This window comes from Triturus cristatus, chromosome 3_1, assembly GCF_964204655.1.
Source record: "Triturus cristatus chromosome 3_1, aTriCri1.1, whole genome shotgun sequence".
NCBI lineage: Eukaryota > Metazoa > Chordata > Amphibia > Caudata > Salamandridae > Triturus > Triturus cristatus.
Window position 1 is genome coordinate 621,680,087 of NC_140583.1, and position 144,179 is coordinate 621,824,265.

Genomic DNA, 144,179 nt, shown 5'->3' on the forward strand with positions numbered 1-144,179 from the left:
TCGGATATGTCAATGCAGTTAAAAGATTATGAACTAACTCCCCATGCATTATTTGTACTCCATGTGACGTTAAAAACCCTCTCTCCTTCCAGAGCAGGCCGAAATCGTGCGCTACTCCGAAGGCATACCGGCTATCTGTATAAATATTCACACACAATCCTGTACTGAGCTCACATGCTCGTGTTAATGCTATCAGTTCCGCTGCTTGAGCTGATTTCTGTGGTATGCGTGCTGCCTCCACTATTGTTTGCAATGTGGTAATTGCATACGCTGCTGAAGTCGTACCATCTGGTAGCTTCAGGCAGGACCCGTCCACACACAGTTCTCCATCTACATCTGGAAAGGGCGTATCCTGGAGATCAATACGACCCTTTGTTTGTTCCTCAGTCACAAGAATACAATCATGTGCTTTCCGTGCTTCAGACTGAGTCTCGAGGTATGGCAACAATGTGGCCGGATTTAACGTCACGCACCTCTTTAACGTAATATGAGGAGCCAAAAGCGTCAGCTCATATCCCGTTAAACGGGCACTGGTCAAATGCTGCGTCTTTGTCTGATTAAGCAGGGCATCAACAGCATGGGGGACTAATACCAACAGCTTATGAGATAACACAATTCCCTCGCTTTGGCGTATTGACACAGCTGTCGCCGCAACCGAGCGAAAACAACCAGGCAATGCTCGGGCAACAGGATCAAGTACAGCCGAAAAATATGCACAAGGGCGCTGCTTGTCGCCGTGCATCTGCACTAAAACTGATAATGCACATCCATCTTTCTCATGCACATACAGCGAAAAAGGTTTGGTATAATCAGGAGTCCCTAACACTGGTGCTGAACAGAGAGCCTGTCGCAATTTCTGAAAGGCAGTGTCACACTCATTCGTCCAAGGAAGCGGAATAGGTGTGTCTTTTGTCAAAAGGGCTAACAATGGCTTAGCTATGTATGAAAACCCTAGTATCCATTGCCTACAAAACGAAACGAGACCCAAAAATGCACGCACGTCCTTCTGCGTGGACGGCGTCGGCGTGTCCAGAATTACTTGGACACGATCTGGTGTGAGTGCACGCCCCTCCTTAGACAAAAGGTGACCCAGATAAGTCACCTTTGGTCTACAGAATTGCAACTTTTTCCGAGATACTTTGTGATTGTGGGATGCCAAAAAGGAAAGCAAAGACAACGTACTCGTTTCACACAACTCCGGAGTGTCAGCCGCCAGCAAGATGTCATCGACATATTGAATGAGGGCGACACCCTCGGGCAGAACAAAGGAGTCCAATTGTCTTTTCAAAGCTTGACTGTAAATGCTAGGGCTTTCCGTGTAACCCTGAGGGATTCTACAAAATCGGTAAGACCTATTATTTAGAGTGAAACCAAAGAGGTATCGACTATCGGGATGAATAGGAATTGAAAAGAAGGCATTTTTCAAATCAATAACTGAAAACGTGGTCGCCGTAGGCGGGACCAAAGTAAGCAACGTCGTGATATCAGAAACCACTGGGTACTGAGGTATCACGATCTTGTTCACTTCTCTCAAGTCAATTATAAACCGATAGACTTTGGCATCCGTATCCTTTTTCAAAATGGGTAAAATCGGGCTATTACAGACGTTATAGGGAACTTCTTCCACTACTCCCACCTTAATCAAATCCTGCACTATCTGTATAAGAGCCTCTTCCCCCTCCTGCGAAATACGATACTGTGGAAGGCGTGGTAACACCGCCCCCTCCTGGACACTAATGTGAACAGGCGGAATCACCATCTGTCCCACATCAGTATCCGAGGTGGCCCACAGAGCACAAGGGAGGGTAGCTAACACAGCATCTTCTGCAACCACACACATCCGTTCAGACAGGGGGTAATTGTCATTTAATATCACCCGCACTCCAGCAGGGGAACAGCGGATCGTAGCTCTGAAGTGCTTCAGCATATCAAGGCCCATAATATTGTCCGGCGTGTTCGGGGCAAGCAAAAACGGACAGGGTGCAGAAAAAGAATCAACCTGAAATGTGAGGGGCCGTGAAAGAGGGCTTCGGGAGAGTGTACCATCAAACCCTACCGATGTAACCATTAATCCAGATGGGGGAGCCCTCGGAACCAATTGTTTAGACAGCGCACTACGAGTCGCTCCTGTATCCACTAGGAACTGATCAGTAGAACCCAAAACCTCAGCTGATACGTAAGGACCCTTCTGATCAACCGGCACCTCAACTGATTCTAACCCCCATCCAACGCATTCCTATGCATGCTGAGAATCATGGTACCCAGAACGGTCAATCCCCGACACTTGATACTGGTGTTGTCGATCGAAAACATTAGGCCTATCTCGTTGCTGCCCGGCAGGGTCAAAACGAGCGTGATCGTTAGAATTCCCTCTAAAATTCGAGAAACCCCCTCTACCTCTCGGACCACCCTGATTGTGTCCCTGACGCGAAACATGCAACGCCGGGAAATCTCTGGCCCAGTGTCCCGATTGCTTACAATACGCACATTGATTCCGGTTCAAATCAGATCGGCCCGAGGGAGGACCATAAAATCCTCCCCTACCTCTATTTACACCCCGTCGGGGCGGACCATATACTTGTGCTAACATCACCTTCGTTTTTAAATCCTTCGATTTCTTCTCCTCCTGCCCCTTCGCTTCTTGCTCCTGGCGCTCATAGTACTGAGCTATAGTCAGGAGGGCTGTCGGGGTCGCAGTGGACCAAGAACTTTCACTCGCTTTTAGGCGGGCTGCGATCGCCGGTAATAAATTCGCCACATATTTATCAGCAAAAAGGTGTCGACCCGTGTCATCCGTAAGTGACTGACCACTAAAATCATGAAACGTCTCCTCAAAGCGCGTAAAGAAATCTGCAACTGATTCATCGACTTTCTGCTTGCACGAGGCTAGCATATTCCAGTCAATCTTTTTAGGGGGAATGATTGTCTTCAACTTAGCCAGAATAGCAGCAGGGAGATCTAAGATAATCTGAGGTGGTTTCTGCGCGGGCTTTCTCTCCCTATCCTCATCCTCAAGCTCAGACCACCGAGCCTTAAAAGCGGCAACATCGTCCACCTTCCGCACAGATCGCCACATATCTGGTGGTAAAATAAGCCCAAAGAACAAATCTATATCTGCTAAGGTCATAGTACAAGAATTCAAGGCCCCCTCGACTTCTTCGTAAAAGGGCGCTGGATTCTTGCCGGGATCAGGCAACGCATTCTTTAATGCCATGACGTCAGCCCTGTGCCAGGGAGTATAAACCCAATTATACACAAAATATCCCTTAGCATCGGCGGAAGTAGTATCCGAGCTAGTCCCCGCTCCTTTAGGAGGAACATACAAAGGCGTCGCCTCTCGCATTGGTTTAGCATGCACTAGGTCGCTCTTATCTGACTGAGAGGTGGATGAATGGCCATCTCCGGTACGCGAATCCGACCGCTTCTCCTCCTCAACTTGTTGGCGTGCTTTCTCTTTAAGGTCCCTCGCCGCATCCCGCAACGCAAACAGTCGCCGAACCGCATCAGGCGCCTTAGAGGGAGAGAAAACACCATTACGCAATGCTTTAGCATCTAATACCACATCGTCAGGTTCAAAGACACTGGAATATTTCCGGAAAGCAGCAATCACTTCCTCAGAAAAGTGGCCCAAAAAATACAACCTTTCTCTATCCTGCCACAACTCCCAAGAATCCAACAACTCAGCAAGGGATAACTTGCCCTTAAGTGCACGATAGGAAACTTGCCGAAGCTCACCCATTCGCTCAGCCGATAACATGGACCGCGTGTCTACCTTACCCGAACCCGATCCAGAATCTTGTGGCCTCGGGGCAGACGCGCCGACATAAGGAGGCGGAGAACGATCTAATAAATAAAAATCATCGTCATGATTATTAAGGACAGGATAGAGTGACTGACGAACAGCATATTGACCCGAGACTTGTAACCTACGCTCTTTCTCTTGCCTCTCCGTCTGTTCTCTTTCCTCCCGACGCTTTGCTTCCTGCGCTCTCACATGATCATTCTTTCGTTGCTCTTTATCAAACAGCGCCTTCTCACGTTTCTCTCGCTCACGCACTTCCTTCACCCATAATCGCACACATTCAAACATGTCTTGACGAGCACGCCGTTTACACATACACTGTTCCACATACTCAATCTTACGCATATCAAACGACCCATACAACAGCCACCGTAACTCAGGATCCTTTCTGGTATATTTCCTCCATACTGTGCTGTACATTATGGAAGAAAGACCATGCTTCACATACATATCCCTATTAGGAGTCCCCTCTGGGGGAGCTGGAGCAGATTCCTCGAGGTTTAACCGGTTTCCAAAGCAGCAGCACCACTTACGGAGTGCGCTAAAAGCAGGCATGCTCAAAAATAATGCAGAATATGCAGTATTATCAAAAAAAATGGCACTTAAACGTTGTGCCGTTCAAAGTTACACAGTTCCGGAGAAATCTCCACATTACCTGCCTATATGTGTTGCAACGCATATATTCTCACAATAATCAATACAAGATATGACCGGTCATCACAAATCAAACTCAAATAGCCAAACCAGGCTTCAAAAACTCGGAGCAAGTACCGTACAACGGTTCTTACCAATCAAGAGTCCAGATTCCAACTGCCAAGCTCCAAAATTCGCCCAAACGGCTGTCACGGCAGGACCGACAGAAGAGGTCTCAGTCGAGGACCGGCGCCACCCAGATGGTCAGGTCGGAAGGGAAGGAAGAAAAACCTCGGGATGCCAGGACTAAAGTGCCTCTGGCAGTGATCACATCCCCGGCCAAATTCCTCACCTTCGTCGCGACCAATCCTTCGAGCATCCAAGTCGCCGATGAGCCCCACGTGACGGGCGCCAATTGATGAATACAGGCCCCAGCTAGGCCCGCAGGACACAAGGGTTCGCTCTCCTGCAATGGAATCTATAAGGAAGTTGGCACGGAAACTGCAAAGTACAAAGACAAGGTTTATTAACCCTTAAGGGTGGTCCTACAATCCATACAATACCCTTCAGTATTGCATAGAGTAGCACAAAGAACTTGCGTACACAGTCCCCTTTTATACACAACAGAGGGGCTCATAAGTGGGAGGATACAACATGAGGCAAGGAATGTTACCTTTTATGGACATTTTTGATACAAGATCAATATGTGGGCGGAGCTGACATACTCCTTGAGCCCGCGAAAACATGGTCAAGCAAGGACTAACTGATAACAGATGTGGTCAAGCCTGGGCATGCGCCAGGCGGACAAAGGAACTATTTATAGACTGTTACTAGGCAGATTACAAGAGCAACTAACACGAAGATAGGACTCTTCTCGTGTTGAGCACGTGGAGACATAACAATACAAAATGGAGTCCAAACTTCAGTCAACATAACGAAAGAGACATGTGTAAGGCAGGAGAATTCATGTCTTTAGTAAATGCTTAATTACATCATGGTTTCAATTTACAACAAGGGGACAAGCAAGGGTGGGGGCGGGGCTGTAGATAGAGCGGGGTGCAGCGGGAAGAAACAACATGGAGGGCGCAGGGAGGAAAGCAAAAGGATGAGAGAGCAAGGTGGAACAGGCAGGGAGAAGCACATGGAGAGTGAGAGAGTGCAACACAAAGTGGTGGGGGGAACAGAAGCAAACTAAGGAGACAGCTGGAGACCACATGCACTCTTGTGGAGTGCTTAAACAAAAAGAAAAATGTAGTGCCTGAAAAATGAGCAGTGAATGCACAAGCTAATGAATAAGAAGCAAGGAAATGAGAGTGACCATAAAGCCAACTGCCAACCAAAGGTAATCAATTGGCAGGGTCTATGCCCACTATTAGCAAACAATATGTCACTAGATAGCACGTGTAATGTCTAGTAGGAGAGATCTAAAAACTATCACTTTTGACAAATGCCTCTCAATACAGAGATATAATAGAAACATTTCTAGCATTAGTTAACAAGAATTTTCAATTCTTTTATGGACACTGAGGCAAGGACTATGCATTCTAGTTCTAACTTCTTTTAAATATTATTCGAGAAACAATGGTTCACTGAGGACAGTGAGTCCTGTATAAGTTATTATTACAACTTCTATATTTTGTAGAATTACATTTAGAACCAAAAGAAAAAATTTAGTTAGAAAGGCAAGTATGGCGCAGGACAATATATAATGATTTTGATACAATTACATTTTTACATTGCAACATATCAACTTGTTTTTTCATTTTTTTGGTAAGTTATAACGATCCAGTGCTCACAGAAAAGGTGATATAAAAGTGCTCTAGTGGGTGAAAAACATTAAAATATGCATCTTTTTTTTAAAAAAGGGACAAAATACTAAACTTCTCTTGTAAATTTTATATAATAAAATAAGGAGTTAGGTAGGTCGACTGTGTTTCGATCTCATTCAGTCGAGATCATCATCAGGACATGTGAGAGAGCACTTTGGGCCTCATTACAATGTCAGTCAGAAAGCATTCTGACAGACTGCGTTTCGAAATGGTTTCCAACTGAATCGGATTCGGGGAGTCCGACCAACCGATTACGATGTTTCCAAACACCATTTGATCGGACTCCCATTGACTTCAATGGAAGCCTGTGTTCCGACCAACAACACAAGCTCCCATTGAAGAAAGGGGTGGGTGGTGAAAATAGTGCCCCCTGTGGCGGGCACCCCATGGTGCCTGCCACACTGTGCATGGTTTGAAAGAGGGGACCTCTGGGTGCCACCACGGGCCCCAACCAGGGGGCCCCAGGTGAAAAGAGTCCTGCTACGTGCCCCCAAAGTCGGATACCGACAGCCGATCCGTGTCCGATAAACCGATTCAGAAAGGCTTTCCGAATCTGACATCGTAATACGTCGGTTAGAAACGCGGTCCCTAGACCTGTACGAGTCAGCTCCGACTGAGTCAGTTCCTTCGAATGCCGTTCGGAGCAGAGCTGAAACCGAGTTGGGAAATCCCAAAACTTTCGAACATCGTAATCAGTCGGTCGGAAAGGCGGGTTCCGAATCGGATTCAGACAAACCAAAATCCATTCAGAACCTTTCCGACTGACATTGTAATCGCTCCTTAGTATCTTAGAAGATAGTAGTTTATCACACACACGTTGAAGATGGGGTGGGGGTCTCTCACAAGTAGATTGCACTCATGAGCAGAACTCATTATGTTCGACTTGGTATGCGATGATTCTGGTAAAGGGATTATGTGGCCTTTCCGACTGGCCGATGGGCTCCTTGAAACCGTCGGAACCCAGTCGTTTTCCCCGGCTGGTTTACACTCCGACTGCCGACATTATGATTCAGCAGTCGGAATGTAAACCTACCATGTAGGTCGGAAAGCCTCCGACAAGCGGTCGGAGACTTTCCAACCTAAATCGTAATTAGGCCCCTAATGAGCAATTAAATATTTATTAATACATTAATAATTAATTATTGATTAATTAGAGCCTAAATAACTTCCCACCTTATGCCCCTAAAAAAACAGCCCGCACCTAATATGCAATGTAAAAAATATATAATTAGTAAACAATTTACATAATTAATAATAAATGTAATAATTAATAACAAATTAATAATTAATTAATAATTAATTACCTTCCCACCCTACAAACCAAACAACCTGCAGTGGAAAAAAACTTCAAAAATATAATAATATGTACAATCTACATAATTAACAATGAATTCAATAATTAATAAATAAACAATTCATTATTAATTAATTATTACTTATCTTCCTACAAACCCAACACACCCCACCTAAAATATAACTTTGAAAATATAATGTTTATACAATCTAAATAATTAAATAATTATTAATAATTTAGGAATTAATTATTAATCAATTATTACTTAACTTCCCACTCTTTACCCCATACAAACCCAACAACCCACATCTAAAATATGATGTAAAAAATATAATGCCAAAATGTACATAGTTAATTATCAATTGAATAATTATTACTACATTAAAAATGTATTAGTAATTAATTATACTTAATTAACTTCTCAGCCCTACAAACCTCACAACTCTCTACAACACTATAAATAACTATTAAATTAAAAATTCTAAATAACTTAAAATTACAAACTATATTTAAAAATATTGTCAACAAACAATAAGTAACATATAAAATTAACATATGAACTAAAACACATAAAGGTCATTAAAAAGCGATATTATATGAACAATATTATTGATAGCAATATTAAAAACACAGATATTCTTGTCAACAATATTTCTGCATCACAATATTTACATTTTTATTGTATGTTTCATTATAAATATATTTTCTTTTTACAGGCGTTTAAAATAAGTTGCTCCAAGGTGAGTAGGAAAGTGATTGAAAAAGTGCTTGTGAAGAAGATCAAGTGAAGGACAAGGTCAACTTGACCGGCGAAGCTCGGGACGAGATCCAATGGTGGTTAACACACATGGAGGCATGGAACGGAAGAGCGATCTTCGGTTCCGTTCCAGATTTAGTTATCGAATCGGACGCCAGCAGACTCGGTTGGGGCGCGCGTTGCGGAGACCTTTCCACGGGGGGCTTGTGGTCTCCCGAAGAACAGAGATTACATATAAATTGTCTCGAGCTTCTGGCGGGCTCATTTGCCGTGAGATGCTGGATGAGAGATTCGGTGCAGTCGTGTGTACTCCTCAAAATGGACAACGTTTCGGCAGTCCGTTACATCAACCATCTAGGGGGCACCAAGTCGAAGGCTCTCTCGGACCTAGCAACAAGTTTCTGGTAATATTGCCTGGACAGTCACGTGTCGGTCACGGCAGAGTACCTGCTGGGCAGCGACAATGTGGAGGCAGATTTCCACTCACGCCACTTCCGGGATTCCAGCCTTTGGAAGCTGGACGACTCGGTCTTTGCGTCCCTCAACGACCTTTGGGGTCCGTTTACGGTGGAGCTGTTTGCGTCCCGACTAGACCATCAACTCCCGAGGTTTTTCAGTTGGAGGCCCGATCCCCGGGCAGCAGCCACGGATGCGTTTCTCCAAGATTGGAGCAAAGAACGGGGCTATGCGTTCCCTCCTTTCGCGATGATCACCCGGTCAACAGCTCAAGTCCGCAGGCAGCAAGCGGAATTAGTCCTAGTCACCCCGCTTTGGAGGTCTCAAGTGTGGTTTCCAGTTCTTTTGGAACTTTCATGGGATTTTCCAATCCTACTCCCCCGGTTTCCGGATCTTCTCAAAGATCCGTACGGCACTCCTCATCCTCTAATATCAACGAACTCGCTGTGGCTCATGGAGTGGAGGATTTCAGGGGTAGATGGCAAACCCCGGGTCTTTCGCGAGCGGCTGAGGAGCTCAGCTCCAAAGCCTGGGCGGACAGTACGGTTAAAAGATACAAGTCCGCGTGGGGCAGATGGTCCCGTTGGTGTTTGCGAAGGGGTCTCGATCCCTTGGTCGCGGATGTGGTCCACGTCGTGAATTTCTTGGCGCGACTTGCGTCGGACAGAATGGCCTATCGGTCTATTAACACTTTCAGGTCGGCCATTTCCTCTGGCCATGTCCCAGTGGGTGGCTCCCCTGTGGGGGAACACCCTTTGGTTTGCAGACTCTTAAGAGGTATTCGTCTCTCTTTACCGCCGGAGCCGCGGTATTCGGCTTTATGGGATGTTAATCAGGTCTTGAATCTTTTCCTTTCATGGCAACCTAATAGGTTTCTGTCCCGTAAGGAGTTGTCAGCTAAACTCGCAATGCTCCTGTGCCTGGTGTCTTGCCGGCGGGTCTCTGATGTGCGGGCACTAGATATCTCTGGTCGCATGTTCACTCCGGATGGGGTGACGTTTACCCTTTTACGCCTTACCAAGTGTCACACGAGAGTCATCTCTTATCCAGAATTTTCGGATTCTCCGAAGCTTTGCGTGGTTCGCTGTCTCAAGGCATATGAGGAAATGACAGACGAGTACCGTCCTCCGGGAGAACGTCAGCTTCTCATTGCGCTCCGGAAACCCTTTAGGGCGGTTTCCTCACCCACCATTGCCATATGGGTTCGTTGGGTGATGCAAGACACACTTTGGTGTGCATTCTGCAAGAGGAGCCATGGCATCTAAGGCGTTTGGTCTGGGTGTTCGCTTGGAGGATATCCTCAATGCGGCGGACTGGTCCTCAGATTCCACCTTCAAGCGTTTTTACTTCAAGCCAATTCTAAATATGGCTCATCTTGTTGTGGGCAAGCTTTAAACAAGCATAATCCTCACCTCCAGTCCTGACATAGAATGAAAAATTTCCTAGCTATCGTAACGGAAAGTTTCAATTCTATTAAGGACTCGGAGGCGAGGATTATCCCGTCCTTGGAAGAGATCCCTCCCCGTATGGAAGTAGGTATGTTTCTCTTCTCTTCATTCATATGTCGGAAGATGTTATGGTTTGATGTTCTCATGAACTGATGCAAATGATTGTCTATACTTGTATTCTTTCCTGAAATAATGACACCTAGGGTGGTAGTTTCCTCTGGTAATGCGTCCTTGTTTGTTGCAGGTTCGGATATCCACAAACAGGATTCCTGAAGACGATACTTTGGCTGTCTTCGCGCTCCGAAAGAGGAGGACAGGACACCAACAAAGGACTATATGGTTCCTGTGAGGCCCTGATTGGACGTTGTCTCTTTCTTGTGATTTGTTGTTAACACATTGTGAATGACTACCTTTTTTTCCCTATGGTTCATGGGAAACGTAGTCTTTGTTTGTTTCTTTCAACGCTGCTGTATGAATAAAGTGAAGAAAAAAGGCATAATCCTCGCCTCCGAGTCCTTAATAGAATTGAAACTTTCCGTTACGATAGCTAGGAAATTTTTCATTCTCTTCTGACTGGCCTTTCCAAATCTCACCTCTCCCCCCTCAAATCCGTCCCCCATTCAGCAGCTCGCTTTATTTCAGGGTCCAAACGTAGTGACCACATCACCCCTATCCTGTCTTCTCTTCGATGACTTCCCATCAAGGCAAGATCTATTTACAAAACTGCCTGCATCACCCACAAAGCCTTGCACACTTCCTCCCCTTGTTACCTGGCAAATAAACTGAATATGTCTGGAGGCTCGAGACCTTCTCAGAACGTGGAAAAGTTTCTGCTTGAGCCCCCCTCCTTCAAAAGGGAAAGATCAATGGCTCAATTGTTCTCAGGTAATGCGGTGAGAATCTGGAACTCGCTTCCTCCATTGCTCCGTGCCACCACCTCTATCCAGATCTTCAAAGCTGACCTCAAATCTCTTCTCTTCCAAAGACATTTTCAGAACTAATACCTTCATTCTCTGACCCTTCTAGAAAGTTGGATCATCATTGTAAATTTGCAATGTTTTCTTGTACATAGTGACCACACCGTCATCCGCTCCACTCAACACGCATGCACAGACGTCACCCATAGATTACACTGACACTTTCATTGTGGGTGAAGAACTGCTGCAGGTTTATTTCATACAACATAAGTATGACGATAAGTGGGTTATCTTATGGGCGATCCAGGGCAAGCAGCCCCTCGCTGCTCCGCCCGCCTGTCGAGCCAGCACGCACGGTGGGTCGCTGCCCTGCAGTGCGGCACATATTTTCAGATCATCCTTTGGATCACGTGATCTGTCGCATACTCCCGCCCCTTTTGACGGGGGCGGAGCGTGTTGTGGCACACCTCCGGTTGGTCAGGCCCCCCAACCGCCCGAAGGACTAACGGGGCGCCGTCGCGGTCTTCGCAGAACCTCCTTTGGCTCCCGGACCTTGGCTCGGGCACCCTTACTGTGCCGGACAGGGGCACCCTTACTGTACCGCCTGTCGCAGAGGTACCCTTACTGTACCCTTCTGCCTCCAGATCGCCCTGTAACTCCGCCTGCAACGCAAGAAAAAACATTAAAACATTCCAATAGCGCGCTACCTCCGCTGCGCAGGGTAAGCGGAAAGGGTGGGAATGCGCGTGGCCAGGAGGAGCGCGCCGGAAGCAGAGGAAGATCAGAGGGGGTGAGGCGCCTAAAAAGGGGGGGCTAGCCTCGCCCACCCTAGTGGCACGCCTCCCCCGGACAATTCCATTGGGGGCCTCCCCTCCCCGAGGTGCGGCCTCACGCAAGGCGGAGCAAGGGGGGAGGCTCCGACGGGCGGCCACTAGAAGGCTGCCCTGCTGATGTCCCCCTGCGCGGGACGCGGGCAGCGGCATAGTGACCACACCGTCATCCGCTCCACTCAACACGCATGCACAGACGTCACCCATAGATTACACTGACACTTTCATTGTGGGTGAAGAACTGCTACAGGTTTATTTCATACAACATAAGTATGACGATAAGTGGGTTATCTTACGGGCGATCCAGGGCAAGCAGCCCCTCGCTGCTCCGCCCGCCTGTCGAGCCAGCATGCACGGTGGGTCGCTGCCCTGCAGTGCGGCACATATTTTCAGATCATCCTTTGGATCACGTGATCTGTCGCATACTCCCGCCCCTTTTGACGGGGGCGGAGCGTGTTGTGGCACACCCCCGGTTGGTCAGGCCCCCCAACCGCCCGAAGGACTAACGGGGCGCCGTTGCGGTCTTCGCAGAACCTCCTTTGGCTCCCGGACCTTGGCTCGGGCACCCTTACTGTGCCGGACAGGGGCACCCTTACTGTACCGCCTGTCGCAGAGGTACCCTTACTGTACCCTTCTGCCTCCAGATCGCCCTGTAACTCCGCCACAGCTCTGGGGAGGCTTTCGTCGCTGCCAGAGCCCCCCTTCCTCCCTTCGCTGTTATAGGTGCCCTGCCCCTGCGAGCCAGCTTTTAGTGGGCTAAATTATTGGTCCTGTAAATGACGGCATTAATTTGCAACATTACTCAGAAGCCCAGGGCAGACTAACAAAGGATGTCTTTTGGCCCCACTGCCGTTCAGCTTAGACGTTACTGGTGTTCCTAACTTTCTTAGCGATGCCACTGCAGATCTTCCTAACGTAATTATGGGAAGATCTAGCACCTACATATGGAGCCAGAACTGAACCATAGCTGAATTCGTCAATCCATCGATTCCCTTCATATCCTTGCACGAAGAAGGTTTTAATTTCCACTTTGTCTACAAAGGTGATGTATAGATAGCGTCATGGTTCCTGAATTGCTGCTGCTGCTGCGAGGGGTGCATGATTTCTCAGCAGGACAAAACATTTTAACGTAACTGCTAAATGGACGGCTTTTATCATGACTCCGGATAGAGCCAATATGACTGACTGAGCTGCCGAAGAATACATCTCTCAGCTCGAGGACCAACTTTGTGAACGTTTCCCACCTCCCTGGCTCCAAGGAGAGGCTGAGCGAGAAGAGCAACACCTAAATCTGTTTCTCAGGCTGGAAAATATGGCATGGGTAACAAGGCATTGGTGAAATAGGCGCTTATGGACCTGCAATCCTATTAAGATTTTTCAATTGGCCAAATTAGGTGCCTTCCTGGCTTGGAATTGTGTTCCCAACAGCTACAGCACAATAAGCAGGGTGAAGGTAACATGTGGGTTAACCACTTTACCTACGTATATAAACACAAGCTGACATCACGGGTATCTCAATTTTCTTCCTTTCACATCGTATTATCCTATTGTTTACTACAAACTGCCCATATCTTAGCAACATCTCCTCGTTTTAGCCTTTCTACTTGCAAATTAAGTTACATTAAATTCGACGATAGAGTCTTATACTAGTCCCGCTGTTTATCCCAATCTTTCCTTACTCTCCACTGGGACAGCGTAACCAATTTCCTTGCTTTTTGAATAGAAGCTAGCTTTTGGACTTTATTGCTGCTGAAAGGAGTTAATAGGTTTGCCTACAGTCCTTGTTATCCCGGTGTTGCTGTGCTATAGGTAATTCGTTGCACCGACATCGTGGCTTGAAAATGAAACTTCTTATTTTATCAAATAATATGTTGTGAGCCCCAGTGATGATTTCGTTCATATCTTCATAGTTGGCAGTGTCTCTATCTTGCCAATACCTGGGTCACGTCCGCCTTAAATGACGACAATACATCTGGCTTTTCCTAGACCCTTGCCCATTAACCTGTCAAATGTCTGTGGAGAACAGCACATCTCTGGTCATGCTCATTTCAGAAGGAGTAAAGCCCTTTCCATTACTAGAAAGTTTAAGTGCAAAATTCAAGAGGTATGGTCGCTCTCTGCTCTCTCAATTATTACCATGTAGATGAGGGCATGGCATTAACTGGTGTCTGGTTGAAGTATGCACAGGTAATTGACACTCATTCTGGGGTGTCTGGTTGAAGTATGCACAGGTCATTGACACTCTCCCACGTGCAGTGCTGTGAACCGTTTGAAGTAGTTCATCAGATTCAGCCAGCCACCCCCTAGGTGGAGGCTTGCACTCCCAAACTTCTGCTAGTGTAAAACCCGGCCACACCTCCAGTTCAGTGAAATTTAGCAATTCACGACACTGACAACCCCAGGGGGCAAATACTGGGCTGTGTAAATGCGGCCCAATACCACCATGAACAATTAGCTTGGAGTGGATGGGTGTTAACCTAGGCTGGCTGAAGGCAAAACCTTTGACAATCACTCCTGGCAAGATGTGCCAACGCAGGTAGAATAAAGAGTAACCAGCCCGCCTTACTTCCTTTCCCAGTTCGACACAGGTCGAAGAAGAATGCCCCTTCCAGAAAGGTCATGGCCTTATCCCTGAAGCCTATCCATACAGCATTCTACCGGAAATCTACAGCATTGCTTTGTAAAGCTTTTTCTGGTTCCACAATTGTTTGTGGTCGATATGCTCTCCCTCAGTTTGAACAAAATCTTAGCTAATCGTACGCCTGCCTAATTCCCAGGGCGTCTGGCTTAATGCTTTACGCCCGGAATTGCCCCACCAAACGTAGCCTTGCACTGAAACTTAACTTGGTTGTCTCAACGTTCCTTTTAGAGCTAGGAACGCCCCCCGTGCTCCTTGTGCTTACTAAATGGACCCGCTCCTTAGTTTCCAGCACACAATGCACTTAAATGTCATCTGGCCCTGGTGCCTATCAAACAACAGTGACAGCCTCTGTCACCTTCATACAATGACCTCGCGCCCCACGTGATCGCCGCCTTTGGACCAACCCCAACGTCGCAGGAGCCCAAATAATTGCCCCCAAGACAGCGCCTCCGTGAGGTCCACCAATAATCCAGGCCCGAGACCCACCATCGAGCCTCCGCTCACACACAAACCGGGCGCGAACCATTAGCCCGAACCAACCTCCCCCCAACCGCGTCCCGCTCACAGCACGAAGCCGCTCGCAACGCACACCCCCCCCCCCCACGGCAACACAAACGGTCAATGTAGTACTGGAGGGGTAGGGGGGGGCGTTCCCACGCACGAGCCTGACGGCTCTCCTCGCCCCATCGCTGCGCTCGCTCCGAGGCGGGACTCCCAGTAAGTATGCCCTACTGTGCTCTCTCCAGGGGGGGAAACCACCCAGGGCTACAACTCTCACAGAAGGGTATTATCATGTCGACTATGGGCAGAGACTTGGGGCTTTGGACGGTCTGCGATGCTAGCACTCATAGTCCGTAACCCGAAGGCACCGGTGCCGGGGCTCAAACTCACTAAATCACACCGCAACGGCCCTCTGCTTGTAACGATTGTAACCGGAGGACATTCCTTAACTCATGGCTGGCAAGAGAGGGGCTACCAACATCGAAGATCATCACCATGCGCGCGATTCCTTGCAATTCAAACGATCGACTCCGTCAGAGCCCACGCGGCAGGCGCTGCCGGGCGATGACCCCATTACACCAACATCCCCCATTTCCGCCATATACGCACGGCTCTGCGTCCTACCAGCGCTGTAAATCGCGCCTTTCTTACAAACCTGCCCCGTTCTATCTTCCCGCGCAGGAGCCCACTTGCGCCCCCCCCACGGGGTGGGAGGGGTTGTGCAAGGCACAAAGCCCTTCTGGCGCCATCTCGGTAAACTCCCGGCTCACGCGGTTAATCATAGTCATGTTTGCGCATATACCGCCTCTGCTAGCAACGGCGTCAGGGCAGCGCGGTCGATAATTCAGGTAAGGGCTTAACAATTAATCATATAAGAAACTCTGGCACGACCTAAGGAACTTTCCGAATCGAGACACTAATACGATTCACAGGTCGTAGGCGGCGCATCGGCTGCTTGCTTAACATATGGTCAGGGTTCAGATGTGCCCTCGCAGACAAGGATCCCGCATGGGCAACCAGGGAAGCACTCACAGCCAAAACCCGACCCCTACTCCTCCTGGGGGGCTGGGGACAACTGCCACGGCGCCCGACTGTCCCCCGCACAGCCCTATACTGCCGGTGCAAGACTAAGTGGGAGGGGGGGTTAACAATCCCCTGCACTCACCGGAAAATGCTGACGCTAGGACCCGACAGCGGAAGAACCGACGCCAGACAATGGACCCATCAGACCACCAAGTAAACGGCGTCCAGGCAGAAGAACTGCGCGTGGCAGGAGGAGCGCGCCGGAAGCAGAGGAAGATCAGAGGGGGTGAGGCGCCTAAAAAGGGGGAGCTAGCCTCGCCCACCCTAGTGGCACGCCTCCCCCGGACAATCCCATTGGGGGCCTCCCCTCCCCGAGGTGCGGCCTCACGCAAGGGGGGAGGCTCCGACGGGCGGCCACTAGAAGGCTGCCCTGCTGATGTCCCCCTGCGCGGGACGCGGGCAGCGGCATTCCTTACCCTTGCTTGATGTGTTTGATATTGTGTTCTTGCCTTCTATGGTTTTATCCTACCTCTTCTAGTCCTGTTTATGTTTTGTAACGTTCTATTTTGTAACATTTCTGTCATGTAACGTAAGTGGCTCTGACACCTTCGGGTAAAGTCTGCGCTATATAAAAATGCATTACATAAATAAATAAATAAAATTGTCATGGCTCAGATCAAGGCAGACACTTGGTTCGGCTCTCCCTGTAAATGTGTTGGCTTACTACCCCTGGCAATCGATGCGCTGAACCTAATTTGAAAACGTATTGATCTTCGAAGAAATGTTTCTTCACATACAACGATGAGGAGAATCCCTTGGCCACTCGATTTTTTTCCCCATACCGTACAGTAATCGTTATAGTAACGAATCACTTCCTTATTTCATACTGACAGGAGGGGTGATCGCGGGGCAGCTGTATTACTTCAGAGCAGCTCGATTCTCAACTACTTCTGCCTTTTCATGCTGAGGGACTGCCGAGCCAAAGGCACTGCGAATGCGATCCGAGATTCAGCAGGGCTAAGAACTCTCTGTGAGGTGGGAGTACTGAAGGGCCATAGCCACTTTGGGCACTAAACAAGGAGACCGAAGAAGCAAGGCTCACACTTTATTCATTTGGGTTAGCAGGCATTATAAAACACTGGACGAATACACAGAGGAAAAGCAAGATGGCGGCGCCCTGGCGCGACTTCTTAGGATTTGCTCTATGACCCCGTACAATGGGTACCACAAGACGGGGGCTATGGCGAGTGCCGTGGGTTGCGACCGTGCTACCGTGCGCAACAGGAGGATGGTGGGAGGTTCTTCTTCGTGGCTTTATGTCCACGTCTGCGGGCTCTTCCCAGCACATTTGCGGACTAAGGAGGATCCTTCCTCGGCACATGAGTGGCATAGGAGCCCCGCGGCTGTGCCCTCCTTGGCGAGTGCTCTTCTTTGGTACTGACCTGTTCGCTATGGAGATTCTTAGAAGTCTACACGAGACCAGGTAACAGCAGGAAGAGGGGAGTGGGTTAATACCTGCTGTCTCACACTGCTTTGAGTCCTGCTATCAACTCTGGATCCGAGACGCGTTCTTTCCTGCTGTGGTCTAATCGGTGTAAATTTTGCTCCCGCTCCGCCTTATTAACAGTATAAGTATAGTTTGTTATTAGTCAATAAAAACCATAACACAATAAATGTGAGCATATATTAAAATACAAAATAAAACAGGCACAGAATACACATTAAAACGAATTGTAAGAAAAAAGAACAAATGCATTAATAAGGCTGTATTACTTCCCAATGGTAATTGTTATGTTTTAAGCCATTACCAGACTGGCTCATGTATTAATGTGAGTGGAGCCAGTGTTCTGTAAGGGAATGTGGAATATAGAACACTGGCGATTGTAATAGCTTTTGCTTCTTGCACATTATGTAAAATGGAACAACGCTATTCAGTGATCAAAAGAGAAGCATTAGCTGTATTTTGGGCAGCCAGACACTTTAGAACTTATTTATGGGGCATACCTTTTGTGATCAAATCGAACCATAAGCTGGTGATTAATGTTTTTTCAACAAAGCGGTCGGGCATATTGTCACCTAGAATTGCAAGATGATTGGCCAATCTGGAAGAATTACATTTTGTGATGCAATTTGTTCCGGGATCATAAAATGTTTAAGCTGATGCTATATCTAGGGAACAAAGTTGTGGTGGATGCACCCAATTTTTTTGGGGACGACTTTTAAGAATTTGGTTGGGTTGCAGATTTAGAATGTTTTAATGAAGAATTGATCACAATTGGTTGGTTGCGGTTAAGCAAGATGCAGAATTGGCAATGATGGCCACGTGTGTTAAGTAAGGCTGTTCTGATACAGACATGAAAGGGTATGCTCAAGTTAAAGATGAATTGAGTGGATGAATGGGGTGTCAGGAGAGGCGGCAAACTAATTCCTCCCATGGCATTGAGGAAAAGAGTTGTAAATGGTGGCCACCAGGGTCATCTGGGAAGGAACAAGACAAAGAGCAGGTTGAGAGAATTGTTCCGGTGGCCAAGGATAGAAAAGGATGTGGAGGAAGTAATTAAAGAATGTACTCTATGTGGAAAGAGTGACAGCATTGTGAAAACTAACACTCAACCGCTTCAACCTGATAGTTATCCTGCTGGTCCATGGTTGAAGGTTGCCTTAGATATAGTGGGTCCTTTTAACATTTTGGGACATCGCAACAGGTTTGTGGTAGTCATGGTAGAATATTATTCAAAGTGGTTTGAGATTCAATTCATAAGTGAAGCAACAAGTAAAAATGTAATACAATTAATGGAGACATTTTTCATTAGAGAAGGTTACTCGGAAAAAATGACATCAGACAATGATCCACAATTCTGTTCCCAGGATGTGGAAACTTATGTATGTGACAGGAACATTCGTCATTGCAAAATAGAAGTACACAATCCCAGGGCCAATGGCCTTGTTGAAAGGTTCAAAAGGATTGTGAAGGAAAGCATTTAATTGGCAGTGGCAAATCGGAGAAATGTTATCAATCATGTAAACAAAATGTTATGGGCATACAGAACTAGTATACACTGTACCACAGGTTTATCTCTGTTTGAACTACTGAGAAAAAGGAAAACAAAACTGCCTGTTGCTTTTGGTTACAAGGCAAGAAGTATTGAGGTTGATGTGAAGGCATTGCAGAAGAAGGTTAGTGAAAAGCAAATATTGTATAAAAAGTATTTTGATGAGAGGACCAGAGCTAAGGAGGTTGATGTGGTGTGTGGTCGAAAGGTCAGAATTAAATTGCCAGGATGCATAAGAAAAGGACGATCGGTATTTTCGGAACCCAAGGTGGTCAAGAGAGTAGAGAGGAGTTATGTGGAATTGCAGAATGGATCAAGATGGAATAAGAGCAGATTGGTAGAAGTAAGTGATATGTGTGAAGACAATGGTTGGGAAGGAAAGGATGCTGGAGTGATTGTGAGCAAAAATCTCGAGAGTGATATAAGAAAAAATGAAAGTTCGGCTGACATGGAGGAGCAAGATGGTGGCAGAAAGAAACGAAAAATTATATTTCCGAAGAAGTACAAAGAATTTGTGTGTTCAGGTTAAGCATCTGTATATTTTATCTTAATTTTGTAAGTATAATATTTTGTACAGTCGTTTTATAATTTCTATTTATGAGTTGGTAATATTTTCTCCTTTGAAAAAGTTATTATAACTGAGGACATATGTTATGTTTTTAAACCATTACAAGACTGGCTCTTGTAGTAATGTGAGTGGAGCCAGTGTTCTGTAAAGGAATGTGGAATGCAGAACACTGGCAATGTTATGTTTCGAGGGAGAAGTGGAGTTTCAGCTGAGCAGGGAGGTCAATCTAGTCAGGGGAGTCGTGGAATAAAGTTTACATTTTTTAACACACAAACCGGTTCCAATTTATGTGTGTACAAACTACAGTCTCGGGTGCATGCCAATCATAAAGTACCTGCTACCCTTTGTCTTATATATGCTCAAGTTCCCTACATTAAGGAGGTACCAACTGCTCCTATCTCTCCTCCTACCTCGCACCAGACTCTAACTCCAGAGAGAGCACAAAAGGTTGTTTTGTGGTTTAAGAGAGGGCAATGGAGGAAGGTGCGGTCATGCTTTGTGCAAATATCCCTGAGGCAAGATTTAACCCAACCTCTGACTTAAGAGAGCATAATCATTGTTGAGTAAAGTGATTAGTGCACGTAACCTAAAGTAGATCATATTCAAACATAACTGAACATCTCAAACTTTCAAGGTGCATTAGCAGGAATCTTTTTTGGATATATTTTGTGATAGGTGTGGCTTGGTTATGGGAGCTATTGAGGGAATGTTAACTCCGTGGGATAACGGAGAAGTTGGCCGTACTCCTCACACTCCGCTAGCAGTTAGTTATAATCACCAATGGCACTTGTTACATGTGTTACGATGCATGAGTGTGACATAGTGTGTTAGGCTCGTGTCTTTTTCATTTGATGCTGTCTCTTTAACGCTAGGTATGCGAGCGCAACGTGAGTATGTTGCACTTGTGTCTATTTTATTTAACACATTTTCTGCTGTTGTAACTGCTCTATTGCATGCTCGTGGGAATATTTTCGTTCAAAGTGGGGATGTGTCTGTGTGTGTGTGTGTGTGTGTATATGAATATATATATATATATATATATATATATATATATATATATATATATATATATATATATATATATATATATATTATTAATTGTTGTACCATCCTGTGAGCTTGTGCATTGATCAATTGGAAGCACAACAAGGCTCTGAGTTCAGCTATAGACTTTCAACACCTAACTAGGACACACGGTCTGGCTTGAGAAAAGCAGAACGCCGATGCTTCTAGGCAGGTGCAAATGCCTTGCGCTATAAAGGATTGGTTTAAGCAGTCTCTTCATGGATTGATCTAACTTGGGGCAGCAGCACAGGATGTGCAACCATGATCTGTGTTTGTAATCGCAGAGTATGCAGGCTTTGCCCCCACCCTGATGGGCCCAAGCTGGATTAAATTCTGTAACTGGTAGAAATAATAGTCTCATAAAGAATCGTTGTGCAGGCACTGTCATTTATCGTTTCCAGAAGATATGGTTGAGGTTTACCCTCCAAGTGGAACTTATTCAGTGGGAGAAGGATAGTAGAGTTCTTTATTGAAGTTAAATCCTGAACTCTTAATGTTGTTTTCACCTGCCTGTTTGTAGCCTTTTTTCAGGCTATGTAAGAAAGTTCCCCTTTCTTTAATGCCGATTGTTCTATTTGGAGGGACATAATGGCATTGTGCAGGTACTAGTGCCAGGGATTGCCCTGGGTCTCAAAGATGGGTTTCAGATGGGCTTTTAGTGAGTTCGCGGGTGCTCTTAACAGTAATAGCTTGAATTGTTAAAACATAATCACTCCTGTGAACTCCATGGTCATCTCCACATGCCTGTACTCCCCTATCCAGCCACTGAATAATATCGATTATTCTCCCCTGGCCATGCCCCATCATCACCTATTGAACTTCCTAATCACTATTGCCGCTCAGTACCATGCTTCTTGTTGTTCTCTGTACTCCCATTAACAACCTGTGTAGTGTGTCACCACTGTCTCTCATGAAATGTGCTTCCTCTTTCAACTGAACATCACTTCAACTATCACTCCTAAAACTGTGCTTTTACAGTTTGCCTTTCTGGATTGGCATGTCAGTCCACAAATTGAGACCCCAGGCATGCACTATCACCATTGTCCTTTGCACTGCAGAGCCAGTCACTATCCCACGACATAGCCCTTCTCACTACCCCATATTCACCGCCCGCTGACCTGTGCTCCACACCAGGCGCACTATGATGTGTGCAGATCACTATTCTTTCATAAACAGAAACACTGCTATCGCATTCACCCCTTCATTTAATCCCACACTGTTCCTGCTTGAAATGTCCTCAATACATCAGTGGAATTTAACCTCCACTTTAAAGCCACCAATGATGGCTTCCTCAGTGCGCCTCAAATCAGCTAGCTCAACATTGGTTTAGTCTAAAGCTCCTTGTAGTATGCACTACTACTCCCTGACTGCCTTCACACTCAGTTAACAACTCCATAGACTTAAACATGTGCCTCGTGTCTGTGCTTTGGTGAATGGAGGTGACTGGTTGACAGAATTAACTAACTTTCATACCCAGGTCATACTGGAGGCCTTTTATAACCCTATGTGTGTGTGGGGAGGCACGTGTCAATAGCTGTTTAGTCTCAAACTATTGGAGAGTTTACAAGACACCACTGTTAGTATTTGTTATTTTATTGTATATGATGTGATCATTCTAATTTCTGAACCTTTCTTCTTTGCCTTGTCTTTTAATAGAGGTGAGAATAAAGATCCGCTGATTGAAAAATTAGAAGTTGTTACGCTGCCGCCTCTGTTGCCAAGAGGGCTACCTGTAAAAAATTATGCAGTGAAATATTGCCTTCCATACTACGAATGGCCTGATGTAGGACCTTGTGATCAGTTTGATGTTGGCATAGTGACTTCATTTGGCCGCCTCCTGCCTGAGGATCTTATTCTAAAATTCCCATAGTAAGTCACTTCTGAAGTTGCTGCAACCTGATAATTCCTCGGTCAACAGTACAATCACATTATTCTGTTTTCTAGTGTTTTAAAGAATAATATAATACATGGAAGCCTGATGTCCCTGTACCATTACATGTCTCTAATTTTTTTATTACCTTCTAGTCATGAATTCTGGCCACTGTAATAACATCCACCATGAAAATCAAGTCATTAGGATCAATACCTAGAACAGGAATCTGCTATTGTAGCCACACATACTAAAACACAAAGCTTTAATACAGATTTACATTAAAATTAAGAGCATCTGAATGTTTACAAGAAATTACAAGCTGCTTGTTGAGCCACAGAATATCTTGTTTATTAGAAGTGGCAAGAACCAGGCTTTGATAGGAAGTTTTCGAGATGGATGATGGTGTTGGGGTAAGTCTCCTCAGAGTTCTGTTGCCTTATTAAGGAAATATGTCTTTAATTATGTTCCCCTATTTGGGCACATTGCTCCTTGGTAACTTGCAGTATTTTTTTATAATGGATGGTTGGGGGTACTTATCACATGCATTATGTTCCTTTTCTTGTGATTCAGAGAGCCCTGAGAAAATGGACTAGAAGGCAAGGCATGCTGCGGGCAATGTTGTGTCAATGTGTACTGGGAATATGAGGGTTTAAGTATTTGATTACACTATTTTGGACATTCTTATGAACATGAATGCACTTGGAAAAACATGATATGGTAGGCTACAAGGGTCAAAGATGTGCACTTCGATTGAGAGGTTATTTGTGTAGTACCACTGTGTTTTATAGAATGGAATAGGGAGCAGGTGCAAAATATGTGTTTTATTCAACTATGATTAGGGACCTTTAAACGAGCCATATATGTGTAACCTAGTTGTGGGCAGATGTTTGTGTCTTAAACAGATACAATTTTGTGCTTTGTTTCTATGACAGAGGGGGGTGTCTTTATTACTTTTACCAAAGCATCCTTAAGAAAAAAGTTCATTACCCATAGAGACTACACCGTTGTAGAAAAAGAACTGCCCGACCTTAGATCGGTGGTTCCGACCGCACTATTGCAAGCCTCCATTTGTCAATGGAAGCTTGTGCGGCAGGCAGAAAATGCCCGCAGCACAAGCTTCCATTGACAACAACCCCACCTCAGCAAGGACCAGACTACACGAAGGCATGAAGGAAGTAGCGAACTGGACGACAGACAGCCGGCTGAAACTGAACACAGATAAAACGGAGGTCCTCATCCTCTGCCCCACTCCCAATGCATGGGACGACTCCTGGTGGCCCCCCGCCCTAGGCAGCACTCCCCAACCCCCCGACCACGCATGCAACCACGGCTTCATCCTGGACTCATCCCTCTCCATGACCAGACAGGTTAACTCGGTGACCTCAGCATGCTTCAACACCCTCCGCAAGATCTTCCGCTGGATCCCCACCGACACCAGGAAGACCGTCACTCACGCCCTCGTCATCAGTCGCTTGGACTACGGGAACACCCTGTACGCTGGCATCACCACCAAGCTGCAGAGGAAACTGCAACGGATCCAGACCGCTGCCACACGACTCATCCTGGACATACCCCGCCACCACGACACCTGAGGAAACTTCATTGGCTCCCAGTCAACAAGAGGATCACCTTTAGACTCCTCACTCACGCACACAAAGCCCTGCACAACCTCGGACCTAAACTCATCAACAGCCGCGTCTCCTTCTACGCTCCTCCGCGCACTCTACGCTCAACCGGACAAGCCCTGGCAGCCGTACCCCGCATCCGCAGAGCCACCGCCGGAGGAAGATCCTTCTCTTTCCTGGCAGCGAAGACCTGGAACTCTCTACCCAGCCACCTTCGCAGCATACCCGATCACCTCTCCTTCAGAAGGCAGCTCAAGACCTGGCTCTTTGAGCTCTGCCCCCCCCCCCCCCCCCCCAGCACCTTGAGACCCTTTAAGGGTGAGTAGCGCGCTTTACAAATGCGAATGATTGATTGATTGATTGAATGAATGTTTTGAAACATCCTTGCACCGTGTGCCAGGCACCATGCGGTGCCTGCCACCCAGGCCCAAGAGCGGAGGCCGCGGAGGGATGGGGTCCCTGCTAGGGGCCCCAAAGACACTTTCCAATAGCAGTTCCATGTCGGAAAGGCCGACATGGAACTGCTGTTGGAAAGTGCCATCAGAATCCCGACTGTGGAGCTGAGGCTAGCTCTGAATCATTGTGGATTATGGATGGCTTCTGAGGCACAGGTGGGCTCCCTGAGCCAATCGGAAGCGACGAGGACGGTCCCTCCGCCTGTCGCATCATAATGCGGCAGGTGGACCGCTGTGTGAGATATCGGTGGGTCGGACCCACCAACATCATGATTAGGCCCAATATGTATTCATAGTTGTTACCATCACACGGGTGCAAGGCAAAAAGAAGTGCAGTGAACGTAAGTCAGAGGTCTCCTCAGGCCGCAATGCATCTCAATATTTGTCTGCTCTAGTCTAATGTGTTTGAGGTCTTTTATGATGTTATATGCTGCTTTAACTCTTAAAAAAAATAAACAAATTCTGGTGTGATCTGGATGTGACTGACACCCTTCTTAGTAGACCTCAGGGTTTGGATCATCAAGATAACGTTTCCCATATTTGCCCATTATTTACTTTATCTTACTATGCCTTTCCAGCGGAATCCTGAATGTGCACCCCAGCTGTCTTCCCCGCTGGCGAGGCTCTGCTCCCATTTATCATACAATACTGAATGGAGACACAGTCACAGGAGTTACCATCATGCAGATTAGACCAAAAAGGTATGCTTTTGCTTGGTTCCCTAATGTCATCATTGTGGTTGAGGGCAACCATGTTAGGATACTCAATAACTTTCAGGTTAATCTCATATGAAAACGGGCATGCCATTGTCTTCCATCGTGCCTTCTCTTCCCAGTATTCATTATCCATAGCAGAGTACAATAGCCAAGCTTATGGTTTTAAATGCTTGAGCTTGTTTTCTCGATCTTCTTTTTGTTTTTTTAAGATTTGATGTGGGTCCTATTCTTCTGCAAGAAAAGATTGTCATTCCACCACAGTCCACCGCAAAGGATTTGGAGATCTTGCTCTCGAAATTGGGCTCTGCAATGGTAAAGTAAACAGGAAATGTGCGCAATGACATTAGCTGCAAACTGTTAAATTTACCTACATCTTAATCGTTTCGCTGCATAATAAATGGATTGCAAAGAAACCCAGTGTTTAGAGAATTGATCATTTGAATGACTTGGGAAAGGGCATAAGTAAATTAGCATCGTAAAAACATAGTAACTCGGATATGATTTCATTTCTTTCAAACCCTTGCAGTTTAAAAAAAGAGTCGATTTCTGGATAGTCCTAGCCAATAAATGTGTGTTTCTTGTAGATTGGCTATGTTGATCAGATGAAGTTAAACATGCGGAGTCCTGTGATGGGGCGGAGCTCCACAGAACTTTAAGAATCGGGTGCTCAGGTTTTGAATGTTTTAATGATCGATCTTTGTTCTTTTCCTCTTGCAGCTGATCTCAGTGCTGAAGAGCCTACCTCAGACTTTAGAAAACAAACAAGAGCAGCCAAAGGAAGGAGCTACAGTTGGTAATTGCTTTACTTTTACGTTAAACAAGTTTTAATCAATGAAAAAAAGATTGTCCTCAGTTTTTTATTCCATAGCTCTAATTCTCGGTTTACCATGGGCTAAGAGCACTAAACTTGTTTTTTGTGGGAGAGGGGGTGGGGACTGAGAAGTCATGGTCGACAGCTGACCTGCAGTTCAGCTCCTGAACTTTGTACATCTTTGTTTTCCAGGGCCAGTGCTTGATGATCCAGACAAGACCAACTTAGCTGTGGGTCCTTCTGATGCTTTATTTGACCACCAAGGCTGTAATAATGTTTTGAACCTGCAAATGCAGTGCTAGAGTAACTAAGGGCATCATTTCCATTTTACTTCTTGCTTTTGGAACTGGCCTCATTTAAGGGTAGTTTGTTTGCAGTACAAGCCTTTTGGTTAAACGACTCCACTTAACCAAAAGTCAAGCTGGTTGATTGAAGGCTGTGTGCAATCAATATCAAAAGTTATATGTTTGTTTTCCTAATTGTGGGCTTTGGAAGAATGTTTCTGTTTCAGTACTACGGTTTGTGTCGCTCTATGGCATAAGTCTTCAAACTTTTTCTTTTAACCTCCCCAAAGCAAAATGTTTTGAAGGCTGGACTCTAATCCATAACATTTCTGACAGATTATTTTAAAGTTGAAAAAATAGTCCAATAGTTCCTGAATATTTTGTTCTTTTCACCACATGTTTGACCCTGCCACCCCACTCTTTGACCGTGCCCCAGGGAACTCAGGATTACAGCTCCCACAGTTCAACCCCTGCATGTAAATAAGAAAAGTCTGGAAACATGCTAAATACACAAGGTCGCGCTTCCAGGCCATCTTCATTTACATGTACCATGAAAGCCCTTTGTGTCCTCTGGGAATGCAGCCTCGGACCTTCGGGGGGTGCGCCTCACAGTTTGAAGACCTTTTTTCTACAGTCTCAATGTTTGAGATTGCCAATATTTTTTACTAAGCAAGATTAAAGGTCTTAAGTTGAATTCACGGGTCTGCGAAAAGGAGGCACACTCACAAAAATCAAAAGTAGAGAAATTGTTCGCATGATAGGAGTTTTTAATATTAACATTGATCAAATTAAGCTTTCTTTAGTGCATTAGTACTCAGACGGGTATGTTCGCTCTATGTTATTACAGACTTTAACCTCTGCCCTGCATGTTATGTTATGTTACTGGGCACTTGTAAAGCACACGGCTACTCCATGGAGTGTCCCGGTGCTGGGAAAGTGAACCAGTGACAGAGCAGTACATCCACGCACATGACAGCTGCTCTACTTTAAGAAGAGACAGGTTTTTAAATCTCGCCTAAAGCTGAGGAGATCCTGAGCCTGACGTAAGGATGGCGGCAGAATGTTCCATAGCTGAGAAGGTACCTCTTGAAAGGAACGACCACCCAGGCGGGAACGAGAGAACCTTGGGATAGTTGAAAGCTGCTGGGTGGAAGACCTCAAAGTTCTAGGTGGAGCATAGTGCTGGATTCTGTTCCTCAAGTATGTGGCCCCTATGTTGTGGAAGGCCTTATAAGCCAGTACCAGGGCTTTGAAATTTGTCCTCTTGTGCACCGGAAGCCAGTGCAAGGACTTCAAGTGAGGGTTCATATGTGTTCTGAGGCCTACCATGAGTATGGTTCTTGCCGCAGCGTTTTGTACCACCTGTAGTCAGCCAAGAAGATAGTCAGGGAGGCCTAAGTACAGAACATTAACATAATCGATCCAGGATATAATCAATGCTTGACCTACTGTTTTCCTTTGGGGGGCTGGGAGTAGTGGCAGGAAATTCCTCAATATTTTCAGTAGGCTAAAGCATGTGCCGGCCACTGCTTGGACCTGAGACTTCATGGGCATGTCCGCGCCCATTTTCACCCAGAGGTTTTCAATGGTGGTAGCTGAACTTGCAGGGGAAGACATATTCTGTGGCCACCATTTGCGCCATTCCTCACCAGGGTTGTGTCCAAAGAAAATAATTTCTGACTTTCAGAGGAGCACATCATTCTGTTTAAACCAGGCGAACACCTTTGACAGGCAGATATTTATCTCACTTCCATTCAGGGCCATGTCCTTTTCGCAGGTGAACAGTAACTGCGTGTCATCGGCGTAAGATATTACTTTAGCGCCGTATTGTTCTGTCAGGAGTGCCAGGGGGGCCATAAACACATTAAACAAAGTGGGGCTTAAGATAGATCCCTGCGGAACACCTATTTTCAACGGGGAGATAGGGGCCGAAAAAGAGGGAGACCAAACTGTTTGCTAGCGGCTTTCCAGATAGGAGGTAAACCACCGGAGGACCGTGCCACCAATGCCACAGCCCTGGAGTCTGTGCAAGAGAAGAGCGTGGGGCATGGTATCGAATGCTGCGGAGAGGTCCAGCAATATCAATACGGCCTTGCCTCCTCTGTCAAGTGTAGCTTTAATCGATTCCGAGACTTCCAGTAGGGCTGTTTCCGTACTGAAATAGGCTCTAAACCCTTACTGGCTAGGATGAAGTACGTGATTGGCCTCAACAAAATCAGAAATGACAGTGTTTACGTATTTCTCCAGAACCTTGGAGAAGAAAGGCAACAACGAAATTAGCCTGTAATTTCTGGCTACAGAAAGGTCTGCTGAAGATTTCTTTAAAAGCGGGAGGATTTTCCCGTGTTTCCAGCTGTCAGGCATTAAACCCTCCAACAGGGAGAGGTTAATGGACCCGGTTGACTGCTGGGTTGATCATCTCTGCAATAGATGCCAGTATTTTTGCGGGGCTGGGGTCTGAGGGGGAGCCTGATTTCAGCGCTTTAATTATCTTCAGGGAGTTGGCCAACGGGATGGAGAGGAATTGCAGGAGGGTCCCTCCGGCGTTGAATAAGACAGGGGGGGGACCAGCCTGTGTTGCCATCCATAGCAAGGGGGGATTCCCCAAGCGAAGCTTGAATGGTTGTAATTGTTTATAAAAATATTGTGCGATGAGATTCGCCCATTCATTTGTAGGGGTAAAAAGGCTATTAATGCCGCAGCGGGAGAAGAAATCTTTAACAATTTTGAACAGTTTCGTACTGCTATTCTCTGCTTGTCGATTTTCGAGGACAGGAAACTCTTTTTTTCCTAGCGAACTTTGGCGTTATGTGCTTTTAGTGCCAATTTATACGCCATTTTATCCGAGGGGTTGAAATTCTTCCTCCAAACTCTCTCAAGACGTTTGCAGGTACTTCTGCTTTTCCTGAGTGCCTCAGTAAACCATGGGGCCAAGGCTCTGCAGACGTTTGCCGCTCGGATCTCAGGGGGGGCGAGTTCAGTCGCACGTATCTGGAGCAAATTTTCTAGTGAGAGTACGTCGCTCTCTAAGTGACCACTAAAAGAGATAGGGTGTTTCTTGAGTGCTCAAGCTAAGGCCTCCGAAGTCAGCTGGTTGAAAGGCCTGAAACTCGTGGCACGCGGTTTACATTGGGATTGAGGGTGAACTGATTCTTTGCGTACTCTAAAAGTAGGTAGGAAGTGGTCTGACCAGATAATAGGGAAGGGTGGATCTATTTCAATCCTATCCGTCGAGAAAATCTGGCCTAGAATGTGGCCCCTTTCGTGTGTTGGGAATAGAACATAGGGGGTCAAATTGAGGATACTTAGGGATTCATACAATTTCAGGGGCTCTGGGTCAGTAGGTTGGTCCATGTGGATGTTAAAATCCCCAAGTACCAGGCATTGCTTGTATTTCGCAACAATAGGCAAAATTCTGGAGGGGGGGGGGGGCGTGATTGGCCGAAGTCTCCGACCCCACTACACATCCTACGTCCAGTCTTTGCATGTGAGGCAATTCATGTCAGCAGCAAGAGAGAAGTGGGAGCGGCAGCTCGCACGCTTACCTATTGCAATCAGACTTTCTCTGCTGTAACACAATCGATAATCCTTTGGGTACAGATTCCCTGATGTGGGAGCGGCAGCGTTTCCAACACCGGATGCCTCCAGGACGCTGACGGGCGCAGACAGGTTTGCCTTCGGCGCACCAACTGCGCACATCCGCTGGCGCTCGCGCAGCGTCCCTTTTTAAAGTCCCCAGGGTTAACAACTAGACAGTGCCGTCAAAGCAAAAGGGTACGGGTTCGCCAATTTCCGACCTGATTCCTCCCTCTCAAGGTTCGATTCCCTCCACACATCAAATGCAACAAATTTTAAAAATACAATTTTAAAAGCAAGGCAAAAGTTAAAATAATAGCAGCACATAAATTCTGTGCAAAATGAGCAAAAACAAATTGTCAGCAAGAGCAGCAGCGAAGAGGTGCAGCTGACTGCACTACGACTGGTTTGAGCGCGCTCGCGCAGTGTCCCGTTTTAAAGTCCCCAGGGTTAACCAGGTTATATGGCTTCCTGATATTTTGTGTCCAAGCACACACAACAGTTAGAGTACATAATTAGGTGTAGGCTTTTCATTATGGTTCTGAGACCCGGAGTCCAGCTGTGTGGTCTGGAGGGGCACACCAACCGCACCCTCTAGTCAACATGGAACTACTGTCCATTTTCTGGGTCACATTAAGTGGTGGAGGGAGGATACCATTTCTATTTGATAGTGCCGGGATAACTATGGTGCCTATAGGCCTCAAAGGTACAAAGATCCCCTTTAATGTTATGCCCAGACCGTTCACCAACACCCCTGTGTGTGATTCATGATTCTTTGGAGTACTCCTTATTGTTTGTGAATAGGTAGTTGCAGAGACCAGTTGTATCTGTTTTGGCTACCCCTAATAAAACATAGCGCAAAATTGAGATTGAGGTACAGTCTTCCCAGACAGTGGGAGTGTATTGCTTGCATTCCAGAGCTAGAGGATGTAGCCACAAACAATGAAGTATGAGAGAATGGAGCGAGGGCTTCCTTTGTTATTTAATTATGACATGTTAGCACGGGTCTGATGGGTATTAGTCCTGAACCCTGCCATGTGGGTTGAAACTGGGAAAGAGCAGGTGAATCAGTAGAGACTGGTGTTATGAAGAAGGAATCTTCCAGACAGGGCCAGCCCCCTTTATCTCTCCTCCGAGTGCTACTTCAGAAGGTTTAAAAAGCCAGACACAGGTTCTTCACATGTCAATATTTCTATGTTTTGGATGCTTCAGTTGGAGCTAGTCTCGTCACTTCCTTGACTTACTTACCTCTGAAAGCCATCGCAGTTGACAAAGAATGTGTCCGCTCTACAGAAGTAAAAATGAACTATGAAATGGAACAACTACAAACTGGTACCTGAGCAGTGACAGTGGGATTAACTTCCCCTGGAAAATGTGTATAAAAGTGGAAAAATGTGTATAAAAGTGAGACCAAAGAATCCCGCCTGGTTCCATTTCCATCTTCTTCACTGACCAAGGGAGAGAGTGTTCTACATAGTACTTGAAGGACCGCTCGGGTCCAAAGTTCCAAGAGGTGAGGGAACATCAGAAGTCTGCATATTCTGCTGGAGAGCTGTGGGTGTGCATGTGGCCTGGCTTGCTTAGAGAGGGAAAGGAGCACCAGAGACTGCTCCAGGGGAAGCCTAGCCGATATGCCCGGAGTGTGTTGAGCCCCAGGAGAAACAGACTGAACTGGAGACAGTAAACTGTTTCAAACCAGGTCTGAAGAGGGACCTTAAGTTTCCACAACAAGCTACGTGTGACAAATCATCCTATGTCCCATGAACCTGTCAACCATTGTAACTACAACATGCCTGTAATGTGCCAGAGACTGGAGAACTGGTGCAGACTATGAAATTGAGCCTTGCGCTAGAAGACCTGAGACTGCTTGGTGGGAGTATTTCAGTTGGCGAGGTACCTTGTTGTGTTTCCGGACCTGCACTGCTCCCACCTGGAGCCGCCATGCTCTTAACAGAAATGCCAAAAGTCAAAATGGGAGGGCCTCCAGCCCACACCAATGTGAGCTACGAACAGGACCACTTGCACCGCTTACCAGCTGGTGTGTGCTTGTTTGTTCCAGAAACCAATTCACTAGTTAACTTGTGACGTGTAAAATTGAACATTGACTGTCTCCCCAGCTGCTAAAACTCCAGCAGATTATTTTACCCAGTGGGACTGAATCGCCCTAAAGAACCCTAGTAATGAGACATATACGGAGTGGCCTAAAGGCCGCAGAACCAGGGCACCGCTTGCACCATAATACAGTGTGCCAGATTACACCTAAATATATCTTTGTGCTTAGAATCCAATAGAACCTGTCTACTTGCCCTCCCTACCCTGAAAATAAAGTACAGAAGGGTGCACTGGGTGCCCTTGTTTGCAGTGCCATTGTAGGCCTGGCGTGGGACATCAGTAGAAAAATGCCCAACTCCCCAGGGTTGTTGCCCAGCAGTCACTTCTTGCTCACTGGTCCCCGAATGGGTTCTGACATTTACTTTCACAAACCAGCTAACTCCATTTTAGCCCAGAATGTGCATTGGAATAAACGTTCTTGCTTTGAAGAAGCACATTTATAAAATAACAAGCATTGGTAAAGCCAATTGGCCTCGCCTATGTTTGAGCTACTGGCAAAGCGAGTGTCTTTTTGCCATGTTTTACATCCGCATGGCTGCTGTTCAGCATGGCTAAGAGTTAGTGGTGTTGCGTAGAGCAGAGTGGCTTTGAGGGGAGGGGAGTGGAGTGGCATAGGGTAAAATGCCGTAAGGTAGAGTGGAATACAGAAGAGTGACAGATTAGAGTAACATAGAGTGGGGTGGTGTAAAGTGGTGCAGAGCAACATAGAATAGAGTGGCATTGTGTGAAGTGGCATCTAGTGCCGTTGAGTGGCATAGAGTTGAGTGGCGTAGAGTGGATTATAGTAGAGTACTGTGGAGTAGTGTAGAGAAGTACATTTCTCAGTGTATGTAACTAAAGCGTCAATATAGATGGCAGATCAGATGAAAACAAAATAAATAAAAGCCATATGCCTGTGTTAAAAGTAGAAAAGTACATTGCACGTCCAGGAATAATACCAAAACGCTTATCAAATAAAAAAAAATATTGCGTCACAAAAGATCGAGGGAGAACAAAGATGAGGAAGCACACGTGCTTGGTCCGTGCTCAAGGGAGGAATTAACACAAGAAAGGAAGTGAAGCTGACGGGAGCTAAGCAACTGAAATATTGAAAATGAGTGATAATGAACACAACTAATAGTATACCGTCGGTGGGTTGTAAACCCAGTGAAACCATACATCTCGCAATATAGTGCATGCTTGTTTGGAAAGAGTGGTGGAATGAATGTCAATAGCTGCCTGAAGCTGAACGGGGACAAAATTGAGCTTATGATGCTCAGAAATAAGACGGTCCCCAGGGCTAAGATAAGCTGGCCTACATGTGTAGGCAGTCCACCTATCCCCAATTCGACTATCAAAAACCTCGGCTTCTGGCTCGATAATGAGCTAACTATGGAAAACCAAGTGAAAAAGCTAGCAGTAACCTGTTTTGGGCTACTTAGAATGCTCCTCAAAATCCTAGAACGCATTCCCTCGCAGCTCAGGAAGACAGTAATCCATGCGCTGATTACATCACGCTTGGACTATGGGAACACCCTCTTTCTGGGAGCACCAAAATGTGTCACAAAAAAACTACTGGTTGTACAGAATGCCACAGTTAGACTGCTGTGTAAAGCCCCCATACAGGAATCCATGGGGAAGCACTTAAAAGTACTACACTGGTTGCCAATCGAGGCGAGAATCAAATTCAAGGCACTCTGCCTGACACATCAGGCCATTCACGACAAGGGCCCGACAAAATCAGAGATCTGGTAAGCCAATATGCCCCAAACAGAAGCCTTTGCTTTGGCACCAAATGGTTACTAAAAACAATCGGAATCAAAAGAGCCAGATGGGGCGGCAGATCTTTTGCACACTTGCCACCCAAGCTATGGGACTCTATGCCAAGGGAGTGTAGAATTGTGGAAGCTGAATCAATTTTCCGAAAAAAGGTCAAGACTTGGCTCTTTAATCAATACCATTAACCTCCCTTGGTCTCAGTCTGGACTGCTCTGCTAGTGCTGGGAAGCCCTTGGGCAGTCATGCGCTCTATAAATCCACTAAACATAAACATAAACATGCTCTGTGTAGGTGAGACCTAAAGAGCAGCATAACACACCCTTTCCCAGCTTGCTTGTCTTTGGCATTTTCATATGATTTCTTTTATCCCAGCTTATTTAATTCAGGATAAAAATGTGGGCTCAAAGTAGTGAAGTTGGTGACAGGAAAAGATCTCAGTCATCTATGAAAACTGCAAACCCCAACCCCTCCACCTCCGACAGCATCAGCCTACTCACACCCACGAACACAAACCCCAAACAACTGCTCACCCATTGGGAGCCTCTCACACCTCCATCTTGAACTCCATGCACAGCCACATCTTCAACCTTGGGAGCCAGACAATTGGTGACAAGCTCAAAAAAATCCTGAACATCTCCACCACCTCCGCCTCCTTCTCTGAGAACTGGAAACATGCTCAAGTGAGGCCCCTGCTGAAGAAATCATCCATTGACCCAGCAGATCCGAAGAACTACCGGCCCATCTGCCTGCTCCCCTTTCCAGCAAAGGTTCTCGAGAAAGCAATCAACCAGCAACTTCCCGAACACCTGGAACACAAGAACCTTCTGGACTACTCATTCCGGATTCCGAGCCAACCACAGCACTGAGACAGCCCTGATCGTAGCCACCGACATCAGGGCCCTCCTGGACTGGGGCAAAATGGCAGCCCTCATCGTCCTGGCCCTGTCAGATGCCTTCGACACCATCTCCCAAAACACCTTGATCACAGACTCCACCACATCGGAATCCAGGGAGAGGCTCGCAAATGGATCACCTCACAGGAAGAACCCAAAGAATCTGTCTCCCACCATTTACCTCGGAACCAAAGAAGATTATCCTCGGCATCCTGCAAGGTTCAGCCCTCTGCCCTACCCTCTTCCACACTTACATGACTCCCCCCCCCCCCCCGCCCAAGCCAAAACCGTCAGATCACACAGACTCAACATCATCTCCTACGCCAATGACACGCAGCTCATCCTCTTAATGGTAGAAGACGCCTCCACAACCAGAGCCAACTTCCACATATGTATGATGAATGTTACAGACTGGATGAACAACTGTCTGAAGCTCAACACAGACGTCCTTATCTTCTGGAACAACACCTTGCCATGGAACGATGCATTTCAGCCTGCTGAACTTGGCCCATCCCCCACCCTGACAGACCATGCCTGCAACCTCTGCATCATCTTGGACAGCAAGCTATCTATGAAGAAACAGGTAAACGTAGACTTATCTGCCTACTTCCACACCCTAAGCATGCTCCACAAGATCTTTAGGTGGCTCCCATTCGGCACCAGGCCCTTGTCACCAGCATGCTGGACTACGGTAACACACACTACGTAGGAGTCACTGCACGCCTCCTGAAAAGACTACATACAATACAAACTCAGTGGCAAGACTCGTCCTCGACCTCCCCAGATGGTCCTCATCACACCCCACCCAAAGAAGCTACACTGGCTCCCGATCCAGAAGAGATGCCAGTTCAAGATGCTGACCCAAGCATACAAAGCCTGTGCAATGAAGGACAAGCATACATCAACAAACACATGACCTTCCACCAGCCGACACCTACAATCCACCTCCCACTTCCTCGCTGACACCCCACAGATCCTCCAAGGCAATAGCGGAGGACGCTCCTTCTCACACCTGGTGGTCATAGCTTGGAACGACCTTCCCCTGCACCTCAGGACTACCCCATCGCTTTGGCAATTCAGGAAAGGACTCGAGGCCTAGCTGTTCGAACGAACAGATCACCACAAAGCAGTTAGCAACTCCAGCCCCTTGAGACCCGCACAGGTGTTTTGCTGACAGGACTAAGTTTGTAGCAACTTTAGGTATATATATCCCATTCTTGAACCTCCGACAGTTAGGCAAATAGTCAGTGGGGCGGCAGATATCGGTAGAGTTGAAAAGGGCTTGTTTTTTTGGTGGTTGAATGGATTTATCTTTAATGCATCTCAAGGGTTTCATGACTTCACTTTTAACTTTTTGTGTAGTTACTCGAAGTGTAGAATTGAAGGGAGACTTACTTTTATTGTACCATCTCAGTCAATGCACGCGTTATGTTGCCTAAAGTTCTATCATGACTTCAATATACCCCTAATATTCTAATGTGGCAACCCTACCCTGTGTGTCCTTTCTGAGGGTTTTCATCCTGTGAAACACTTACGTTATTTTCATTCTTCTTTTTGTATTCTGTTTCATATTCAAATAATCTCTTTTCAAAATGACAAGTTTTGCATATAGTTCATAAAAAATTCCAGCTTTTTTTTCCTTCATTGTCTAATATTTACACATATTAAATTAATCCTTGGAACAATAAATGTTTTTTAAGGTCCCGCTTAGACCAATGTGTAGGAATAGAAGGAAATTTGAAGGCTTGAAGTTTTGCTCCTGTATTTTCTCAAGTTGCTTGTGGGATTCTTCTAGTCCAGGACCGTAGGGGCTACTTCAAATCAGTTATGGTAAAATTGACTTGCAAATAAAATTTGAGATTTCTTGTATCCGAGTTAACTACGAAGCCAAGGACTAAGTGCCAGGCTGAAGATCTTAAATATACCTTTAAATATATCCAGGATTAATTTATAGGGAATGATAATACACTGCATCTATCATTCAATACTGTCTCTGGATGCTAAATAGCAAATGTTGTCATCAGTAGACCCAAATGCTAATCCTACCCTACTGGGGCCTGCAGCATTCACTCAGATCTTTGTAAGAGATTTACAATAGTAGAGGGCTCCCCAACTGCTCAGAGAGCACGTGTTGATAGGTCCCATATTAATGTGCCAGAATCAAGTGCAGGCACATTAGGGGAAGCTTGTGGGTTTGTGTGTGCTGGTACATTTGAAAGAAGTGTCTCAAAAGCAAACTTCCCTGTCTCTTCTTTCATAGTTGGAGGTCTAAGAAGCACATTTAATTGTGTAAGGTAATGATGCTAAATGTCTGTATTTCCCTCTCAGCTCCTAAACTGACTGTTGCCGTGGGCTATATACAGTGGGAGGAGCAGACTTCGGTCCAGATCTTGCGAATGGAGCGTGCACTGCGACCTGTGGTAAGAGACGGCACAGCAGTAATTCCCATGCCTAAGCTGAATGAATCTGTCTTGAAATCAATCCTGGGTTTCTTGTTTTCAGGTGAAGTAACTCCTTCGCTCAAGATGATATTTTAGAATGGAGTATGAGTAAACTAAGTCTGTTATTTTGTGCCATGTTTTTTTGAATTTATTTTTTATTGATTCAATCCATGTCACAAACATATAGCATAACAGTTATAATCAGAACTAACAAACTTGTCAATACATACAGTTAACAATCGTAAAGTACGTTCGAAAGGGAAGGAGCAACTAAACAAATTATAATCATATTATCATTAAGCAACCTAAATCAATGATCTATTTCATATACTGTATCATAGACTCCCATATCTGAATACCACGTTTTTGCCGTTTAACTGATTTTACCGCATATAGACTATATTCCATATTAAAGACATGATAAAACTTTGCCCGCCACATCTCAAATGTGGGAGCCTCTCTCTGCAACCAGCATGAGGCAATACACAGACGAGCAACTGCAACAGCAATAAATAATAAATATTCAAATTTGTACATTGGTTGCTCACCTGAGCCGTTCCCCCATGTCCCCAAGAACATCATTACCGTTGATATTGATATAGAAATACCTGTGACTTCTTGCAGAAATAATGCTATTTGTTGCTTAAATTGCGACAGTGCAGTACATTAAAAAAAAACGTGCACGCTATCTGCACTGACATCTAAAACATTTACCATCGTTGTTCCCACCCCATTTCATCATGCGTTCAGCTGTATGATATAAATAAAAGATGGTCTTAAAATGCTGCGTTTGTAAATTCGATGATAACAATATTTTTCCTGCTATATCTATGGAAGTCTGCATCACCTCTCCCTCAATCCCTAAGCGTGTAGTCCGCTTCAGGTCATAAGCAGCTAAATCGTCCTTTTGAGATTCGATTAGCATATCATATAATACACCTATCTTGGCCTTCCTTCTAATAGCCTCTACCATTGGTAATATCGTAATTCCCTCATACAGGTGATGTCTGACAAGATAATCACGCAATTGCAAGTGCTTAAAAAAGTCATGATGTTGAAGTTGATAGCTTTCAACTAATTCCGCAAATGAGCATATCACCCCACCATTGTATAAATCACCCAAATATCGAGTCCCCTGCGTCTTCCAATACAGCATCTTAAAATCCCCAAAATATTTCCGGGAACCTGACAGCCGAGTCGAGTGGAGTGTAGTAATTAATTTGTGAAATATTCAGCCACTTACATACCCAAGCCTTGTAAACAGAAATCATAATCTTAAACCTAGTTTTATAGTAACTTGGCTCGGAACATTTTAATAGCATGTTTCCAGCTTCTTCCTCCAACATTAATTGATGTATTGAAGGAGCTTCTGCCACTATCGCGTCTTCCCCTGTCAATAATAAACGTATATTTTCCAATATACAGACATAATACTAGAAGCAAAAATTCGGAACAGACAAGGGGAGAGACACCCTCCCCTGTCTAACGGTAGCATCATGTATTTAAAAGCTCTCCTAGCTTTACGTTGGCCCCAAATGAATCTATCACATATAGCTTGGAGCCCTTGCAACTGTTTATTTGTTAACTCTAATGGCACTGCTCTAAAGTAATGGAACGTTTTAAAAATGACTGTTCTTCCTAAAGTACTCTGTCTCCCAACCAACGTCAGATGCAGACACTCCAGACGATCTAGCTGCTGCTTAACCGCTAAAGTAATAGCACCCCAATTAACCTCAATAAGTTCTTGTATGGACATTCCGATTTTTATACCAAGGTATCGAGCTTCATGAGTTACCCGACTCTTCCCCTTTGCCTTATGTGTGCATACTATCTGAGTTTTGGCCGCATTGAGTTTGTATCCCGACACCGCCCCAAATTTTTCAGCCAACTTTTCAATTTCCCTTATGGCCTGTGCTGGATCAGCCAAGGCAACAACGATATCGTTCGTATATGCTAGAACTCGTATCTGGTAAAGCCCGCATTCCATTGACATTATCCTGCTGCTTTGTTCTAGCATCTGCATGAATGGAGCAATGTACAACGCAAAGAGTAATGGGGAACAGGGACATCCCTGTCTTGATCCCCTGTTAATACAAACTTGCTGGGATTCCCTCCCCATGACACAAATTCTAGCTCTCTGAGATTTGTACATACTTTTAATCGACTTAATAAAATCTGGCCCAAACCCCATCCCACGCATAATACCCCACAGGAAAACCCTAGATACATGGTCAAACGTCTTCTCGGCGTCGAGGAATATTAAGCCCAGCTTTTTATGATACACGTTAGCAAAATCGATAAGAGTAATCACTATGGATATGATTAATGGTGCTTCTACCAGGAATAAATCCATGTTGGGACATTGAAACCAAGGGCGTAATAACCCGTATTAACCTATTAGCTAAAATCTTGGCATAAATGTTCCCATCTGCGTTTTGCAACGATATCGGTCTGTATGATCCTGGTGTATTGGGGGTTTATCCTTTTTTTAAAAAACAACAATATTGGCCTCATCCCAGGACGGAGGTGCATTCCCCAGCTGTGCTTCATGAAAAACGCCCAGCATGTCAATTTTCACAACAGGAAAAAGCAGCTGTTAGATTTCCAATGGCAGTTTATCCGGACCAGCAGCTTTACCCTGTGATAGCTGTCCTACCGCTGCCTCCATTTCCTCAATTGTTATTGATTCTTCCAATCTTGCTTGCTCTTCAACACTTAACCGATTTAATACTAATTTTTGACAAAAGTGTTCCATATCGAATTCCTCAAGATCGTGTTGTTTATATAACTCCTGATAAAACTAATGAAAAAAAACCCATAATACCCTCCTCTGTTTCAACCGTGTTGCCTACCGCATCAATCATGGCTAAAATTCTTTGAGAAGATTGTCTAGCTCTGAGTCTCCGTGCAAGATGCCGCCCAGTCGACTCTCCATATTCATATCTACTTTGTTTATAGGTATTATATTGAATGGCAATTTCCTTGCACCAAGTCGCGTTAATTTTTGCTTTGACAGACGCTAGCTTACTATTTATGGCTTTAACATCTAACCCCGCTCTAAGGATCTTTATCGGTTCCCGTTCCGCTTCCCGAAGCTCGTCCAGCAAGCTGATGAGTTATTGTTTGCCCTTGTCTAAGTTTAGCTAGCCCAAAGATAAGTGCCTCGCCCCATATTCCAGCTTTAAGAGTGTCCCATACAATGGGAACCGAGGCAGATCCCCTATTTACATCAAGAAAATCAATCCCTTGTCCAACTAATCAGATGATCTCTAAATGCCTTATCATTAAATAATTTCCTGTTAAAAGAGAATGTCCTTCCACCCTTCCTCTGCCTAATCATATATAAATCCAGCAAAAGAGGACCATGATCCGCAGTGATTCGAGGCCAGACCTGCATTTTTGCCCCAGCTAAGAGTGCCCTAGACATAAAAATATAGTCTAGTCTTACCAATTTTTGATGTGGATGCGAGTAAAACGTAAATCCCGGATCTGCCTGATATGTCCTCCATGTGCCCTCTAGCCCGTGGTCCCTCAATACTTGAACTAGGGACTTAAAAACATTAGGCTTACGGCCCATATACTTATATTTGGGACTTAAAATTTGCCCTTCTAAATGGATATTAAAGTCCCCACATAAAATTAGCGGAGTGGGCCAAGATCCCAGTTCAACATTTAGATCTTCCAATATACCAGGTTCATCAACATTTGACCCATAAACAGAACAAATAGTAGACTTAGTTGTTCCTATTAAACATTCAACAATCGCCCATCTCCCATAATTATCCGTCTTTACCCTCCCTGTCCCAGTGATCCCACCGTATACCAAAATAGCAACTCCCCTATTGGTGGAGGTCTGCCTAGTTGCCGCCAGAAGTGTGTATCCTAATTCTTCCAACATTCTGCTTTTGACCCACGGAAAGTGTGTTTCCTGGATACACAAAATGTCTGGTTTTATAATACGTAATTCTGTAGCTATCCTACGCATTTTCTTACAATTATTTAAACCACAGATGTTAAAAGAACATGTATAAATTCCATTAGCCGCCATATATCCTATATCTCGTAAAATAAACCAATGATAACTGACTCATTCTAAATCTTAATCCTAATCTTATTCTGATACTTCTTGGCCATCCTAAAAATTTGCGCATGGATTGATTTTTATAAAATACACCCCCCCACCATCCCTTTACACCACACCCTCGACCCCCCATCCCCCCCCCCCCCCCCCCAGTGCCCCCGACCTCAACCCTCCCCTCTTCTCAATTTGCAGGCAAACGGACCCATGGCCATGTTGCTGTAGAGTGAGTTCTCCCCCCTGTGTGCTCCCCCATCCTCCCCATGTCTGTCTAGCTGACACAAGACTAAATTAAATACATTGCTTGGGTTTCCCGTACATTACCACTTTTCTAAATCGAAAAACAATGCACATAACCCAAGCCAAATACTGACACTGCCATATAATACCAACTATAAAATTCTAAACCATTATAGACAGCAAATAAAGGCAGTATAAGACAAAAATACAAAATCAAACATTTATAATGAGACCAAATATTCCTTTGCTGTTAATTCTGTGGTAAAGAACCGTGTTGGACCTTTCACCATCACTTTAAGGGTGGCAGGATTTAGCAAAAACACTTGCGCTCCTTTACCCTGAAAGGGAGTTATTAACTGACGTAACTGCCACCTTTGCTCCACAGTTTGGTGGCAGAAGTCCGGTCGCACAAAAAATTAAGTTCCCTTCACAGCCCACTTTTTATCTGACCGAGCCAGGTCGTATATCGCCGGGCATACCAGAAAATTACTCAAACAAATCAAGATTGCTCTCGGTCTGATGTCCTTATCTCCGGTTTTTATAGGCCTCTGTTTGAATGGGAACATGTGCGCCCTCTGCACTTCATTGGACCAGTTCCAGTCTTTTAATTTTGGGACGGCTTCAGTGAATAATTCCACAACAAATTTGATACCCTCAGGAATTCCTAAAATCCGCAGATTGTTCCTCCGAATACTATTTTCCAGATCTACAAGTTTGGTTTGCGAATTATCCACCACTGTCTTTTGTCTCGCCATATCGTCTTCTAGTGTAGAAATTCTTGCCTCTGCCTCAGTCAACCATTCTGTGAACTCTGTACAGGACTTCGCTATCCGCCTAACAGCATTCTGTAATTTTCGACAGGCAACATGTGTTTTAGTGCTTTCCATGCGAGTCTCAGCCCTGTATTCTGTAATACATTGGTAAATTGATTCTAGTGAAATCTCCCCTCGCTGATTTGATGGTTGAGATTCTTCATCCCCTTCACCCCCCTTTGCCATTGCTAGGGGTGGTTCAATTGCAGCCTGACCAGCAGCTTTAACCTCCTTACAAACCCTTTGCTTTTGTACCATATTAGTTTCGAGATTGTCTTCATCCGGATTTGAAGTATTAAGCTCACTACCAGAGCTAATCCCAGATCTTTAAAAAAAAAAAAGTTTTTCAGCCCTGATTCCTCGTCCTCATCACCATCGTCAGATGAATGATCCGACAGAGAAAAAAAATTGCCTTCCCCTGAATCACTCTTCCTATAGGCACCTTTGAGGCCCAGATCGGCTGTTGCATCTGATGTAGTAGTCACCTCTTGCAGGCTTGTTTGTGCTGCTGCAGAATTAATAATATTTGCGGTCACTCCTATATCTGGAAGCACAGATGCTGTCTCTTGATCCATACCTTTTTGAATTGACTGGTCGTTATAGTGCTCCTTTCTCTGTGCTCCCTCAGAATGCTCACTCATAGACATTCCCTCGTGCCATGTTTTTGTTGTTGTTAAGAGCAAACATACCAGGCATCCCATGCAATTGAAAAAAGAGATAAATTGAGGCCAACATAACTAAACTGGAAAGGGAGGTTTCATTGCTTCCAGATGGGGAAAGGATGTCACAGCGGAAAAATGTAGGTTAAGTGAAGCGTATGATTCATTGGACAAATCTGTTTATACCTCGTATAGGAAGCATCTGCATGGAGAAAAGGTTAAAGTGGGTGAGATGCTAGCATGGCTGCTGAAGCAGGAAACTCACAACAGAATATATTAAACATAATTAACCTAATTTAACAAGGTTTGTTTCTGCCTGACTATGGTGAATTATAGAGATGGGAAAATATCCAAGGTTCGAAGCTAAATGTATCCAGTGGTGATAGGACCCACTCACATTTACCTGTTGGGAAAACCTTATACTTCTAAGAATGGTAAAATACAGCAAACATCTGTAGCCCTAAGTAAAGTAAGGTCCCCGAGATTGGATTGTTGTATTAGGCTGCACCTGAGTAGACTACAGCGAACAAACTGCATATTATTAGATTCCATAGTGGGATTGCCTTCCATATGGTTAGCAGTGAATGAAATTATTAATGTGAAATGTTATGAATTAGGGTAACTGCTAGTCTGTTGTGATTTACAATGTGTGGATTTAAATGTTTACTCGGTTTTCATTTAGCGTATATTGACTGTGGAAAAAAATAATTTTTCGAGGTACTCTCATTCAACAAGTAATAACACATACTAATGTATAAGGCTAAGATTTGTCACTTTTAACATTTAGCTGCCTTCAGGTTGAACAACAACTATCCCTCTATGTCCACCAACAATTGACAGGAGAATCCTTGGAAACATAAGTGTCCCGATTGTTCTGGAATTTTAATGCTTGTAACAGGCTGTTTATTATAACAAGTCAATGTTAAAGTTTAGTTAACTAGAACCTATGAAATGTTTAGAAGACCCTTTTTAACTGTAAGTGTCCCCATTCACCTGCAGTGGATGGTTGTTGCTCTTCAGTGCTCTGACAATAACCAGGAACATTTAGGGGTGAGTGACAAAGATTTCCTATTTACCCACTGTATTCTTGACCGAGTTATCCAGCCAGTCAAATACCATAGATAGGCCTTTGCCTCTCAAAAGTCAGACCTACTAAAAACATAACAATCGACTTTATATATATATATATATATATATATATATATATATATATACACACACACACTTTTCCCCGTAAAAGCCTTTAATGGTATGCATGTCATCCAATCTCAGTCCTTATTTAAGCATACGACCACAGCCTTACGCGTTTCGTGGCTTCACTTCATCAGAGACTGGGAGGTCGAAAGAGGCATTGCGGGTCACGCCTCCCTTTTAAACAATATCCTACGCTGTCATGCAGCTGCTCTAAATGAGTCTGTATGTAGTGTTTCTGGGAGATGTAGTCCGCCATTTATCCTCAAATGGATGCCCCTTGAATGAATGCTGGGTACAAAGCTCACCATGAGCCCCAAGAAACGATGTCATGCTCAATCCAGGAAGTGCATTCCACTATTGAGTCCCACATTGAGACTCCGTGGCCCCCTTTAGACCTGGGGTGGTGCTTGCTTAGCGGCAGGACGGCCGCTTAATAATCAAGGCTCAGTGGGGTGTCCAACAAAGTAAGCAGCACTCGAACTCAGCTCCGCTTTTCCCCGTAAAAGCCTTTAATGCTATGCATGTAATCCAATCTCAGTCCTTATTTAAGCATACGACCACAGCCTTACGCGTTTCGTGGCTTCACTTCATCAGAGACTGGGAGGACGAAAGAAGCATTGCGGGTCACGCCTCCCTTTTAAACAATATCCTACGCTGTCATGCAGCTGCTCTGAATGAGTCTGTATGTAGTGTTTCTGGGAGATGTAGTCCGCCATTTATCCTCCAATGGATGCCCCTTGAATGAATGCTGGGTACAAAGCTCACCATGAGCCCCAAGAAACGATGTCATGCTCAATCCAGGAAGTGCATTCCACTATTGAGTCCCACATTGAGACTCCGTGGCCCATACCATTAAAGGCTTTTATGGGGAAAAGCGGAGCACAGGGTCAAGACGGATTTGCATATGGCTATGTCTGAACTGGTGTGGCGTGGTGAGCAAAATAACGATGGATTAAACCTAGATCTGTGACTGGGGGTGAATGTTTGACAATGTTCAACATTCCGTCCATCATCTTTTTGTGTTGCATTTCCGTGTATGCCCCACTGGGTCTGCAGCGATTGACATTGACGGATGTAGGGACACTTTTACTAAACTTACCGGTTGGGACGTTGATTATGGGAGGTGACTTTAACCTGACTATGGATGGTCTACTGGATAGATCCCCGCCTAGACGTGACTCTGCACACGGCTCCCAGCTACGAGAGTTTATCGACGCATTAGGGATAGTGGATATCTGGAGATGGGCGCACCCCCACGACACACACTTTATGTTCCAGTCTGGTGTGCACGGCAGTCAATCACGAATCGCCTACTTCTTTACACATAAACAAAACATACACACATTTTCTGATTCTGCGTGTTTGGCACGGGGGATATCAGATCATTACCTGTGTCGACGGTTCTTGGTGTGCAGCGCCCGCCACAACCTGGTCCGATAATGATTCAGCCCTGGGCAATAAAGATTCCACATATTAGAGACACCTTGCGGAAAGACACTGACTATTACTTTGAGGAGAAAATAGGTTCGGTTCAGTCAGCAATTACGCTCTGGGGGGCATACGGTGCAGTGATCAAAGGGAGGGCACTTTCTGTGATGGCGGGCCACAGGGCTGAGCGCCGTCGGAGGGTGCTGGAGCTGGAAACCGAGGTCCTGCGCCTTGAAGTCACCGTTTCCCGGGATCCAGACCCCAACACTCAACACCTGCTTAATGTTAAAAGACAAGATTACAGACAGTTACTGCTAGAGGACGCCAATAGGCGCACTCTGGCCACCCAGCATCAGATATACGAACAGGGAGAACAAACTGGCAAGTTGCTGGCGTGGCTGGAGCGCAAAGAACAATCAGCGAGATGGGTACATGCAATAAGGGGGCCTGATAGTGACCTGATTACGGACCCGCAGGGCATCGCTGAGACCTTTGCAAATCATTATAAAAAAGTATATGGTGTTCCACAGAACTCACAAGCTTCAATGGCGGCCGAACTCCTTGCCACTGTTAGAATGACGTGTCTCTCTGAACAGGGAAGGGAGGTGTTGGACGCTGACCTATCGGTTGAGGAAATCCACAAGGCAATTCAGGAGATTAGTGCGGGTAAAGCAATGGGCCCGAATGGGCTCCCCATTGAACTATTCAAACCTATGGCTTTCAAATTAGCACCCCACTTGATCAATTTATATAACGAAAGCTATGAAAATTCCCTCCTCCCAGATGATATCCGAGCGGCCACTATTGTGGTCCTCAATAAACCAGAAAAGCCGGTTGAGGAGTGCGCCTTTGATTACAGTAGAGGCCAAAATTTTCGCCAAACTGTTGACGACTCGTCTGCTCCCCTATCTCACTGACTTGATCCACCCAGATCAATCGGGATTCATGCCAGGACGGAACACAGCGCGCAATATGCGTCGAGTACATGGGGCGCTGGGCCGTGTAGACACACTAGAGGAAGAGGCGATACTACTTGCTCTTGACGTCAAAATGGCATTTGATACAATAGCGTGGGAGCATTTGTTTGCAGTTCTTGCCCGCATTGGGTTTGGACCCAAGTATATTTGGTGGGTCAAACTGTTATACACACAACCTATGGCCTATGTTTCGGTAAACAACCATCGCTCCGCTCCTTTCACCCTGTGTCGGAGCACAAGACAGGGATGCCCGTTGTCGCCACTCCTCTTTGCCATGGTTCTTGAGCCTCTGGCGGTTTGGATCAGGGGGGACCCAGGAATTAGGGGTATTAGATGGATGACTGATCACGAAGACCGCATATCGCTGTATGCGGATGACATTCTGCTGTATCTGGCCTCACCGGCACGCTCACTTCGCCGTGTACTCCATATTTTTTGGGGCACACTCTGGGTATCAGATAAACTGGTCTAAATCCCAGATGTACTCCCTTTGGGGAGAGCCGCCGCAAAGTCCTCGGGGATATGATATTCCCGTGGCGTCCCTGGGCTTTCGTTACTTAGGAATTTTCATAACCACTAATGCCACACTATTTTTTGAACGAAACCTGATGGGGCCTTTACAGAGGTTTCGCTTGGACGTCGCGCATTGGAAGACGCTCCCCCTTACTCTGTTAGGACGTGCGTCTTTGTTCAAAATGCTCACTCTACCACGCTTTCTTTACGCCCTACAAAACACTCCCATTCCGGTGCCTAACAATTATGTTTTGCAGATTGAGGCAGCAGTGAGGGATTTATTGTGGGACAGTAAACCGCCCCGAATAGCCATGTCGCAGCTTACTATGGGATGGTATGATGGGGGTATTGGACTGCCGGATATGCGTCTCTATTATCAGGCTGCACAGCTCACGGCTATCAACTGTTGGGTGTTCGGACGGCACGATGGTCCCAGCTTTCGCACCGATCACTGGTTGATGGTGAAGGGGGGCTACAACAGAGCGCTCTATACAAACCACAGGAAATTGCGCCTGACTGGTCCCACGGCGCGTATGGTGGAGGTGTGGCATGGGGCGCAACGACGGATGGGGTGGCAGGGGCGATTTACAAAGGCTACTCCTCTATGGGAACCGGACATTCTGGGCAGACTTAGTGCCTATGCAGGGTTTGATAATTGGGATACGATAGGGATCTCCACGGTGGGCGATATGTGGATTAAGAGCAAGAAGGCGTCGTTCATTGAACTCCACTCTAAGTATCAGCTAGCACCATCGGAGGGTTTTCGGTATCTCCAGATCAGGGAAGCTGATGTGGGAGAATTAGCTGATGAAGACTGGACGGAGGCGTTGTCCTCACCCCGAGAAGTAGCAATCCCGATGCAACTCCGCCTGGTCCAACTTAAAATTCTTCACCGGGTATATTTTGATGCTACACTGCTTTACCGACTTGGAAGGAGACTTGATCCACTCTGCCTCCGACACTGCAATCGGACGGGTACATTCTTACATATTCTATGGGACTGCCCTCACATACAACAGTTCTGGACGGACGTCACCAGACAATTGACTAGGACTTGTGACAAACATATCCACATGACTCCCACACTATGTCTCCTAAATATCTGGGAGGCAACTGACCTCACACAAGCTGAACAATCCTGGGCCACGATGGGGTGGAGTACAGCGAAACTGAATATTGCTCAGAAGTGGGGCGTAGACACCACACCACAGCTGAGAGATTGGGCAAAAGATATGGACCATGCCATTATTGCAGAAAAAACAGTCTATAAGGGGAGGGGATGTCCTCGCAAATGGGATCATAAGTGGGGGCGCTGGAATAAATATAGGGGAGATATATGTGTTTCTCCGACGGTGGATTTGAGGAGGGAGAGACTCTTGGAGTTAGATGAGGGAGACGACGAGATTGTGGCACATAATGGGAGCAATCGGGAATAGGTATGGATGGATGAAGTTTCCCGACCCGGGGACATAAAGTGGCCCACCTACTGACTGTTGCGATGTTGTTGAAGGGTGTTCCTCTGGGCTCCTACTGGATCATCAGCTAAAATGTTAATGCTGTATTTATGAACATTTTTGCTTAAGATGTCAATGTAATGTCATAATTGCTGCTCATTGTTTCTAATAAAAATTGTTTAAAAAAAGAAAAAGAAATTATGTGCAATGAACAACCCTATTAAAAAAAAAAATGCACACATATTACATAACTGATGACCTGGTTAGCGACATGACTTTTGACATCATCCAGTGAGAGTAAATATTTTCTAAACGTTTATGATTGTTAAACATATATACTAACGTACTATAAAAGTTAAATGAGTACACTAGTGTACTAAGAATGAGTGATACTACTTCTAACATATTGTATGAGTGGCTGTGTGACTGTATCTGTGCGAGAATGGGTGTCTGAGTGTCTGTATGGGTGTAAAAGTGTGTGTATAAGCTGTGTGGGTGAGTGAGTGGCTGTATGGGTGAGTGACTACATGTATGAGTAGCTGTGTGGCTGAGTGAGTGGTTGTGGGTGAGTGACTACATGTATGAGTAGCTGTATGGCTGAGTGAGTGGTTGTGTGAGTGGCTGTGTGAGTGAGTGCATGAGTCTGGGTAAGTGAGCAGGTGTGTCAGTGGCTTTATGGGTGAGTCAGTGGCTGTTTAAGTGGGTGCTTGGTTAAGTGAGTTGGTGTAGGAGTGGCTGTATTGGAGAGTGTTTCTCTGTGTGAATGGCTGTATGGGTGAGGCGTGCTTGTATAGATATGTGTAAGTGGTTGTGTGAGTGAGTGTGTGAGTGCTTGCATGGGTGAGTGAGCTGCTGTTGTAAGAGGCTGTATGGGTAAGTGAATGGGTGTGTTAGTGGCTGTATTTTTTATTTCCTAAATGTAACCTGTAACCTTTGAGAGTATGTGAGTGCATGAGTCTGAGTGGGTGTGTGAGCGAGTGGGTGAGTGTCTCAAGGGTTTGTGAGGTGGGGTGTGCGTCTGTGAGTTGTTGTGTCAGTGCCTGTGTATGTCTGTGAGTGGTTAAGTGAGTGCTGCTATGGGTCTGTAGGTGGGTGTGTAATTGGCTTTATGGGTCTGTGAGCCCTTGTGTTTGAGTGGTGGAATGTATTTGAGGTGTTTACATACTTAGGATATTTAAAAGGGAGAACCATGCACTCTGTTCTTACAAAAATACGTCAATAAAGAAACCACACATTACAGTCATCAAGTTCAGATTGCATTCCAATACATTAACGATTCATTCACTTCTATTTAGAATTTGAGATCATTTTTCAACATAGAATATTAGAGGAAACATATTTGCTTTGCTTTCGTCAAGCCGAAGAAGATAGGATCGTTTCCATTTTACTCAAGTGGAGCTTCACCTGGTACACCTGTTATGTTTTTATGTGTAAGTTTTTCTCTTTGAGGTTTAATTGATCTAAAATGAGCATCAGGGCCACAATGGAACCTCATTTATCTCACGAAGTGTACATTTTTACCTAGAAGATGTCTACCCAACTGCGGTACTCTCTACTGGAAAATTAGTAAATGCTTTCACATTGTATAAATGCATAGTGTATATTGTACGCTACAGTTGCATAATGGACCACCTATTTACGTATTTCTCTGTGTCTCCCCATGCCATTTGTTTGAGTGCATTATTAACTGTGTTTTTCCCCCAAAAATTATATTTGTCACTAATTTGTCGCAAATGATTGCAAAACGTATGTTCCTGTTTCGTGTAAAAGTCGCAAAGATGCATAAAACACATATATACACTGTTAGACCTGGCATTTTTGGGCTGTTTCCCTTTTTTTTTTTGCTTTCTGACCTCCTGGTTTGCTGGACTTCGTTTTTGCTGGTTTAGTGTCTCTGCGCACATTTTCACTGCTATTCAGTGCTAAAGTATTCAGTTCCTACTGTAAATTGTGTTATGATTGGTTTTCCATGATTGGCATATTTGATTTACTGGTAAGTCCCTAGTACAGTGCACTGTGTGTGCCGTGGGCCTGTAAATCAAATGCTACTAGTGTGCCAGCAGCACTGGTTGTGCCACCCACACAAATAGCCTTTCAAAGGTATCTCAGACACAGCCACTGCAGTGTCTGCGCACAGTTTTTCCTGCCATGTTGACCCGGCAAAGTGCACCCACTTGCCAGGCCCCAACTCTCCCTCTGCCTCCATGTAAGGCACCCCTAAGGTAGGCACAAGGTAGCCCCATGGCCAGGGTATGTGAAAGGTAGGGCATGTAGTAGTGTAATTTACATGTCCTGATAGAGAATTACTGTGTATCTTGTTTTTCACTATTGACATGCTGTCTATTCCATAGATGAGCACTGGAAGTTGCCTTGTAATATCTTACAAGTGTAACTTTCCATTGGGACTAGATAGAGAAATGGAGTGTAGGCTCTCTGAACTCAGAATTTAATAACATATCTTTTAGTGAAGGCGGATTTTAAATTGGGTGGTTGAAAATGCCACTTTTAGAAAGTGGGCATTTTCCTACTTAACCATCTTGTGTGCCTCTGCCTATTTGTTTATTCACTGTCTGGTTTTGGAGTGATAGGAGCTGGGTATGTGCATTCACACTAGACTCTCACAAGGGGGTTAAGGTGTGTCCTGCCTTTCCTGGGTGACTCCTAGCCAGGCTGAATAGACCTTTTCTGCATTTAGAGTGGTGGGATGAGTTTTCACTAGCACCTGAATAGACTGTGTCTGCTCTGCACAATGCTGTCTTTACTTCCTGTGTTGAAGCAGTACCAGGGAAGACAGAACTTGTTTTTACTGAACTCGTAGACTTTCTTCCTTAAACATCAAAGGGAAAAGTAGTATAAATATTTGGGCCCTGATACCAGAACTTTAGAACTCTTTTGGACTAAGGAAACTGCCTAGAAGAAGCTGTTAGTAGGAACTACAACTTTGCTGTGTTCTTTGCTGTGTTGGCATGCAGTGACTGCTTCTGTCTTGTGCAGTGAAAGGACTGGACTTTCTGCTACTTATTTTGCAGAGTTTCTCCAAGGGCTTGAGGTAGAACTTGCCCCCTGTTCAAGAAGTCTCAGTAACAGCGAAGACTTCAAGATCATCTACTACCAGCACTTGCAACTGGTTTTTGTGCTGCAACAGAAACAAAAGCAGCCCAACGCCACCAACACCGGCAGCCCAACGCCACCAACACCGCTACTGCTGGCTCTGTGACCTGTTGGCACCACAGAGAGCACCACCCGCTTCACAAGGCAACCCTGGTCTCACCACAGACGCTGCTACTGAGCTGCTGCTTGCACCACGACCTGATGGCACTGCACTTTGCACCGGCTCGCTTCACATCGCCACCCTTGTATCTTCGACGACATCGCTCCACGCCAACATCGACGCCGCTGCTTCACCGCGGCCTGGGGGCACCGCTCGTAAGTTTCTTAATGCAACGCCTGTCTCACACTGCAGCCTTGGCCCACCGATGCCAGCGCCATCGACTCCAGATCGTCTACCGATAATGGCACTTCAGCAGTGACGCCGCCGCTGCTTGCACCGCGATGAGCACTTCCCCACTTCGCACCGTGCCCTGGTCTCACAGACACCGCTGGAGCCGTCACCGAGCCGCTGACTGCACCACGACCTGAGGGCACCGCACGCCGCACCACTCCGCTTTGCACCGCAGCCCTGATGCCTGCCGATGCCGGCGCTCTTGACTTCAGCCCCCAGAGATTGATCTGCAAAACCTGTTACTGAGGGCCCGACGACTCCTGCACTGACCTCCGGAATAGACGCAGACGACAACGCTTCTCCGGAGCTCATTGCAAGATCCCCGACACCCTGCTTTTCCAAGGTACTGTTTGCGGGTCTTCCTGACACCGTAGATTGCCCGCGATGCCTCGGCCGGCCTGAACTGTTGGATTTGTTTGTTCACGACGCCGTGATAGACCCTGATGGAGCTATCGACTTCAAGGAACTGTATTTCAATGTTATTTTTGCAATATTCATATTTTGATTACTGTATGTTGGATTTTTATCATTTTGGTCTTGTTTTACACAGATAAATAGTGACTGTTTTTGTAAAACTGATGTGGTGTCCTTTTGTAGTGCTTCCACTGTATTACTGTGTGTTTTATGCAAATGCTTTACACATTGCCTCTGAGATAAGCCTAACTGCTCATGCCAAGCTACCAAGGGGTGAACAGGAGTTATTTTAGAAGTGTAATTCCCTTACCCTGACTAGAAGGAAGGGTCCCTGCTTGGGCATGGTGCATACCTCTACCAACTAGAGACTCAATTTCTAACATTGGTTGTCAGCGGTGAGGCTATGACTTGCGTTTGCACTTGACCTATAGTGATTGGAGTACACTATCATAGACCACCTCATTCTGTTTTCCTTTTCGTCTATTTTTGATCTTTCCATTTGTTTTGAGCTCGAACTTTCTACTGCATCATGCTCGAGTCAAGAGCATCATTAGTTGCATCCCTAGAAATGGCTTTTGAGGAGGAAAGGTTGGAATCCTACAACATGAAGGAGTTGAAGACTATTTGCGAAATCCTGAAAGTCCAAATCTGAGGCCACAAAAGGAAAGAGGGGCTACAGAAGGTGTGGAGGGCCTGAGTAGCATTTGAAAAAATAAGGGTAACCCCTGAAACTATTCCTAAATCAGGGTGCTTATAACAATTGCTAACAGAACAATTTAGGAACAATGATTAAAATGGCATGGACCTACAAAGCAAACAAGAAGGTACTAATGGATACAAAAATAGAATTTTCTTTATTTTATAACATTATACGTAAAATATACAAGGATTACATGTCATATTCATGTTTCTTCATGTATCCAGGGTAACACAAAAGAAGGACATATATCTTAAATGGTTATTGAATGTTTACACCCATAGTTTCTGCTTCATCAGAAAACACACTTGGGTAATGGTTCTAAACATGAAAAACAAACAAATTCAAATATATGTCAATGTTAGGTTTAAAAAGAACAATACATTCATGTGGGCATGGCTCTGTCGGTGTTGAATCCTACGCGCGTTTCGGCTTGAAGCCTTCATCAGGACGCCATGTAAATGTTTTTCATTTAACCTTAAAGAAGTATCGGAATCAAAGGAAAGGGGAATCTATCGGTAAGATATAACGATGTCAATCCCACGGGTGTTGTCCAATTTGAATGGGTTCCAATACCTCAAGACTGGTCAGCGTAAGGTTCCACTCAGCTTACTGAATATATTAGGTAAATATTATAGTTAGGAGTCTGTATACTATTGATATAGGAAAAGACTTCAAATATAACTGATTGCTCCCAAATGAAGTAGTATTCGTCTATAGTAGATTAGGGATCTTGGTTTGTAGCGACACGCTGTCCGCTGTCACATTTGGGGGGGCCAGTAAAGGGGAACCGGAGTGACGTCTGGATATATGAGGGCCTGTGTAGCAGCCAGAAATGCCAGTGGGCAGTTTGGAGATCTCAGTGTAGAGGCTAAGGAGACTAATTCTAGGATGGATGTGCTTTTTGGAGGGCAGTGACCCTCCAGACAGTAGTGGCCTGTACCGAAAGGAGCTGGAGGACAGGCGGGGGAAGCAAGGAGAAATGCAGTGGACCTGGAAAGGCTCAAGCTGGCAATGTAATAGAAAAGGATCATGTTAGACCATGAGCTTGGAGTAAAGGAGCTGGATCAGAGTAGTAGTTCCAGCTCATATGGTGGCAGCAATTCCTCTGTGCACTCAGAATAGTACATATTCCCAAGAATGTAGGAAAAGAGTACAAGAAGGGAGATGATATCCCAGTAGCGGCTCGTGAAAGGTGTGCCACGGGGCGGTGGGGCAGGGGAGTGGCATGGTGGGGTGCAGTAAACTCCGGCTCATGCGACCGGAGTAATGTAAATAAATAAAACGGACTTCATTGTGCGTGCTGAAACGCATTTTCCGGTCAGCTGTGAGCCGGAGTTTACTTACCACTCCTTACCACCCCCAAGGTAATGGTTTGGTGGAGTGATTCAACCAAACCCTGAAGGGCGCAATCAAGGGTCTTACTGAACCCATGAGGAATCAGTGGGACGTCCTCTTACTGTGTCTTCTCTTTGTTTACAGGGAGGTACCGCAGAAGTCATCAAGGTTCAGTCCCTTTAAGTTACTGTATGGGCACCCTGTGAGAGGACCTCTCGGTCTGGTGAAAGAAGGCTCGGAGACAGCTCCCAGGAAGACTCCCTAGGATGTATTTAGCTACCTTCTGGCCTTTAGAAACCAGATTGCGCCCTTCAGGAAACTCACTCGTGCGAACCTAGAAGCCAGCCAGGAAGAGACGAAACGTTGGTATGACCAGAATTCCATTCTGGTCGAGTTTCAGCCTGGCCAGAAAGTGTGGGTCATGGCCCCAGTAGAGCATTGCGCTCTTCTGGACAAGTGGACTGGTCCTTTTGAGGTGGTGGAGCGCAAGAGTGACATCACTTACCTAGTGAACTTGCAGACTCCCAGAAACCCTTTGACGGTCCTACATGTGAACCGCCTCAAACCTCACTTTGAGATATCTGAAATAAGCATGGTCTTGGCGACAGATGATGGGGTGGAAGAATAAAGTGAACCTCTCCCGTACCTCCTGACTGCCAAGGAGCATGATGTGTCTGTGGAAGTTGTGAACCTCTCCCCTATACTGACCCCAGAACAGCAGAGTAACTGTCGCCAGCTGTTGGAGCAGTTTTCCACGCTGTTCTCCCTGATCCCAGGTGTCACCCACTTGTGTACCCATGATGTGGACAAGAAGAGGTTTCTGAGATGCTGGGGTTAGGGGTGATAGAGCCCTTCAACAGTTTTTGGCCCAGCCCAGTGGTCTTGGTCCCAAAGGCTGCTGCATCTGTGCCACTCCTGAACGCCAGTTTTGTGTGGACTACTGTGGACTCAGTGCTGTCACCAGGACAGATTTGCACCCCATCACCAGAGCTGATGAGCCTATGGATCGGTTGGAAGCTGCCAAGTTCCTCAGTATGTTTGATTTAACGTCTGGGTAGTGGAAGGTTTCTGTGACTGATTGAGCCAAGGAGAGGTCTGCATTCTCAACGCGAGGGGCAGAACCAGTTCCGGGTGATACCATTTAGGTTGAAGAATGCCCTTGCAACCTTTCAGAGATTGGTCAACCAGGTGTTGACCAGGCTGGCAGATTTCAGTGCTGCCTAACTGGATGACACCGCAGTGTTCACTTGTACCACCTCTGGGAAGTGTTGAAGGCTCTGCAGAAGGCTCCACGATTTGGGCACAAGGTAGACCTCTACAACCTAAGATTGACACCATTCTGGCTTGGAAGCACTCCCCCCGAACCAGCCAGAGGTGAGAGCCTTTTTAGCTCTCACTGGTTACTATAGAATATTTTTTAAGGGGTATGGCACCGTTGTTGCACCCCTTGACTGAGCTGACTTCCAGGAAGAAGCCAAGGAAAGTGATGTGGAAAGATGCCTGTCAGACCACTTGCCTGTAAATCAAATGCTACTAGTGGGCCTGCAGCACTGGGTTTGCCACCCACACAAGTAGCTTTTCAAAGGTATCTCAGACCTGCCACTTCAGTGTCTGTGTGCAGTTTTTACTGTCATGTCGTCCTGGGAAGTACACCCACTTGCCAGGCCCTAACCTTCCTTCTTACTACATGTAAGGCACCCCTAAGGTAGGCCAAGATAGCCCCTTAAGATATTTGTTTTGTCATTTATTTCCACCCAAAATGGCAATAGGAGGCAGTGACCAGCAGGAGGTGCTACAGCAACAAGAGGAGCAGGTGGAACATCAGAAAGACTATAGTGATGAAGAACCAGCCTCTAAAAGGCAAAGCATTACCTGGGATTTCTTTAAAATTTCATCTGGGAAATCCAAAACTGTTGTAAGGTTCATCAAATGCAATTTGTGCAATAAGCCCATTTCAAGGGGCACTGCCAAAAAGTATTCTTGTGGTACAACAATCCTGCTGTACCACCTTAAAATGTACCACAAGACGAACCTGAAGAGGGCACAAAATGAGAGAGCTGGAGAAGGACTATCCACCTCCAGTGCTGGACCATCTGCTCCCGGAGAGAGAGAGGTCCACCAGAAGTGGAGAGATAATGCCCAGATATTTCTCCTGAGTTAAGGCGCATTGAGACCTATTGCCTTGACTGCAACACAACCCTGACAGCTGATGAGCAGTCTGTCTACGTCCTTTTGGAGACATCAAGGCAGCACACCTGCTAATTTTTTTAAATAATTTACTATAGTGTTTCCACTGTTTTTGTCGTTCAAATTTATTTTCCCCCTTATTGCCATTTTGTTTGGGGGGAAAAAAATACAAAATGTTAGAAAATCGGGGGGCGTGGCTTGGACAGCCAACATGGCGGACACTGCTTCATCGAGCTCCGCGCGTCCACGCTAAATAATCCTACTAAATCCGCCGTAACCTCACTCAGTGCAGCACATCGAACGTTGGAGGGACTGAAGTAATTACCAGAACAGCATTTGCAGGCTGTTGAACAAGGTGCGTGGGACATCACCATTGGGCCTGGACTGTGCTGCGGGTGGCGGGACTGACACATACCACAAGTGAAATAACGGAATGGCCCAGACACTGGACAGCAGGGTGGGGCATGTGGCGGGCTGGTGGTCCGGTGAGTCTGGTCCCAGTAGAGGGGCCTATTTGGCTGGCCGTCGTTGGCTGCGGAGGCGGCTGAGCAAGGCTCGGTGTGGCTTGAGACGGGCGAGATTCTGTGAGGACCGGCCCATGGCGCCTCCCCCGTGGGTCCCCTGGTGTGATAGATCCGCGGTGCCCTACAGCCTGTGGCGACTCTACCTACAGAACCAGCAAAGTCCCTGGCAGCGGACTCCTCGGTACCGAGTCGGTCATCCCACGACGCAATGGGGATGCCAGGTAAGCCAGGTGGGGCAGGAGCAAAATAAGGTACCCTCGATCAGTACACCACTACCTCAGGTGGGGGGGGCCAAGAGTGGAGTTGTACCGAATAATGCAGAGACGCAGGTCTCATCCATTGAGGATACCATGACCACCCTCCAGAAGAAAGTCAACAAGCTGACTGTGATTTCCCAGGAGCTGGCATCTCGGGTGGAAGATGCGGAGGGCCGCGCCAGACGCAACAACCTTGGTTTTGTGGGCTTCCCGGATGGCTGTGAAGGCACCTCCATGAACCGTTTCCTCACCCAGTAGCTCAGAAATCTCCTAGCGGAGGATATGCTCTCCACGTGCTTCGTGGTAGAGAGAGCCCATCGGGTGTTGATGAAGAAACCGCCCCCTGGGGAAAGTTCACGGGCAGTTATCGCTAATTAGCTCTACTATGCCGACGGGGATGCCGTATTACAATTCACCAGATCACACAAAAACAAACTTATCTTTGATTTCCGGTAAATAATGATATTCCCGGACTACGCCCGTTTAGTGCAACAACAATGCCAATCCTTTATGGTGGCAAAGCGATGGCTGCTAGACCTCACCATTCAATATATGATCCCATATCCCACTAGGCTACGCGTTCTCTACAATTCCAAGTCCCATTTCTTTGACATACCAGAGGCTGTTTTCGCTTGGACAGATGAACAGACTCACCTGAAGCCTCATTCTTCGCCGCTGCTGGAGTCTGATTATTCCCGAGGCTCGCAGCGAAATAGATCCAGAACAGAGGTCTTCAAACTTTTTGATGCTGAGACCCCCTTGTCAAACTTTTTTAGGCATAAGGACCCCGTCTGACAATTTCTAGAACCTGGTACTCCTCATCACCGAAAACTATCGACAACCATAAACACCCTCAATTTCCACAGCAAATAATTTTTACGGTGGGGAAATAATATTAAACAGTATTTAGCAAAGCAAAGGTCAGTGAGCTTGGGGGTGTAGTGAGTTGTATGCTTAAAATATATTAACTGTGAGGGAATAGCCATGGTTATGGCCAGATTTGTATTCACGGTTGTTCTTCGTCCTTGCCTGCTGCTCAGGGTGTAACATGACTGATACACAAGCCTTCAATTTGTGGTTGGACCTATAACATCAGGTTAATAATTTTGTGGTTTCACTGTTATGAATAATGACTGCTGACTACTGTGCAGTAAAAAAGCAGGCACCACATAACTGTATCTGTGCATTTTGGGCAGTGTAAGTGACATATATGTATCAGCCCGTCTTCTTTTTATGGCCCTGGTTGGGAAATGTTCTTTTAGATAAAGCTAGTTTTAAATTAATTAGTACTGGAGTTTCAAGTGAAGGTCCTCAAAGACAACAGCTGCAAAGCCGTACTAATGGCAATACACAGCGGCGGTTGGTGACATTTAAAAGTGGACTGAAACCACACACTTGTAGAAATTGGTTGTCATCAGTATATTATACTGTTCCCTTCAGAGGCTCATCGTTCCAGCCATGGACATAAAGTGCTTCTACAATATTCAAACAGTACACCCCATGATTTGAGTGTCCATAGTCTGCCTTGTGATCTATAAAAGGTGCAGTATTTCTTCACATTGCATTCTCTATGTGCACGACTCAAGCATAGGTAATCATGATGCCCTCTACTAGCCCTAGGTGTCAGGACCCAGCAATAGTTCATGCTGTGGGGTTTTGAATCCAGTCTGACTTGACCGGCTCAAAGGAGGGAGCAGAAAATGAGTGAAACTTTTACCCCTGCCCCGGGCCTCATCTATTTCCCCCACTTGCTCTGAAATGCACCAGTATGTCCTCTATTTTTCAATTTTTTTGGGGGGGGGCTGTCCCCTCCAAACCATTTTGATGACCATTGGGTTTGCTCACATCTCGCTGCGGGAACCTCTGAACCAATTTTTACACCCCATCACTTTTTAAAGTCACCAGCGCCATTGTCTGCCACTCCATTCTATGCCACTGCAGTCTATACCAATGCACTCTGCACCACTGCACTATAAGACACTCTACTCTGCGAGACTGCAGTCTCCACCACTGAACTCTACGCTACTCTGTACCCCTACACTCTGTGGCACTGTACTATACTCTGCACCAGTCATCTCTATGCCTATGCTCTCTACTCCATTACACTCCATGCCACTCTAATCTACACTGCACTCTTGTCACTGCACTCTTATGCGACTCTACTCCACTCTACTGTACTCCTCTGAACTCTGTCCTGCACCAATCCACTTTACCCCACACCACTTCATTCTACTTGAAACACTACTCTACACCACTCTACTCAAGCCTGTGCCACTCCACGCCATTGCACTCTACGCCACTGCTATCTATGCTGCCCCACTACACTCTACTCTGCACTACTCTACACCACTCTAGTCTACTCCAGCGCACTCTACACCACTTAATTCAAAACCAATGCACTCTAAACCACTGCATTCTATGCCAATCTGCACTGTACTTTACACCACTTCACTCTAGGCCACTCTACTCCACTCTGACGCTTTATTCCATTAAACTCTACTCCACTCCATTCAACTCCGTCTACGCACCTCCATACCACTTTATCCACTCTATTCTTTCACACACTACTCCACTCTACGCCACCCCACTCCAAGCTGCTCTATGCCACTTGACTCTGCTCCACTCTGTGACATTCCACTCCACTACACTAATACACTCTTTGCCGCTCCACTCTGACAATCTACTGTGCTCTACAACATTCTACTCCACTCTAAATAACTCTCTACGCCACTCTAATCTGCTCTATACCACTCCATAACGCTCTATGCCACTTCTTTCTACGATACTCAACTCTGCTCAGACACTCTACTCCACACCACTCAACAATACTCTACTCTGCGACCTTCCACTCTACGACACTCTACTCCCTCCACTCTACTCCCTCCACGACACTCCACAACATTATGCCACTCCCACTCTGTGACACTCCACTTTACGCTCCTCAACTCTACATCACTCCACGACTCTCTACGCCACTTCATAACACCCCACTCCATGACACTCTACTTTACAACACTCCACTCCACGCCACTCTTCTTTACACCGCTAACCTTTAGCCATGCTGAACAGCTGCCAATCTGGTATACATGGCTAAAACATATTGGTAAAGCCAAAAGATCTTGCATAGGTAAGACCTATTAGAATTTCTAATTCTTTTTTGTTGTTGTTGTGTGCTAGGAAAATAAAATCCTACACCCACTCCTCTTACACGGATACTCAGCAGGATTGTCACATAAATTATCTCACTTTAAAATCGGCAAAAGAAAAGTAAACACCAAGCTCCCTCGGAAGAGAGAGCTTGACATTTGACCTCTGTCTTTGAATGCACAGCAAATGTGACTAAATAAGAAAAAGATTTAAAGGCCTGTTTACAGAAAAGGAGTTCGTGGAGGAATACAGTAAACAATGTTTGGGCAACGGGAAGGACAAACTCAAGCTGGACAGCCTAATGCTAATAAAGCCAGAAAATGAGAAAGCCAGGAAATGTGAGTTACAAACCACAAAGCCAATGGTGAGCAACAGGTGGAATGCATTCCTAAATCAGCTTTATGAATGTCCTCAAGGTGTCTTCAGTCCTCGAAGTCCTCCAAGATGTAGGCTTCGACCTAAAAAGGGGACAAGAAGTGGAAGATTGCATGAAATCAGTGGATGGAGAGGGGTCCGTGCTTAGTTTGTCATTTGAAAGTGTGCTGACTATTCAGCCATCTGTTATCCAATTTAAGGCCTTTCATCTTGAGGTCTTCTTGATGGGCCCTTTACTGACTAACTCTTGAGGGTCTTTTAGTGCAACAATGCCATTTTCTTATCTTGTGCGTCAGTCACTTTTGCTCTTGGGTGGATCTCTTTTTCTTTATTTTAGTTTTTGTTTCGTATGAATTTGGGCCGCAAGTGCATGACAGAATACTTTATAAGAAAATGTTGATTGTTGCAAAAATTGAATAAAATATAGAACATTACATAACCATGCTAAAAACTAAAAGTAAAAGCATTTACACATAAATTATACTCCAATCGGAAGGGATGTGGCCTAATGGATAGATCGGTCGATCTCAATGCTTGGGAACCGGGTTCGAGTCTCGGCAGGGAGGCTCAACATCCTGTGAATCACCTAATTCCCCGTGCCTACCAAAAGGAATGTAACACAACTAGTGCTCATGTAAAGTGCTCTAATACCTTCAGGTAGAGTTTGTGCTATATTAAAACAAATAACCTCCTATTCGCCAAGTACTGAAGGTTAATTGCTCAGAGTACCAATCAAACAATCCTTTGGCCAATATTCATCCTCCCAGAATAACCATACTGTTGTGTTTCTGCCCCTAGAAGTCCAGAGCTCAAGCGCAACAGGAATGTGGGTATACATATTTCCCAAATGAGTTCCTTGCTCTGACCTTTCACTCCTCCTGCCGTGCATCATATCCAATAACTTTCCTACTCAAGGGACAATGTCATGTTTGAGCTCATCCTAGCACCCAGACTCCCCTCCATTCCAGCCAGCCACGCTCCACTTGCTCCATCTATCTACAGGTCTATGTCTCACACCCTCATCTCCTCCATCTGCATACAAAATTCACTTCTGGTGCTATCATGATCCCAACTCTCCGTCTCATTGTCGTTCTCTTCCCCCCAGAACTCTCCTTTGTTTCCCATGTCCTGCCACCTGTAAACAGCCCTTCTTCCTCTATCAGATCTTCAACTTGACTATATTTCCCAGTCTCCATTCACTTCATGACCTATCCCACTCATCTTTACCACCTGTCCCTCTTTTCATCACAAACACCAGCTCCTCCTCTTCAAGACCCCAATCTCTGCCTGACTTTCCCTCCTATCTGAATTTGACAAAAATCACTCTTGACCTTCTCCGAAGCGAGTCTGATTATCATTCCCTTCTACTGGCCTTACTCCTGTCCCTCTCTTGCAGTACTGCTCCTACTCCTCTGCCTCTTCCTCTTTTTGCCCCCTCCTCTTTCACTCCATCAGCAAGAACTACTACACATCTTTGACTTGTCTAATATATATTCCACTGGGAGATGTCCCAGCACCTGCACTTGATGAGGCTATTTAATCAGGCTACAACACACATAGTCAGAACCAAACAAATTGGGGAGAGGATATAATGCTCATAATCTACAAGAACCCCAAATCGTGGCGATCAGCCTGTTTTCTACTGTCGTCGTGCCGTGCCAAACTGTGTGAGATTATTCAGAGAAATTGTTTAATATGGTTTTGGGAGTAGTTGTAACCTCTCACCATGTTATTAAGTGGATCCTTCACCCCCTCCCCCTCCATCACCGTTGAGATTCCCTGCTACATTACAGAAACATTCAGATGTACCTTTTGCCAGTTGGTACTTCCAGTCAATGTCTGAATCTGTTTTACCTATGTTCAGTACAGGCTAATACATATATTTTGTTGCATTATGCCAATAGCCATACCAGTGATGAATTGTACATTTTCTTAATGCATTTTCATCCAGTGAACCTCACATACTTTATATCGCAGTTTGTCTTTCAAACTTTAGACTTTTAAGAGAAATCCATTTTGCTCAAATGCATCAGCTTATAAAGGTTATAGATTTTAGGGAGCTATATTCTCGTATACAATCACAATTGACTTGTCATTACTTTCTGTTGTCGTAGTAAGCTATTTTACTGGTCAGCAGGCCAGTGAAGGTTGTCCCCAGAGCTTTAAGTGGGATGAAGGAAAGGGAGGGGCATCTCTAAAAGAGGTGCGGCTTATGTATTTAAGGGGGTGGCTATTAAGTTATGTTTGCACTGTTTGTACTTGTACACTTTCTGTATGTTCATGTGTGTTGGTAAGGCAATGTAAGTAAGATTGTAGTTTGTATCTGATAGAGACATCTAGCCGCAGATTCCTTAACTTAGAATATCCCCAGGCGCCAGACTGGATCCGAAAAAACTTTTTCCCCAGTAGTATCTCTGCATGCTGAAGGGGCCGCGTCGCCCGGCTCCGTCCTGACGTTGTCCACGGAAGTGACGTCAATGGAGCCATATAAGACCCCCCGGCGTGCTGACATCAGTTTTCTTCTTTTCCACGTCCCATCGCGGATCCGGAGTTTAGCGGTTCCTCTGACCTGTTTTGGTCCAATGCTTGTTCTGTTTTGAAGTCGACTATCCCTTGGAGTATAATTAGGACACATGCAATAATCCCATCATTTTATTCAGTCATACAATAATTGTATCATCTATAAAGCACCCCCACTTGTTTCTAAAGTGATATCTAATTTTCAACTCCCAGTTTGGTCACAAAGGACTACTTTATTAAAAACATGTTGTATACAATTGTAATGACGTTAAAAATTTCACAAACTATGTGTGACACAATTTTTTTTAAACTAAAAGCACAATATTACATAAAGTACAATACGATTAAAACATCATACAAAACATTTCATATGCAGAACAGCACTTCATATGCAGACAGAAAGAGAATATTGACAGCACAAGTTGTCATTCAAAGAGCATATCGTTTGGGACAAGTTTAAAAACTAGGCCTTGATGCACTTAATCTTACACCATTTACAAGACCAAGAGTTCCCATAGATTATGCTATTAATTGCGTTGACGCGTTTCGATCGTTTCTTGTTAATAGTCCATCTTTTTCAAGACCATAATAAATTCAAGTCTCTCTGTGTGTCTCAGTATACAGTCGCTGTAAGCATCCTGATCATTGCAAGTACCGGGCCCCTGCTGCTATTTAGCACGAGTTAGGGCCATATATCAGCCCTTCTTATGTCTGCACTGTTTCCTTTTTATTCAATTGGCCTCTATATTAAATCAGCGCTCACGGCTGCCTTCCGTGATTTTCTTTCTATTCCATATAATTTTAAAACGTTGTAGACCCTTGGCATTGTGCTTGACCTTTAATTAAAAACAGCAGAAAATCGTAGTGTGTCTCAGATCACAACTACTCCCGTACACGCAGCTTGAGGGGCTAAATCTTACAAGCGCCTCTCGCTTGTTGCTGAAATTCACTTCCGTATCGGCGGAGTAACCGGGCCTTACACGTGTTGTCTTCCGTTGTCTCGCGGAAGAGGGGGGGTACGGTTTTGTCCCCGTCAAGGAGGAATGTTTTTAACACTGTTGTGTCCTGCTATGCTTCACACCGGTGCCGTTGGTACCTATTGTGCGAATTCCCTTTATCTAGGGCATGCTCTTCGAGTTCCCCTTGTTTTTCATTTTTCCTTCATTTGCTATATATATATATCTATCTTTGTCTTGGTATATATATCATGATTTATACACACAGTGAGAGAGTATGCATACTAGGTATCCTTGCCCTAGTATCGGGGGTTTTAACCCCGGACTCTTTCTCTCTCTCATATGAAAAAGAGCAATCTGTGTGTTCCCGGCTTTGCAGGTTTCCTTCGTCGCGCCTCTCCTTGGGGCCGTTGGTAATCCCATTCCTTGGGCTTTTGTTTAGCTGGGGTGTGGTTCTTACGGTACACTCTGCTTCCTTCTGTGTATCCTATCATCCACATCACTGTATCTCCTGGTAGTCATGACTCTGTATATCTCTGCATGGTGACATCTGTCCCCTAACATTTCACTTTTTGACATCCTCTGTGGTGTATGTTCAGTGGGTATGCTCTGATGATGGCATACTATCTAGTCCCTTTTTCTGGGACTCTGTCTCTGGCGGATCCATGGGATCCGGTGCTCAGTTTAGTGTCTTTTTGCAGAAGTTTCTAAACTTTCTTCCATTCTGCACTGCCCTTTCTTGTTCTCATGTCTGGTCTAGGGAGGTACTGTAACATTCTTTGACGGACTGTGGTGCCTTTTCCTTGTTCATGCTCCCATACAGGGCTTCATAGGTCTGGTGTTAGCCGCACTGACACTGCTGTTCCCACCATGATTAGTCAATGTTATTGACGGATAAGTTCTCTTGGAACTTGGTGGGTTTCAGTCGCAGACCCTCCTCCAATGGGTTATGGCTTTGATATCTATTCTAAGTTAAGGAATCTGCTGCTAGATGTCTCTATCAGATGAACGAGTTACTTACCTTTGGTAACGATGTATCTGGTAGAGACATAGTCTAGCTGCAGATTCCTTAACACCCACCCATCCTCTCCGCTCTGCGAGGACCTTTACAGGTGGGGTTCTATCTCCTCGCCTCCTTACAGGTGGCCTTGGTCTTCCTGAGGGGTGTTCTCGTCACCTACCCCTGAGGCGGGGAGTGTCATTCTATTTCAGGCACATTGGCCCTCCACCCATTCTCGTTTTTTGGTGGCTAGGTTCTATACTTTTCAATGCTGCTCCTCCTGGGTTCCTCTAGAGTGGAGATTCTCATATTTTCCTACCCTCCCTCCACCCTCGTTGGTTTCTCCCCATTTCTTTGGGCTTGCCTTGTATATGCTGCAGTCGATGGGTTGAGCTTCTATTTGACTGTGCTACAGTTCATAGTTCACTGTGGGGGGTGTGGTGAACATTCTATATGATTGATCGCTTCTGGTCGCTTATCGTGAATCAGGTTGTTCCCGTCTTGTGGTCCTTTATGGTTCCATTCTGGGGTTACAGACTGTTTTTTCATACAGTTCCATCCGGTGATTGCCATTCATTTCCACTGCCGTTACCTCTTAGGGGGGGCACGGCTCTTCGCTTTGATGGGACTTTTGCTGGGGCGGGTGCTCTGTTCGCTCCCTTCAGTCTCTTCCAGTGTTGGGTACTCTTTCAACATGGTGTTGTTTCTCATTCTATGATTTCTGATCATTGTAGTTTCAAAGGTTTTTGATCTTTTTTGACACACTGTTCCTATACTCTCGCAGTTTTTGTCGTCGCTCCGCATTGTGGCGTGGAAAAGTTTCACTGTAGAAAACTGACGTCAGCATGCCGGGGGGGGAGGGGATCTTATATGGCTCCATTTACGTCACTTCCGTGGACGACGTTGGGACGGAGCCGAACAATGAGGCCCCCGGTGTGCACAGGTAAAAAGTTTTCCAGATACAGTCTGACCCCTGAGGATATTCTAAGTTAAGGAATCTGCGGCTAGGCTGTGTCTCTACCAAATACATCGTTACCCAAGGTAAGTAACTCGTTCTTTAGAGGCATGCTCTGCGGAGGGCACGAGCCATGTTTTGTGTACTTTTAATTGCTGACTGGTTCTGGTCTCGAGCTGAGCAAGTGGTTAGCTGTTTGTGAGTGCTGACACAGAGCAGGATGGGTTACTGGCTTTTTTTTTATTGAACTTACGAGAAAGAAAATCTTATTGTTTTTAAACTTCTTATCACATTGCATGGTTTGCTTCTACTTAACAGTGGCTTAAACACACAAATAAAATTTCTGTGAATTTCATAGTGTATCACCTGAACAGTATGTTGGTGCCTGCTTGAGCTTTCTGTGCTTCCTTATTATACCACAATAGCTGTCCCAGACCGAAAACCAGCCAGGGTGATTGGTTTTGTCTATGGTTGTTAGCTATTTAAGATAAATGAATAACAAAAATGATTTTCATATAAACCCAATTGGCACACACTGATTACTGAGTATGTATAGTTGCAGTCACAATACTAGATTCTTCAATTACTGTATTCCTTCAGATTATGGACTCCACACGTCAATTTGTTGTTTCAAATCTAGGACTCCACAAGTCATTAATTTTGCTTGTTTACAAAGCTAGTTCTTCACAGTAGCCAACACGTGTTTCGTCGATAACATCGACTTCATCAGGGCTTATTTTCTTTTTTTATAAAGTCAAAATAATAGCAGAGCGGTGCTACCATGAGAAACCACTGGTCCACCCTATTATGTTTATAGAGACACACAATGTTCAACCGTGGAGGCATCAATGTAAGGTTGTTCCAGTATTAAAACCAGTAAGTGTACAACCAGACTCCCGTGGCAGCTACGCAACTGTAATTATTTCTTTGCTAGTACTGAGATAGGTCCTTGTAGGCCCTATTCTTTCCAAAGCGGGAGCGAACTGAGAGTACTATGCGTGAAGAATACTCTCAGCGCGCTCCCTGCTGCGACTGCCCACTTTGAGAAATTTTGCCGGGTGTTGGTCTAGCATATAATTTTGCTCGCTCACAAACTTAACGTTAGCAAGCTGCGTGAGAGGAAAAAAACTGCTCCATGCCGCTACGCAGATTTTTCAGAACTCCGTTCTCTACGTGGAGTCTAGAAAACTCCGCAAGCAGAGTGGATTTTATGCCCAGGTCTAATTCTGAACACCTTTCTGGCCGACATCCACAACAGTTTCGGCGCTCCACCCCCGCACCCATCGACCGAACCTACACACCCCGCCGCTATCCTCCAGACATGGACCAAAGTGGCCACCGAAGACACGACACGCATGATGAACACCATCCACTCCGGATCTCCGACCGACCCATGCCCCCACCATGTCTTCAACAAGGCCGCCTCTACCATCGCACCTCACCTCCGAGACATCCTCAACGCCTCCTTCGACACAGCCACCTTCCCGGAGAGCTGGAAGCACGCCGAGCTCAGCGCACTACTGAAAAAACCAACAGCGGACCCGACCGACCTCAAGAACTTCCGCCCAATCTCGCTCCTTCCATTCCCTGCCAAAGTCATCGAGAAGGTAGTCAACAAGCAGCTGGCCGCCTTCCTCGAGACGAACGGATCCCTCGACCCATCGCAATCCGGATTCAGAGCCAACCACAGTACCGAGACCGCCCTCATCGCAGCCACCGAAGACATCCGAGCCCTGCTCGACAAAGGTGAAACAGCGGCACTCATCCTCCTTGACCTCTCCGCAGCATTTGACACTGTCTGCTACCGCACCCTAGTCCAACGCCTCAATGACACCGGCATCCAGGGGACTGCTCTGGAATGGATCATCTCATTCCTCTCCGGCAGAACACAGAGAGTACGCCTCCCTCCGTTCCGCTCTGAGGCCACCGAAGTCATCTGCGGCGTCCCGCAAGGATCGTCGCTCAGCCCCACTCTCTTCAACATCTACATGAAACCCCTCGCTGCCATCGCACGCCAACACAACCTCAACATCATTTCCTACGCCGATGACACCCAGCTGATTCTCTCCCTCACCAGAGACCCCGACACCGCCAAAGCCGACCTACACGAAGGGATGAAAGATGTCGCCGAATGGATGAACATCAGCCGCCTGAAGTTGAACACGGACAAGACAGAAGTCCTCATCCTGGGACCGTCGCCCTCCGCATGGGACGACTCCTGGTGGCCCCCGGCCCTGGGCACCGCACCCAAGCCAACGGACCACGCACGCAACCTGGGCGTCATCCTGGACTCCTCCCTATCGATGACCAGACAAGTCAACGCTGTCTCCTCATCTTGCTTCCACAACCTCCGCATGCTCCGCAAGATCTTCAGATGGATCCCGACCGAGACCAGGAAGACTGTCACCCAGGCCCTCGTCACCAGCAGACTAGACTACGGAAACACCCTCTACGCCGGCACAACAGCCAAGCTTCTGAAAAGACTTCAGCGTATCCAGAACGCCTCCGCCCGTCTCATCCTGGACGCCCCCCGACGCAGCCACATCTCGAGCCACCTGAGAGACCTGCACTGGCTCCCTGTCAACAAGAGGATCACGTTCAGACTCCTCACCCACGCACACAAATCCCTCCACGACCTGGGCCCAAGGTACCTCAACGACCGCCTGACTTTCTACACGCCCACCCGACAGCTACGATCCGCAAACCTCGCCCTCGCCGTCGTCCCTCGCATCCAGAGAGCCACCGCCGGAGGAAGATCCTTCTCCTACCTAGCGGCCAAGACATGGAACTCCCTGCCCGTCCACCTGCGGCTGACCCAGGACCACTTCGCCTTCAGGAAACAGCTCAAGACCTGGCTGTTCGAGCAGTAGCAGACCCCCTCCCCCAAGCGCCTTGAGACCCTTCCGGGTGAGTAGTGCGCGCTATAAATTCCATGATTGATTGATTGATTGACCTGCTGACTGGCTCTGTGAGAAACTTGCACTACCTTCATCCTCAATTCAGAGCTCTCAATCGTGGCCCGTTATAAATACCTGGAGGCGACTCAGTTGAAAGTATGCACTATACAAGAGTAATATGCTACATGAAAAAAGAAGACAGAAATACAACCTCTTGGAAATAGCTACACTTAAGGAATGCAACATTAAGTAAAACCTCAGAAACGTAATTGCTGCCACGGACTACTTTAGTGTTTTTTCTATTACATTTTCAGAAACTGATCACTGTTTTGCCTATAAAATAAAGGACAAGAATAAGTAACAATAAGGCCCAATAAGGACCCTTTTCAATGCCTGTTTTTAATTACTACCGGGTCTGAGACCCAGAAGGTTTCTTCTACTTAAAGCACTAGTCCATGAACGTGACCTTGCTCTTACTCAAATGTCAGAGCAGCGTTTTAACCCCTTTTTTAGGTCTCGGCTAGTGAAGGCTGCGCTTGCGCAGTCTCGCTCGCGAGATTTAATGATTTGGAGAAGAGGGGCTTGAACCCGCCCCTCTTCTCTCCTCTTCTCCATTGGCTGGCCTCTTGAATGCTGGCCAGCCATTGGAGAAGAGGCTTGTCTTGCAAAACAGGCCCCGTCCTTTTCGGATTCGGGGGCGTGTTTTTTCGTTGCATTTCGCTGGGCATGTTTTTCTCTCCTCCAGCCAATGGCAAGAGGAGAGAAAAAGAAACACGCCCACGAATCCGAAAACATGCCCCTGAATCCGAAAATGCCGCTGCCTTTCTCCGAGGCATTTCTGCTTCGCCTCGGAGAAAGGCAGTGGTGTGCTTGCTTTTCAGCATGGAGTCAGGAATCAAGGTGAGTGAACGGGGAAGGTTGGATTAAATATAGTATTAGGACTATTCCACTAGAACAGTGCCAGTAACAACGCCACTTTGTAGAAATGTAACTAGCGTGTTTTTCTTGTTCGTTTTGATAATTTGAAATGGCTATGACACGTACACATGTTACCGTAGCAAGTCGGTGAAACAAGCGTGAAACCAATATACCATAAAGAGTGTGGGCCAGGAAGAGGACCCGCATGCGGTATGATCAGGGGGGAAATATTATCTGACTGGAAATGTACCCGCTCTGGTATGTTTCTGCGGCTCAGTATGAGTAATGGTGGCATCACGCCCTTTTGTGTGTGCCTGCGGACAAGACGCAATGTTTACAATGTTCTCAGTGCAGGGCTTGGCGATCGCTTTCGGTTTCACGATCGCATGTTCTTATACAGCACTGGCTACTACCAAAAAAACTTGTTTCTCCCTTGTTTATGTCTAAGTTAAGCACGGGATGAATACGTGACTTGCTCAGAATCACAGGATGTTGAACGTGCGCCGGGACTCGAACCCGATTCTCCTATTCCAAAATCTCCAGCTCTGGCGCTAACGCTAATTGCACTGTAAGTGGGTTTGCGTTGGCTTTTAACAGTGGGTCTGAAAGGCTTGTTTTACTTTAGAGATAAACGCGGTGCCTGATTCAGAGACACCACGCTTTCTGTTTAGTTTACTTTTCTTTTACCCCCCTCGGACGGAAGTTCCAGAAGGGCCTATTGGATGTGCGGTGCGCGGGTCATGTTACAGGCTGCAGCGTGTGGAGACGCTAGCAAACATGGCCTAGAACTGGGGCCCAAGGACTGGCTTCAGATTTGGGGCGGGCCTGGCTCCTCGTGTGGTGATATTTGCACCCGATCTTGTGGTAGGTTTTTGCGGGCTCTTTGTTCCGACTCCCATAGGTGCCTAGTACCCCCCCAGCACACTCCAAGTTCAGCTGGATGTATTCCCGCACTGCTGACATGCTCTCCTTGGTAAACGGGCCAGGCTGCGCTTTAGCCTTTCCCCCGGGACCTCCGGTAGGCATATGTCCCACCTTCAGGAGTACACCCCTCCCGGGACAGCTGAGTGTGGTGTCCGTCTGTCCCTTCTCCTCTTTTGAGGAGTTCCTCTGCGTGCTGTGTGCTCAGTGCTGCGACCAGCACTGCACTCCCTCCCGCAACTGTCCCTCCGCTTCCCCACACTGTCCCATTGCCCTTCTAACACTCCATTCTAACCCTCAGCACTCCGTGTCTTTTACAGTTCTCGTTCGTTGTTTTCCCGTCTCTGTCACCCTCTGTCTAGTCTAGCCTTGTTTCTTATTCGCTCCCCCATCCCTGAAACGCACCACACACTCTTTATTGCCCGTCATGAATTACAAATGCAGAGCTCCGGTGAAATGAAGGTTTACAAGGCGAACCGTTCTCCTCCCCTTGCTGGCTGCGCCGCTCGAGTCTCACAAGCGTTGGACGAGCCTACAAAACACCACCACACACTTGCAAAACCCTTCAAATGCGGTTTTTTATATAACCCTTCTACTAAAAATTGCTTCGACCTTTCTATCGTAAAAGCATGCATCTAAAACATTGCGTTTATTTCTGTTAATGCATGTGCACCTATGCACAAAGTGATTAAAATTAGTCTAAAAGAGGAATTAACACGACAGTAGAATGCAGTATGGTTCGATATACTGTACACACTGCCGTGGGTTTTTAAATATTGCATAACCCATAGAGTAGCCAGCAGCCATATGGTTGGGTTAATTTGCTGGCTGCTGAATTCGCCGCTGCTTGGTTTGGACTCTGGGTACCTCAAGCATACGGCTTCACCGGGTGAACGCCGCTGCTATAAATAACTAACTGCGGTATTGCCTGCGTCCTTCCATCTTCAACACAGTATTCATAGTTTAATCCATGCACTCTACAACTGGATCTATGGTAGCGGTGACATTTGAAGTAGCAAAAAGTAAATGTGTCAAATTTTGAGGTTACTGTGTGGATCTGTGTGTGTGTGTGTGTGTGGCTCCGTGTCTGTGTGTGGGTGGCTCTGTGTGTGTGTGTGGGTGGCTCTGTGTGTGGGGGAGGGTCTGTGTGTGTGTGGGTGGCTCTGTGTGTGTGGGTGGCTTTTTTGTAGGTCTCTATCTCACTACATCACAACATCACTCTATGCTTATATATCACTACCTCACAACATCCCTCTACCTCACTCTTTCACTACCTCACTCTCTCTATCTCACTACCTCACTCTCTATCTACCTCACTCTCTATCTCACTACCTCACTCTCTATCTACCTCACTCTCTCTCACTACCTCACTCTCTATTTCAATACCTCACTCTCTCTCTCTATCTCACTACCTCACTCTCTCTCTGCTAATGCAATAGGTATCACATATGCAAAAAAAAAGTTAATGCCAATAGAAATGACAATGCCATTTATTTAGGGATACAAAAATGATTAAAAAATAATGAGCAATACCAATAGCTCTACCTATAATATTGCCGTTACCACAACACTTGAATTTCCTCTCTCCACTCGTGGGTGGATGCAAGTAACATAAGGAAATATGACTGAAGTTTCAGGTTGGTTTAATATACAACCTATCTTTTTAATAATGCATCATTAGTGAAATACTTATTGGGAGCTTTGATCAATAACTTTTCTGTTAATAATTCCATTCGATTCCTCTCCTCCACAATATGTAGTGTCTTTTAAATTGCCAACATTTACACTTATTTAGCAAATGTATCTCTGGTAAGAGCCAGGTATCAAAAACCTTCATTTTCTTTGACCCACTTGCCTTGAATGTAAGCCTTTAAGTAGAACAACCTACCTGCCTACCAGTTTGCAATGCTCTTCCATCATGTTTTGTTTTAGTCATTTAATTACATACACAATTGTGAGTGGTGTCGCCCTTCCATCCCTCCTAATTAAAAAAAAAAAGGAAGATAATTTAATCAATCTTTGTCTTCTAATACATCTAAACATAACTTCTGTTAACACTGTCTCCATAATGAACTCCTGTCTGAACTCTGGAACTAACTGTAATTTTCTTTGTAAATGTTTTTCAGATCCCATTGCAGACCCTTTGGAGGGGGCGCACTGTGAAACTATTAGACTTCGTGGAAGCCCCTGCTGACCCAGGATTTCAGGGTATTTCATATGAAATGCTTGTCCTTAATGTTGTCATAAATGCATTTGTACATTTAGCAAGGTTCACTCATGCTCAAAATGTAATACTTAGGCTCAAAGTCTAAATAAAAGGAACGCTCTGCAACAGACAAGTAGAATGACCTGGTTCTTAATTACTACTGCTGCAGTTAACCACAGATTGTGTTCCAAGGACGCCATTCTCCTCCTGTAGCTTCAGTCACTTATTTGACAAACTTGTGAGTGAATCTCAATGCAAGCATCATATCAACACAGGACATTTACAGCTCTATTACCTTCAAAGAGTGTTTTCATTATCTCATTTAAATGATATGCACTGGGATGTCTGTGGTAAGTTAAACTGTTCAAGGCACCTTTTTCATAAACTAAACCACACAACATGTTAAAAGAAATACAGAATAAATTACCTGGACCAGATTGCCTAAGAAACCTCTTGTATTAAAAATGTTGGTCCCTAAAAGCTTCACATTTACCTTAACTGTATAACACCTTCTGGGTAACAGGCGAAGTGACAGAAACTATGGGAAGCAGATATAATGCACATATACAAACTAGGGAAGTCAAAAGAACAGTTTTCACAATACAAGCTGCTAAATTCAGATTTTAAAATATACATAAAAGTTCTAGCCAATTGATTGGAAAACTGCTTGCCCTTTCAAGTAACCTAAAACATTTTGGGTTTATGCAAACATTCAATATTATAGGAAGGGTACTACACCTATTCAAAACGTCTGACAGGAGATTTATCGTGATGGTGATATTGGTGATTGATGCAGAAAAAAACACTCAATAGAGTGAAGTGGCTTTTTCAACAAGTGTTAGTGAAAATCAGATTTGGTCTGACTGATTTGGTCAATTTATGTAGCCTCTACAGCAATAATAAATGGTGACAAAAATGGATGATTTTGCCTCAGACGTTGTACAAAGCATGAATGCACATTACTACCACTCCTCTTTGTGCTGTCAATTGAACCATTAGCTTAACTGATCAAACAGTCACTCAAAATAAATGGCATATGCCAACGTTCTGCAAAGCTTGGGCGAAGTATCTGGTTTCATGGTGAATACAGTAAGTCTTAGATTATGGAGATATAAATAAATAAATCCAACAGGGGTAATGTGGAAACACCCTCACCATATAAATTGTCCAGGGAAAATATTACACATCCTGGGGTGCAAATTACCCAACATTACAATGCCTGTACAGTACAAACAATTCCTCTCTTGTAAGATAAAGTAAGTATGACCTGCAAAGATGGGACTCATAGTTTATTTTGTGCCTGGTTAAAGAACAGCTGCTATACAAATTATCATAGTTCCAAGTATGTTGCTCTTCATTCAGGACCTACCAGTAATGATACAAAAAACATGACACAACATGATCAAAAGCAGTATATAGTAACTTTATCTGGCAAAAGCGCAAATCAAGGCTGTCAACAATACCATGGATAACTGGGAGAAAAGGTGGTTTGGCCTTTCTGATACAGAAAAATAAAATATGTATGCCCCATTGGTAACCGCTTTTGAATGGTCGCTCTGTGAAAAGAATAATTATTGGCTCTTTTTGGAAATGGCAATGCTGAGTGTGACTCATAAACACCTGAGACCAGCAGTGGCAAAGGTGGATAATATAACAAGATAGAAGAAAAAGAGAGACACATACTTTCAAGTAGGACACTGGGCACTACCACCAGTGAATAAAGATGCAGGGATACGAGATCCAATGCCCTTTGAAAATTATTTAGAAACTACTTGCAACACTAAAATCCTTGTCAAACATCCGAGGGTGTCTATTTATGCATCAGTTGAAACAGATAGCTGGTAAAGAGATAAAACGAGGAAAGGCTATGGAGAGATTTACTGAAAACAACCTGCAGTGTTCAAAGAAGGGAAACTTGGTATATAATTATGTATAAGCTCAAACAAATGTACTCTAACATAGAAGGGAATGTTGAGGGGGTGAGACGTAGAATGAACAACAATCCATATACTGGAAAGAATTGTCAAGCCACATAAAAAGGTAGAAGTGTTCCCAATGACCCCTTGCAGTGATCTTGGGCAAAAGGCCATCAAACCGTTAAGATCTAACACTCATGTACTGGACAGTGATTTCACGGATATTACTAGGAGCCAAACAAGACATTGCAGTGAACTTGAAAAATATGGCAACAACCGCTAGCATAACATGGTCCAGAAGATGATGGTCTCCTATGGCAATGGGGATGTTAAAAGGCAAATGTAGAGATAATAGGAAAAGATTTAACACTATTTGGAAACTATTAATGGACTACTTCCAAAATGAGACATCTGGACAAGCATGACCCAGAACATTAAAAGAAGTGGGAATGAACTGGGATACAAGGTTATCGTCCCAAGGTGTGCTGCAAAGTGAAAAGGGGAATTAACAGAGCTCTTTGCTAACAAGAGATGCATACACAAATGGACCATTAAGTCCATCTGTAAGAACACAAAATTGCATGATTGTATTTTTGTGCCCTCCAGCAGGCAATACAAATGTGGAAAAGCAAGAACTAATCACTATGCTGTAAGAAGCCAACTTAGAACTTTCCCTGGTCCGCAAGATTTTACCAGTTCTGAAACCAGACCACAAAGTACATCTAACTAAATCAATGATTCTTGCACAGCTGGACTAACACATATTACAGAAGTCTACCTGGAATGCTCATTGCTAATAAATGTTCAAATTTAGGCAGCAGGGTTAATTAAGATTATTACTTCTATTAAATAGAACTTACATTTCATAAGGGCTCCTGTAATTGAGGTTAGTTAGATAAGGTAAAATATTAGTAACTTACAAATCCCCTTACAATAGAAAGAGCCAAGCCATGGGCGGTTTCCCAAAGTTGCATTGACTTTATTGGCTCTTGTCAAAAAGGTGTCATGGAATTTCGAAGGCAGACAGGCTGGACCAAGAAGTCTCGTCCACCTAGGAGACTGCTGCAGAAGCATTTTGTTAGCAGGCTTCAATACGCCGAACATAGCTGTTGAAGGGGGAGTATATCCTTCAAACTTGTTAGCAATAAAAGCAGGACCGTCACTACTCTTGGCCAGCTTATCATGACTGTCTGCTATAGTGGCCCTTATGTTTCAGCAATGGATCAATAAGTGGCGTAACGCTAAAACTACATTACAGCCTGCAAAAAAATAAATAAATAACCAAAATAAAGTCATCACAGATTTCCCTTATTGAAGAAAACTTTAAAACTGCTGTTGGATACGTATTCTCCACTGGATTCTTGCTAAGCAGAGGCCCATCCAAAACAGGAGTTTTTATTTATTTAGTTTTTTTAGTTTTTTGCCCCAAGCCACTTTTGAGAGCAGTTGCTGAAATATCAGCGACTATAGCCACCATCCGTTTTAAGCAATCTTCCAAGACAGAGGTCCTATGAATACCATGCAGGACCTTTCATTTTCACCTTAAGAACACTTTCTTTAGGAAACAAGTTGAATGAGACCAAGCTGGTTTTGTATTACAAATGTATTTAATATGATGCTCCAAGCTTCACATCCTTTTCACATTTAATTGATTTGTGAATCAGTGTGATCTTTTCAATGGAAAAAATTATTAATGGAGTCCTGAAGTGCTTGGGAAGGAGAAAGTGGGCTTTAATCTGCTACCTCCTGGCTTAGGTCTGAGGCTACCATGTCAGATGAGGCAATTAGGTTGTTTAAATGATTCTTGTTTGGCCAAATATAGGGGATCAAATTTGTCCATTTCAGTCATCTGAAGGGAGTGTGGGTTGCCCTGGGGGTTTCATAGTCTCCATTTCTTTTATATGTATGTTTCAATCCTTAGCGCTATTGGATTGCATTACCACAACTATGCAGATTATACAAATATTTATCCGTGTTTCAGTGGCCAAGAAGATGACTTGCTACATAGAGAGAAGGGCTGGAGGATGAAACTTAATGAAGCTGGAACTGAGGCTGTTCTCATGGGTTCCAGTCACAGCATATGTGTTACAATCAGTACTCCCAACCTCTTGAACTATTTGTTCTTCTTGCAGACAGCAAGGAATCTACAGGCATGCTCGTTTAAATGTTGACGCACTGAACATCATAAATCAATTCTAGCATCACTTATAAACTCCAAATTGGGCTATGCAAATGCCATTCTGGGAGGTCTACCTAAAACACAGAACGAACAATTCTAATTTGTTCATAATACGGTAGCTACATTAGTGCTAAGATTGATGAAGTTTGATGACATTAGGCCTAGTCTGTGTTCCATTCATTGTCTACCAGTAGCCAAGTGTATTGTATTCAAATTGGCATGTTTGATATTTGAAAACATATAAAAGGAAATGCCCCAGTCTACCTCTGGGAGAAACTGGCATGGCATCCGCCATTTTGTTCAGATGCTTCTTCAAACACAAAAACCCCATTAGAAGGGGCACTGTAGGTTTGCTGTCCTGCGCCTCCTTTCCCCCTCCGATATTTCCTTTCTGTGGAAATTAAATATAAGCCCACGCATTTAAGCTACGGGAAAGCAGTTAAATGTAAAATGTAAATGTTGTAGACTTGTAAAGCGCACAGCTACCCCAGCAACGGGGTGTCCCGGCGCTGTAGACCGCTGGGGAACCCGTCCTGGCTATCCCTGTGAGATGGTCCCTTTCTGGGTATCTCCAAGGTGAAACCAGGCATCCCCGGCGTCTGTGGGGGGCCGTTGTAGAGATGAGGCAAGCTTAATGCCCAGAGTTGCCGAGTGTGTTCCTGGTTAGAGTAGGTACCGAGGCGAGAATTATCGAGTCCATTTTGACCCTGGTCCACGACCCTGCCGCGTCGGGAATTGAACCCTGGTCCCTGGCGGATTCTCTGCTTACGGGTCTGCCGCCTCTAACTAGTGAGCCACACCTCTCCACTTTTTAAAATCGCCTTAGATAAATGTTTTTTAAAGTTGTCTTTAATAACGCCTGTAACCTTCAAACTTTTGTTTTTGAAGTGCAATTTACATTTGAGTACATTTTATTTTGCAAATAAGCGATCGCTAATTTTACTTCCCTTTTTCTGCATGTATTTACCTATAATTGAGGAGCCCTATAACTAGCCACACAGTGTTACATTTTTACAAATGTGTACTTTTTTTATTTGGAACTACGGTCAGCAAAGCAAAAGCTGAGCTTACAGCTCAACATATTTCCTTAGCCCAATTGCCCTAAAAGTAAAGGCTTTACATTATTGAACCTTAGATGCAACTTTAAACGTTGTATACATAAGGATGCATATCTGCTTTGGCAACAGACAGTCCTCTTTCCCCCAACCATACTGGGATACTGTAAAGAAGCTGACAAAATGTTTGTGCTGCAGAGGCCTCTACCGACTTGCCTAATGGATAGAATAAACATGAAAACTTGTCCTTGATCCCAAACAATATATGTTGAGTGTCAGACTATTGCACACACAAATCAATATGTCTATATAAGTATAGTATGGGGAAATTTTTTTGAGCTATGCAACAAAACTTGCTTTTGTTTGTTTTATATGCAGAGCATGAGGCTAGACCTGGCACCGTGAGATATCACAAGAAGTCACAGATATTGTTGATTCGCTGTAAGGTATAGAATGAACTTCACTTTTGTTAAGGATGTGAGATGTTATTTTCGTATGTTTTCAAGCCAGTTTTTGAAGATGTTGATTAAACCTGTGTGGGAAAACAGTTATTCCATTTCTCCACAGCAAAGATTTTATACCATTGACCTCTGTTGACACATCCCTTACTTTAATACCTCATTTTGCAGCATAAATATCGAAAATTGGCAGCAGATAATTAAATTTGTGATGGCATTTTGGGTGCTTATTTAAATACACAAGCATTCCTTTATCTCGCTTCCTGTCTTTCCATCCTTTCTAGAGAAATCCCTTACGTGGCATCCCTCGCACTCTAAACAAGCATTTGCAATGCAATAGGTCTCGCATTTACGAAACTCTCAAATGCAAGACCTGTTGGTGCTTCTATTACAATGCTCTCCAAGAGAGTTATGATATGCTTAGGAAACATTTGCACTGATTGAGCTGGCAGCCCATGGCTGTCCAGTGATAATGCACCATTTGTCCTTGCCATTATTGCTGTGCCTCCGTACAAGAAAACCAAAGGGTGTTATTTTACTTCTGCCATGTTTTGTCACTGTGACTCATATTAACAATTTTGTCTTCCTTGTAAAATGTCAGTTTGTTCGTGTGTTTTTTGTTCAGGGAGTTCCAGGTAGATGACACTACAGTACGTTAAAGTCAATTAGAAAGGTCAGATACCAAGTGATAACTGCAGGTTTGGTTGATATAGAGGTTTGATTTCACAAATCCCATCTCTATCCTTATTGGCCAGTCCATCACAAAATCTTGCACATTTTCCATAGCTTGATTCTTAGGTACCATCTGCCTGTAAATTCCCTGTGGTGAGCAGCTCCACTTTATGTTAATTTCATGTGCTCTTACATAAAGGAGATGCAGCCATTTATAGAAACCCAAGGAATTGGGTGATTCCAAGAGGTATGTACCTAATTGTACACATTTATGTCCACCATCCTCTGAAAGCAATTGAAAATTGGTAACCCATGTCATAATATTCTTGGGGTCAGGAGGCCATGTAGAGAATCCATAAAGACACATTTTAAGTCCCTCATTATAGGCGAGTAGGGACCCTTGTTTTCTGAGCTCACCACTCACTTAACATTTGCAATATCCGAGGGAGCAGGAGAATGTAGAATTCTCTGGTGCCTTAATGTATAACCGAGATCAGCAAGAGGGGTGTGTTCGGAAGGAAGGAAATGTAAACAAAACGCCAAAAGGCAGACATTGAGTAGAGTCAATCACATTGGTTATTTGCACCAATCCTTATTCCACTGTCCAGAATCGGATGCCATCTGATTATTAATGACTGTAGAGACAGATCATCAGATGCCGTTAGCGGCTAGGTGATGATGGGTCGAACCCAAGCTCAGTATTTACTTCACTGCCACCATTCACAAAACAGTTACAGAAACAAAGTAAAAGTATATTTTTCATCTAGTGCATGCAAACAGATTCCCATATATATGTGTAGCTTTTCGTGTCTGTGAACTATGATGAACTAAAGTTTGAGAAACGTGCGTCCTTGGCACTGGAACGCAATTAAAGTGTGTGTGTGGCTGTCTGTCTCTCTGTCCCAGTTACCAAAAAATGAATAGTTGGTGCTTCTTTGAGGTTCATGCAGCTGTGAATGCTCACATGCAAGCTCCTTTTTACATCATCTATTTGTTGTCTTTTGTAGTACAGACAGTCCAATTATGCCACTTCCCTTATGTGAGCTTTCTGTTAGATAATCAATCAGTTTTGAAAAGTCACAAATGTGACAAATAGACGTCTGTGTTTTACGCACAGCTCTTAAATACCCTTTGCTGCACCTGAACAAGTCCTCTAAAAACAAAATCCATTGGTATTATGTTCACATCACGCTGCACTATTCCAATACAGCTGCCTTTTAGTCTTTACACATATACATGGGTTAAACATTTGGTACAAATACACTGTGCGATACTGTATTCATAGTAAACCACCACTGTACATTGGGAGTACACGGAACTGTGTTTTATATTGTAAGCAAACTAATCTGCTGATAGCCCTTCCAGGCGCTTTGTCCCAGCAGTGTCTATGCTTAGAAATTGAGACCTCAAAGGATCTTTTCCCCTATATTGCACATAATCTATTGGCATTGTAGGAAAGTGACTTTTTCAACATGATCACCCCCACATTTTGCCTGTTATTTGATGTGATTTCGACTGGAAGTGCACTGGCTTCCTGCTAACCAGACCCGCAGTGCCAGACCTCTTTCCCAAAACTGTGCAGTTGCTTACCAAATTGGCCATACCTTTAGTACTCTCTGAAAGTCCCTAGTAAATGGTACCGCTGGTACCTAGGGCTTGAGGTACTAAAGGGGATCCCCAAGGGCTGCTGCACGAATCGTGCCACCCTGAGGGACCCCTCACCAAGCTCATGCAAGCTGCCACGGCAGGCTGGCTGTCTTGGTGTAGACAAAAGTGAAAACATGACATGGCACACCACCTGTGCGCCATGCCTGTTGACACTGCATGTGGTATATGTAAGTCACCCCTACGGCAAGCTAACCGCTCTAAGGCAGGGTGCACTATACTTCATGTGAGGGCATAACTGCATGAGCGGATATGCCCCCGTGCTGGTCAGCTCCATTACTATCAGTACAAGTGATCTGTGCTGGACACTGGTGAAAATGAGTTCCGCCAGCTACGGGATTGCTTCACTGAAAATAGGGATGTTTGGTATTAAACATCTCTTATTATTAAACCTGCACTGATGCCCATGTCGGCTTTAGAAATACATGCACCCAGAGGGCACCTTAGAGGTACCCCATAAAACCTACCAGCTGCTGGTGTGCTGACTGACTTGTTTTCGCTAGCCTGTCACCAGAGAGTAGTTTCTGACCCACAAGGGTGCGGGCCTTTGCTCTCAGGGAGCCAGAAACCGAGCCTGCTCGGGCAGAGGCTGTTTTCACCTCCTCCCACAGGATGACCTGCAGATTAGCATTCCAAGGCTGGGGAGTTTCAAAGGACCTACCACCTTTGGTATGCGAATCTGGTTTCTCTCACAGAATAAGAAGCCAACCCCCTTTGTCCAGAGCCATTTGGCACCTGGACCGGTGGGAAAATTAGCTAGTCAGGCAAATGTGTCCACCCTCAGGCTAATGCCACCCTAAGGTGGGCTACCTGAAGTGGAGGCGACTTTTCAAAGTGATGGCAAAATCTGGAATTCTGGGACAGGGTTATGACCACCACACCCAGGAAGTGGTAATATAGGGTCAGTAGAGTCCCCATTGGTAGGTAGAAATTGGCTACTATTCTACACTCCCTAACACCATTAAATTAATTATTTGGAGAAGCCCCTGGCACCAGAAACACAGATCCTGCTGATCAAAAGAAGAAGGGCCAAAGAGCAGCGAACGCGAGAATTGCAGAAGAAGCAACTGAATTGGCACCAGCTATGCCGGCCTGTTCTACTCTCGACAGTTGTGCTAAAGTTGTCTCGCTCTGAAAGCTGCTGATCCTGCAAAGCCTGGGAGGACTGCCAGCACTTCTCCAAAGACACAGGAACTCACGTGAAACAGCAGAGCTGTTCCCCTGATTCTTGCAGGTACCACAGACTGAGCTGCGAGGCTCCAGGACCACGAAATCCGACACTGGAAAGAACCACTGCACCCGAGCTGCCTAGCCTAAGCTAAAGTGGACCAATGGTGCCAATGTGGTCCCCAGACTCTCCAGACTCAAAGCTCACCTTGGGTCTCCCCACTGTAGACTTCTCGACGCTGCTGCAACATTGGTTTGCAGGCCCCACCTACCATGACTACTCCCAGTGATGAAAACCAGACGCCTAAGGATACCTCTGTACCTGCCGTCCCATACCCCATGAAGAAGAGGACCAAAGGTCTACCACCGTCCCTGAGCATCGTGAGGTCTGATTTCTCCCCCCCCCCCCCCTCTCCTGTTAGTTCGCCCGACTGTCCCACACTGCAGCATCTGTTCACAAAGATCGATTCCTGTTGGCTTGCATTGGGCACCTGGCACGGTTTTGCACCACTGCACCCGGCTGCCCTCATGCCGCTGGAGGTGATGTGCTGCAGCTGCCTTGGACCTTGCCCCATACTCATCTCAAGTACCGGAGGTTGGGCTCTTAAGTTGCTGCAAAAACCGTGTATGCCGTATTTGTTTTTCCTTCCATAGGATAACATTGCAGCCTCTGAAAAGTGCACTTTTTAAATGGAAAAGTCTCTCTCTTGAAAACTTACCTGATCATATTGATTCTGGTGCCTAAACATAAAAAGATACGTGTTCTTTTTAGAAATTGGTGTGGATCTCCTTATTGATTCGTGTGTATTATTTATTGACTACTGTGTGTATTTGTGGATGTCTAACAATAATCTCTGATATGCCTAAGGCTGCTCGACCACATTACCTCCTAAAAGAGCACCTTGGGATTGCTAAAGCAAGGCCCTGTCCACTCATAAGGGAATACCCTGATTCTTTGCATAGTATATCTCGGTTTGAAATACTACATAAAAAGCCGGCTTCCTACAACAACCCAATATAACACACACCTATTTATTACATGCCCAGTATTATTTAATTATAAAGCCATCATTACTTCCACTTCTGTTTTCCAGTCCGTACATACATGAGGCAACAAACTCCCCAGAGATCTATTTCCCTTACATAAGTGATTGTAAACAAAGACTCTTTAATTAGTATACTAGTCTTTTTCCATGTCGCTCCTCCCTCTCCCAGTTAAATCCACTGACTTCCTTTACCAGACCTCTTGCTTTGTCGTCTTCAACGATGCCACCATTATGGGCCTTTTACATTTTAGGGACGTAGAGGAAGAGCATAGGGAAGCGGGAGGCAGATAAGCAATGAATTTCCTTTACGTAAATGCCACTGTGACTGAAAAAAATTGCCTTAAACATACACTGCTTCTCAATGGCGAGCCAGTGAAAGAGATGACTAGGAAGAGGAAGGAGAAGCCTAGCAGTAGAGTACTGGACAAGCAGCCACCAATGCTGTAAATATTTAGGAAGTCGTTTGGAAATTGACTTTCCTTTCACGTAAGTTAAAGTTATTTTCTTACAAAATATAAAAAAGTTCACGTGATTATATGAACCATGCAGCCTGTTTAAGCTGGAACAATTAATTGAGAATATTTGATGAACCGTGCTCCTTCCTCTACCAAGAGCAGTCTTCCTACAATGCAAGATGTGCTCTCCACTCTGAGAGCAGCAGTTAACAAAGGAAGAACAAGCTCTCATGTGTAACAAGACTGGTGGTTAACAAAGGAAGCCGGCAATGAGACTTCTGGTTAAAAAAGGAAGCCTGCACTCTATGCTACCCTCATAGGGCTATCCACGCTCACTACTATAGCAAGAACAGCATTTCAACACAGAAGCACTGTGCTCCTATTGTAGCTGGAATGGTGGTTCAAGAAGGGAACATCATAGCTCCCCGATGTAAACAGAGCAGCGGTAGGGGAAGGCTGTGCTCTCTGAGCAAGGGTTAAAGAGACTACTTATACAAACACATTTCCCACTGCAACCACCAATGCTATGAAGGGGAAGAGATACTGGAAATTAACCACCTTCTCTGCTGCTGGCATAATTGAGCAGGTTTGGGAAATCCTGCAGGTGATATGGTTATCTATTCAGCTGAAACTTAAAAAAAAAAAGTAAAAGGGTTCCACTTGCACCATTGCTATGATGGGCATCACTTACTTGAGATCCTGAAGGGGTTCTTAGCCTAGGAAGGATATTTTGTTGAGGTCACGTTACTATAACTGTAGGAGTTTGGCTTTATTTCCATATCTCTGAGATTTCATCTGGTTGCTAAGCAACTGTATATTTAAGGAGGCAATTCTATACTCTTTTCTGTCTTTTCCATTTAACATCATTGAGGGTAGAAAGTGTGCTGAGGAGGGACAGCATATAAAGATTGACTTGTGAAATGAATTATTTTCTCTTATCCGCCTGGTTTATAGTCTATGGCAGCGGATTCTAACCTCTTGACATCCGGGGATCCCCACTGAATCACTACTGCCCTAAGTAATTTGTACAATTTGTACTTCACAACAATTCACAAAAACTAAAGAAGGAAGTATAGATCGAACAAATATACACATTTTGAAATAAATTATTTAATTCACAAACACAAAAATGCACAAATCTAAATTTTAATGGAAAGTTAAGCTCTTTTCAAAATATGCTTTTATTTCTATAAGATGAAACCGCATACTCAACTCATAATATATCATTTATCTTTTTTGCGTTTAATGCTTGTTCTCTTTTTGTCCACATTTACCAGTGCTTCATTTGAGGCGACCAATTGCACATAATAAATTTACTAACCTGCTCCCACAATTAGGATACCAAATTTATTTTTAGCCTCCACTTTCAAAATCCCTCACATTTACAGAATGTTTTCATATTTTTTATTTTACATTTTAATTTTTATGTACATATACTTCATTAATCTTCTATTTATTTGTGTAAGGAGTTTGGCCCCCATGAGTAGGTGTGAATCTGCAGAATTGTCAAAAAGATGCCTTACCTGGTGTGGCTGATGGTTATGATAATAATCAAGACCCCTTACCAAAAGGGAAAATGTGTGCACAGTGTTGAACTGCAGGAGGTGATGTCGGATATGTACAACGTCCAGAGGTTCCTACAAGAGCCACAGATAGAAATGATAATTTTTATACCCAGTATGAAGTCTTACTAGTTGACTATCTCACTCTGCATTGCATCATAAAGGGAATTCTTCAGAAAGAATGGAAAGATATGGACAAAACCTAGTTTCCAAGATTCCTATCAAAGACTGATACACTCGCTGCATTTGAGAAAGAATTTCTACAGTACCCCTCTTCCAGCCAGTGTGTCTTCTCCTCTTCTCTGGCCTCAGAGAAGGCTGGGTGCTTGATGCAATCAAAAGAAAGGTAGTAGGGGCAATTAAAAGGTTTTATGCGTCCTCAAACTTCGCTAACACGGCTGGATCTATGCAGTCCAGACTGTGTTAGAGGACTCCAATTGCTATCTGAAACTAACCAAAATTGTGAAGATTCAGCGTCTTTTCTGGGTAAAATGGAGTTGCTAGCTCACTCATCTTGGATATAACCATTGACTTGTTATGGTGTTCTGCAACATCAGGCAGTGATTCTCATGCAGCAAGACAACAGTTGTGGCTAACACCTTTGAAGATAGAAGGAAGCCAACAAACCATTATAAATAATTCGCCTTTTCAGGGACTATCCTACTCATTTATCTTTTTTCTAGAGGAAGTTCTCAAAGGGCGTTTATTTAAATGCCGGGCCTGTAGCTGAGGTTGGGTCTCTACGCGTGGAGAATACCCCGGGCCTGAACTTAAACAACAGAAGCAAAACCCAAAGTCATGACTGACACTACATTACTGGGGGTTGGATTTCAACTCCATTATATAAAAGTTGGCTTCCTCTGATACAAGATAAGAGGGTACTGGAAGTTGTAAATAATTGATATTGTACAGACATCTTGTCTCCTTGGAGAAAAAAAAACCCAGGTCAGGGGTACATGGTTACTTTGGAATCCAGGAAAAACATCAAGAACTTTGATAAGTGATAGAGACTCTCCTAACTAATCAAGCTAGCATTACAGTTCTGCAAGATGAAAGAGGTCTATTTGGTTTTGTTCCTGAGACCTAAGTGGGATGGGATCTGAAAAGTCAAAACATATGTATTCAGCATATAACAAATGTGTTCTATTATCTCTTCAGACTGTAATCCAGACAATATGTCAAGGAGACGTCCTAGTAAATCTGGATCTTTTAGCTTACTTTCACATTCTAATTCATCCAATATGTCTGCAGTTCTTAAGATTTTAAGTAAGGTAAAAACACTCACAATTCAGGGTCCTATCCTAAGTGTGTCTTCAGTTCCAATTATTTTTTACAAAGGGAGTAGAACCAATAGTGGCATCCTTGCAATTAGAAGGTATGCAGATCTATCCTTACCTTGATTACCAGCAAACATTCTTCTTTTTTCAAAGATGGAAACAATGTTCTGAGGGTTCGCTCTCAACTACAACAATTTGGATTACTATTCATTTGCAAGAAGTCTCACCTCTATCCATTTTAGGAGTGACAATTCATCAGCGCCCTTTTTAATACCAAACTGAGCTATGTTTTTTACCAGAGGAGAAAGATATTGGTAACTACCCCACCCCAGCTGCAGTGTTTGATTTGTGCTGGTGGTTCCCGGTGCTCAGCACCAGCACTTTGTCAGGGCCGAGGCTAACAATTATTTTCAGTGAGACAGCTTTACTTTTCCCATGTCGTCTGTGCTGCTCACCCTCTCGCTATCACCCATTTGTCAACGCATGCACTCCTGGCTGGCTAGTGACTGAATTTTAACTTTCAAGCTTTCACTTATAAAAATATAAAGCAAACGGGCTCTCCAAGAGCCGGCTTCATTCCTGCGGTTAACATGCCCTGCCCTTCCCCCTCCCTCAGAGCAAGTTAGAGACCCACTTGAGAAGCAGAAGAAGGCTGGACTCTTCATGTCTGTTACCTGTCATGTAAGCCTTCAGGAGCTGCCTATTGGTTACTGAAGGTCTAGGGAGTTGCTCAGCAGAATGCTTCTGGCGAAAATGACTCTCTAATCGAAAACATTTTCCCTCCAAGGGGTTATCCTATAGCCCAAATGAATTCCTTCTTTCACACAAGCTGCACTCCAGGCCGAGGCGAGTCATGGGGGGTTCTTCACTGCCCCCATTCCCTACAGTGCATTGGAAACTGAGGACAGAGTCACTTACTCGGTAGCTGTAAACTAGTGGAGAAGCCTTTATTTGCGACCAATATAACTGCAGGGTATTTTCTCGTCACGCTGGATTTTCACTGATGAGCCTGTCTGTGACTGTGTACATGCAAGGGACAGCAGCTTTGCTGCCTGTGTATTTACCTCAAATCAGCAACGACATGCCCTAAGGCCACACCTAGAAACGCCACCCCTCCCCCCTCAACCAGCCCTGATTGCAGTGCTCATTATAACCTTGTTTGGTGAGATAATACAGAATAGTGTTTTTAACTTCGTAGAAAATGTAACAGTTCAAATCCAGACACCTTGCCGCCCTTTTACTTTACACAAATCTTAATAGTTGGAATAGTACTAAATGCTGCATTTTATTTTACTAATAGCACTTAGGGCGCTGCAGCATTCTTCCCTCGCCCCCCAATACATGTAAGTTGATTTTGCTACAAAGACGTTTTAGAACTCAACTTTGACACATCACGGTTCTGTTCTATTCTGAAGAACAACGCAGCAGAATGCACTTTGGCCACATGGGTTGTAGGTTCATTTATGTTCTTAAGTGTAAGACACATTTGTGTGTTTTTTAATTCGATTTTAAAAAGACAAATACCAATATATATAGGCTTAATGTGATTTCCTTTGTTTTTCAGTTGCAAGGTTATGGTTTGATTGTTACAAAATGTATTGTTTCATTAAATTTTTTAAGTGTTAAAAAAGGCAGAATGCAAAACGTGTTCTAAGATCCAGCAGAGCGTATTTGGTTGTTTCAAGTGTCCTTTGCATTTGTAATATAGCATGTAGTGCATTTTGTAGAGTTGTGTTTATTAACCTTCCAATGTCGCGTTTGCTATACATGACAACAAAACAGGAAGGTATCAACATTCAAATTATTTTCGTCCATTGTCTCCTCTTCTTTGTCAAACATAGACCTCTTTATAGTCTGTTGTAAATAGTATTCTGTGCTTATTGGGGTTTGATAGCTACATCATAGTGTATTACCTTCATGTTAGGGAGCAAAGGGCACTGTTGTATGTTGGGAATATTATTTTAAGGTCTAAGGGGTGCGAATTGGGGTAAGAAATGTTAGGTTTATGCCCATTTACAATGCACTTGTGAGATTAAATCCCTTTCTAGAGACTTGTCCCTCGTCCATCTCTCCTTTTATTCTTCCCAAGCCTCATCTTACTACTATTATCTCCCTAATAACCCTTTCTAGACTCTTCCCTCTTCTATCCCTCCCCCAACCCATCCCAACATCGTTTTACTACTGTATTCTCCTAAATAACACTTTCTAGACGCTTCCCTCTTCTATCCCTCCATTATCCCATTCAATGAAACTAACAGACTCACATGTCATTGCTCAAATTAACATACATTTCCCTATATTAACCCACCACTAATCCTTTTTGGGTTCCGGAGTAGCGTGCTACTCACGGAAAAGTGCTTTGACGCCTCGTCTGGGGTGAAAAGCGCTATACAAATACAATTACAATATTGTGCATAAATCAGTTATAAGATGTGCATATGCAAGGGATGTCCATATTCTACCTCTAGCAGAGTCCAATATATTCCTCATGTGATGGATGCCTTCATAGGGCATCCTCTTAGCTCTACAATGTCATATATCCTACTGTCTTTTAGTAATAGACTGGTCCGGGGCAGTTTAGGGTCAAGCCTGGGGAGACACAAAATACAACAGAAGTAGATAGTCGCATCAGCATTAGTTTGGAGTCAGACCTTTAATGGTCATATTTTTTTTTTATCTTCAGTCATTCATGACATCCAGTCTCTTTTGTGGCTTGGCCTTGATTTATTAAGATATCCTTTCCAAGGAGCTTGAAAACCAACATGTATCTTCAACTATCATATTACCAGGGTAGGAACCCAGTTATGGTATTACATGTGGTTTTCAGCCATGCCAGTTTAGGATGTGGGTGAATCCAATAGAGTAGGTGGGGGGAGCCAGTGAAGAAAGTGCACGGAGCCAGTGAAGGAAGTGGGTGTGGCCTACTACAAAAATGGGAGCACTTGGAATTCATACTTTACAAATTAAGCACTGCCCAGCTGTAGTTCCTTATCTCTGTTTTTTCTTAAATCACTTCTTCTACATCTCCTGAATTACTAGTCTCTAAGGACCCAAGATTATGAGAGGCAGATTCCAATAGATCAGGAATTTTCCCCCACCCTTTGCTTGTGACTGAATCTAGATCCTCTTAATAAAGGTGTTTCTTTAACTCCTCAAATACCTATAATCGTCAGAACAGATGGCAGCAAAATGGAATGAGGGCAGTTTTTAAAGGACAGGTAGTTCAAGGTCAGTGGTCCCCTTCTGAAGTGAAAATCATTGAGCCAGAAAAAGGTCTGCCATATTTATGCTCTTGAGTTTTCTCGGATGCTTCAGGGGAAGTCAGTTCTAGTAGGAATGAATAATGAAGTAGATAAAACTTACATGAATCGTCAATGGACACCAAAAGTCCAGCTCTGGCCTAGGTGACAAAGAAAACATGTTCAAATGCATAGTGCTGAATATCTTCCAGGGGAGATAAACCAGTCTGCAGATCATCTAAACAGGATTTTTCTTTCTTCGTAGTCATTTCACCTGTCTTAGAAAACATATGCATTGTTTGTTTAATAACTGAAGAATCCTTTGTTGAATCTGTTTGTGTCCATAGAGACAAAGCTTCTTCCCCACTTTTGAACAGAGGTCTGGTCTCAGGAGGCCTGGGGGGAGGGGGGGGTTGGATACTCTTTCTCTCGTCAGGATGTCTTCCAGCATTCTATCTTTCTTGGCTTGGGAAAAGATGTCTTGTAACGAAAGTGGGTGGAATTAAAAGGGTGTGGAAGATAGATTGGAAAAAGACACTTTCATTAATATCGTAGCCTTTCTTCCCAATCAGTTGTGTAAGGGAAATCTGTCTCCGAAAGGCTTAGTGCCTCAAGTGTGCAAAGACTGGGATGCGGAAGACTTGGACTGGGAGAAATGAAGATTACCAGTAAGTAATCCTAACGTTCTCGTTCCCTAAATTCTTCGGATCGAAAATATATGTTCGAGGCATGTGTGCTGTAGATACACATGCTTTGCATACTCCTGCCATCTATTGTTGGGTCCGGATGTTTGCAAGTTGTTTTCTTCGAAGAAGTCTTTCCCAGTCACAAAGTAAGGTGACTCCTCCTTTCGCTGATAATGCGCATGGGTATCAACTTCATTGTTAGATTGTTTTCTTTCCGCCATCGGGTTCAGACGTGGTTCATGGCGCTGCGGTTCGAGACCGTTTTTCAGGATCCCCTTGGCATGCCACCCACTGTACGCTTGTCTGTATGTTCCTTTATTCCAGTGTGTTAAAAAAAAAGGCGAGAAAACGTCATCTTCGATCCGAAGATGTCGTGGGCAGCCTTTGGACCTGGCCGTTTCTTTCGACTTCTACTCCGTCGTACTCGTCAAGTCTACCGCTGATGGAACTGACGTAGTTTCAATTCTGTCCCCGGTGCCACTCCAAGTGTGCCTTTCACCGGAGCACAAGGAGGAAGACTGGGACGCTTGTCGATCATTTTGGTTGAAAAAGACTTTGTCTGTATCGTCGAGCTCAATGAAGGGACATTCAGAGACAGAACATCGAGAGCATCCTGGATATCTTCAGAAAAGGCACTGATCAAGAGGAGAGGGAAGCATCGGCAATGGAGGAGGAAGAAGCCCTCTCCATTCATGAATCGGACTCCAAGCTCGAGATAGACCTACAGTCTGAAGAACTTCCAGCGGGTCAGAGGGCCGTGATTAAAAAAGCCCCTTTGCCCACCAAACCTGTTCTTATTAAACCCAAGGCTTTGGGCCATGGTCCGCACTGAGAGACTGTTTCGAACGCCCTCCCTTCAGACCCAGCACCGAAACAACAGATCAAGCCTTTTGGCTTGGGTCGAAGACAAACCACCTTCGGAGCCAAAACCTTTGACTACGAAAGACAAAAAACATCGGTCCGGTTCGGCACCGAAACCTTTGGTGCCGAAAGATAAAGATCCCCTCCTGAAACCTCCGGAACTGATTTTGGAGATTATGAAAGAGAAATTGGATCCTATACAGAAACAACTCTACATTAATCCAGATAGTGCACACATTGTAGCCAAGTATGATACACCATCCAAGAAAAGAACTACTACCGATGATACAAGTCCTACAATTCCATTGAAGAAAAAGTAGGACGTGGCTACAAGCCCCATCGATCCTCTCCCTCAGTCCCCTTCTCCACTTCTACCATCACCAGGGTCAAATCCCCTTCAGATTACACAACAAGGTTCTCCACACACAGATCCTGACATTGATGAAGGAGATGATAATAGTCCTCCACCCACAGATCCATGGATGAATGTTAAAAACTAATAGATAATGATTCTGATCTATACCCTACCAGGCCTTCACCTCCTGATGATAATATAGCTTACCAGGAGTTGATTTCAAGAGCAGCATCTTGTCATGGAGTTGCTCTATATAAAAAATCTCTAGTGAAAGATTTCTTATTTGAGGCATTAGGTTCCACACGTAGAACCATACAAAGCTTACCTATGCTGAAGGGTATGTTGAAACATACAGATGACATTTTTAAGGATCTAGTACGCACCCGTATTTTAACACCTCGGGTCGATAAAGTAAAAACCTTCTCCATGTGACCCAATTTATATCAAAGGGCAATTTACCTTTAGATTCTTTTGTAGTGTCAAATGCTTGTAATAGATCTAATTCACAAACAACGGCAGATGCACCTCCTGCTGACAAGGAGTCTAGATTTATTGACGCATCAGGCAAGAGAATAGCGGTGCAATCTGCCAACCAGTGGCGCATAGCTAATACACAGGCTCTTTTAGCAAGATATGATAGAGCCCACTGGAATGAAGTAGAAGAGATTCAATAATACCTTCCAGAAGACCATAGAAAAAAAGGGTCAGGAGCTAGTGCAGGAAGGGAAATTAATATCAAATTCTTCTATTCAATGTGCACTAGATGCTGCTGACACTGCAGCAAGAGGGATTAATACCAGCATTCTCCTCCGTAGGCATGCATGGCTTAGGATTTCTGGTTTTAAGCCTGAGGTTCAACAGTCTATCTCAATTATCCCTTTTGATAGGGATTACCTTTTTGGGCCTAAAGTAGATGTGTCACATGAAAAAAGACACAGAAGTGGCAAAATCTATGGGAGCCTTGCAGTCACCATCCAGCAGAGGTTCCTTTTGTCCGTTATTTAAATAGGGGAGGATCCAAAAGTAATACCTCAGATCCCAATAATTCCTTCTATTAAACAAACACGCAACCCACTTCATCCAGGGGTTCTATAGGGGGGCTACGGAGGGAACAACTTCAAAGGCAGAGGAAGAGGTGCACCATCACGTACCACTCCATCTCCCAATAAGCAGTAACTTGCCTACCATTTCCCCGATCATCTTACACCTGTCGGTCTAAGAATACAGAACTTTCTTCCCATTGGGCAAGCAATAACCATGGACAAACGGGTATTAGACATTATCCAACATGGTTATTGCCTGGAACTCACCACTGATCCTCCCAATATTCCACCTCGCAATCATCATCAGCTGTTGTTACAACACTTACATATACTCAAACAGGAGGTACAAGCTCTATTAGCAAAAGGGGCTATAGAACATGTTCCAATACAATATCAAGATTTAGGAGCATATTCACTGTATTTCCTAATTCCTAAAAAGGACAGGTCTCTACGACCAATATTAGATCTAAGACCCCTAAATCTGTACATACTATCAGAGCACTTTCACATGGTCACCCTCCAACAAGTGCTCTCACTAATACAGCGAGGCGACTTCATGTCTACACCTAACGGACGCATACTTTCATATCCCTATCCAGCGCATCACAAATACCTCAGATTTGTGATAGCAGGAAAGCATTTCCAATTCAAGGTACTTCTATTCAGAGTGACTACTGCACCCAGAGTATTCACAAAATATCTGAAGGAGATAATTAGTTATAGATTCCTTACCTTAGAATTACCCCCAGGCATCAGACTGGATCTGGAGAATTTTTTTGGTCAAAAGTACCCCTGAGCATCGAAAGGTGGCATCGGTCGGCTCCGCGTTCGTCGTTGGCGTCGTGGTTGCTGGGATGACGTCGCGACAGCTATTTAGATGCTGCCCTCGCGCGCTGACGTCAGTTCTTTCTTTTTCCGCACCAGCCAGCGCAGATTTGGAGAGAGCGGTACCTCCAGCCACTTTTTGACTGACTTTTTGCTGCCTTTCGTCTACGTAATTTTTCAGTCTTCGACTCCTGGTGCATGTCAGGGATGCCCTGTTTCAAGGCTTGCGGTTCCTGCCGACGGTTGATGTCAGAGACGGATCCACAGCGCATGTGCCTGTTCTGTTTGGAACCCGACCACGACTCCAAGTCTTGTTCCGACTGCCGGACCATGAATCCTAAGTCTTTGCGGGAGTGGTCCCGAAAGCTTCTCGAAGGCCCGGCAGTCTGCTCCGCGACGCTCAAGGTCACGGTCGCGTAGGAGGTCGAGGGACCGGTCGCGAAGCCACCACCACCAATCGTCTTCCAAGTCTTCACACTCCTCCGGTAAGGCAAAGCACAAGAAGAAGTCGAAGAAGCATTGTCGCTCTTCGACTTCTTCCCGTCTGTTGGCTGACGCGACGAGGGATGCTTGCGGTGCCCCTCCTGCGGCTCCGCATGCGAAGCCCACTGGGTCCACTCCGGGTTTCCCTCCTTTCCTGGGACCCGGTGTGACCGCTGCCCAGCTTCAAAGCTTTTGCGAAGCGATGCATGCCATCTTTTGGCAGCCCGACTCCGCCGGCACGACTGGGGGCCCTGGGCCTTCGACGCCGGCGGCTTCGGGCCGGCACTGCAGTATCCCCTTGGATCCGGATCGGCGCCAAACGACCTGACAACACCTCCCCCGGTGCCGACTCCACCAGCACCACATACGCAGCTGGCGCTGGTTGTGTCACTCGCCGGCGTGGACCCCGGCCTTCACCCCATTGTAGACACGGAGCCAGACTAGCATCGTCCGACGCCTGAACCGACGGTGATGAGTACTTTTGTGCCCCTGTTCTCCCCTGATCCTTAGAGGCCGGATTGGCAACCAGAGGAGGGTGAGGTGGACTGGAAGGGGTCTGGAGACCCTTTGACGGACCAGTTGGGTTACGAACCGGTCTGGAGAGATGAACAGTGGGAAGCCAGTGGTCTGGATACCTCACCAGACCTTGGCATGTTGTCTCCTCCTACCGTGGCTACGGAGGAGTGAGCGTCTTATGCAGTGGTGTTGCATAGGACAGCCGAGGCTCTCAACCTCGAGGTTCCTACGGTGGCCGTCAGGACTAACCTCCTGACAGAGGTGCTTTAACCAGCATCAAGCTCTTCGGAGCCCCTGCCTCCGTTTAATGAGCCCTAACCGACATCCCTTTGGGCACCAGGTCCAGGCCCAACACAGGGACTCCTGTGGATAGGATGATTGCCCAACGCCACTGCCTAGCCCGGGCGACCCTGTTTCCTCTCCCAACAGCGCACCCCTGAGAGCTTGGTGGTCCAAGCCTCCACGCCAAAAGGCGCATTTCCTAACGAACCACCTGATAAGGAATCCAAAAAACTGAACCACCTTGGGAAGAAGATGTTTTCTTCCTCCAGCTTGGGACTTCGGTCAGTAAACACCGCTTGTCTGTTGGGCCGTTACACCCACTCCGTGTGGGATACGGTGGCGCAGGTGCTGCCCAAGTGCCCAGAGGAGGCCCGGGCCGTACTCTCCCGTGCAGTTGCTGAGGGGAAAGACGCAGCAAAGTTTACCATTCGCTCTGGACTGGACACCGCCGAATCACTAGGCAGGACGATTTGCACATCGGTAGCCCTTTGACGCTACGCCTGGCTGAGATCGACTGGTTTTTCAGGGGATGTCCAAGCTACCCTTATGGACATGCCCTTTGATTGCCGTTGCCTGTTCGGCGACAAGGCAGACAACACGCTAGAGCGCTTTAAGGACTCTCGAGCTACGGCCAAGTCCTTGGGCCTCTCCACCACCTGCCCTGCGCAGTCTGCCTTTCGCCCCTTCCGTGGCTACTGAAGGGGTGCCCCACCACGTCCCGCCCACGGCCACAGGCTGGCGCAAGCTGTTCAACCTCTGGGCAGCCGAGAATGTGGGACCACCGTTGTTAGTCTGGGGGCCAGCGCGCGGGCCAGCCCACCACAGCCCTCTCTGCAGCAGCCTCCAAACCCTCCTAGTCTGACCTTTCAGGGCCATCGATTGCCAGTGGTCGGCAGGATTCGCCATCACCTCCACCACTGGTGCACCATCGTGTCAGACAGGTGGGTTTTGCAAATAGTCCGAAGGCGCTACTCCCTCCCCTTCGAGACTACCCCCCCTGCCATGCCACCTCAGTACCATCGCATGTCGAAGAATCATCTGGCCCAACAGGAAGTTACGGCTTTCTTGGCCAAGGGACTCATTGAGCGTGTTCCTGCCCCAGAAGTAGGTTGCGGTTGCTACTCCTACTTTCTGGTGCCCAGGAAGGACAAAGGCCTGCGTCCTATCTTGGATCTCAGGAACATCAACTGCTTCCTCGGGAAGGAGAAGTTCAAAATGTTGACACTGGCTCAGGTCCTGTCTGCCCTCGACCCTAGAGACTGGATGGTAGTGTTGGACTTGCAGGACGCTTACTTTCACATCCCCATCCTACCGGCCCACCGGCATTACCAGCGGTTCACTGTAGGCCACGAGCACTTTGTTTACCGTGCTCCCCTTTGGCCTTACCAGCGCCCCTCGGATGTTCACGAAAGTGATGGCGAAGGTCGCAGCTCATCTGTGCAGATCAGGGGTTCCAGTCTTCCCCTATATCGACGACTGGCTGTTGAAGGCCGGCTTGTCCCAGGCAGTCGTCTCCCACCTCCAGACTACAGCAGATCTCCTGCACTCGCTGGGGTTCTTTATAAACGTGCCGAAGTCACACCTGGTTCCATCTCGGAAGCTCCTTTTCATCGGTGCGGATCCAGACACAAGCAGTTTCGGGCTTTTCCTCCCTGAGCAGTAAGCCCGACAAATTTGGGCTATGATTCTGATTTTCAGCCTCTATCCTGGGTTTTGGGCAGAATGACCCAGAGGCTACTGGGCCTCATGGCCTCCTGCATCCTGCCTGTAGATCATGCCAGGTGGCATATGCAGGCTCTGCAGTGGGACCGGAAGTTCCAGTGGGCACAGCATCAGGGGAATCTATCCAATTGCGTTCAGATCTCGGAGGGCACTGCACGACAATTGCAGTGGTGGCTAACGAACCAGGATTGTGTCTACGGCAGATCCCTCTCCATTCCCCAACCAGAGTTCACAGTGGTGACGGATGCATCCCTTTCTGGGGTGGGGCGGCCACTTGGGAGAGGCGTAGATCAGAGGCCTCCAGTCTCCGGCGGAGTCCGGAATCCACATCAACATTCTGGTGCCTCGGGCGATCCGTCTTGCACTAAAAGCATTGTTTCCCTCTGTCCGGGTAAGAGTAGTGCAGGTCTTCACGGACAACACCACCGCCATGTGGTACTGCAACAAACAGGGCGGGTGGGGTCGTGGACCCTATGTCAAGAGGCTCTCCGTCTCTGGACATGGCTAGAACATCAGGGCATATCCCTGGTGGTTCAACACCTGGCAGGGTCACTTAATGCCAGGGCAGACGAACCCAGCCGCAGGTGCATGATGGATCACGAATGGCGTCTCCACTGTGCAAGGTCTATTTCAGCAGTGGGGAGAGCCACTGAAGAGAACGTGCAATATCAACCATTCTGCGTGTTGGAATTTCCAAGGCGGCACTCGCTAGGTGATGCTTTTCGTCGCATGTGGAGTTGTGGTCTTCTATACGCCTTTCTGCCTATACCATTTCTGCCCAGAGTGCTGACAAAGATCAAGCGCCACTGGGCCCAAGTCATTCGTGTGGCTCAGGATTGGGCATGAAGAGTCTGGTATCCCGAGCTGCTACACATGGCCATCGAACCTCCGATCAGACTGCCACTTCGGGAGGATCTTCTGACGCAGCAGAAGGGGCCGGTCCTACACCCGAACCTGTCCAGCCTCCACCTTCTTGCGTGAAGATTGAGCGGCGGCTGTTGACGGCGTTTGACCTCCCTCCGGAAGTCTGTGATGTTATCTTGGCAGCCAGGCGTCCCTCCACTAAGACGGTATACGCCTGTAGATGGAACCAATTTGTGGCATGGTGCACAGCAAAGGCTGTGGATCCCCTTTCTGCCCCTCTTTCTGTGGTTCTCTTGTGCCTTCTTTCTTTGGCCCAGCAGGGCTCTGCTCTGGGCACTCTTAAGAGCTACCTCTCTGCCATTTCAGCCTTTCTTAGGCTTCCTAATCAGCCTTCTCTTTTCAAGTCCCCTGTTGTAATTCGCTTTCTCAAGGGCATTGCTCCTCTTTTTTCTCCTGTTCCCTTTGTAATGCCCCAGTGGGAGTTGAACCTAGTTTTGACCTATATTATGTGCGCTCCCTTTGAGCCGCTTCATAACTGTGCTCTCAGACATCTTACTCTAAAGACTGCCTTTCTGGTTGCCATCACCTCTGCTCGCAGGGTGAGTGAGCTACAAGCTCTTTATTCAAAACCTCCTTTTCTGGCTGTTCATCCAGACAAGGTCGGCCTCAGAACCAGACCTTCCTTTCTTCCCAAGGTGGTTACTTCTTTCCACATTGGTCAAACCATCACTTTGCCCACCTTCTTTCCGCCTCCGCATCTTTCTAAGGAGGAAGAGAGGCTTCACCGTCTGGATCCAAAACATGCGCTTTTTCTTTTATTTGGATCACACCAAGCAAATCCGGGTGGATGACCAGCTCTTTGTTGGCTACGTTGGCTCCAAAAAAGGTCAGGCCGTGCACAAACGGCCCATCTCCAGGTGGGTCATTTTTTGCATCAAAGCTTGCTTCTTTTTGGCAAAGTGGGACTGCGCGCCCCTTCTACCAGGGTGACGGCAGCTACCACTGCTTTGGGACGGGGAGTCCCCCTCATTGACATCTGTCAGGCAGCTACGTGGGCATCTCTGCACACGTTCACAAGACACTACTGCCTGTACAGGTAAGTCCGGAGAGACAGCTTCTTTGGCTGTTCTGTTCACCAGGACTTTCTGGTGTGAACTTGGTTTGCAGACCCACCTCCGGGGTTGGTATTGCTGGGGTATCTATTCTAAGGTAAGGAATTTATAACTAATTGTCTCTTTCAGGTGAACAAGTTACTTACCTTCGGTAACGGTATATCTGTAAGAGACCTAGATTAGTTATAGATTCCTTACCGCCCTATCCATCCCTCCCGTTCTGCGAACTGACTTCTAGGGTTAAGGATTTACTTTCAGGGCCCTAGTTTTTGTGCACCAGTGGTCACTGTCTTGCATGGCTCTGCGCTTCTGGCGTGAAAAGTCGTGTACAGAACTGACGTCCGTGTGCGAGGGCGGCTTCTAAGTAGCTGCCGTGAGGTCATCCCGGCGACCACGACAAACACGTACCTGACCGACGCCACCTTTTGACACGCAGGGGTACTGCTGGCGAAATAATTTTCCGGATCCAGTCTGACGCCTGGGGGTAATTATAAGGTAAGGAATCTATAATTAATATGTCTCTTACAGATATATCGTTACCGAAGGTAAGTAACTTGGTCGTTTGGCAGTAGTAGCAGCTCATCTGCGAAGACAGAAAATCCTTGTCTTCCCATTCCTCGACCATTGTCTCATCCAAGCCAAAACACAGAAAAGGTGGTTACAACATACTCTGTCTACAATAAACCTTCTTCATCAATTGGGGTTCACAGTAAATGCGCAAAAACCCCAACTTCAACCCTCACAACTGCAGACATATTTATGAGCAAAGCTCAACACTCATACAGCTTTAATTTCTCCCAATGTAGCCAGAATTCAAAATTTTCAGAGGATCTTACTGCAGTTTCAGTTAAACCAGCACCCGTCAGTGAAAACTTTCATGCAGTTGTTAGGAATGATGGCATCATGCTTTCACATAGTGCCTCATGCGAGGTTACACATGTGCCCCCTTCAGGAATGCCTATTTCAACAGTAGAATCAGGCACACGGTCAATTAACAGAGCTAGTGCTGGTAGACAGCAGCACTCATCGTTCTCTGCAGTGGTAGAACTTACAATTTTAACTTTAACAGTTTGGGGTGCGCATCTCTAACACCTGACAATTCAGGGCTTATGGGACACCAAACAAAAAGTCACCACATAAATAACTTGGAGCTACTAGCAGTCCAACTAGCATTTCAACTTCATGTAGTAGGGAAAGTTGTCTTAGTTCGGACAGACAATATGACAGCGATGTACTATGTACAAAAGCAAGGGGGACACATACTGTTCAAAGCATATGAGCTGCAGATTGTACACTTAGCATAGATCGCCATCTGGTGTTGGGCCCGGATGTTTGCAGTTTGTTTTTGTTCTTTGGACAGTCTTTGGAAGTCACGAGTTCGGTGACTCCTCCTTCGGTCCGTACTGCGCATGGGCTTCGGCTCCATTCTCAGATTGTTTTTTTCCGCCATCGGGCTCGGATGTGATACTTCGTGCTCCGGCTTCGAACTTCTACGGTTCCAGCCTCGACGGAAAATCCTCGTTTCTTCGAGTTTCTTCATCATCATCTTCATCCCTCGAAGCGGCACTTTTCTCCATCCCGTACATCGGCACCGGCCTTCGGGCCCTCCTCGACTCCGGTCCCAGCCGATGGAAAGGACTCCGTTCAAAAAGTGCCCAAAATGTGGGTCTAAATTTCCCCACACCGACCTCCATCAGGTGTGTAACCTTTGCCTCTCTCCAGAACACGAGGCTAGAGACTGCCCCGCCTGTAAGTCTTTTCGATCAAAAAAGATCATCCGGGATCGAAGAGCTCGACGCACCATGGCGCACTCATCGTCCGCAGCTCCACCGGACATCTTCGGAGACGACGCCGAAGCTTCGGGGCAACTACACACCGAGCAGGAGGACGACGTAGTCAGCGCTTCCGAGGCCGACGACTCCGACGTGGAGGACATCACACCGGCGCAGCGGGTCGTGAGTAAGGTACCCCCTCCCACCCCCGCGCCCAAAACCAAAGAGACTCCGGTTACACCCTCGCCTGCAGGCCTGGGCAAAACCAAGCACACAGCTTCTATCACCCCACCTTCGGGCCCGGTGTCGAAGCCTCAAAAGTCTCACGGCAGCTCGGGCTCGAGCCAGCTGACGCCTGGTGCCGAAAAACACCATCCGGCACCGAAGAAAGTGATACCCAGCTCGACTCCGAAGCCACCGGTGCCGAAGCCTGGACTCTCGGTGCCGACCAAACACAAACACAAATCTGTCGGCACCGACGCTCCGGCGCCGAAAACTCCTTCGACGCCGAAAAAACCGGAGGCTCCCAAAAAGCATGGCGCACAGAAACCATCGAAGCCCTCGGCCCCGAAACCATCGGCGCCAGCGGACGATTCGGCGCCACTGGACCTCTTTACACCAGACCCTTTGCAAAAGACTCTATCTAAAGATCCAAAGACTGGGCTACTGACTTTAATTGTCAAAAAAAGACGTCTTGATACACCGGCTCCTCCTCCACCACCCAAGCGGAAGGACTCTGCTACTTCTCCTCTCAGAGTACCCTCCCCATTACCTCCTCCTCCGCCTCCACCACCTCCTCCGCCCCCTCCCCCTCCCAGATCTCCGCCACCCTTACCTTATCACTCCCCGACCCCGTCCCCAGATCCGTATTTCGGGGATCCACATTATGACCCAGCAGACGCCCCAATGGACCCCACTCCACCGGGCACCCCAGACCCATGGGAAGACTACCATAACCCTGACATACCTGCTATGCCTCAGGACGACCTATACCCATCCAGGCCGTCTCCTCCAGAGGACTCCTTAGGTTTTCACCACTTACTGCAGAGAGCAGCACACTACCATGGGGTGCAAATGCATAGTGAACCAGTGGAAGACGACTTCCTACTGGACACATTTGACATTCAGGACAAGTCCACGTCTATCTTGCCCATGCTTAAAGGTGTCACCAAGCATGCTGCAGAGGTGTTCAAAGACCCTGTCAGGGCCAGGGTATTGAACCCTAGAATAGAAAAAAAGTACAAGGCGGCACCCACAGACCCTGCATACATCAAGGGCCCTGCTCCCTTAGATTCCCTAGTTGTGTCCACAGCTAGATAGCGGGCTAACTCCCAGTCCTCAGGGGAAGCCCCACCGCCAGATAAAGAATCCAAACTTCTAGACGCGTCTGGCAAACGCACCGCCTCCCAAGCTGCAAACATGTGGCGCATTGCAAATGCACAAGCGCTTCTTGCGCGCTATGACAGAGCACACTACGACGAGCTTGAGGCTCTTATGCAGCACCTCCCCGAAAAACACAAACCCAAGGCTCATGACCTAATACAGGAGGGTAAACTAATTACTAACACCTCTATTAAGTGTGCCCTCGATGCAGCTGACACGGCTTCAAGAGCCATAAACACTAGTGTCCTGCTTCGTCGTCATGCCTGGCTCAGGATCTCAGGGTTCAAGCCTGAAGTCTAGGCGTCCATACTAAATCACCCCTTTGACCAACAAACTCTCTTTGGGCCAAAGGTGGACGAAGCATTAGAAAATATGAAAAAGGACACAGACACAGCAAAGTCTATGGGGGCACTACAATCACAAGCCCCCAAGCGCTCCTTTCGACGCTCATCCTTTCGTAGCACAGGCAGAGGCTACTCCACCGATAGCGCCTCTACCTCCTACAAGTCCCCTCCTCAAAATACCTTTTCAAAGGGCAACCAAAGGGGTGGTTACAGAGGCAACAACAATAAGGGCAGGGGCAAAACTAACACCACCCGTTCTGCCACCCCGCCCGCACAATGACTTCCCTTCGCTCCCCCCAGACCATTCCACTCCAGTCGGGGGCAGACTACAAAACTTTATACACGCATGGGAGTCCATAACATCGGACAAATGGGTGACCCAAATTATTCGGTCAGGGTACTGCCTCGAGCTAACATCTACCCCACCCAATATCCCACCAAGACACCGTCCAATGTCTCAAGAACATTCCACACTACTCAAACAGGAGGTGCTCTCCCTCCTTCAAAAACACGCTATAGAGCAGGTCCCCGTCAATCAGCAAAATCTAGGGGTCTACTCTCTGTATTTCCTGATACCAAAGAAAGACGGGACCCTGAGGCCCATTCTGGACCTCCGGCCTCTCAATGCATACATACATTCAGACCATTTCCACATGGTCACCCTGCAACAAGTCCTCCCGCTCCTCTGTCAGGGAGACTTTCTCACTACCTTGGATCTAAAAGACGCATACTTTCACATTCCAATACACCCTTCTCACAGGAAGTACCTCAGGTTCGTGGTAGACGGTCAGCATTACCAATTCACGGTTCTCCCCTTCGGGGTCACCACCGCACCACGGGTGTTTACCAAATGCCTAGCGGTAGTAGCAGCACACCTCAGACGTCAACAGATTCACGTCTTCCCCTACTTAGACGACTGGCTGATAAAAGCCGCGTCCTACCACCAATGTGTGCAACATACAAACAGCACCATCCAACTGCTCCACCAGCTAGGCTTCACGGTGAACTACCAAAAGTCCCACCTCATACCATCTCACACAAAGCAATATCTCGGGGCCACTATAGACCCCTCCAAGGGTATTGCCTATCCAAACTCAGCCAGAATCGCAAGCATACAAGCCTTGCGCAAAACATTCCTTCCTCAACACTCTCTTCCAGCAAGAGTGTTTATGAAGCTCATAGGAATGATGGCGTCTTGCATTTTCATAGTGCCCCATGCAAGACTTCACATGCGTCCACTTCAAGAGTGCCTAGCACAACAGTGGAACCAGGCCCAGGGTCAGCTGACGGATCTGGTGTTGGTGGACGGCCGCACCCATCACTCTCTGCAGTGGTGGAACACCACAAACCTTTCCAAAGGGCGGCCGTTCCTGGACCCGGTTCCTCAGGTGATTCTAACAGCGGAAGCATCGCTCTCCGGCTGGGGAGCGCACCTCTTACACCTCACCATGCAAGGTCTATGGACGCCACAGCAAAAATCGCTCCACATCAACCATCTGGAGCTCTTGGCGATCTTTCTAGCCCTAAAATCTTTTCAAAAACAGATTTCGGGCAAAGCAGTCCTCATTCGCACAGACATGACTGCAATGTATTATATCCAAAAACAGGGGGGGACACACTCTCCCCAGCTCTCCCGCGTAGCCCAGAGCATATGGAGATGGGCAATTCCCCAAAACATCTTTCTCCTGGCACAGCACGTTCCAGGCGTACAAAACACCATGGCAGATCTGCTCAGCAGACAAACGCAACAACTACACGAATGGGAACTGCATCCACAAGTTCTTCACCCATTCTTCCACCAGTGGGGGCATCCTCAGATAGACCTCTTCGCCACCCACGAAAACAAAAAATGCCCAAGCTTCGCCGCCAGATACCCACACCCATTGTCCAAAGGCAATGCGATATGGATGAACTGGTCAGGCAAATTTGCATACGCCTTTCCACCTCTCCCACTAATTCCGTTAGTGGTAAGGAAACTACAACAGCACTCCCTCACACTCATTCTGGTAGCCCCAACATGGGCCAGGCAGCCGTGGTACACCACTCTACTACAGCTATCGGTGGTGCCACATCAAAAACTGCACCTGTCCCCATGCCTCCTAACCCAGAACCATGGAGAAATCAGGCACCCGGACCCAGCTCAGCTCAACCTGGCGATCTGGCTCCTGAAATCTTAGAATTTGGATACCTTAACCTTCCCCGTGATTGCATGAACATCATCATGGAAGCCAGACGTCCTACCACTAGAGCATGCTATGCCGCAAAGTGGAAAAGATTTGTAATTTACTGCCGTAACAATACAATCAACCCCTTAGATGCATCCATACAGCACATCATATGCTATCTGCTCCATCTTCACAGGTGTAACCTAGCATATTCATCCATACGTCTACACCTAGCAGCGATTGCTGCTTATCTACAAAACAGACAGCATTTATCATTGTTCAGAGTACCTGCTATTAAAGCCTTTATGGAAGGCCTTAAACGAGTAATTCCTCCCAGGGCACCACCTTCCCCTGTGTGGAATCTAAATGTAGTTCTCACACGGCTAATGGGTCCACCCTTCGAACCAATGCATAAATGTGAGCTACAGTTCCTCACCTGGAAAACAGCTTTCCTCGTAGCTATCACTTCCCTTAGAACGGTTGGTGAAATACAAGCGTTCACTATACAGGAACCCTTCCTACAAATACATCACAGCAAGGTCATACTTCGTACAAATCCGAAGTTTCTGCCCAAGCTCATTTCCCCCTTCCATCTCAATCAATCGGTGGAATTACCTGTCTTTTTCTCGCAACCTCAATCTGTTGCAGAAAGGGCCTTACACACACTTGATGTTAAAAGGGCTTTGCTGTACTACATACAAAGAACGCAACCTTTCAGAAAGACTAAACAATTGTTCGTCTCCTTCTCTCCACCACATAAAGGCAACCCCATCTCTAAATCAGGGATAGCTAGGTGGATTGTAAAGTGCATACAAATTTGCTATCAAAAGGCAAAAAGAACATTATCTGTTCCACCTAAAGCCCACTCTACTAGAAAGTTAGGGGCTTCTATGGCCTTTCTAGGGAACATACCCTTAGATGACATCTGCAAGGCAGCCACATGGTCAACACCGCACACCTTCACAAAACATTACTGTGTAGATGTGCATTCCAAGCAGCAAGCTAGTGTGGGCCAGGCTGTACTAAAGACACTTTTTCAAACCACTGCAACGGATACCGGTGGTCGCCGCTAAGGTTGGGTACTGGTATATAATCTATGCTAAGTGTACAATCTGCAGCTCATATGCCTCGAACGGAATATGCTACTTACCAGTATGCATCTGTTCTTGGCATGTAGAGCTGCAGAGTTGTACACGCCCACCCGCCTCCCCGGCTACCTGTATCCGTTCCAGTCCATCTTATTTAGATACAACACACATGGGTTTCTCACTGTTATTACTACGCTCCATCATTTCCCTGTTGGCGAAAAACAATCTGAGGATGGAGCCGAAGCCCATGCGCAGTACGGACCGAAGGAGGAGTCACCGAACTCGTGACTTCCAAAGACTGTCCAAAGAACAAAAACAAACTGCAAACATCCGGGCCCAACACCAGATGGCGATCTATGCTAAGTGTACAACTCTGCAGCTCTACATGCCAAGAACAGATGCATACTGGTAAGTAGCATATTCCTTACAGTTATCACGCCCCTCTGACCATTTGGCGTTGAGCTATATATCACAGAATTCATTTAGCAGAACACCTTTCAGGAAAACACAACCAGATTGCAGATCTCATCAGCAGAATGCTCCTCCCCTATTTCTAGAAATGGAAATTCCCACACGTAGATCTCTTTGCCACTGCAGAGAACTCATAATGCCCAAACTTCGCCTACAGATTCCCACACCATCTGTCCATAGGCAATGCCCTATGGATGAACTGGTCAGGGATATTTGATTACGCTTTTCCACCTCTCCCTCTTCTTCCACTGCTGTTTCGGAAACTCACCAGACTTCGCTCACACTGACTCTAGTAGCTCTCACATGGGCTTGTCAACCATGGTTTACCACATTACTGGAACTGTCAGTGGTACCACATCAAAAATTGCATCTCACAACCTTCTCACACAGAACTATGGAGAAATCAGACATCCAAACCCCAAGAAGCTCAACTTAGTGATCTGGCTCCTCAAGTCATAGAGTTTGGATATTTAAATTTACCACCAAATTGTATGACAATACTGAAATAGGCAAGGAGACCTACCACTAGAGAATGCTATGCAGCAAAGTGGAAACGGTTTGTCACATACTGTCAAAATAACAAAATTGATCCGCTTGATGCATCCATCCCAAATATAATTTATCTATTGCATCTACAACAAGTAGGATTAGCCTACACACCAATAGGGTTACTTATTGCAGCAGTGGCGGCATATTTGCGAAACAGACAACATTTATCTCCATTCAAGGTCCCAGTAATTAAAGCCTTTATGCAAGGACTTAAGAGAATAATACCACCAAGAGAGCCGCCTGCACCTGCATGGTACCTTAACATTGTTCTTACAATGCTTATGGGTCCACCCTTTGAACCTTTACATTATTGTCAGTTATAATTTCTTTCCTGGAAAGTTGCCTTCCTAATCGCCATCACTTCACTCAGGCGCATTGTGAGTTACAGGTATTAACCTTTGAAGAAGCCTTCTTTCAATTACAGAAAGATAGAGTGGTTCTTCGTACAAATCCTAAATTCCTCCCAAAAGTAATTTCTGCTTTTCATATTAATCCGTCAGTTTAGTTACACGTGTTCTATCCTCAATATGATTCAGTAGCAGAAAGTGCTCTACACACGCTTGATGTTAGAAGAGCACTACTATACTACATTAACCGGACAAAGTTGTCGTAAAACAAAACTATTTTTTGTTGCATTTGCTCCACCTCATAAAGGAAATCCTATTTCGAAATCTTACATTTCTAGGTGGATAGTCAAATGTATTCAAACTTGTTGTGTTAATGCTAAATGAACTTTAACTATTCCTCCTAGAGCATACTCTACTCACAAAATAGGAGCATCTGTGGCATTCTTAGGTAACAGTCCCATAGCTGACATATGTAAAGCAGCTACACGGTCCAAACCACACACATTTCCAAGCATTATTGTGTGAATGTCTTAGCAAGTCAACAAGCTAATGTTGGGCAAGCAGTGCTAAAGACACTAATTCAGATAACTGCAACATCCACTGGTTAGCCACTGCTTTGGGGAGTACCGCTGTATAGTATATGCCAGTGGTTCCCAAACTTTGTCGACCCACGGCTCCCTTGACCTATTGACAATTGGCAGTGGCTCCCCATTATGTTACTTTTTTTCAGCAGGTGGGGATGTAAGCTCGGCCTATGGAGTACTTCAATTTTTCTCCATGAAAATGACTGAGATGAAGCCAATGAAGGTAATAAAATCATACGGCTTCCCTGTTGCCAGCAGGCCCCACAGTGCCAGCAGTGTGCGCATTCACATATGTTGGTGCTTTTAGGAGATCACCACTGCGAGGGTGATTAGAAAACTCAGGGAGAGGTGTCAGAATCAAAGTATACCTTTTTTATTAGATGCTAATGGAGACCGCTTTGATTTCAGATACAAAGGAGAGATTCACCATTGAACATTATATACAAATTGCAGACTTCTATCACTGGCTGAGGGGCGTTGGTGGTTAGGGACTCAGGCCAGAAGACAGATCTGTAGGTCAGAGATACCAACCCCAGGAGCAGGACTTGTGGTTTCTCACTACTCAGGCATAACCACTCTCTCTGCCCCAACGACTAACCTGGGATGGACAGTGTGAAACTTTCAGTGAGTGGCCAGGATTCTCATGAACCTTGAGATGTGCCTGGGAGTCAGCAGCATACATATGATACCATAAACCAGTGGAGTGTGAGGAGTCATACAGGAGTCAAGCACCACTGGTGATAGCATGGAGTCTGGAGAAGCACCACAGACAGTTGGCAGTGGATAGAGAGTGAAGTGTCACCACCACAGTTATGGGTAAATAGTCGCAATGGTTTAAGAAGAGTTATGGGTGTGTGAGGATAGTATTAAGGAGTATGGGGGAGAAGAGCAGAACTCTGGGGGACTCCACACTGCAGGCTAGTGAATGATGATATGAATGAAGGACAGATAGATGCCAACTAAGCAATCATTACAAAATACTGCCAGTGTGTTCTAAGTTAGCCTTGGCAGTGCCAGGCGGTGACCTAGCATGGGGGGTGAGATGCAGTCAAAGAGGTCAACCAATGCAGGATAACCATGGTAAGAATACTGTCCTGGTCATTCTACAGATGCAGATCACACAAAATACATATGATGCCGAATAGAGCTCTTGTTGAGCCTGAAGCCAGCCTGAGGATCATTCACCTAATTGACGGATTGCACAAATGATTGCAACTCTGATGTCACCACCTCCTATAACAGTTTTGTCGTATAACGACCATTTGAAATTGGCCTAAAATGTCAATATATCTTTGAGGTTAAAGAAGGTGGGTGCACTTTGTATAGATTCACATCACAATAAAGTTGCACACAGCAATTCACAGAAGCTTCTACAAGGGTGCAGAAGTGCTAGGCGCTTCATGGTCCCTCTTGGATGTGACAGTGACACCCCCCTCCCCCCCCACCCCCCGCCACCCATGTCCCTTTAAAGTCCCCAATACTTGTTTTAGGCCAGACAAGAGGTAGAAAGAAGTAAAGTAACAAGCATGCAAAGAAAAGCTGATCCCCTGTAACTCCTGATTTTATCCGAAACCTCATAACATCATGACATGGGCTGAGAGCGATGTAACAAAAAGAGGAGTCTCTTGATTTCAGATCCCAGCCGGACGCCTGAATCCTTTCTCGCTCTACTTTGGTGTCCCTCCACAGCCCTGGTAATGAGGATGGTAAAAAGTAAGGAACCTGCGGAATCTGTGTGTCATATAACATCTTTTGCAAAGTAGTGACATCATTAGAAAGAAAATAGGGAGAGCTGAGAATGGACACAAAATAACTTGCAATGCAAAGTGAAACCTTCAAACATACATTTGAATAAAGAGCAAACACTCACAGAAAATCGATAATAGCAGTCTTTCTGTTATTTGAAACGATTTGGGCACAGGTAAATGTCAGACTATATTAATTGTCACAATGTTGGCCCCACTTTGCCCAAGTCTTTTGCACAAGGTTATCTGTGTAGATCATTTAAAGTATGTTTGGCTGGAGGGCTGGGGACACATTCACTGTTAGGTCATTGTCCCGCGGTACAATTAAGTTTAATTTATTTTCACTTCAAAGGCTGCCAGGAAGACAGGGCCTGTTGGATCAGTGTGAGAAATGTCACAGCAGGTATGGAGGGTGGTCCCTACCTACAGGGTTAGTTACAGCGGTGAACTTAAAAGAAAACTTAATAAAACAAGGCAGGAGGAATCCGAGGATGTGACCATCAGGAGATGATAGTGCGGTCACCAGCACCCCCGTGTGGTTGTTGGGAGAATAGGCTGCTATGGTAAAACATGACCTAAATATAATGGAATTATATAATTTTTGCACATCTGTTTGAAGCGTCCCAGGCTAGTTCAGATGGCGCACCGGGGTGCCGCAGCGCACACATTGGGAACTGCTGGTCTTTGCAAAGCATGTATATATACAGCACACATGCCTCAAACAGATTGTTACTTACCCTGTAAGCATCTGTTCTTGGTATGTAGAGCTGTAGATTCACATGCGCCCTCCCTCCTCCCTGGACATTTATGGTTGTTGCAGTTAGTAATACATTTATTCATATTTCCAATGCATGCACATCTTTCTTTACACTAATTTACTCTATTCTCATCCTTTTGTGGTAAAACAATTTAACAATGGAGTCGATGCCCATGCACATTATCACCGAAAGGAGGAGTAATCTCAACTTGTGACTGGGAAAGACTGATTTGAAGAAAAACAATTTGCAAACATCCGAACCCAATACTAGAAAGCTGGATGATGCAAGTCATGTGAATCTACAGCTCTACATGCCAAGAACCAATGCTTACAGGGTAAGTAACATAATTCTTCTGCAGTCCCTTACCAAGCCTTCGACACATGTAAACCGAGTGCTTTCCAATAAAGGACTTTACATTATTGAAATTAGAACAAAGATAACCCTGACTGGGTAAGTGTGATTCAAAATGAAAAAGTTCTGATATTGTCTATGATGAAATTTGTTCAGGAAAATTAACATTGTATGTTCATTACTGTTCTTTCTTTCAATTTTTCCTCTTTTTTGTGGCACAATAAGAATTTTTGGACACAAAGCTTTGTCTCAGTTTAGTAAACAATAAGGGTAGAAAAAGTCCATAAAAAAGAGTAGAACCGTACAAACCATGAATTATTTTGAGTGACTCTCAGTTGGAACAGACATAAAAAGGAATAATAAAAGAAACATCATAGCATCACTGCCTGCAGTGCGCATGACTCGATAAAAATAAACGTTTGCCCAATTATTTCTTGAAAATGATCCTGTTATGCGAATTGCAATGAAATTGTTGTTTTTGAACTTGCAAATTGCTTTCAATTGATCATGGCAAACCCTCTCATTTTCCTTCCTAGGATGGCTGGGTTGGGGTCAAAACGATCAAATTAAAGAAGAGACTCTCTGCTACCGATTTCTACAACGGATACATGTACCCCTGGTTCAAAGAGGAACGGCCTGCGAAAGAGGAGGGGTGTCTGTTTCAGACACTCAGACCCCCAGCCAAGCAGAGTGCCCGGACAGAAAAGAGCTAGGCTCCAGCGGGACCTGCAGCTGGAAGCCCACCCTTCAGTGTGTAAAACTCTGCATACTAAGAACCAGTGCTGGATATTCCAGGACTGCACAGTCACACGGGCCGCATTCCTTGCTTCCCTCTGATGCCTTTGTTCTGTACAAAATGCTGAAGGCCTAGTTCTACTGTATCGGGAACACACTCCAGCACGAGGCGGCCATACAAAATGGCTGAAGCTTGCTACACTAAAAGATGTTCTCTATCAGTATTCAATATAAAAGACTTTTCAAATGATAAAACGTCTAACAACAAGTGTCGTCACTTCCATGCACTGAATAATAAGGGGGTTTCGCGCAGGGACTCTGTAACAACCAGTGCATTAGCCCCTTCAAAAGCATAGATTTTATTGGACGCTTCATTTTATTAATCTCAACTTTATCCAAAGGTGAGGATTTTATTTTGATTGAAAACATGTTTAATAAAATTATTTTTTTATGAAAGTTAAAGGTAGATTATCGAATCGCGATTCATACTTTATTTTCTACAAGTAAAATAGATTTGCAGTGCAGCAAACCATGTTCTTAACAAGCATTTGCAATGCAATAGGTCTCGCATTTACGCGAGTTTAAGCTATTGGCATTGTAAATAACAATCCCTTTTATTTATATATTTTAAAACCAAAACATAAATATAAGGCATTGTCATTTACAATGCCAATAGTTCAAACTCAAATAAATGCGAGACCTATTGCATGACACACAACCTACTCCTCAGGGACCGACTCCAAAATGTGTTCCATCGGATATCTCACTGCCAAAATACATCAGCAAGTTTCACGCTCCCTGCTGACATCAGCTGTGATGGTATAGTTTCCCAAATCTAAAGAAAAGTACGGACCCAGAAGAGTCTGTGAAATTACGGAAAATGAAAGGAAGCAAGCACTGTGTTTTACCGTCCCGCTATGTACCGATTACACACAATCTACTCCTCAGGGACCGACTCCAAAATGTGTTCCATCATTTTATTCAATGCTTGTAGCACTAATTAAATTAGAAACAACGTTCACTTCAAAAACCACTTTGCCAGTGTACCTGGACTCCATTGTGCTGTACTTGCGTCCGTAGAAGCTGCGCGCATGCCGGTAGCCAGTGCGTGTGAAGTGTAAATAGACCCTGAAGCATGTTATATCCAATTTATAAAATTCCCAAACGCACTCACACTAAAAAAAAGTACTATTGTTTTTTTTAAAAATAATGTGGTTTTGGTCAATACGTTTTCAATTTTGGTTAAAATAACTTCGAGTTCACCTTCATTTTGTAACTGTGCTGATAGATTATAATCTATTGACATTTGTTTAGGGGAAAAACTCAGACCGAAAGTCTGGTTTAGTGTGAACTGTTGGCATGTGTTTGCAAGGTGGGAAAGGAAACCAGGACAAGCTAATTAAGTGCTTTGAGCCTTGCAGTAAAGATTGTAATCTCTTGGCTCGCAGCATCTGTGAGATGCAACTGAACAACCAGCAGGATGATAAGCTCCTAAAAAAATATAGGTTACTGCTAAAGTAAGGGGTAAAAAGACAAAATCCCCATCGCATTCGCATATTTTTAAATGCATGCTAAATGTAATTACCTTTTTAAAGTTGAGAAAAAAGAATACTTCATGTTTTCCCAAATCCAACGAAAAGCACGGACCCAAGAGAGTCTGTGACGCTCACTGCTGACATCAGCTGTGATGGTGTAGTTTCCCAAATACAACAAAAAGTAGGAACCCAGGAAAGTCCATGAAATAACAGAAAATAAAAGGAAGCAAGCACTGTGCTTTACCGTCACGCTGTTTTGTTCTGTGCCGCCTGCAGAATAAAGTTAAGTATTTGTGCCGCCTGCAAAATGAAGTAAGCATTTGGCCACCATAATAATGACTTAGTCTCCCTGTGCCTGAATGTGTTCTTGTGTAACGTAATCCGTGCTCATTTAAAGCACTCCAATACCTACCGCACGAGTTTGAGCTGTATAAATCTGCATTAAAAAAAAAAAAACACTCAAACAAAACAAAACTGCACATGCATCAAAAACCAGCCGTGTTACATGAAAGCTGCTGGCTGGTGTTTCCCCAAATTCAACAAAAATTACGGACCAGGAGAGTCCGTGAAATAATAGAAAATAAAAGGAAGCAAGCACTATGCTTTACCGTCCCGCTATGTACCGATTACAGTTAGAGGTGTGGTCCTAGGAGAGTCCGTGAAATGAAGGAAAATAAAAGGAAGCAAGCACTGTGCTTTACCGTCCCGCTGTTTTGTTCTTTGCCGCCTGCAAAATAAACGTAAGCATTTGTGCTGCCTGCAAAAAGAAGTTAAGCATTTGGCCACCATAATAATGACTTAATCTCCCCGTGCCTGAATGTGTCTTTGTGTAACGTAATCTGTGCTCATTTAAAGAGCTCCAGTACCTACGGCACGAGTTTGCGCTGTATAAACCTGCATTAAAAACAAGCAGGAAATGGGATAAGGGAGGGGGTGGCAAATGGTGTGCACTTTCGCGGCCGCTTTGATGTTCTCAGTGGCCGCGCGGCTCACTGAGAACATCAAAGCGGCCGCAAAATGATCACGCAGGCTGCCAAATGGTGCGCGCGCCCGGCGCCCATGCACTGTAGTTGGCGGGCGCACATGCACTGTAGTTGGCGGCCTGAAAGCACTGGTTTGCACTTCCAAATCCCCCTTTTACAAAAGCTCTCGCGAGAGCAGCGCTAAAGCGCTGGGTCAGGCGAGACCTAAAAAGCATGGTACTTGCAATGTAAAACATCTACAGACAATCTTCAAATCTCTCCACGGTAAAAGCCCGGCTTTCCTTTTTAGGTCTTGGCTGGCGTTGGAGCACGCATGCGCTCCTCGCCTCGAGACTTATAGTAATCAGCTAAGTTTGGAGAAGGGGACTCGAGGCGCGCCCCTCGTTTTCATTGGGTAGCGTCAGCGTTTATGTTAAACGCTGGCTTCCCATTGAAAAGGAGGGTTTTAGGTTGCCTCCCTTTGGCTGTTTGCAACGGCCTACTTGGACGGGCTCTCCTGCTTTCCGTGCGCCGTAAACGTTTTCTTATCTTTATGGGGCCATGTGTTTCAAACACATGGCCCCATAAAGACAAGAGATCCTCTTTCGCTTTCGGGACCGCGCCATGCTTTTTTTCACTGTTACAATGCATCTCCCCCACCGCACCCTATCACAGACCTCCCACACGGTGCCATGCCAGGCCTACATTATCCAGGTAACTTTGTATTCGGATACTCGTAACTTACATCTGGAATATGTCTGCAATTGCCATGAATTAATAGTGCTTAAGTATCAAACTGTAGCCTATTTTTTCCTGTAACTGGGGTAGAGGAGGGGGCCTGTTGCACGGCCTCTCCTGCAAGCTTTTTACGCGCCTTTTTCTCACATAGTCGCCCCATGGAGTGGTCAGCGGGGAGGCAAGGGTGTTCTTCACGCTGGGTGGGAGGCATGCCTGATTTGTTTTCCTCCCGAAAGGCTTCTTTCTCCTTCTATTTTCATTCCTGGCAGCTGTAATGCTAAAGTGTGGTTTTGTGCCAGCCTTGTATAACAATCCTCCCGTTATCCATTACAGTAGAGCGCCCTCTGGGGGGCGGGAGGCCTGCCTCACTCGTGTGTTGAGCAACAGGTAATCATAAAGGTAACAAGTTTGTTTCTCGTGCTTCCCCCACGAGCGGGCATGGTCTTTCCCCCAGTCAGACATATGGAATATTAAATGAAAGCACCCCCTGAATGGGTTATTAGCCAAATTTCAAACAAAACCGTAAACGATGATGCCACTAAATTTCATATACGTATGCACGTATATGTACGCACGTATGTTAGTAGTCAGGGTCCTGTTTACTGGGGCGATGAAATGACGAGATAACGAGGTAGGTTTCTAAAACAAAGGTGTTACCCCCTAATAAATATAATTTCTGCTTATTAGTTGGGTCTACGAAAATGTTGGTAATTTTAACAAAATAACGTGGTTTCTTTACACACTCCCCCAGCCCCATCTCCCCTATCTCTCATCACCCCCACCCCTCAGTCTCAATCTTTTCCCTTCAGCCACTGTAGACTACTTCTAGTTCTGATATGCTGAGACTGCGCCTGTGATCGACTTACCTTTCTACTAGTGTTGATCCCAAGATATCTTAAATTAGAACGGAAGCAAACCAAGACTGTCGTAGTGTTATGCGGGTAATCTGTGCAGTGCTTTATGCCAGATAAAGGGCACCCCCAAGCGCTAGAGGTTCGGTAGCGATGGAAAGAGCAAGATGCATGAAGGTTACTAACATATGAGGCTGTTAAATGTAAGACCAAGGCTGGAAACATGGTCTCTTCCCAACATGTGTCGACCCCAGTTAGATCGGTTCTCTGTAATGCAACATGTGAGGAAACTGCTTCATGGCGCTCTTGTGTGCTCTTCTGAGTCATTCATCGTGTCTTATCAGCATGTTTATAGCACTTTCTGCCACTTGTATGCCTGCCTAGTGCTTTCTCTGCGTGCTCCTCTGCAGGCAGCTTCAATGTGCTTTTCTCTGGTAGAGGAGTTGTTTGGTGTACCTTATGCTCCCTGAAGGCTTCAAGGCGCTTGTCACTTTTGTTGGAATGGTGCAGAGTGCCATATATGTGAGAATGGCTGTGAGACAACCTTGCAGGGAGAGATGCAACAGAAGAGGGGAGGGGCAGCAGGGTGAAATGTACAGGGTGGGGGGGAGGGGAATGTCCGGGATAGTGCAGAGAGGAGTTCTAGCTAGCACGAGGAAAGCTGCGTTATGCGAGAAAGGAAGAAGGCAAAGGCACTTGTTTTCAGAAATGGATGGGGCTGCTGTTAAGTCCTGAACATTACTCTGTCGTTTTCCCTTCCTCTGTTCCTCTTTTGAAAGCCTCTTGTTGATATCTTGTATAGCGCTTAGAAGCCGCGGGCGTTGCTATGCTTTAAAGAAGTGGTACCTCTGGGCGCTATAAATACTCCCAGCAAACGAATAGAAATAAAGTGCTGTGAGCTGTCTTGAGCTAACGTGCGGCACTGTGCAAGAGGCAGGGAATAAATGAATGCTGGCTAACCTGGGTGGGATGGGGTGAACTGGGGTTAAAACTAATCCTCTCATGCCAGGGCAGTCGCTCCTCGCCTTCATTCATTACTGTGACTTCCCCCTTCGCCTTCTTTTGGCTCCAGCATTCCCTTGCTGGCTAATAACTATCTCTCTCTGTGCTTTCTTCCAATGCAGCACCTTTCTCACCTCTCCTCCCTTCCATCTCTCCTTCCACTGCACAGCCGTCTGCACCCCTCCACATTCTGCTGCCCCCCCCCCCATATTCTGCTGCCACCTTCTCAATCCATTCGCCAGTCACCCTTTTTGCTTCTTTCTGCATCCCGTGGGTTTGCTGGCTCAGCGAACTAATGCGTGTACCTACTTGCAAAGATCTATGTTAGACCCCGTGATCACAGGCTCAAATCCGTGCGGGGCCGCTCGGCTCATCAGCCTCCCAATGTCGATAAATCCTTTGTAATTCATCAGACACTGCACTTAACCGTCCCCACTGCCCAACACATGTCCCTGTACATTGAAAATGCAATAGGTCTCTCCTTTGATTAAATTAAAGCCATTTGCTTTGCTAATTGTATTGTATAGCAAAGCAAATGGCTTTAACTTAATGAAAGGAGAGACCTATTGCATTTTTAATGCTTGTGAACAAAATGCAGTGCTATATCCCTAACCACCAGCTCAGATCAGCACATTTAGAAAGAGACTGAGCTGAGACAGATTTTCTCTGTTGGCTTCCCACACTTGGAACACATTCCACCTTGAAGTAAGATCTTCTGTGTTACAGATGACCTGTGCACACGTGATAATGTCAACAGTTTGGATTATTGCATGTAACAAATACAACTATAATAGTAGTCAAATGGCGTGTTCTTTCTTTGTGGTTTTAATCGGTGATCAGATGCCCAGCCAACACGTGTTTCGTCAAGGTATGAATCCACGACTTCTTCAGGGCTACAAGATGTACAATAGCAATGTATTAGCACAGTATACCGTAAAGTTAGACTTAACTGTTGACGGAATGGCGATACATTGTGACAGTGGTGTGAAAGGCACTTGGTGCAACAAAACCATCACCTAGATATGACGTCGGGACTCAGTTACAAAGAATAGAACTAGAACCCACGTAAAAGCTTGCTGTTGGTGTGTCCAACCTTAAGTAAGATCTGTGTCCTATGAGGGATTCATAAAAAACGGGGCTGTTTCGACAAGTTTATGAATAACTCTGACAGCATCAGCCTCCGTCTACCCCAGCAATAGGCGACTTTATTGGTATACCTGCACTTAGCAAATGCTCTTTAACATAATCTAACAATAATAATTATAAATTAAGACGCCCCCACAGTTTCAGAGAAAATAATGACAATCTGGTGTCAGTCCCTCACATGCAACAAGCACTGGCAAAGACAAAAGGTTTGGTCTGTTTTCAAAAATATGAATTAAGCATTAAAATTAAAAATGCTTCAGTCTAAAGGTGGAATAAATATGTAAGAAATGAGACATTAAAAAAACTTGAAATGAAAGCAGGGATTTGTCTACTTGCCCTGCATTTAAGTGGACCACTTTTTAGGTAGATGTGCATATGTGAGCAAGCAGAATGCTGCCACTCACAGCAAAAGAAAGCAAACGGCTGAGGTGGGTCAACCCACAGACCAAATCATGAATGCTATGGTGGGCGGAAGAAAAATATGAATGCCACTTGAACCGACCAGTGACCAGGACCCTGTTTATATGTATAGGTATTATGAGAGATTTTGGAAAATACGAGGTTGACGAGACAGCTAAAACTGTCTCCAGGCCAGACCTGCTGTGCCAGACCTAAAAATGAAGTGGACAATTAACTGGCTGCATAAATCCAATCTCAGTCATTGTCACTTACTGTTTAGGTCTCGGCCTGACGTGAGCAGCGCATGCGCTGCTCTCGTCCTACGAGAGCTTCTTGGAATCGATACGATTCCAGAAGTCGTCTCGCGGCTCCACCTCCAATTTTCATTGGTGCGTGTCGTTTTGCGCCATGGCTGATGCAAAACACAGTGTAATGATTGCACCGGAGGCAATCATTACACTATGGTTTGCCACCCTGTCTCCGCCCACCAGGATTTGATTGTTTACTTGCGGAGGGACACGGCCTCCTTCAATTACTCTGTAAGCACTATTTACATGTTAGCATGTCAGAAAAAACACAAGCGAGTCAAACTTCTTTCTGTGTCAGCTTTTGGCTCGTGGAAAAGCGAGCACGCCTAGAAGTGCCTATGTGTCAACTTCTCTGATGTGGATATGGAAAAATTGCCTTGGGTTTATTAATTCGGGGAAGAGGTTTGACCTGCGACATAAGCCCGAGCAGAAAATGAGCTTGCGAAATGAATTGACGTCTGTGAGTTGGCTTGCCCGTCCCGTGGTGGGCGAGCCCTTTACTGGCAAACCGGGGACATCCTGCGGAGGCTGAGCTACCGCCACGGCGACTTGACAGAAGAGGTAAGTGATTGAGGAGGGCTCTACGAGGAGCGTGCAGCCCTGGAAGCTCTAAGCAGGGTCTGTGAAACGTTCACAGAAAGGTTTGCGAGGAGAGACCCCGCACCTCAGAAGCTGTCTGCAAACAGCAAGGGCAGATCTGAGCTGTTCGGAGAAAGGACAGCAGTACGAAAAGAGAGACGATTCAGGCTGGTCCTTCGGGGTGCCCGCTGACGTCACGGCAGGGCAGCTGTGGAAACCAGCCGCGGTTGCTGTCTACTTTGGCCGGCGCGAGGAGGGCTTTTGCGAGGAGTGATGTGACCCCTATACAGGAGAGCTGCAAGACACAGACCCTATTGCATTTTGCGGGGCGCACTCTGAGAAGCCCCTTTATGAGTTGCAGAAGGTCCCGTTGGGATCGCCGGGAGCAGTGTGCAGGCGATCTTTATAGCTTGTCAGCTGTGTACAGAGCCACCTGGACTCTCTTAAACAATGTTGCGCTAAAACACGCATCCACACACCCCTCGGGCGGGCTCGTCCCGAGGGGATAAATAAACGTGGGCGAGACCGCACGTGGTCTTTAGCAGCCCAGATAACCTAACTGGAGTGTCCGTGTCCTTTAATTGATTACCTACAGTTAACTGCGACCGAGGCCTGCCGCGCTACACTGGCGACGAGGCCGGTCGTGCCTTGCGTGTTCATCAGACGGCCCGGCTAGCGCAGGGAGCATGCGGAGCCCACCCGCGATGCTGACGCTCCCGCTGCTCACCTGCTACAGCTGACGATCGCGGAGCCCACCCGCGTATTGCCGGAGGCGGACCGCCTCCTGAGAGGCCTGCCGATCGCGGAGCCCACCCGCATGCTGCTTGCTATACTGAAGGCTTCCAGCGCCGTGCGCTGTGAAGAGGGGTGAGTGGCTGCCCCGGCGCTTCATCGGAGCTCTGCCCGATTGCTGCCCCCGCTCTGGGGCCCACCTGAGTGCTTCGCCTCGTGCTGGCCCTGGACTGCATCGGCCGATCTCGAGGAAGGGGCCTCGGCAGGGCTGTCCTTCTCCTGCCTGCCTGAACTGTTGAATCATACTGCGTGGTGCAGCATCTGAGGCCCTGAGAGAGGGGATAATCAGGCCCAGGGTAGGGAGAGGAGGTCTGGATCAACAAGCATTGGCAAACCCACTGGTCCAACGGAAATTCCACCAAACAGGCATTGGCATAGCCTCAGCACCAAGTGAGGGAGTGACCACACAGGGTAAACAAGCATTGGCAAACCCACAGGTCCCATCAGTGAAATCACACGATGTCTACAGTGCCTGCGACAGGTGCAGGTGCACCCCAAGCTGGCGGATCCAATCCTGGTGCTGGCAACAACCCACCACCGCCACCGGTGGTCACCCACACCGCGGTGGCACCCCTACCACCATTCAGCGAAACCTCAGACCCGGCTACCGGCGCCCCGAGATGGAAAGCGTGGGTAGGGCGACTAAACCATTATTTTAGAGGGACTCGAGAAACCGATGGGGCAGTAAAGCGGTCACTACTCATTTATTATGGAGGGGCTGAAATCTACGACTTGTTCGACACGCTTCCCAACACAGGGAATGAGGATGATTATGACGCAGCGGTTGCTGCGCTGCATAGACACTTTGATCCACAGCTGAACCCTGATTTCGAAAAGTTTAAGTTCCGGAGGGCGTGGCAAACTGACACTGAATCCGTCGATATGTTATACAAGCGTCTGCGCCTGCTGGACAGCACGTGCCCATTCACGGACCAAAGAGTGGAGATAAGGGATCAGATCATCTTAGGCTGTCGCTCCAAGCTCCTACGGAAGCTGATTCACCGGCAGCCAGGGATCTCGCTGGATGAAATCCTAGTATTAGCACGGTCTCATGAGTTGTCCGATGCCTGGGCGGAAGAAATGGAAGCGGCCCTCCACGCGCCCGTAGCCACAGGACTGGGGTTCAAGAGCGCACCCATCAAGGAAGAAAAGGTGGAAGCGATTCAAAGGTGGCCTGCTGCACCTCGCCCAGCGCCCAAACCTGCAACCGGGGGTTCGTGTGGAGACTGCGGGATGACCACCCGGCAACGGCAGTCTGCGGGGCAAAAGGGAAAGCGTGCTCCCGCTGCAGAAGAATGAATCACTATGCCAGAGTGTGCCGGGGTGGGTGTTTCAGACAACCGTCATCGAAACCCAGGTTCGGGCCACAGCAAGTGCGCCAGGTCTCGCAGGAGGACCCGCTACCAAGCATGGAACATCAGCCACAGTCGCGGGCCCCGATATATGAGGACGAAGACGACGAGGTGTTCGTAGTATCGTATGTCAGTAGGACAGGCTCCCGGCGGAGGCCGCCGCCCATGTGTTCAGTCTCGGTGGGAGACACGGAGATACAAGCCCTCATCGACACGGGGGCGTCGGTCAATGTGATGGACTCCGATCAATACGACCGTCTGTCACCGAGACCCCCCTTGACGCCATCCAAGGCGCGAATATACACGTACGGAGGAACGGACCTTCTTCCCCTCCATAGCGTCATCAGCGCTACCATCGCCAGCGGGGGATACTCGACGCAGACGCAATTCCATGTCACGGAAGGCAAGAAAGGGACTTTGCTCAGTTGTCACACAGCAGAAGACCTTGGTCTAGTGTTCTTTGCGAACCAAGTGCATGACTCCCACGCCGAGGAAATACTCAAGGAGTTCCCAACACTCTTCACCGGCCTAGGAAAACTCAAGGGCAAGAGATTCAAACTGCACATAGACACGTCCATACGGCCGGTAGCCCTCAGACATCGGAGGGTGCCGTTCAACTTATGCCCGCAAGTGGAAGAGGAGCTGCGGAAGCTCGAAGAGCTGTATGTCATTGAAAAAGTTTCCGGCCCCACCCCCTGGGTGTCCCCGCTGGTCGTAGCGCCCAAGCCCAAACAACCAGGGGCCATCAGACTCTGCGTTGACATGCGGCTGCCCAACACAGCGGTGAAGAGGGAGCGGCACATCACCCCCTCGATGGACGACATCGTGGCGGACCTCAACGGGGCCAAATGGTTCTCGAAGCTGGACCTAAACGCCGGCTACCACCAGCTGGAGCTGGACCCCAGTAGTCGGTACATCACCACTTTTTCGACCCACGTCGGCCTCCGGCGGTACAAAAGGCTGAGCTTCGGTGTCTCCTCAGCGGCAGAGGTATTCCAAAATGCGATCCGTGAGACCCTGTCCAGACTGCAAGGAGTGATCAACCTTAGCGATGACATTTTAGTCTTCTCCAACACTCTGGAGGAGCATCACGCACACCTGAGGGCCACACATTCAGGAGACTGACAGAGTGCGGGCTGACGCTACACAAAGCTAAGTGCTCTTTCTACCAGGACAGTGTAGACTTCTTTGGATACACGTTCACTCGCGAAGGGCTACTGGTAGACCCGAAAAAGGCTGAAGCCATCCGAGCTGCACCCACCCCGCGCAGTCCCACTGAAGTAAGAAGTTTTCTTGGGATGGCCACCTACTGTGGGCGGTTCATCCCCAAGCTAGCCGCTATATCTGAACCACTACGCGCCCTCACGCACCACGATCACCCGTGGGAGTGGACACCGGCAGCCAACAAGGCGTTCCAAGATATCAAAGAGGGGCTCCTCGACAAGACGATCATGGCATACTTCCACCCCCGGAGGAGGACAGAGCTGGTTGTGGACGCCAGCCCGGTGGGCCTCGGTGCTGTCCCCTTACAGGAACATGGTCACGAAGTATGGAAGCCCGTTGCGTATGCCAGCAAGGCGCTCACCGACACCGAGACGAGGTATGCCCAAATCGAAAGAGAAGCGCTGGCCATCAAATGGGCATGCCAGCACTTCCATTTGTATCTGTGCGGACAGGACTTCACCGTCGTGACAGACCACAAGCCTTTACTCCCCCTGTTCACCGGGTTGTCAAGGTTGGCACCGCCAAGGATCGAACGCTGGGCTGTGCAGCTTCAGGCGTACAAATTCAAAGTGATCTATCGGCCTGGGGCTCACAATCCCGCGGATTACTTGTCCTGGCATCCGGAATCAACCCCACCAGCCGCCATACCGGAAGATACGTGCAACACTGAGGCTTTTGTCAGCATGGTGTCGCAGGGGTCATGTCCTAAAGCTATGACACTAGAGGAATTCGGTCAAGCCACTCGTGAAGACCCCACCCTCACCCGCGTCCACAGAGCACTAGACAGCAACGGATGGGCCCGCTTCCTAGGCGGAGTTCGTGCCCTGCGACCAGAGGTCCGCCATGCTCGCCAACAACTGTGGCAGGTCCGGAGTGAACTCAGCGTGGGAGAAGAAGGAGTCATTCTGAGGGGGCGTCTCATTGTGATCCCGGAAAGCCTCCAGAATAGAATCCTTGCGCTTGCGCATGTAGGCCACCAGGGGATGGCCAAGACTAAGGCCCGGCTCCGTGACAAGGTGTGGTTCCAGGCGATGGACTCAAAAGTAGACGAAATGGTTCGACAATGCCACGCCTGCACTATCACCGGAGGGGATCCGGCTCCAGCTCCAGTGATTACCGAAGAAGCGAGTAAGACGCCGTGGACCCATCTCAGCATTGACTTCGGGAGCTTCCCGGACGGCAGACACATGCTGGTCATGGTCGATTCCTTCTCGAAGTTCCCGATAGTTGAGGTAATAGCATCCACTGCGTTCCCTCATGTCAAGAAAGTTCTGCACAGGGTATTTGCAACGATGGGGCTGCCCGAAGAAGTCAAGTCGGACAATGGGCCCCCATTCCAGGGGCGGGAGTTCCAAGAATACCTTGCAAGTCTGGCGATCCGACACCGGAAAATCACACCCCTCTGGCCCCAAGCCAACGGAGAAGTGGAACGGTTGATGAGAACACTCAATCGAGCACTGCGGATTGCCGTGGATAATGAGGAAGACCTGGAAGCAGCTCTAGATCAGTTTCTGGGGGTGTATCACCAGACCCCACACAGCACCACCAAATGCGCTCCAGCCCACATCCTGTTCAAGCGAGCCCCGCGGGACAGCATTCCGTCCGATCCAGGATGGGCCCCTGCTGAGAGAGACGGGGCGGCCATTCAGGCAAGGAGAGAAGCAACGAACAGGAAAGCTAGTGAGTCCCACAGAGCCCAAGACACCGTGGTTCGAGTTGGAGACCGAGTGGTCATCAAGGATCGGCACCCCGGATGGAAGTTCCGAACTCCCTATGAGCCAGACGTGTGGACAGTGACAGAGGTGCAAGGGACCATGATCACGGCAAGACACAAGGAATGTGTCGAGTTTCAAGGTGGTTCCGGAAGCGGGCATGGATGGCGAAGAGCCCGAGCCGCCGTGCCCTTTGACGGAGATTGGTGCCCCAGCGTCCCCCGGCGGAGGGATGTCGCCTCCGGCGAGCGGGCAGCCGGCAGCTCTAGGTGGAGAGGACTACCAGAGACCAACTGATCTGGGTCCAGTCGCCGGTACTTCCTGGGCTACCCCGTCGGGCAGTCTCCAGATTCCTCCACCAGAAGTCAGCGATATGGCCTCCGCCCTAATCCTGCACCAAGTCAGAGACTGAAGGACTATGTATATACATCCCCATGACGGGGTGAACTAGGGGACTCTGAACTAAAATGAAGGAGGGATGTAGAGAGCCACCCGGACTCTCTTAAACAATGTTGCGCTAAAACACGCATCCACACACCCCTCGGGGCGGGCTCGTCCCGAGGGGATAAATAAACGTGGGCGAGACTGCACGTGGTCTTTAGCAACCCAGATAACCTAACTGGAGTGTCCGTGTCCTTTAATTGATTACCTACAGTTAACTGCGACCGAGGCCTGCCGCGCTACAAGCTGGAAGAGGCAGTGAGATGCGAGCCCTGCTTCGGACCCGGGTCCCTCTGCCTTGGGATGTAGCCATTCCATACTTTATAGGTAGGCTGTCAGGCGCCCCCTACCGTATTTTATATTACTGGGAGAAAAAAGGGCTGGAGTGCATCTTATTGTTTGCTTTTCTCCCCTTTCTTCACACATCTTGCGTCCGATTTGAAAAGAAAGGGTGGGAGCAGCAAGGGTGTGGCTATTGAACAGAAAACCTATTTCGTCCTAAGAATCGTGTAGCACAGTAGACACCCCCATCGAGCAGCGTGTTGTTTCTGCAAGGGGATTTCCAGTTATAGTCCAGCCCTCTTTTATAAGAGCCATCCACCGAGTGCAAGTCATCACACTCTAGTTTGAGATGAAAACCGCTGGACTCGAAGCGCTCATCTCGATTCCTATCACAATATATTATCGTTTTGTGCGGTACAATTAGTATTTCATTAATTTCGTTTAGCATGCCGCATTTCATTCACATAAACTCGTGTTTCACTGATGTGCATTTTTGTTTCCATTTCCCTTTTTGCTCGGCTGCCGCGCAGACTTCTCATTTGCAGTGGTTTGCTAAAGCAGCAATGACCGCGGTTTCCTTGCAGGGGCCCTAGTGCAGGAAAAGGAATTGCCCCCCTGCTGCTGTTTGAACTATAAAATACATCAATCATCAGGGTCGAGAGGCCCCTCTGCACCCCGGTGCCACTGCACCTGCTGCACCAGTGGAAGTTACGTTCCTGCGCCTAACACGGCCTGACATTTCCTGCTGCGACTGGATGAGGCTGTACAACCAATACCATGGCAACGCCCTGACTCTACCCTGACCTGACTGAGAGCCATGGTGCCTGCAGCTCCCTGGGGGCTGCCCTCTCTCACACCGTTGCTAGAATCCAGCACTATGGGTTAAAACTTTTCCAGGCCCAGCCCTGCAAGAGAGAGAGGAAAATATTTTCGTTCAATGCAAATTAACAACTCTTCCGAAAAAGTATGTGGTTGCTCGGGGACCGATTTTCAATATTTTGCCTCTGACCTATGGAAAATACCGGCCGGAAAGAAAGCAAACAGGGGAGAGGAGGCATGGTGAAAGGGCGTTCCTACCAAATACGCTTTCTATTCTGTATATATATTTTTTTTGCGGGATAGCAAGTCCAAGTTCATTTTTATTGTTTGATTACTTAAAATCATTACAAATCCCCCCCCCTAGAACAAATAAATAAATATTACATAAACTGAAACCTTGTTGTTCTGAATAAAATCCACATCACTTGTCAATAAAATTTAAGTTTAAAAACACTTGCATTAGCAACTTTAAACTTGGAACAGCAGAATTATTAAAAGTAAAAAACCCATTGGGGATACTGTTGATGTCGTTATACTCGTTTTATTTAGAATCTCCGTCGGCTTGCCGTAAGAGTCTACTGACTAAATTCATGTATTTAATTCCACGGCATGCCAGTATGATCGACGTACCCTCTAGCCAGCAAATCACCGCTTGCCTACTGGAGCAAATGTTCAGCTCATTGAAGATAGATTTCAAGTACTGTCTCCTTTGGTCTAGAACGGCTGTACAGGCACATATTAGGTGGATTAAAGTTTCCTTTTTAAAACCACATAGTCTGCAGGACTCTGATTTAAATGGCTTTTTCCACTGTGGGTATAAGTCCTTTGCCTCGTGCACGGCCATTCGAAACTTTAAAAAGCTCATTTTTAACTGTGAGCTAAAATGGACGGATAAATATGGTTGTGGCCTCAAAAGTCTGTAAGAATTTATGACTGTCCACCCGTGCCGCCGCTTGGTGAGCGCTTTTTTGTCAGCCCACAATGATTTATTTTTAGCTGCGCTGTTTACTATTTTACCAAAGCTTCCTCTGTCCAACCCATTGGCCCATGCTGCTTGTAAATCCATCTCGGCCAGGGACTCTCTCAGAAAGCTTCCCCAGGAGTTCGGTGTTACTAGATCCCCCTGGAGCTTAATTTCTTCCCAGCATAAGCTATTCAAGGTATCCGGGTCAGAAGAGCGGAGTGTATAGCAAAGTTTAATACAACAGCTCATTCCTCGGAACTTCTGATGCTGGAGGCCGAATTCCAGTCTGACCTGGGAGGGCGAAGCAGATTTTGGCAAGTCAAAGACTGCTTAATAGATCTTTGTCTGCAGTTTATTCAATAGGTGCGCTTCTTTGCCACACCAAGATTCCAAGCCGTAGGACAAACTGGGTTGTATTTGGGCGGCTATTAGTTTAAGCAAGTAAGAGAAGTTTGGGCAGTCCATCTTTTTACGTAGTAATTTATATGCATAAATTAATGAATGTGCCTTTGCTTTTAGTGCCAGTTTTTGTTCTTTATGAGTTGCACCCTGCCCAATTATTACGCCCAGATATTTATATGAACTAACTTCTTCAACGGTTGCCCCCTTAACCATCCATTTAAACTTGAGTTTCTTGCGATCCACTAGGCGCACTATTTTTGTTTTCTCTTTGTTTAGCTCCAGTTGTTCCTTGTCCAAATAGGCTACAAGGTTATTTATTGATCTCTGTAGGCCGATCGGAGTTTGGCTCAACAGAACTATGTCATCCGCATATTGTAGTATGGCAATTGGCACGTTGACCATTTTCGGAGGATGTGACTCTGGTTTTTCAATGTAAGGTGCAATGTCAGATAAAAACAGATTGAATAGACTGGGGGCAAAAACACAACCTTGTTTTAAGCCGCTTTGCAGTTGTACTCGAACCATCGCCCAACTTGACTCTTGCCCAGGTATCCGTGTGCAAGGCGATTATAGCGTTGAGCGTTGTAATTGGCAGGCCCCATTCTTTAAGTTTCTTCCAGAGCTGGCTCCTGCTCACCCTGTCAAATGCAGATTTGATGTCAATAAAGCAAGCGAACAACCGGAGATTCCTTTTTTGCGCTTTTTCTGTTAAAAGAGCAAGGGTTACGAAATTGGTTGTGGTACCCATACCATGCCTGAATCCTGTCTGAAACTTTGGGATTATGTTTTTTTCCTCCATCCAACGTTTCAACTGAATTAACAGGCACGAGGCGTACAGTTTTGCTTCCACGTCTATCAATGAAATTAATCTATAATTTCCAGGCTTACGATGGTCTCCCTTTTTAGGTCTCGCCTTGCCATCGCGTAAGCGATCGCAAGGCGAGACTATTGTAAAAGGGCATTTCAAAGTGCTCCCAAAAAGCGGATTGCATTGCTAGCACGCGCACAATCACGTGCTTGGTGCCGCCATGCACTCCGCTTTTTGGGAGCACTTCAAAGGGTTCGCTCCCCCGCCTGGAATGCGCTCCCCCGCCCCCAAGCGCGCGCGCGCCACGCTCCGCCGGGCTTGTTGTTTTAGTCATCGATATTTCACGCGGTTTCTTCCTGCCTCGTTTCTTCTGTCATAGCATTGTTCTCTTAGCTCACTCTTTTCTTTGTTGAGTCCCCTCCCCCTTATACTCAAGTCTGGTTCCGTTTTCAATTACGTGACTCCCCCTCTCTTCCTCGTATTCATTGCTCTTTGGCTTAGCGTCTCATTCGTTGTCTCCTTTCCACCATAACTGATTATGACTCACTTTTTCCATCTTTTTGCTTCTCTCATTTCATGTATCATTTATCTCTCGTTCTCTTCTTTCTCCAAATGTCTCTTCTTAATTTTTTGTTATTTTTTCCAATTTATTTTTCTTCCTTTTCTTTCTCATTGCCTGTCTCTCGTCTTCTGTTCTTTTCTTTTCCCGTTTTTCTTTCCCTTTGGCTTTCCGCATCATGTAATGGTTTTCCTTGTTCCCTCTTGCTTGCGCTCAATGTCTAATCAGGAAAATAAGTCCCGGACTGGTCCCCAGAAAATTAGTGCAGGTGGCCCCCACTGGCAATCACAGTCTACGAATAAAATATGCACCTCTCACCTTACAAGCAATGCCGGACACCCTCCCAAATGTTCGCCTTGCTTACCTATCAGTTGCAATAATAGATGGGTACATGGTCTCTTCTTTCGGGTGCACGGTCCAGCTTTACACGTATTAGCAGTTTAAAGAAGTCATGGCCAGTATGTTACTTCAAACCGTGCTGGGCAGTTTCATTTTAGAAGATTCCAGTTTCTAGTTGATTGTCACTATCGCGAGCAGCGGTTACCCGTGGTTTGCTTTCCCTAGCTGGGGAGGCAGTATACCGGCCTGTCCCAGGGTTGCAGTTGTGCACCAGCTGCACGTGTAGGCGTCGGGGACCGGGGCTCGCCTGCACATTTCAAGTCTCTTCCGATCTCCTCTCACCCAGTTTTTTTTATAGAATTTGTTGTTTCCCATATCTATGTGGGAGAGGACAGATAACACGAATGCTATGAAAAGACCACATTGTCAACTATGCCTTCTCTGCACGTGCTCAAAAAAGTGTTTTATGGCGTAGACAGTGCCAGGGGCCACGGGAATTATGCGGCTACGGGGAGGCCAAATCATGCAACAGAGATGACTATATAATGCGGCAAGAAAAAGCACATTATGCTGCACATCAAAACACCCTAATAAAGAAGTATGCGAGAGAATGGTGGCCAGCTGGGCGAATGACCTTCCACTGTGCGGAAAGAAACACGTTTCAGTGCTTTTAGTAACTTTTGATCCGAGTGAGCTGTAAATAATTTTTTTGTTAAAATTTGAAGACAATGCAGCAGATGATGGATGATGTGGCCAATGTGGCAAATCCATAGCTATTTGGAAAACGCCGCAGCATCGCATAATTCTAGTGGCCTTGGACAAAGAGGGCAATGGCCCAGGTCCCACCTTCTCAGATGCCCACTCATGAGGTGATGGGGACATTAATAAGATTTTCTTCTCTGCATCCCTCCCTACCTCATCGCCTCACTTTATCAACCTCTCTTTCAGTGCGTCATCTATCTCTTGCTCTGTACCTTGCTTACCTCTCCTTAGCTCTCTCTCTGCTTCTCCCTCCCTTTAAACTTACTCTTAGCTCACTAAGCTTACCTTGCCTCGCTTTGTCCTTCTACTTTCCCAGCATGGCAACCGAGCCACCTACCTTGTACTTCTTTCTATTTTTCACTAACCATTCTCGGCTCTTCCAGATCCCAAGAATGTTTTGCACACTTTGGTATTTATTACATGCATGTGGAGATGTGAAACACGTATCCATATCAGACAGGGTATTGATAATGTAACCCCACTAGCCCCCTCCCCGTGTTCTGCATGGTTTGGGCCTGATGTGTGCACGAGACAGGCTTTCTCCAGCCACTTGCCAGCTCTGCTGAGTGGATGAACCAGGAGATGTCGCTTTCTGATAAGAGCTGGTGGGTGGTCTGTCCAATTAGCCAGGCTTGTGTGACCACTGCTGCAAAGATAACAACACCGGAATAACAAGGCTGCAGTGTGAGGGGTGGGCGTGCAGTCAGCGCTCACAGGGAGAGAGCATCACTCAAGTGCTAGGAGCTGCTTACATTTCCTTCCTTTGCGCAAAAAATAGAATGTTTTATAGATGGCTTTATGTTAAGGGGTTGACCTCTTTATAAGGCTTCCTGTTCTGGTGGATGATGTAGGGCGGGGGAAATTATTAATTTTAAATAAGCACCCCGAAGAATTCAAATATTTTTCTATGTCAAAGAAAAACAAGCATTGGCATAGCCAATAGGTCTCGCCTTTGGGACCTTATAAGTGTTTAGCCATGCTACAGTTGATTTTATTGCACCAAGGATATTGTGCTGCATAATTAAATACATATAAGGTCCCAAAAGCGAGACCTATTGGCTGAGAAAATCAGCACTTGCATTTCTATTAATTTTAAAGGGAACTTAACACACAATGCACCTGTACCCAACTACCTGCAGTTCCTTGTTGTTTGTTAACTGTGAGTGGATATACATAAAAATATAAGGCATTACATTTATATTAATTTGAACTGCAAATTATCACACAATGCACGTGTTTTACGATTTTAAACAGTATGCATTTTTTCCTATGTGTTATGTGAGTTAGCTGTTTTATACCAGAAAGGAAATACTGATCTTTTACATAGGCAGCAGGCCTTGAACTATTGCCTCGTTGTACAATCAAGGACTATTTACAAAGTCTCACTTTTTTACATGAGCTTAGACCACCAGGAAATATTGGTGTTTGGGGAAGTGGGGAAGCAAAACATGTCCTTTTGTTCGCCATATGTGATTTATATTGTATTTTCCCAGGTGTCCATTTTGATTCCCATTTGTGGCTTCAAAGCGTTTCTTGTGCAGCGTTTGGAATCCGTGCGTCATTGATTTACATCCCACAGAGGCTGCAGACAAATAGATTCCAATCTTTCTCGGTCGGATTGTGAACGCATAATTAGCCTGGCCTTGTTTCCTTTCTCAAGTGTCAGAAAATTCACAATAACTCACACTTCATTAGACTTTTAGGGGGCGGTCTTTTTTCACAAAACATACGTCGATCTATTACATTATATTAACCGCGTTATAAAACGCAACGTGCAAGCGATTTTCGAAACAATTTGAAGCATATTTTTACAAATGAATTTTGCTTTAATTTAAGGCTACTAATTTTGGTTGTGTGTAGCTGCAAAGATGTGGCTACAGTAGGGCTGTCAGACACGTATCAACCGCCTATAATTAACGGTATTTTTTTACTTTGTTTCTTCCGTGTTGTTTATTTAGCACAAAACCAGTCCATCTTAGTGCGTTATTTACTTTTTATACGTACCCCATTGTACATTTTGTTGCCGGGGTTTGCATTAGGCGGCTGCTTTCTAAATACAATTTTTTGGTGTTAGCCTAAAAAAGAAACAAAATAGAAACCGTATTATTGGGGAGGGCATGTTGTTTAAAGGCCTAAAATGATAAATTCAGCACTTACGGTTAACTACATTTGAAAAGCAACTTCTTTTCTAATGTACGTGTACTTAGCCAGCTGCAGTTCCTTCTTGTTTTGGCATTAGCTACAGCCGAGTTTACAGTGCTGGTTACAGCTGCTTTCATAGAGCTTAATTTATGACAGGATACGTGCCGGGGCTCTTATTAGGCAGCAGATTTTAAAAGAATTGTTTTGTGTTAGCCTGTCTAAGAAGCAGCCTAGAAAGCATACAATTCTGGAGGGCATGTTGTTTAAAGGCAGAACAATGAGATATTCAACACTTGTGTTTATTTTACTTTAAGAGGCAACTTCACTTACAATCCCCCTATGTCCAGCCAGCTGCAGTTCCTTGTTGATTGTGGCTTAGCTACAGCCGCATTCACACTGCTGGTTACAGCCGCTTTCTTACAGCTTAATTTGTGATGAAAGAGGTGCCAGGGCTCTTATTAGGCGGCACAGCTGCATTCACAGTGCTGGTTACAGCCGCTTTCCTACAGCTTAATTTGTGATGAAAGAGGTGCCATGGCTCTTATTAGGCGGCACTTTTTCAATAAAAAAAAGAAAAATTGGGGTTAAACTGCCAAAAAAACCCACAGAAACAGTACAATTGGGGAGTGCATGTTGTTTAAAGGCAAACAGTGAGAAAATCAGCACTTGCATTTGTATTAATTTTAAAGGGAACTAAACACACAATGCACCTGTGCCCAGCTAGCTGCAGTTCCTTGTTGTTTGTGTTCTGTGAGAAGATATACATAAAAACATAAGGCATTATTTTTATATTAATTTGAACTGCACATTATCACACAATGCACATGTTTTATGATTTTAAACAGTATGCGTTTTTTACGTTGTGTAATGTGAGTTAGCTGTTTTATATGAGAAAGGAAATGCTGGTGTTTTTCATACGTAGCAGGTCTTGAGCTATTGGCTCGTTGCACAACCTAGGATTAAATTTAAAATCTCACTTTTTACATGAGCTTAGACCACCAGAAAATGTTGGTGTTTGGGGACATGGGGAGGCAAAACATGTACTTTTGTTTGCCATATGTGACTTTTATTTTCACAAAAAGAGAGACAGAAAGTCTGGTACAGTGTGAAGTGTCAGCTTGTTTGCGCCAGCTGAGAAACGAAACCAGGACAAGATAATTAAGTGCTTTAAGATCGGCAGTAAAGATTGCAATTTCTTTGTTCCCAGCATCAGTGAGATGCAAATGAACAAACAGCGTGAGGCCAAAGGTCATATTTTTTTAAAAACAAACCAGGTCACTGCTACAGTGAAAGGAACAACAAGCATTTGCAATGCAATAGGTCTCGCATTTACGCGAGTTTAAGCTATTGGCATTGTAAATGACGATGCCTTTTATTTATGTTTGAAAAACGAAAACGCAAATAAAAGGCATTGTTATTTGCAATGTGAATAGCTCAAACTCGCGTAAATGCGAGACCTATTGCATTGTAAATGCTTGTTAAATATGGGGTGAATGATATTCCCCCTCCAAGAAGCCGGGATGTTGGACTGGTTGTAAATCCCATTGAAGAGTGGAGTAAGATAGAAAGACCAAAACTCTGGGTCATTCTTGAAAAAAGCGTTAGGGATACCGTTGGGGCCAGCCGCTCCCTCGGGTTTGAGTTTCCGTATAAGCCCTCTTAGCTCATTCCCATTTGTCAGAGTATTTGTCCCGCACATGGTTGACGTTGATTGTAGTGAGCTATCTTCCACATAAGCTGGGGTGGTGGAGTCTTGTATTTCTTTTTGATCGTGATCTTCCCCAAGGGACCTTCCTACAAGTCCCGTCCCTGCCTTATTATACAATGATTGCACATGTTCAGTCCAGATGTCTGCTCCGATTCCTGCTTCTTGCAGCAGTTTTGGACCAGTTGACAGCTTGTTAATTATACCCTAAAACTCACTGCTGTTGGGCTTTTTACTGGCGGATAATAATTTCAGCCAAATGGATCCTCTATGCGCTGTTTTAGCTTTCCACAGGTTCCTCCTGTAGGTGCGCCTCAATACATACAGCTTCATTTTTCCTGTTTTATATCCCATTTTTTCTTCTTGTAATAGCAGTTGCACTTCTCTTGCGATCGCTCTTTTTTGATTTCTGAGGTCTTGGTTAAACCAGGGATCGCTTCTGGTCACCATTCTTGGGGTACGTCCCAAGGAGGCCGGAAATGTATGAACTAGAAACTGAGCCAAATGCTCCCAGGTATTAACACGATCATTCTCTGATTTGCAGCCCTGTTTAGCCACGAAAACCATGACTATCTCCTGAATGGCTTGGGGTACCACTCCCCGCCATTTTAGCTTTCGGAGAATACATTTTTCGGGCGGTTGCATGATGGATTTAATTTTTTGTGTATGATTAACTTTTTTAATCATGTTTAAAACGAGAGGCAAATGGTCGCTGTGAGAAGTTGGCCTGGTATATGATGCTCACTAGTTAAAGTGATCACCTTGTACCATGCCAAGCAACCCTTATGGTGTGGTTGTAAGTCAACCTTTTCGGACTAGCTGCCCTAGTGGTAGCGTAGGCTAAGCAGTCTTTGAGGCTAAACTCGTGAAGCGTGTTAAGCCAGCTGTTTTACCAAATGCAACCCCCTTTTATACCAATGAAAGGACACCACACAGATATATATTCAAAATATATATGTATTTATTTATCAAAGTAACCCCTAGTCTCTTTATGAGCACAGGAGCACAAATCGTCAAACAAGATTATCACAGAATACACAGAAGTTGCACTTTATATGGATAGGCCCTGGTGGCCACTCGAACCATATACTAAAATAGTGGTATAAGTACCACGAACAGAAAAGGGAAAAGGCCTAGGGCCTCTAGAATCGCTGGGCCTACAAGGAGCTAACGTCAGTTAGTGACCAGGAGGTCCACGGGTGGCGTGTGCAGAGCAAATAGTCACACGCGTGCTCCCATAGGTTTCAATGGGTGCGTAAAAAGTACAAAGTTACTGCAAAGGAGATCTTCCGGGTTAACTAGGAACTTAAGATTTGGAACACAGGCACTAGAGATGTATTACTACACTTGGGCACCGGAGTACCAGCTTTACCTCACCCACAGGAAGCGGGTGCATAGGCCTCAAAGTGCGTCGGGTTTCTTCTATCTGTTCCGTTGAGCTTGAAGACAAAGATGCTGCAGGCGGTCGGTCCGGGAGAGATGCAGTGGACCCAAGAGTGGATCGGAGATGTTGAAGACCTGTAAGCAGAGGGGACAGTGTTCACAGTCACTAGCCAGTGACCAGCGTGGCACCAGGTGGGTACCAGGCGATGTCGGGTGCAAACAGGAAGGAAGGTGTAGCTTGACTCTGCAGCCACGTGGTCCCTGAAGGTCGACGACGTCCAGGAGTCGAGTCACGAGCTGTCCCACGCAGGCTCTCGCTGTCGGCGGTGTCGGCGACTTGATCGAAGCAAACAAGCCTTGGCAAAAGCAATTGTTGTAGGCAAGGAGTTTAAGCTGATGGTTCTGACCAGCAAGGTCAGAGGAACGGCTCCTTTGGAGGGGAGCAAGGGCCAGTCTGGAGCAACCAGACCAGCGGTGTTTGTCGTAGATTTCGTCGCCAAGATGGCCACTAGCCAGCGGGCCAGCAACCGGTTAGGCGCGTCGAGTGGCAAAATGCAGAAGGGCCCCACGCAGATCGTGGAGATGCTGGAGGGCTCACCTTTGATGCAGATGCTGCTCGAGGGTTGGGCTTCTCAGGACCCAAAGCACAACTTGGAGGGAGCCTCGGTTGTTGCACTTGTCAGCTTGTCGTAGTCGTTCCAAGATGGCTGGCTCCACGTGTCTCGGTGCCTCCACGGGTCTCCTCTTTGCAGGGACTGTGGATCGGGCGGTGAGAGGTCTGGAGGTCCAGGTCTTGTCAGTCTCTGGGCTCGGGCTCCGGCGGGAGGCGGCGGCAAAGCAGACGTTGATTCGCTGGATGGTGCTTGCGTTAGCAAGGTGGTCACTCCCTGACCACAGGGGAGATTGGCTTCAGTCCTCTGTGCGGCAGAGCGTCGAAGTTCCCGTCTTCTTCTTAGTTTCAAGTTGATTCCAGGATGTCTGAAGTCTTAGGACACAGCTCCTACCTTTAAGCGGATTCTAGGGGCCGGACTACCTGCTAGGTCCCTCCCTATGGGTGGGACCAGGAAGGGGGGTGGTTACACCCCCAATCCTTTGTCCAGCTCGCCCCAGGCCCGGGACTGGTGTGCCCCAGGACCGGTTTGAACTGGCATATGCCCCGAGGCTCCTTGTGAGCCACAGGCATGTCTGGTTTCTTTCAAGCCCTACCTGACCAATACACAAAATCCTGTCTGGGGTGGTGCTCGCACCTCCCCTGGCAGGAAACCCTTTGTCCACACCTCCCAAGCTGGAAGGACTCCCAGCAGCAGGAGGGCAGACTTGTGTCTGTGGTGGCAGCATCCATTTTGTGGAGCTGAGGCTATGTCTGATTTTACCCGGGTTTCAGGTACTGTACATGTCGTGTCCCTCTAGAAGGGTGGAATGCTAACCCCGTCGCCAGAATTGGCGAGGGGTTAGTATTCCAATTCGTATGACACCTTACTCGACATGTTTTGATAAAGCCAAACCAAAGATAGCATTTAACCGCGAGGTTCATAATGCACTTAAGAGTATATGGTATGACGATATCTGGAAACAGTAGAGGGAAGTTGTTCCGACCACTGCAGACAGGCTCAGCTCATGCCAGAGCACCATCTCACATGGAACCAAGCACTCTGCCTTCAGGATTGTTAAGGCCTGCCATAGGAGTGACTTATAGGTTACCAGGTGTCCCATTTAAGGTTAGGTATAGGTATACTACACCTAAGTAAGAGGTGATTACACCAACTTACCCCAGCTGAGTGATCAGCCAGTTGTGTCAGATTGTTAGGCCAAGCCTGGGGTGGCATAATACATGCTTCAGCCCCTGGCAGGCCTTGGATACACCAATGCCCTGGGTACCTAGTGTACACTGGTACAGGGGCTGACAGGGTGATCCAACCAATTGGGTATGTACCTAGGGTACATGGAGTCCATTTTACAGAGAGAGCAGATAGCCTGAGAGCCTGAATGGCAGGATCTCAGGCCAACTAAGTCGAAAAACCAGCTAGACACTAGGCAAAAATTTGGGGGTAACCATAGTCAGATATCCACCTTCCTACACAACCCCCCCCCAAACGAAGGGAGATAAGGCTGACCTTGACCAGGTAAGCCTATATTGCCCAAGTGGCCATATAAGGAGGAACCAGCACTGGCATGGTTACCCCCTGTCTCATGGTCCACTAAGCAATCCCTCACCCTAAGGGTATCAGAGGGTCTCCACCATAGGGAATCTCTACCTGTGGTGTGTCTTGGCAAAGTAAAAGGCTGGTGTTGAGATGGAGTACTGAAGTGAGTGTCCTCAAAGTGAGGCCTCAGCTTCCTCCAATCATCCTCCACCATGGATGCCTTTCTTTCTTTAACTGAGTTGCACTGTGCTCTCAGGGTCAGCCTCTGGCTACCTAAAGCTGGAGGCTGGGTCCCTTTTGTGGGCTTACTGGAGGGACAGGTCAGGTTTGGGGCCCTAAGGTCCCATGTTTGCCTGTGCCCAACAGAATCCCCCTGGGGGAGGTCCCTAACTACCTGTAAAGGAGATCCCTCAGGAATGTTTTTACCCATCACCTGACTAGGGCTACTAGCCAGGCAATCCTCATTCTTTTGATGGGGGGGTTCTTGTGGACAGGGGCCCTCTGGGGGTCCACTGGCCTCCCTGACCTCTGCAGCCCTGGGCTGACTGAGGCAGGGTAGAGAGAGGCAGGCTACCTGCACCAGACTGGATCCCACCTTGGAAGGGGCCACTGACATCAGAGGCTCTGCCAGGCCAGGCCTGGCTACCTCTGGGGCAGTTCCTTCACAAGGGGTGAGGTCAGATCCCTGAGGAGGCTGACCTTTTCCTAATGTCTGGGGAGAGGGAGACTTTTCTTCCTCCCCACTACTCTCAGTTTGTGTGGAGTGATCCATTGTTTCAGGCTTCACTACACCTATGTCAGTCTGAGTATAGGCTGAGACCATTACAGCCTTGCCAACCTTTTCAGGGGGGCACTCAGTTTGTGTTTGAGCTGTGACTGTCACAGCTCTGCCAGTCCCTACAGGGAAGTCTGTCTGTGCCTGGGCTGTGGCTACCACTGCCCTTCCAACCTTTTCAGGGAGGAAATCTATTTGGACAGGGGTTGTGAATGGCACAACCCCCCTACCCTTTTGTGAAAGGCCTACCATTTTAGAATGGGTGTCTTGTTCAACTCCAGCCCAAGCTGAGAGTTCTAAGTCATTCCCCAGTAAGCAGTCTACAGGCAAGGTTGGGGACACTGCTACCCTTTTAGGGCCAGTGACCCCTCCCCAGCTGAGACATACCTCTGCCATGGGATGACTGTTCTGTTTGCCATCAATGTTAGTCACCTGGTAGGAGAAACTGGGCAAAAGCTGCTCAGAGGGAACTAGCCAATGGGCCACCATTGTGATGCTAGCCCCAGTGTCTCTGTAGGCCTCAGCTTTTGTACCATTGATGTAGGGCTCCTGTCTGTACCTACCCAAAGTGTTGGGACAGGCAGTGAAGTTGGCAAACCCCATGCCACCATCACAGACAAGAGTGGTTGCTGTAGGGGAATTGGCTAAGCCAGGGTCCCCCTGTGTTCCCCAAGTAAACCCACCCAGATTTCTGGGGGCACTCCCACCACCTGGGGGATTACTGCTGACAGTAATAGGTGGTGTGACAGGAGTAATTGGAGGAACAGTTTTGTTTTTAGCCCTTGGGCAACCGCTGTCAGTTTTCCAATGCCCAGGAGTTTTACACTCATGGCAGTAGGGCTTTTTAGCTGTGGTAGAGGAGGGAGCTTGGGACCCACCACCCTGTGTGGAGTTTTGGGGCCCTGAGGAAGGTTTCTCTTTTTCTTTATCCCCACCCTTCTCTTGAGGCTTGGTGGTATCTTTCTTTTGGTCACCACCCTGGTTTTTAGGCCTGATCCTGGTCCTGACCCATTTATCTGCCCTCTTTCCCAATTCTTGGGGAGAGGTCAAATCTGAGTCTACCAGGTGTTGATGGAGAAGCTGGTTTTGACAATTACTTAAAATCTGCTCTCTCATCATCAAATTGTACAATCCTGTATAATCAGACACCTTACTTCCCAGCAACCAACCCTCCAAAGCCTTAGTGGCACATTCCACATATTCAGACCAGTCCTGAGTCTGTGTCTTCTGGGTGTCTCTGAACATTAACCTGTACTGTTCAGTGGTTAAGCCTAACCCATCAACTAGGACACTCTTCAGGACTCTGTAATTTCTGACATCCTCTTCTCTAACAGTGAGGAGTCTATCTCTGCCTCTCCCCTCAAAGGAGAGCCATAAGATTGCTGCCCACTGGTCTTCAGGAACCTGCTGCACTTTGCAGGCTCTCTCAAGAGCAGTCATCCATTTGTGGATGTCATCCCCACTTTTGTAGGGGGGCACAATCTTGGACAGGTTCCTATTGTCAAAGACCCTATCTTTGTCCCTAGGGACATTGCTGCCACCAGTGGGTATAGACCCACTCTCTCTATGCTGCCTAGCCTTGCTCAGTTTTTCTTCCATCAGGGCTACTTCTAGCTCCTGCTTCCTGATCCTCAGCTGGGCTTCCTGCATTCTGGCCTCATGTTCCCTCCTCTGAGGGGTGGTCAGTCTCCTTCTGGAGTGACCTTGAGAGCCTCTAGAGCCATGGGAAGCATTGGAGTCACCTGAGCGATTCCTTTGCCTTCCAAGCCCTGTGTTAAGTCCACTGGGGAGATCCAATGGGGTGAACCCACTGTCAGTCCCCAATAGCCTTAGTTTAGCTGGGCCAAGTATAACACTTGGCACTGGGCTAGTTCTCCCTTCATCCCCACTCACATCTGTATCCCCATCACTTTCTTCCTCTGTGGTAGGCATCCCATCTAAGGGGTGACTATTGAAAGGGGGTACCTCTGTGGCATCTTCAGAAGGGGGGCCTCCTGTTCCTGACCCTAAGGGGGCTAACTGGGAAGCTTTCCTGAGTTCTCTCTGATTCTCATCATTTTGTAAGAGTTCTCTGAGCTCAGCAGAGTTTGGGTTCTTGGGCTGTTTAAGGCCTCTAAGAGTTGCCAAATGCCTGAGCTCATTCTGATTAAGGGTAGCAAAGCTGGTTGGTGCCCTCTGGGGGTCACTCTCGACAGAGATGGGTACAGTGGACCCCTCTGCCCCGGCCATTGCTCTTAAGTGTGGGTGGATGTGTTGCAATCTACCTACACTTGGGTTTACCTACTAAACCTATCTAGTAGTTGTAGTCAGGGTGTGCTACTCCCTTTGCTCTACAACAACTAAGTTCAGTAGAACTTAAGTATATCTAATCTTGTTTTATATGTACCTATAGGTACCTATGTGATCTTTCAATTGGTAACCAAGAGATTACAATGGTAAAACACAGCAAGCTCAAATCCAACCGCTGCTCACCAATGTGAGAAGTTGGCCTGGTATATGATGCTCACTAGTTAAAGTGATCACCTTGTACCATGCCAAGCAACCCTTATGGTGTGGTTGTAAGTCAACCTTTTCGGACTAGCTGCCCTAGTGGTAGCGTAGGCTAAGCAGTCTTTGAGGCTAAACTCGTGAAGCGTGTTAAGCCAGCTGTTTTACCAAATGCAACCCCCTTTTATACCAATGAAAGGACACCACACAGATATATATTCAAAATATATATGTATTTATTTATCAAAGTAACCCCTAGTCTCTTTATGAGCACAGGAGCACAAATCGTCAAACAAGATTATCACAGAATACACAGAAGTTGCACTTTATATGGATAGGCCCTGGTGGCCACTCGAACCATATACTAAAATAGTGGTATAAGTACCACGAACAGAAAAGGGAAAAGGCCTAGGGCCTCTAGAATCGCTGGGCCTACAAGGAGCTAACGTCAGTTAGTGACCAGGAGGTCCACGGGTGGCGTGTGCAGAGCAAATAGTCACACGCGTGCTCCCATAGGTTTCAATGGGTGCGTAAAAAGTACAAAGTTACTGCAAAGGAGATCTTCCGGGTTAACTAGGAACTTAAGATTTGGAACACAGGCACTAGAGATGTATTACTACACTTGGGCACCGGAGTACCAGCTTTACCTCACCCACAGGAAGCGGGTGCATAGGCCTCAAAGTGCGTCGGGTTTCTTCTATCTGTTCCGTTGAGCTTGAAGACAAAGATGCTGCAGGCGGTCGGTCCGGGAGAGATGCAGTGGACCCAAGAGTGGATCGGAGATGTTGAAGACCTGTAAGCAGAGGGGACAGTGTTCACAGTCACTAGCCAGTGACCAGCGTGGCACCAGGTGGGTACCAGGCGATGTCGGGTGCAAACAGGAAGGAAGGTGTAGCTTGACTCTGCAGCCACGTGGTCCCTGAAGGTCGACGACGTCCAGGAGTCGAGTCACGAGCTGTCCCACGCAGGCTCTCGCTGTCGGCGGTGTCGGCGACTTGATCGAAGCAAACAAGCCTTGGCAAAAGCAATTGTTGTAGGCAAGGAGTTTAAGCTGATGGTTCTGACCAGCAAGGTCAGAGGAACGGCTCCTTTGGAGGGGAGCAAGGGCCAGTCTGGAGCAACCAGACCAGCGGTGTTTGTCGTAGATTTCGTCGCCAAGATGGCCACTAGCCAGCGGGCCAGCAACCGGTTAGGCGCGTCGAGTGGCAAAATGCAGAAGGGCCCCACGCAGATCGTGGAGATGCTGGAGGGCTCACCTTTGATGCAGATGCTGCTCGAGGGTTGGGCTTCTCAGGACCCAAAGCACAACTTGGAGGGAGCCTCGGTTGTTGCACTTGTCAGCTTGTCGTAGTCGTTCCAAGATGGCTGGCTCCACGTGTCTCGGTGCCTCCACGGGTCTCCTCTTTGCAGGGACTGTGGATCGGGCGGTGAGAGGTCTGGAGGTCCAGGTCTTGTCAGTCTCTGGGCTCGGGCTCCGGCGGGAGGCGGCGGCAAAGCAGACGTTGATTCGCTGGATGGTGCTTGCGTTAGCAAGGTGGTCACTCCCTGACCACAGGGGAGATTGGCTTCAGTCCTCTGTGCGGCAGAGCGTCGAAGTTCCCGTCTTCTTCTTAGTTTCAAGTTGATTCCAGGATGTCTGAAGTCTTAGGACACAGCTCCTACCTTTAAGCGGATTCTAGGGGCCGGACTACCTGCTAGGTCCCTCCCTATGGGTGGGACCAGGAAGGGGGGTGGTTACACCCCCAATCCTTTGTCCAGCTCGCCCCAGGCCCGGGACTGGTGTGCCCCAGGACCGGTTTGAACTGGCATATGCCCCGAGGCTCCTTGTGAGCCACAGGCATGTCTGGTTTCTTTCAAGCCCTACCTGACCAATACACAAAATCCTGTCTGGGGTGGTGCTCGCACCTCCCCTGGCAGGAAACCCTTTGTCCACACCTCCCAAGCTGGAAGGACTCCCAGCAGCAGGAGGGCAGACTTGTGTCTGTGGTGGCAGCATCCATTTTGTGGAGCTGAGGCTATGTCTGATTTTACCCGGGTTTCAGGTACTGTACATGTCGTGTCCCTCTAGAAGGGTGGAATGCTAACCCCGTCGCCAGAATTGGCGAGGGGTTAGTATTCCAATTCGTATGACACCTTACTCGACATGTTTTGATAAAGCCAAACCAAAGATAGCATTTAACCGCGAGGTTCATAATGCACTTAAGAGTATATGGTATGACGATATCTGGAAACAGTAGAGGGAAGTTGTTCCGACCACTGCAGACAGGCTCAGCTCATGCCAGAGCACCATCTCACATGGAACCAAGCACTCTGCCTTCAGGATTGTTAAGGCCTGCCATAGGAGTGACTTATAGGTTACCAGGTGTCCCATTTAAGGTTAGGTATAGGTATACTACACCTAAGTAAGAGGTGATTACACCAACTTACCCCAGCTGAGTGATCAGCCAGTTGTGTCAGATTGTTAGGCCAAGCCTGGGGTGGCATAATACATGCTTCAGCCCCTGGCAGGCCTTGGATACACCAATGCCCTGGGTACCTAGTGTACACTGGTACAGGGGCTGACAGGGTGATCCAACCAATTGGGTATGTACCTAGGGTACATGGAGTCCATTTTACAGAGAGAGCAGATAGCCTGAGAGCCTGAATGGCAGGATCTCAGGCCAACTAAGTCGAAAAACCAGCTAGACACTAGGCAAAAATTTGGGGGTAACCATAGTCAGATATCCACCTTCCTACAGTCGCTTTCGGCTCGTGGAGTAATACTGAGTTTATTAATTTGTGGGAGCATGTTATTACTAATAATTATGAAGTCTATCGTTGAGGAGGTTTTTCCACTCAAATATGTTACGGCAGCTGGGCTGTCCCCCATAACATTTCCATTCAGAATTGTCAGGTCGAGAGTATCTAAATTACTCACAAATGCTCTTGTTCCCTGAGTAGCTTTTCTTTTGCTTCCCCACTGATTAGCTAAAAGGTTGCTGTTAAAATCTCCTGAGATCAATAATTTACAGTTCTCATGGCTTCTCTGCATTGATATTATTAATTTGGTTAAAATTGTGTATTTTCCCTTCTGCTTTTTTCTTTCTGGGTGAATATAAACATTGATTAGTAGAAGTTGCCAGTTTGATTCGTTGGGCGTCTGGTTACTATTTACTTTGGTCATTTGGATCCAGTTGACCCCAGTGTCTAATTCTTCCATTGCCCAGTTCAGTTTGTGTGAAATAAATGTTGATAGGCCCCCTCTCGGATGTCTGAAGCGTGAATATCTTTCTGCCATACAGTGATGATCTGTGAATCCTGGAATTGAACTTGCAACCAGGTTCCAGGTTTCCTGGAGCAGGATAATGTCGTGTTGAGTAAAAAATAGTTTGGTTTCTTGATCTTGCCCCATATCATTAAATCCGTGAATGTTCCACGAACAGAGCGAGATATTGACTGTGCACGCGTCTTCCGCTCTGAGGGCCGTCCTCCTCTCTGTTTTTTTGCTTATCTTTGCTTGGTTAGGGATGCTTATTGTTTAATAATCTAGGCACCCAGGACCAGTCCCTAGATTCCTGTGAGCTGCCCTATCGGGGCTTTCTCTTGTATCATTTCTGTTATTGCTGGGGGGAGCTGTTGGAGAGTTGGCACGTGCTCCACGTACACATGTTGGATGGATTTTCCCCGATCTGTTCACTTCATTTGGGTTTTTGAGAAGGGTGTGCGGATACCTTGGGCGTACGTAAGCCTTTAACGTAATTCCCCATTCTCCAAACCTTCCGCTCATTGATACTATTTTTTTCACCAGGTCCTTTGAGGACCAAGTTGTCAAAGTCTCTTCTGTTCCCAGCCCGGTTGTTTCTATGAATTCAACCGAAGTTAGGTCGCTGGAGCGGGTTCCTTTTAATTCTGGGATTTGGTTAAACAGCCTCAAGAGATTTCCTCTGTTTAGTGTGTCTTGTGTTCCCTTTGACGAATATTCTGGTATGAACGATAATTTCAGTTCGAACTCGTCCGGTTGGATGTACTCGGTATGCAAGAGGGGTTCTTTTTCCTTTCTTCCACCTTCAGTTATTAAGGTTAATGGGGTGTTTTTTTCACGTTGCGGAACATACATGGAGGGATCCGAAGTTGTTGCCTCTGTACTCAATTTCGGAGTTCCGAGGCTTTTTTGAAATGTTTTCCTTTTTTGCGGCTCCCGTTGGTCCTGGTTGAGAAGTTTGCATAGGCGAGAATTTCCCCTTATCGTTACTGCAATTGATTTTAGCAAGTTTTCAGGCTTGGGCGGTGTTAACTGATCCAACATCTTCACTGGAAGAGGATTAT

General features: G+C 46.2%; 1 protein-coding gene across 2 annotated transcripts; it reads left to right on the top strand.

Moving 5' to 3' along the window:
• Positions 1–17,073: 17,073 nt before the first annotated feature.
• On the top strand, positions 17,074–111,730 carry MTFMT (mitochondrial methionyl-tRNA formyltransferase). Of its 2 annotated transcripts, none has more exons than XM_085644577.1 (9): positions 17,074–17,614; positions 22,474–22,686; positions 25,349–25,471; positions 25,696–25,798; positions 26,204–26,279; positions 37,249–37,340; positions 73,451–73,532; positions 79,059–79,126; positions 111,064–111,730. In XM_085644577.1, exons 1-9 carry the CDS (start codon positions 17,349–17,351, stop codon positions 111,238–111,240), a joined length of 1,200 nt encoding a protein of 399 aa, XP_085500703.1. In that variant the 5' UTR covers positions 17,074–17,348; the 3' UTR covers positions 111,241–111,730. The 2 variants fall into 2 exon arrangements, with proteins under 2 accessions (XP_085500703.1, XP_085500704.1); XM_085644578.1 differs by having other exon boundaries at positions 79,059–79,121.
• The last annotated feature ends 32,449 nt before the right edge of the window (positions 111,731–144,179 follow it).

Coding starts and splice junctions, on each gene's coding strand:
- MTFMT (XM_085644577.1), top strand. CDS start 17,349: ATGGGTACCACAAGACGGGGGCTATGGCGAGTGCCGTGGGTTGCGACC. Junction 17,615..22,473: donor AGAAGTCTACACGAGACCAG/GTAACAGCAGGA, acceptor GTCTTTTAATAG/AGGTGAGAATAAAGATCCGC. Junction 26,280..37,248: donor AAAGGAAGGAGCTACAGTTG/GTAATTGCTTTA, acceptor TTTCCCTCTCAG/CTCCTAAACTGACTGTTGCC.